The sequence below is a fragment of the Lynx canadensis genome, chromosome E1 (genome assembly GCF_007474595.2).
Source record: "Lynx canadensis isolate LIC74 chromosome E1, mLynCan4.pri.v2, whole genome shotgun sequence".
Lineage (NCBI taxonomy): Eukaryota > Metazoa > Chordata > Mammalia > Carnivora > Felidae > Lynx > Lynx canadensis.
The window spans coordinates 56,689,262-56,811,846 of NC_044316.2; the positions used below are offsets into that span (position 1 = coordinate 56,689,262).

At 49.7% G+C, this 122,585-nt stretch overlaps 1 protein-coding gene across 2 annotated transcripts; it reads left to right on the forward strand.

Annotated features, from left to right (window-relative positions):
- The first annotated feature begins 21,359 nt into the window (after positions 1-21,359).
- On the forward strand, positions 21,360-121,457 carry TNRC6C (trinucleotide repeat containing adaptor 6C). 2 transcript variants are annotated; one of them, XM_030295726.1, is made up of 22 exons: positions 21,360-21,394; positions 22,176-22,197; positions 41,919-42,245; positions 63,980-66,589; positions 78,552-78,767; positions 80,487-80,653; positions 84,323-84,403; positions 85,734-85,791; positions 93,407-93,549; positions 94,966-95,115; positions 96,530-96,676; positions 98,225-98,344; positions 102,019-102,102; positions 102,335-102,566; positions 105,700-105,867; positions 107,249-107,440; positions 107,898-108,041; positions 110,249-110,365; positions 112,287-112,481; positions 113,254-113,324; positions 113,773-113,912; positions 118,417-121,457. In XM_030295726.1, exons 4-22 carry the CDS (start codon positions 64,198-64,200, stop codon positions 118,775-118,777), a joined length of 5,178 nt encoding a protein of 1,725 aa, XP_030151586.1. In that variant the 5' UTR covers positions 21,360-21,394; positions 22,176-22,197; positions 41,919-42,245; positions 63,980-64,197; the 3' UTR covers positions 118,778-121,457. The 2 variants fall into 2 exon arrangements, with proteins under 2 accessions (XP_030151586.1, XP_030151587.1); XM_030295727.1 differs by lacking the exon at positions 41,919-42,245 and having other exon boundaries at positions 21,380-21,394.
- The last annotated feature ends 1,128 nt before the right edge of the window (positions 121,458-122,585 follow it).

Here is a 122,585-nt window from a genome sequence, read left to right on the forward strand (position 1 = left end):
CTCTCTCCCTCCCTCCCTGCCTCTCTCTCTCTCTCTCCCTCCCTCCCTGCCTCTCTCCCTCTCTCTCTCTCTCTCTCTGCCCCCTCCCTTGCTTCTCGTGAGCTTGCTTTCTTGCTCTCTCTCAAAATAAATAAACTTAAAAAAAAAAAAGAATAAGGGTTAGGGTTATCCTGTCATGTTGAGAACTCTGACTACGTGAGGTTCTGATTGAAGACACAGGAGATATGGGACAGGAAGTGGAAAAGGAAAGTTGTGGACACCATCAGTGACCTCATGACCAGGTGCAGAAATGAGAATTGTAGTGAATTAGCATTTTTTTCTTTGTTATATCTGTGTGTTGAACTTTTATTTTTCTTCTTCCCTGTATTTTATATAGAGTTTGGGGGATTTAATTTGACAATTTAGTCTTTGGAGAGGAGACTGTTTAGTGGAGCTGTACAGAATTTAAGAAGTAATTAATATAGCCAGTGATGGATACAGTGGCTGTTAGGACTGTGGCTCCTTATTTTGGTGAGAAGGTGAAAGCATCTTCATTTATAGGAAGATAGCTGTGTGTTATTCGGTGGAAACAGTTGTTTGGTGCTGTATGTAAGTTCAGATGTGCGTAGAGGGCATATGTGGAAGCCGAGTAGCCAGAAGGATAGCATGTGCCCATTACCAATTCGTCCTGCATCTTCTAATCTGTGTAGATCCGACTCCCTCTTTGCCTGGCCTGTGATACTAGAGCTGGGCGCTGTGAACATTTCCCTTTGGCTGGCTGACATCATATTAGTCTTTGTCGATAGAGGGCGCTGGAGAGTAGAAGTGGGGAGAGAGGGACAAAAGGGGCTCTGGTTCAGGCGTGCTTCCTTTTTTTTTTTTTTTTTTTTTTTTTTTTTTTTTTTTTCTTTTTTGGTGCAACAGTCAGCAAGCCAGCATCTGTAGCCCTGGTAGTTCTCATCTCAGTGACACTTACGGCAGCGTGGTCTACCTGTACCCTCGGGACCGTTGGCCGCCACCCAGTAGGGCGCCTGCGTGGACCATCTCTGACCTGAGCCCTCTGTTAGGTCTCTTTGCGGCTGATCGCCCGTGTGTCCTATGGCAGCCACATCCTTCATGGTCCTCGTGCAGAGCCCCGCCTCTCAATTCTTAGCCCATTACTTATATGCCCTCAGACCAGAGATAGATTTCTACTTTCTGCTTTGCTTCTTCCAGACCCCGTAAAGACTTTTCCCCTCTCTTAAAAGTTAGCCAACTTGTACTAGTTAACAGATCTTTCTGTTAAGTCACCCTGTTCTCATGATCTCGTGGGCTCCTGGGATCGAGCCTTACACTGTCGGCACAGAGCCTGCTTGGGATTCTCTCTCTCCCTCTCCCTCTCTCTCTTCCCCTCCTCCTGCTCACACACACACTCTCTCCCTCTCTCTGTGTCTCTCTCAAAATAAATAAACATTAAAAAAAAAAGTCCACTCTGTTCAAATTATTGGTGTGGGTTCTGACTCCAACTATTCCCTGACTGCTAGGACTCACTAACATTGTTATCTGGTCTTGTCTGACATTGCCATCTAAGTTCCTACCGATTAAGTAAGATAGGTGTGTTGGTTTTCTATTGCCGCGTAACAGGTTACCACAGGCTTGGTGGCTTCAGAGAACGACCAGTGTTAGTTTAGTTCCGACCAGTTCTGCAGGCCGGGAGTGCTGGGTCTCTACTTGGGGCCTCACAGGCTGAACTCAAGGTGTCAGCCAAGGCGAGTTCTCCTGCAAGGCTCTGGGGGAAAAAATCTGCCTCCAGGTTCATGCTTGTTGTGGCAGAATTCAGTCCCTCGTCGTCGTGGGACTTGCTGGCTGTCAGCAAGGGTTGCTGGCAGCTCTGAGAGGCTGCCGTGTTCCCCGCCGTGTGCCCTCCACTTCAGGCCAGCACCTGCGTGTTCTTTCCTTCTCATACTTTGAGCTTCTGACTTCCTGTGTCTCTGACCTCTAAACCTACAGGGTTCCTGCACCTGGATGTCCTAAGGCCAGCTGATTTGGGACTTTAGTTACATGTGCAGAACCCCTTCGTGACAGTGCCTACACTCACGCTTGATTGAATAACTGGGAGAACATATGCATACGCCAGGGCCCAGAACCTTGGTGGTGGGGGCCGGGGGGAGGGAGTCTGAGAATTCTGCCCAGCACAGTATGAAATAGAAATAAGAAATAAAAAGGTGAAAAGATATTTTTGGTACATTTTATACCCAGGAAATCCAAGATGATCAGCTGAAAAGTGATTTGATGCAACAGAGATAAGTCAGTAAGCTGACTAGACCCCTACCATCGGTAACCATTTAGGCCACACGTGGAATGTTTGATCGTATTATATCCTACACAACAATAAAATAAAATATCGTAAAATACCTAGAAATGAGCTTAACATATATATATAGGAAATAGGAAGAAAATGACAGTTTCATTGAAAGAGGAAAGAAGTAGATTTTCTCAAGCAGGAAAATTAAATCCTTCAGAGCTTTCAGTTAATTTATAAGTTTAAAACAATTCTTTTTTTTCTTTTTAAGATTTTATTTTTAAGTAATCTCTATACCCGACATGGGGCTCAAACTCACAACCCTGACATCAAGAGTCACATGCTCTACCGACTGAGCCAGCCAGGTGACCTGAGTAACTTTTAAAAAAAAATTTTTTTTTAATCTTTATTTATTTTTGAGAGACAGAGACAGAGCACGAGCAGGGGAGGGCCAGAGAGAGGGAGACCCAGAATCCGAAGCAGGTTCCAGGCTCCGGCTGTCACCACGGAGCCCGATGCAGAGCTCGAACTCAACGAAACACGAAATCATGACCTGGGCCGAAGTCGGACGCCCAACCAACTGAGCCATCCACGTGCCCCCTGAGTAATTTTTTTAAAAAGAGAAATGAAGACAGGCACCTGGATGGCTCAGTCAGTTAAGTGTCTGACTTTGGCTCAGGTCGTGATCTCACGGTTTGTGGGTTTGAGCCCCACGTTGGGCTCCCCACTGATGGTGCAGAGCCCACCTGGGATTCTCTCTCCCTCTCTCTGCCCCCCCCCACTCATGCTCGCTCTCTCCCTCTCTCTCTAAAAGTAAATAAACTTAAAAGTATGAGCAAAATGAGTGGTAGATAACAAAGATTTTATGAAACTGGACTAAAATCGTGTGGTCCTGGCAGAAGCACCTACTTATTCATGGAGCAGAGTGGTCTTCAGGCCCATCTGTTATATGTGACTTTGATGTATAAAGACGCAGGGTCACAACTGAGTAGTGAAAGGAAGGGTCATTTAATCTGGGGCACTAATGATGCCCATGCATTCTGTTAGCTATTTGGTTCAAAAAGAAAGCAAGGTAAATCCTAATGTCTACCTTCCACCTAAATAAAATTTAAATAAAGCATCACCTATATAAAAAAAAAAAAAATTGAGAAATCTAGAAAAGAAAATAGCAAACGTAAAATATGAAAGCTTTCTGTGGGATTTTATGGAAATTTAAAACTTCTGAATGTGAAAAATAATTAAAAGGCAAACCAAAAATAGTAGAAATGTTTATAGCAACGTGATAAATGGTTAATCACTGAACATATATAAACTCTTATAAATGGATAGGGAAAAAGCCTGCTGAGAACCCAAGGGATAGACCTAAATATAGAAACAGTTCATAGAAAATAAAATTTATGCAGGTTAACAAATATAGGGAAATATATTCATTAACAATCAAGGAATTGTAAATTAAGGCCAATGAGATACTTTTTCTATTTGATTATCAGCAAAGATTAAAAATTAAGATACTCAGTGCTTGAAATAAGCATCTTATACTCAGCTAATAAAAGTACAGATTATTAAAATACTTTTTGGGTAACAGTTAGGTTATAAGTATTCATACCCTTAATTATACCCTTTTGTTTTAGTAAGTCTATTTCTGGATATCTCTCTTAAGGCAGGGATCACAAATTCAGAACAAACTACACAAGAGGGAATTAGTGATGAACATAGTATAAAATGGAAACTCCTGAATAAGCACAGGGGAATTGTTCAGAAAATTATGGTCTACATACACAATGAAAGTGTTGTGTTGTCTTTAAGAATGATATTTATGAAGCTTGTTTAGTGTGAGAATACCTTGTAAATGAAAACAGAATACAAAATCCTATATAAAGGATCATTTCAGCCATGTCCTTTTTATAAGTTTGGGAAATTCTCTAAACTGAACCGAGTACTTGTGAGAGCGTGAGTTCAGATGGTGGTCGGCGGTGGCTTGCTGCTTTACACTCTGTTTTCCAGTATTTACCACCTGTTTATTCTTCATTTGCATCTTCCCAACATCAGAATTTCTCTGTACTTGCCTGTCTGTGAATTCATTCTCACAGGAGATCGAGGTCGCTCCTGAACATGAATGGTTCCTTGGTGAGAAACTCACAGTTCCCCCCCCACCCCACCCTCACCCCAACCTTTGCTTTTCTCTTTTGAGCATATTTAGAGTCCAAAACAGCTCAGTTACAATTAGCATCTTTTCCACTAGGTGCTACTGTATGGTGTATATTTCTTCTTAGACTGTAAAACTTCTTTGGTGGGATTTGAAACTACACAGTTGCTTTTCCAGTGTTGGATGTCATTCGCTGGGTGCTGAATGTTTACATTTATGTTATGGCACATGTGTCGATAAATGACCGTTTTTTTTTTTTTTTAATTTTTTTTTTTTCAACGTTTATTTATTTTTGGGACCGAGAGAGACAGAGCATGAACAGGGGAGGGGCAGAGAGAGAGGGAGACACAGAATCGGAAACAGGCTCCAGGCTCTGAGCCATCAGCCCAGAGCCCGACGCGGGGCTCGAACTCCCGGACCGCGAGATCGTGACCTGGCTGAAGTCGGACGCTCAACCCTCTGCGCCACCCAGGCGCCCCGATAAATGACCGTTTTAATGGGGAAAATAACATTACTTTTCAGAAAGCTGTTTATATTTGCCCAAGAGATACAAGGTGCATAGATTCAAAATATAAGAGCCACACACATTCTGCACCATCTTTATTTCAAGTTGTTGTGTATATACTACAGTGTTCTAAACTGTGAGCTCTGTGAAGGCAGGAAGAACACCGTCCGGCACATAGAACACTCTCAGTAAGCCATGCCGAATGAAACAGTTGCCACTTGGTCACTTGGTGGAAATGTCTGGCGACTGTCACGTGTCGCAGATACCGTTTCTCAGAATTTGTGTCATTTAGCACAGTGTATACTTTGTTGCCTTAAAGCAGTAGTTCTCAACAGGGGTGGTACCGACCCCTTTGAGGGGCGTTTGGAAATATGGACATGTGGTTGGGGTGCCACGTGATTGGCGTCAGCCACAGTGGCGTTCAGCGGGTAGGAGCGAGAGATCCTGGATCTTTCCTAGTGCCCGGACCAGTCCCATATAATACAGACTCATACTGCGTCCTTCCTGACTCGGATATCCCTCTAGATGGATGTCTAGGTAGGTGAAAGTGAAAAACCAGTTTATTTTAGTGCAGAACCTATCTTATGTGTATACTGTACAGTTTTCTGTGCTGTTGTGATAATATACACTGAATTTCCCGGGAAAGCACCTCTGGTGTGAGTTGAGGAAAGATTGTACTCTGTGTGGGATTTTCTCAGTAGTCACTTATCATTTTGGAAATCTCATCACTGATTTAGTGCCATTCATAGTATTTGAGTTGCAAAGCCAGTTTTATTTTCTTCATAACACTTATCACAAACTGAAATTACCTTGGTCGTTGACTTGGGTTTTACACTAAACTGTAAGCTCCTTAATAAATGGGGATCTTACATATCCTGGGTATCCTAAGGATACCTAAAGGATACCTAAAGCAGAGTGGCACATTGTGGCCAGTTATTAATAATTGATGCATAAACAATGAATGGACGTTTGAATGACTGTCTCATCTATCTGAGCCTGACCTTTACATGCTGATGTTCCTTAAGCTTCTGCCCCAGGCCCTCCTTTCTGCTGCTCTAAACCCCTTCTCTACTGACCACAGCTATGAGCATGGCTCTGATTTGTATTTCTACACTGACATCTCTCTAGATTTTTCTCCAGCCCGAATCTTTGCTCTGAATCCAGATTTGCATATCTGTCTGCCAGCTCCCTTCCCAGCTTCATGCTCACACATCTCAAAGTCAGCATGCCCTTCTCCAGTGTTTATCTCGGCGAACGACGCCATTATCTTACTTAGTCACCCTGGTGGGAAACCCAAGGGTTATCTTTGATGCTTCCCCTTCCCTTATGCCTATTTCTACTTAGTCACCAAGCCCCATTCATGCGTTCTCTTAAATAATTTTCAAACCCTGCTTTCTAGCCCCAAACCCCCTACCCCGAGACACCCCCTAATTTGGAAATCCTCAAATCTAAAGTACCAAGTCTAAACTCCCTCTGACTGACAGCAGGAGCCTACTCATTGGTTTCCACTTGTCCATTCTTAGCCCCTTATAATCTGTTCTCCGTAGTAGCCGGAATTGTACTAGCCATTTCTTCACTGCTCCCACGCTTTAAGCCTGCTAATCACTTGCTGTTTCCCCAACTTGTCGTATTCCTTCCCCGCTGTAGAGCTTCCACAGTCCATGCTGTGTCCCTTGCCGTGGCAGCTGGCTGTCCTCCGGAATCTCGCTCACTTCCATAGGCGACCCTCCATACTCTCCTGACGAGGCCAGAAAGCCCTCCCATCCTGTGCTCTCACAGCACCCTGTGCTTCTTAGCAAATTGTAATGAGTGTGTTATAAAGGTAGCTGTTTGTCTTTCCCATAGAATTGGGTTTTGTTTTGTTTCTAATTCCTGATGTATAGGTATGGCCTCAGTATATTTATATTATCATCATAAAGGATGGCCTAATAGCAACTATAACAATTTGTCTTCTAAAATTTAATTGGTTTTTTATCCAGTGATTTTATAGGGTAGATCAATTTGATACGTTTTTTCAGGGGCATACTCTATTTCAATGGTTCTAAGAAACGTTTTTCTCATTTTCACCACATCTGAAATAGGCACACATCTTGTAGATAACGGCATATTATGGTGCATTTGGCAGCATTTTTCTTAGTGGCACGTAAGTTAATGGTGCATCTTACATCTGAAGGCCTCTTAGATTAGATACAATTTGGTATTTTGTAACAAGTTCATTGTGGAAGATTTACTGAGAACCTTGACGTGCTCAGTCATTCCATGGAAGCATTGCTAAGATTTTCTTGTAGCCACTAGCAGGTAACTGGTCACTGATCCCTTGAAGAAGTTTCTGCCTATAGTCATTTTGGTCATACTCTGCCGAGTTGAATGTTGGGGACTTGATTTGTGTATCATTCGCTCCAAGTAACACACAGATTCAAATTTGTGTATGTGTGTGTGTACCTGTTTTTTGGAAGAACTTTTTTTGATCTCTGTGTAGAGGTGGGCCGGCCATCCGTCGGTTCCCGAGGCTGTCGATGATCCCTCTGGAATGCTTTCTGTCCTTCCTTTTGGAAGAAGTTGTAGCTGTGCTCAAAGAGACATTTTCCGCGGCCCTCCTTGGATCTAGGCACGGGCACGCGGGTAAGTTCTGACTGATCGGATGTCAGCAGAAATGAAGCATGGGCTGCCCGGGAGTGAACGGAAAAGGAAATGGCTTGCTCTCCAGTTCCTCCTTTCCCCCTTCTAGTGAGAAGAACGTGGGTCCCTTGGTGACCTCATGCAACAGTGATGCCTGGCCAGCCTGTGGGCTGCGGGGGAGAAACATCTTGAGGACGTTGTGCTTGTGTTTGGGGGCCTCTTATAGCAGCTTTCCCTGTGCTGCACCTGATGATCATCGAAGAGACCGTCCCGGTCGGGCTCTTCTGTTTCTAACAACATGAGGTCAGCCTCACCATCGGTGTGTCTCAGGTGTGAAGCAGGTGGCTCTCACTCTTGGACCACAGCGAAGAGTATATGTGCTCTTCGGGGACGCAGTGTGGCGTGATGGATGAAGCACATGCTTGAGATGCAGTCAGACCTCCGCTTGAATGGCAGCTGTCGCTTACTGTCAGTGTCACGGTGGGCCACTCACGGACGTCCTCTTCTTCTTGTTTCTTTAAGTAATCTCTGTGCCCAGTATGGGGCTCTAACTCACGACCCCAAGGTCGAGAGTTGCGTGCTTTACCGACTGAGCCAGCCAGGTGCCCCTCAACGAGATTCTCTTGAGGAACGAATGAGATCATCTACTTAAAAGGCCTTCCTAGCCCAGTGCTTAGTAAATGACGGCTATTGTCATCGTTAGTTTTTCCAAAGACTACAACCCCAGGCTGTCTGCTGCCCTAGTATTTTTTCCGTTGGGCTTGGTATTTATGGAGGTTTGTCTGATCTTCTAGGTTATATCTTTGGATTAAGCAAAATCATCAGAAACCTTCACGTTTGGACCGTGTTGCCTTGGTTCCCCAGAGAACTGCTGAGGTTTTGAGAGTTTCCTGAGATTTCCCATCATGCTTTTGGCTATGGGCAGGTTGTGAGAGATTGTTTAATCGAGCCTGCCCTGTGCGTGCCCCAGGGCACGAAAGAGGCTGTCCAGGCCTGGACTCTGTCACCTATGCGAGGTATCCCCTGAAAACCTTCTTTAGACCTGAGGGCCAGGGAAACTTTTTCTACCATTGTAGAACTGGTGTGTGTTGTCAGGGTTAATGAGAAGCCATAAAGGACAGCGAAAGGAGTTGAATCATAAATAGTAACATAATTTGGGAAATTGGTAGTTGCTTCCACTATAGGGCAAATTGTAGGTTAGCTCTGCATACCTGTATTAATCCTGACTAGCTGTGGTTCCATTAAAGTCCTTTAAGGAGGTAAATTCTAGGCTTTTTTTTTTTTTTTTAAATCAGAAAGCCAGAATGTTGGCAGCTAGCAGAAAGTTAACTTTATGAGCGTAATAGGAAATACTTGCTTAAAAAATTTTTTTTTTTAATTTTTAAGTTATCTCTACATTCATTGTGGGGCTCAAACATACAACCCTGAGATCAAGAGTTGCCTGCTCGACCCGCTGAGCCAGCCAGGCGTCCCAGAAACATCTGCTTTTGAAAATGGGTAGATGAACGTAGTATTGGACATGCAGTTCATACCGTTTCTGAACTTTGAGTGTTAGAATTGGGGGGTGGTGGCAGTAATTCTGAGATGGCAATTTAAAGTGCAGGGACGGCAGCCTGTGACTGGCAAATACTTGTTAATCTACAAAGCATGGGACTGAGCGGGTCAGGGTCTCAAACTGGCTCAGTAAGCAGTTCACCTTGAACGACTAAAGACTAAACCTGCATGTATAAGAATAGTACATACAGCAAATTATAGAATGCTTTCTTCCTCAACCTAGGTGGTAACCGTAGCATCTGTCTGGAGTGTTTGTTTGTTTGTTTGTTTGTTTGTTTGTTTGTTTCCATATGAACTTGGCATGCATTTAAAAACAAAATAGAAAATTAAAATTTCAGAGACGCCTGGGTGGCTCAGTAGGTTAAGCCTCCGACTTCGGCTCAGGTCATGATCTCACGGTTTGTGAGTTCAGGCACCATGTCAGACTCTGCTGACAGCCCAGAGCCTGGAGCCTGCTTGGGATTCTGTGTCTCCCTTGCTCTCTACCCTTCCCTCGCTCTTGCTCGCTCTCTCTCTCTCTCTCTTTTTCTCAAAAATAAACATTAAAATTTTTTTTAAGAAAATTAAAATTTGTTTATATAACTGAGATTTTCGGGTAGGTTTTCTTGTTCATCATTTCTGAAATACAAGTTTCTACATTTCACATTTTTGATGTGAAATATTAACAATCCTTTTAATACCTGTGGGATGGTTTTTTTTTTTTCTTTAGCACATATAATTGGTCATTTTTTTCTGCCTCATGTTTCATTATGGAAACTGTTTAGGCGGCATTTGACTCCTTTACCAGCTTGTGAGTCCAGTGCATGTCTGTGAACCCTTCTTTTCTGCTGTCCTTCCGTACAAACCCTGAACTTCACAGATGTTTCCAGATCAGAGGACTGGCTGGATGGTGGTATCATCTCTTTTTATATTTGACTTTCCCCGTGTGCAGATTGTCATAAAGCTATTTCTGCTCAGGTCTTGTGCACTTGCCTGCTCTCCCAAATTAGAATCCAACCCTGAGCACAAGTTAGCTTAATGGCTTCCAAAACTGAATCTACAGTGAACAGTCTTTTTAGTTCACAGAATTGCAGAATTTCCTAATAGAAAGTTACCCTGGAGATCATCTGCAGCCCAGAGCGCTCATTGATAAGTGCCCCAGGCGTCGGCTTCGTGGCTTCAGGGAGTGCCCCGCAGTCGTATGGCGCTGGGACTTTGTCCTTTCTTTCATGATCATGAAGGAGAGCCTTTTCTGAATTTGCCCAGATGTACCACAAGTTTTAGAACACAGAGGTATAATGGAGTTTAAAAAAAAAAAAAAAGGAAAAAAAAAAAACAACACAAAACACTGGACAGATTGAGGCAAGTGGTCTTTTCCACCATCTATCAGGTTTCATATTTGAGGTTTGTGTTATTATTTAAGTGTAACTTGTAGTTATATACTTCAGTGCCATTTATTTGTCATTTAGACACATCTGTGGTTTTTATTTGCTGGTGTGACCGTATCAAAAAGTCCAGTTTATTGACAGAATTGAAATAGGCTCTGATTTAAGGATTCTTCGATCAGTGAGGAGAGAGAAACCATGCAGCAGTGTGAACTGGGAAAGTTTAAGGAATCGCCAGCTATAGCAGGGGATTGAAGTAAAAGGGACTGGCTAGGTAGAAACAGAGTTTTTGAGAATGTGGGAATAGGGGGGAGAAGCAGGACCACTGCCCCCAGGGCTGAGATGAAGCGCCCTGTGAGAGCCTCCCAGGCTGAGGTCCAGACCTCATTGGAGAGGGCACAGCTGTGGCTCATGGGATAGAGGCGAACTCACTGAGCAGGGGGAGCAGGGGAGCAGCTAGGAAGGAGGTTGCTGGGTGGCCGGGAGCATTGCAAGGAGCCTGCCAAGGAGGGGGAAAAAAAAAACAAAAAAAACCACCACTCTTCTTCTGCCGTATCTCTCCAGCGCCCTCTACTGAACAAGCGTAGCGTCATGCCAGCTGGCAAAGAAAAAACGTTGAAAGGCCCCAGATCAGTTTTCACAGAGCGGGCCAAAAGCTGAGTGTGGAGCTAAGAGGCAGGAAGTCAATAGCCAGCTTAGCTCCCTACCTCCAGATTCCTTAGTATTCGGAAGGAGACACTTGGGGAAAGCATGCTTATCACTGATTACACACAGGGCGTATTTTGAAAATTTGTAGCGAACAATGAAATCCTGATCATTAGTAACAACCACTTGGTAGGTACACACCAGGACGTGGCGGCAAGGACCACTGTGTCTGAGAGGCTGGTTGGAGATTCGCTTCTGTTATTTTAAGCATGTTTAAAGTACACATATTCAAGTGTCATTATATAAATTGACTCTGAAAACGGAGTGGCGTTAAAAATTGTAGTGTCGTTTTCATTTTGAGGCTGCTTTAACTCAGAAATGAAATAAAAGGTTTTACAAAATGGCACTTCTGACTCCTATACCTGTAATTGACATGTTAATATGGTAATACGAAAGCAGCTTTTATAGTGGTTAAAGTGTTTACTGAACCTGATTCGTTTTGAGACAAATCGTAGTTAAATAGTGCTGAATCCAGTCAACACTTCCCTTTCTACGCAGGCCTAAATTAAATAGATTATTGAAAAGTTATTGTGTCTGTCGGTTCTTTGATTTAAGGAGGGAAGGGAAGGGGGACTTCGGGGATGCTAGGAGGCAGCTGACATCACTGAAGGCAACACCAGAAAGCTCTCGGGACCTGGGTAGCCAGCGCCAGTGGACGGCTTTGCAGGGAGCAGCCGGTGAGACGCTTCTGCCCCGGCTGTCTGCCACTCGGCGCAGGATTCACATTCCGAGGAGGGCCCAGGAGGGTCAGGCACGGGCAAGGCACTGGGGTGCCAGACCAAGGAACAAGCTGTTTCTGGGCTCCAGGGACATAGGTCCTGGTCCTGGAGACTCCATTCTCACTCCATTTCTCAGCTTCTCTTCCTTGGTGTTGGTTTCATTTCCAGGCCTTCCGTGGTTGGGAGATGTTCCAGCAGCTTCCGTTCCTCTGATCCTGTTAGGTCCATCCCTGAACCTTAGAGTCGTCCCTGAATCTAGCGGATGGCTCGGGAGCGTGGTACCTTTTGATTGGAGCCACTGCCCTAAAAAAGTCCATGGAGTTCAAGGGAGGGAGGGCCTGGTGCTCCAGGGGAAGTTGAGGGGTGCAGTTACCAGTGGAGAAGTAGAGGGAGCTGCCTGGCAAAAATAACAGACAGGGGTAACCAGCCTGATGGTTCAGAGAAACGCCAGCCGAAATGAGGAACATCCTTTTGTTCTGTGATAAAAAGCCAGCGGAAGAAGATAACAGAGTGTAGGAAAACATTGGTGAAACCGGGAGACGGATGTGCCTGTGTGGTGGACAACGAGCACCCTGAAGGTGAGAAGCGGGAAAGGCTGTTTCTCCAGTCTCTGCTGGGTCAGACTTCAGTAGCCACTGCTGAGGCGCTGTCGGGTGGTCTGGTTCGGTGTTGTAGACACAGCAGCACGTCTCGAGACCTGAATCCTGGGGCTGGAGGTCCGTTAGCACTAAGATGAAAATTAGGTCGCAGTTCCTTTGAGATGCCTTCAGGCCTGCTGATTTTGCCAAGGTTCTTCTCCATCCTTCCACAGTCCAGGTTCCTGCAGGATCTCTTCCGAGTCCGTTTCTTCGTCCTTTCCTCCAGAGCTTCCCTGTGTGCCTTGTGGCATTCTGGTCCTGTGGGAAGTGAAAACCCTTAACCCTGGCCCTTGTCCCCCCCAACCCCATCCGTTTACTTCAAACCCTTCCTCTCCTCAGACCAGGAATGGAGGGACAGGGGGACACATGAGGGAGGAATTCAGCATTCTCCAGAACCACACCCCCTGCCATGACCATTTCTAAATCATTATTTCTTTGCTTTCGCCTTTTTTTTTTTTTTGCTTTCGGTTTCTTTGTTCTTTTCGCTTTTTAAAAGTACATGCAGGGGCGCCTGGGTGGCGCAGTCGGTTGAGCGTCCGACTTCAGCCAGGTCACGATCTCGCGGTCCGTGAGTTCGAGCCCCGCGTCGGGCTCTGGGCTGATGGCTCAGAGCCTGGAGCCTGTTTCCGATTCTGTGTCTCCCTCTCTCTCTGCCCCCCCACCCCGTTCATGCTCTGTCTCTCTCTGTCCCAAAAATAAACGTTGAAAAAAAAAAAAAAAAAAAAAGTACATGCAGTAGAATTCACTCTCTGGTGTCCAGTTAATGTAAGTCCCAACAAATACATGCAGCGTATACGTAATACATACATGCACGTAACCACCCCCACCGTCAAGATTTATTGGGAAATCCCGTCACCCTTCACAAACATTCCCTTGCTCCGCCCCTTCGTAGTCAGTGTCTCACTCCACCCCGGGCCCCAGGCAATCCCTGGTCTGTTTGCTGTTCCTATGATTTTCTTTTCCCAGAGTGTCACATAAATGGACGATACACCACATTGCCTTTTGAAACTGCCTGCTTGTATATGCTTAGTATATGCTATGCCCCAGTGTGTACTTAGTATATGCTATGTCTGAGTGTGCTTTTCTTCTAGTTTATCCCTATTTGGAGTTCACAGAGCTTTTTGAATCTCACCAAATTGGGGAGGTTTCCCACCATTGTCTTCTCACACGAGTCTTTCTCTCCTACTTCTAGAGGTCCAATAACATGAATATTGGGCCTTTTGATAATATCTAAGGGTCTGTGAGGCTCTTCATTTTTTTTTTTTTAATCTCTTATCTTTCTGTTCTTCTTCTATAGTTTCTCTTTATCTGCTGTGAACTCCTAAATTCCTGTTTGTTTCAAATGTATGTGCCTTTATTGCCTCCTGGAACAAAGTTACAATAACTGCTTTAAAGTTAATTCCAATCGCTTCTCGGCCTTTTGGCTAAGATCAAGTGTAAAGTTAATTCCAGCACCCGGGTCATCTGAGAGCCAGCTTGCTTTGTCTTTTGTCCTGGCAGCGGCTACGTTTTCCTGGTTCTGTGTATAAGGAGTAATCTTGGATTCTATTCGGGACATTCTGAATATGTTGTACAGATTTTGACTCCTGTTGTAAACTCCTCCAGAGTATATTGGTTTTTGTGCTGTTGTTTTCTCAAAGCCCTTACTCTGCTGTTCTGGATCTGTCCGAGTCACTTGTGGGTGACTCGCATGTGAGCCCAGAACTGGGAGGGAACGTTTATACACCGCATTTAGAGGTCTTCTCCGGCCAGTTCCTCTCTGGGATTCCCCCACACTGTGTTGCTCTCAAGAGCTCCTTTTCCTAATCCTCCATTAGAAAGAAGAGGTTCTCTCAGGGCGCCTGGCGGGGCTCAGTCGGTTGAGTGTCTCAGTTCAGCTCAAGTCATGAGCTCCTGGTTTGTGAATTGGAGGCCTGCATCAGGCTCACTGCTGTCGGCACAGAGCTCGCCTCGGATTCCTGCCCCCCTCCCCCCCGCCCCTCCTCGCGTGCGCTCTCTTTCTCTCAAAAATAAAATAAATAAACATTTTAAAAGGAAAGAAAGAAAGATGGGTTCTCTCAGTTTTAGCTGCCTGTGCCACCGCTGCCCCAGGACAGCTCTGTGACTGGGACCTACCCGTGGACAAAGTAACAGGCGCGAGAGAAAAGGGGAAGAGGAGAAACTCACCCCCATACGGGTCACCTCCCCAAGTTTGTTTTGTTTGTTATTTTATTTTATGTTATCATTTATTTTTTGAGAGAGTGCGAGCAGGGGAGGGGCAGAGAGAGGGAGACATAGAATCCAGAGCAGGCTCCAGGCCCTGAGCTGTCAGCACAGAGCCCGACGCGGGGCTCAGACTCACAGATTGCGAGATCCTGACCTGAGCCGAAGTCGGACGCTTTACTGACCGAGCCACCCAGGCGCCCCTCTCCCCAAGTTTTAAGTCTGCTCCCTACCCCACCTGCTTTTCGCTTTCTTTTCTTGCTGTGTTTTTGTATTTACATTGTACTTCATCCGGTTTTTTTATTATAATCAGCAGCTGAGAGAGGCTCTTGTGGGCTTCCTCCGTCTCGGTCAGCCCCAGAAGTCATAAATTACTACCTGCAGTGGTTTTCCATGCCGCATAACAGATCACCACAAACCTAGTTAGAGCCTAACACTATACATTCAGTATTTCACAATGTCTGTAGACAAGGAGGCTGGGCATGGCTTAGCTGGGCCTGCTCTAGGCTGCAGTCCAGGCCTGGGCTGGCTTTTCATTTTGGGGGGTTGGGGGGGGGGGCTTGACTGGGGAAGGATGGGCTTCCAAGCTCACTAAGGCTGTTGACAGAATTCATTTCCTTGCAACAGTAGGATTCATGGCAGCTGTGTCTTCAAAGCCAGCACCCAAGAGGGAGACTAAAACCCGTCTGCTAAAAAAGGGGGAGTCTTAAATAACGTAGTCAAGGGAGCAGCATATCATCACCTCTGCTATATTCTAATGGTGAGAAGCAAGTCCTGGGTCCCTCCCACACTCACAGGAGGGCATTTATACAAAGGTGTGAACATCAGGAGACCTCAGAGTCTCTATCAACTACTTTATCCTTTGATCCTCAAATAAAAACTCCCCCTCTGCTCTTAACTCATCAGAGCCGTGGTTCTCTTTTCCACCCCTAGTCCTGGTGTAATGCCCAGTGACTTCCTGGTTCTTCTAGACAGTCCATCCAGCACCCGGACCTATGAGTTCTTGACCTCCTGTACGCTAGTGACCTTTACTTTAGAACCCTGTCCTGAAATCCCAAGCATATGCTCTTTGCTACATAATTGTTTATTTCCATCATCTGTCACGTATTAAGGGTAATTCAGGTCTTAACTTCACTTTCCTATTTATTAGATTCTCTGTCCCTTGAGGTCCAAGTCTGTTTCTATGTCCCCTCCCTCTTGTATTGCCCACAGGATCTCCTGAGTATTTCCTGCACATAGCAGGTATTCAAACACATGTTGAAAAATTAAGAACCTTAAATATTTCAGTGACAGCTGGACAGGATACCACTTCCTTCTTCCCTTTTGAAATTTGTCTGATAACACTTTATCAGCCCTTTCTAACCTAAACACTGCCAGGAAATTCTAATTGGATTAGCCAAACTTTGAAAATAATGGGATGAACACAAACACACGATGCATTGGTGAGTGCTTTAACAACTAGGCATTGGAGTCCAAGCGGGATAACTGCAGAGTATAGGCTGTGGTGGGTCTTGTAGGTGAAACTCAGGATGAGGACTGACTGCAATTTCTGGAAACTCCAAGGCAGAGACAGGCCCACCCTCTCTTACTGAACCCTGCTCTTGTACAAAAAGAAGAGTAATCAACTAACAGAAAGGCTGGAAATTTGGAAGGTTTTGCAACCAGCATAGTTTTGCATGGGGTGGCTACATTCCCAGTCTCCCTACATAATTGTATCTTTTGAATCCTGGTGTCTCTGGGAAAATGTGAGTTTAACCAGGAATACTGAGATGATTGGTACACTTGGAGGCTTCAGTTATGGGGATTCCCCTACTTCCCAACTCTCCCTTCTGGCTGCTTCGAAAATAAGGGTGTTGCTCCTTCCTCCACCCAAGGCCCGCTAGTAAGCCAGTGATTGCTAAACTATTTGAGAATAAAAGAAAGGTTAGATTCTTAAAACCCAGATTCTTAAAAATACTTTCTTTCTAATCCAACTCAGTATAGTGGAGGCCATTAGAATATGCCTTGTCATGCAGAGTATAGGTGATTTATTATCCAGTTTGGCCTTGGGTTTAGTTTGACATCCAGAAGTTGAGCCTCATGTCAGATTTTCTCTTTACCCAGTTTTCACTGCTACTGAAACAAGCTGCACCACCAGTCAAAGCAATGCTGTTTTCTTGAGCAGAAGCTGGACAGGAACGCGGGAGTTACTGGTGGTGGTGGTAGTGAACCAGAGGGGAAGTGCAGGTGTACGAACAGAAAGGGATAGGATAATGTTCCCACCGTGGCATATTATGTAGCCTTTAGAAATAATAGATTTGGGGCACCTGGGTGTCTCAGTTGCTTAAGCGTCCGACTTCGGCTCAGGTCATGATCTCGAGGTTCTTGGGTTCAAGCCCCGCGTTCGGGCTCTGTGCTGACGGCCTGGAGCCTGCTTGGGATTCTGTGTCTCCCTCTCTCTGCCCCTCCCCCACTCATGCTCTGTCTCTCTGTCTCTCAAAAATAATACATGTTAAAAAAAAAAAGAATAGATTAGATCTATCCGTTGGGGGAGGGGATGAGGAGATTCACACATACGTACTGAATGAGAAAAGCAAGATGCGAAAAAATTTGTACAATGTGTTCCCAGTTTTACAGAACTGACCAAATGAAATGCTTCATAAGAAATGTGTAGGTAGGTATGTTTCCATACAGTCCCAGGAGAGTGGGGAAAGACCCAGAAGGGTGCGAACCAGGTGGTTAATGGGGATTATCTGGAAGGGCAGTGAGGGCGAATGGAGCTTTGCCGTGGTTGTGGAGGGAGGAGGAAGGCCAAGCCAATGAGAAACTAAACCGCAGAGTATGCTGGGAACAGTATAGGATTACATTTACACACGTGTATACAGCTGTGTATTTACATGTAAGATTTAAAAGACAAAATTGAAATTAAAAATTAAAGTTACAAATGAAATTCTCCCAGCCTGGCCATCCCGTTTCTTTCTGCTGCTTGCAGCTTAACTTACAAAGTCCGGCTCGTACTTGTCCCACGTGAGAAAAATACCGAGTAACTCTATACGGTTGACCCTTGAGCAACAGGAATTTCACCTGTGGGGCTCCACTTACACATGGGTTATTTTCTTTTGGTAAATACAGTACAGTCCCATAAATATATTTTTTCTTCCTTATGATTTTCTTCACATTTCATTTTCTCTAGCTTATTTTATTATAATACAGTATACAGTATATATACAGATATGTGTTAATCGACTGTTGATGTGATCAGCAAGGCTTCTGGTCAACAGCAGACCCTTAGCAATTAAATCTGGGGAGAGTTAAAAGTTACATGTGCATTTCTGACTGCTTGGGGAGTCGGTGTCCCTAAGCTGCACGATATGCAAGGGTCAGCTGTATAGTCGATACTTGATACATGTTAGTTTTTTCCTCTTCCACTAGGTCAAGAAACTTACCAAATCTAAGGGTGGTTTTTCTTTTCTTTTTAAGTAATCTCTACACCCAACTTGGTACTCAAACCCATGACCCTGAGATCAAGAGTTCGTGCTCTTCTGACTGAGCCAGCTGGGCGCCCCTCCAAATCTAAATTTATAATCTTCTCACTAGCCCTGAAAGGTAGATAGAATCTTATTACTTGATCATTTCAGGTAGTAATAAGGTGTCCCTTGGAAAGAGAGTATACTTATGGAAGATGTCTTTTTAAAGTAAAAAATGTGATTTTTAAATCACATTTAAAATGTTGATTTTTAAAGCACATTTAAATCACATTTAAAACGTTGATTTAAAAAAAAAAAAAAAAGATTTTTAGCGAGAAATGGCCATAACTGTGTGTTGGAGTCAGAGGTAGAAGAAGTTACTGTTAATTGGGGGAAATTAGATAAAACTGTACTGAAGACCATACGTGTGAATTGCGCCTTGTCATACACACATGAGCTCTGGCAGGTAGGGATAGGATACCTCGTGGCTCCTTGGGCTCTTTATTTACAACATTTTATTTTACTGTTACGGTGAAACCTTAACTGTGCAGCTCGGGGAGTAGCCGGCTCTAATTACTTTAATTGTCAGAGCAGTAGAATTAAGCAATCTTTTTTTTTTCACTTCAGTTGAATACCTTTTACAAATGTACCCATACTTGCCTATCTTACTGAGTTTAATATCTGAAGATAATTTAAGGCTTTCATTGTACTGTAGATTAAGAAAGTGTAACAATAGAGGTAGGCAGCCATGACTTGGTTTTTATTTATTCACTTTGTTCCAAGATGTGTGGCAGGAGGCGCGACGATTATAACACTGCACCCATCACTCAACAGACTTGCCTGCGCCTTATAAGAATGTTTAAATGCAGATTTCTTAGGGTCTCTGCACTTTTTAACATGAAAATATTCCTGGAAAAATGAATAATAACCATTTCCCAAACTTGATAAATGTACTATCCTTCTTTAAAAGTTTGGGGCGCCTGGGTGGCGCAGTCAATTAAGCGTCCGACTTCAGCCAGGTCACGATCTCGCGGTCCGTGAGTTCGAGCCCCGCGTCGGGCTCTGGGCTGATGGCTCAGAGCCTGGAGCCTGTTTCCGATTCTGTGTCTCCCTCTCTCTCTGCCCCTCCCCCGTTCATGCTCTGTCTCTCTCTGTCCCAAAAATAAGTAAACGTTGGAAAAAAAAATTTTTTTTTAAAGCAATATTCTCGGGGCGCCTGGGTGGCTCGGTGGGTTAATAAGCATCCGACTTCAGCTCGGGTCATGATCTCACGGCTCAGGAGTTCGAGCCCCCGAGTCGGGCTCTGTGCTGACAGCGTCTCCCTCTCTCTCTGCCCCTCCCCCGCTCACAGTCTGTCTCTGTTTCTCAAAAATGAATAAGCATTAAAAAAAATAATAATAAAATAAAATAATAAAGAATATTCTCTAAGGACACCCATCCACATGGTGCTGACTTGAATTATGTTTATTATGATAGTGTTTAAATAGGTGCACACGGACAGTAGGTTGAAACTCCTTATGCGTGTAACTGTATATATATAAAACACATTTACGAATGAAACTCTCAAAATCAGTACTTTCAAAACAACATTAATGTATGCTTGGATGAGGTTTTCCCGAGGCTTCTGTGCCCACTGCTCCCTGTTTGGTCTGGTGAATCCTCTTTCCCTCCAGCACCGGCGCGGGCGGCCCAGGCAGGAGACAGGAACGGCGCGGTCACGTACAGGGCAAGTTTCCCCACAAAGAAGAAGGAAGCTGTGGTGGGAGAGGAGCCACTGTAGAAACTGCGCGGCGCCTTGGCTTGAGGGAGAGTGCCCGAGCGAGGCCGGGGCCCAGGCTCCCCGAGGGAGGTGTAGCTGCGGCCCTCTGGTGGCAGAGCGCCTCCCTGGCGGCGTGGGCGTGGGTGCCGGGCCGCAGGAAGTGCCCCTCCGCGGCACGCGCCTGGGGCGTGGGAGAGCCACGGCCAGTAGCCAGGCGTGCGGCTGCACGGGAGCACTGGAAGCGCGGCCCTGGTGGCAGGCCGGCCGCGTGGACGTGCTGGGGAAGGAGTATCAGTGCGGCAGGAGATGGGGAGCACGCGGGGTCCCGGCGGGAGGGCCGTGTCATTGGCGGGACCACAAAAGACGAATGTAGGGGCAGGGTAATTGGCAGGAGGCCTGGAGCACATGGTGTCTGTGTACAAAGGGTCACGGGCAGGTGACACTAGACCACGTGCTGCAGGGTTGCTTGAGGGACCGCCCTTTCTGGCCCATGGCTGGGGTCCTCACTGGCGTCTTCACAGCGAGCTACATGCTCAGTTGTGCCCACTGGAAAGGAGAAATATTGAAGGAACCCGCCCAGGTACGCACAGCAGTGTGTGTTGAAGGTTGAATTTGGAGCTGCCCAGCAGTAAGTTGGTATCTGACCCACCAGGCCGTGCCAGCCGGATGCTCCTGCAGTGTTCGAGGCCTAGCTTACAGGGCTCGCCCTTCCGAGGGCCGTGACTCTGCGCTGTGTTCCCGTGTAGCCTTGTAGCGGCTCTCCACGCTGGGTAGGAATCTTTGCTTAACTGCCTTGGGGGTACCTGGGTGGCTCAGTCAGTTACGTGTGCAACCCTTGATTTCAGCTCGGGTCACGATCTCACGGTTGGAGACTTCAAGCCCCACGTCGGGCTCTGCGTTAACAGCACAGAGCTTGCTTGGGATTGATTCTCTGTCTCCCTCTCTCTCGGCTCCTGCCTTCCTGTCCCTCTCCCTCTCCCTCCTCCTCCCTCTCTCAAAAATAAAGAAAGAAAAACTTAAAAAAAGAATCCTCCCCGAAGGTTCTGATTCGGGCTAGGGTGGAACCCAGGAATTTGCGTTTTTGATCGGTGCCCTCGGGGGTGCTGACAGCGAGGCTCCTGAGCAGAGGGACGCAGGCCTGGGGCCGGGCTGTATGAGCAGTCTTACTGCAGGCCGTGCCCTTACCGCCTAACACACTGCCTTCTGGAAGCATGGCGTTTGACACGTGGGCTGAATGAACAGCCACGGAACCACTAGTGCGCTCAGGACAGCTGGCCGTGGCCCCGTTTTTAGTGCCTCTTCTCAGAACGCCCTTCTGCATACCATTTGGTTTAAGAGGGACTTTATGCTAATTCCATCTTTCTTTATGTTGAACAGGGAGAAAGAACAAGAAACACAAAAAGAGGAACGTTTGATGGAAGAAAAGAAAAAGAAAAAGCAGGAAGAAAAGAAAAAGAAGGAAGGTGCTCAGAAAAAGGTTTGGCCAGAACTACCACCCCATTGACTATAATCACCACGTGCCTCATTTGCCCCGTCACAGCCATTATGTTACAGAGTTTCGTTTGATGACCTCCAAAAAGCAATAGGCCAAATCTTTGATGAGCAAAAAATAGGTGTCATACTAGCGAAACGGACATGGGGTGACAGCCACAGAGTATCTGTCTTCAGGGGCTAGAAGTGCTAGAGCGGCGTTTGAAAGGAGTCTGGTTTTCGTTGTTGCCGCTAGAGAATGTCCGCGCTCCTCGCTCATGGCGCCCCGTCCAGGGCAGTCGTGTCTGAGAAGTGAGGAAAGGGCCGCGTAACTGATTTGGTTAGGGAAGCTAGAAGTCAGTTTCGCAGATTTGGCCAAGGTTCTTTTATAAATCCTGTTAGTAAATGCTAAGAATTGAAAGTCCTACTGTAAATCTTTCGGTCGCACTTGAATTTTATGGCATTTAACACACCAAGTTATGCCATTTGTTGTTCTTGCCTAGTTTAATGTATCTTGTGATTTAAACTATATCCTTTTTAGTCTGTATTAAAATACAGAGCTCGGATGAGCTTCCAGATAGGTGGTTGTTTTGGTCTTGAGATCACTGTTGGCATGTGATAGCATGTAGGCAATTACACATTTTTCTCATTAATAAATTTTAATAAATCACCCGGGCAAAAACTCATTTTTAAAATTTACAGTATTAAAGTCTGTGTATGAACTTTCATAGATGTGCACACTCTACAGGTTATTATTCCTAAAGAGTTTCTGATTTTTTCTTTTTCAGGCTGCTGATCAAAAAACCAAAGGTAAGTTTATTTTATTTGCGGGCGGTACATTTTACTGCAGCAGCAGACTTTTCATGATGAGGGTGACTCTCGTTTTAATTGGTAGTCAGAAACAAAGACTCTAGCCCTTTGAATCTTTTGAATCTTCTTTTATTATTCACTGTGAAATTCTTTACTTATCACTGTTTTTACATCTGTATTTCATTGGCATTTGTTTGACCTAAAAATGCTTAAAGAACGTTGTATTCGCTTTCTAAGAAATGCTTTTTCATTTTCCTTTGGTTTGCTCTCCACCAAACAAGGACTAAGCTGATAATGTTGATCCGGTTTGAATAAGACTGAAAGATACTGAAATTTTTGAAGCTTCCACTTTCTCTTTGCTGACTCTTTATAACAAAAAGAGGTCTATTCTTTTCTTATTCCCTCTTTGCTTACTGACACAGAAAAGATTTCTTTATTATTTTGAGTCCAGACTTTGCTTATGACTGCCTTGTGGGTGTTGCAAACACACGTAGTTCCCTCAGGAACCTGGGCATCCCTGGGATTTGCTGGAAAGGGAGCGAAGCGGCAGCCACGCCACGAGCTTCACTCCGTGCTTACTCTCGTCGGGGACAGTCCGGTGGCGCGTGTGCGTGCGGGATCCGCGCACACCAGCTCTGTAATTTGGGGCCGGCGACCTCACTTGTCAACCTCGAGCACCTCCTGTTTAAAATGAGAAAGCTGGTTAAAAAAAAAAAAAGAAAAAAAAGAAACTTGATGAGATGAGATAAAATATCCAAAAGTCTAAACTGTCTTGGCTGCCTAGAGCAATCAGCTATCACAACATCAATTTTAAAAAGTGAGTCTGAAAAAAATTAAACAAAATGCTGTTAAGATGAGCTCATTTATTTTAACATTTCTTAAATAATGTCTCCACACCAGGTAAAGGTAATAGGCATTAGAAATGCAGATTTAGAAATGTAAATGTGCGTTCTGGACAAATGCCAAATTTGAAAACAATAAAAAAATAATAACAATAGTTTAAAAATAAATAAATAAATAAATAAATAAATAAATAAATAAATAAATAAATAAATAAAATGAGAAAGCTGGTGAGCGCATGGTTCCCACCTCGTAAAGCTGCTTGTGCAGATCCAGTGAGACCATGTAGGGAACGGGCTCAGGGCCCGGCATACAGTTGGTGCTCAGTAAGGGTTAGCTGTAATGAATGGTTACGATGTTACAGTTTCTGTTGGACCGTCACGTGTGCACAGTCACACACGCGAGCACACGCAAGCATGTACACACGCTGTAAACACTTGGCAGGGTGCCGTTTCGGGTGGTACCACTGTTAAGACCCTACTTTTGTTTGGCGTCTTAGTTTCCAAAGCAAAATCTGTGTGTATGACTTCATTTGAACTGCATGCCTGAGCAGAACAGGTGTTAGTTTACCGTGAAGAAACAGGCTGATGGCGCGAGTTAAGTGGCCCGCACTTGGCCAGCAGTTCGTGGACAGAGCAGACCGGAGAGGCAGCAGAGCGGGCCTCCGGGTCCCTGCACCAGGGTCGCAGTACGCCTGGGACTTCCTATCGAGTCAATACTGAGCGGCAGCCTGGTTCTCAAAAAGGACATTTTTCTCTACTCTGAGAAGCAGTGGGAGTTTATATCACACTTTTCCAGAAGGTCCAAGGGGTTGTTGTGGTGCATAGTTGTATTGGCAGTGACCATCTTGAATAAGAAACAGTGGTTTCTTAACACTCACCTCTTACAACTACAGGATCGTTGTTCTGAATCCCCCCACTTCCGCCTTTTTTTTCTTTTTTAAAACATTCTGGGAAGCTTTTATAACCCGATTCAATCTCGGCTGTATTCTGTTGTCATCGTTGTCTCTTCAGATAGTAACAAACCGCTTTTGGTTGTGCAGTGATCGTGAGTTACGTGGTCCTGCCACACTACACGGAGTTATCATTTCCCGTTACTGTTCTGATGAGTATTGCCATTGCATACTCCAAACTCTGCTGGTATTTTATGCTCTCCTTTTCTCTCCTCTAAATTACTGCTCCTTTGGGTCCAATTTGTCATCAGCTGTACTAACTATAACTAGCCTCAGCACACATAATAGTAATGGTTATTAATGTCTTCTAAACAACGAAAAAAGGCGTTTTAAATTATAAATAATCTAACAGTGCTGTTAGGTAATTCATTAATGAATATGAGCAGTATCAAGGTTTACATTTTTCTCAGGTGCTCCCCTATTACTGGTTCAAATTGAAATTAACTGCCTGCAGGAAGGTGGTTCTGAATCTCTGACTGGACGTGCGTTGGGCACCACAGGCTGGGCCTGCCCTTTCCCTGATGAGCACTCCCCTCGGCCCCTGCCCCTCAAAGAACTGCACTCAGCACTTGGAAAACCTTCGTGTGAGCCTGCTCACAAGCAAAATTGTTTTTTGTAAATTCTGTGAAACGCTCTCTTTGCATAATTGGTGACTAGAGGGAGAGGGAGCGGAACACAGTGACTTGTTACGCCTCGGTGAGACTCGGGGTGCTCTCGTAGCTGGGGGCTGGCAGTCAGACATGACCCTGTCGTGAGATACCACCAACCTATGTATTGTATTTCTGCCATCTGAGCACCTGACGCTTTTTAATGGGTTTTGCTTCGGTAATCAGTGATCTGTTTTCTTTATTTTGGGCGCTGCTCTTAATTTGGGCACAGATAACAATAGCTTTCTATGTGATGTGATGACTTTGTGAGCCCAAATTGTCTATTATTGTGTTCTGGGTCTTTTATGAATTTAATTTTTTTAGGATTAATTATAACATCCATAAATGTGAAGTAATTTAATTTATTGGTTTTGGCCAGATTTCCTAAAGTTCATAAAATAGATAAGTTTTCATACAAGAAGCTCAGTTAATTATATCATGTATGAAAGCGCGTATCTTGATGACCCAATATGTCTCAAACTCCATATGATTAATGCTTTATGGTTTTGAGTCATATACTGTAATAAATTCACACATTATGATTAGTCTCCTAATCTTGCTTCAAAGGATGGACTATAATTTAAGTTTTGCGATCGGGTATTCAACTTGGCCATGCTTTCAATTTGTAATGCTAATTTTACGAAAATCTTTATGAGCTTTTGTTAACGTAAATCAGTTGAAACCGTATGCTCTCGGCAGCCTTATGCGGAGTGACAGAGGTTTTGAGGGGTCACAGATGATACGCACTGTGCTGTAGTCCTGTTAAGGCTCATTCTCAACGTGTATTTCTCTCAGTATGAATGCAGGTGAGAAGTGAAGCTGGAAGCGCGCCTTCCCAGGCTCGTAGTCAGGTGTAGATACGGACGAGTGGAAGTGAGAACCCAGCCTCTGCACCTCACCAGTTAGCTGGCCCTCCTCTTCGGCGGCGCTGGCCGATTGCGGTTCACTCGGTCCTGAGCTATTTGCTCAGCACAATACTCGGCGGTTTGTTTTTATCAGGCGTCACGTCCGTGTGTTCCTGAATTACACGGTGTGGTGAAATTGGCCAGGTTCCCTGAGTTCACGTGTATTCACGTTCACATCCACATAACCAAAGCAGATATTATTTTGAGTGTATGAGCTACTCTTAGAAGCAGTAGCTAAAAGTCTAGTTAGCGTGCTCGGCATAGTATGGTTTATAAAATATGGCGTTTTGTTTGCCTGTCTACAAAATTAATAAAATCTTAGGGGGTGAGGGGGTGAGTCTCTAAGGACTCTCCAGTTCCTTCATTGATTAGGAAATGAGGTTCAGAGAGGTTAAGCACTTAGTCTGTGTCTGGACAGCTGTAATTAGGGGCAGAACACTAGAACCTCATCTTCCGGCTGCCAGTTATATATATATCGTACTGTCCTGTGAGGGACACATCAACATCGTATATCCATGGTCAGTGTAATCGCTCATTTTAGGAAGTAACTTAGGGTCTTGTCAAGTGAGGCTGAAAGAAATTCCTAAGCGATTCAGTTTGTGAGGGATCTTTATGGGATGGTATCTTACAGGATTTTAAATATTAGATACCTCTCTTTAGCCATGTTACCGTGTTTAAGGTTATTGTTTAATTTTTCTGTTAAATCCCTGGAGAAGGAAGATATAATAAATGCATTCCTATTTTTTCCATGGGAATGAAAGAAAGTGTATTAAGGTGTGGTACTTTTCCCCTAATATGTAGGCAGCTTAAAAGGATAGAAATCATCGGGGGGAAGACAGCTAAGCGGGTACATGCGTAGAAGTTCCCCCTCAGACTTAGAAGGAAGGGAATATCCGCCGGTGGCTGGGAAGCCGCACGCTGCTTCTGTTACAGGCCCTTTGACAACATCTCCTTGCAGGCCCTTCTGATGAGTCTCCGACGAAGTGAAAGTCCACATCCCCGTTTAGCTTAACTAAGCCAAACGTTAAACATAAAGGCAGTTCCAAGTTTAGCGAAAGTTACAGTTTATAGCTCAAAAGGAAGCTGACAATCTGCTCTCAGAGAAATCACTTAACAGATTACTTTCTTTTTTTTTTTTCTTTTTTTTAAAACAGCTTTATTGATTTAAATTGGCACACAGTAAACTGCACGTGTTTCGTAAGTTTCGGTGCGTGCGAGCCTGGAAACCATCCCCGCAATGAAACCACTCCTGAAGGTTTCCCCGGCCCTTCCTAGCCACTTCTCATGCCCTCCCCGCCCCATCGGTCCGTAGGCAAACGTTTGCTGATTCGCTTCCCGTCACTACCGCGGGTTTTCTTTTCGAGACTCTCGTTAGGGAAACGGAATCACACAGGATTCACTCTTGGCTTCTTTCCCTCAGTAATGCTTTAGAGATTTCGTCCCTGTCGTGGATATCAGCAGTTCACTCCTCTTCATTGCTGAGCAGAGTTCCATTGTTTGGGTACATCACAGTTTGTCCATTTACCCGTTCGTGGGCACGTTGAGTTGTTTCTAGTTTTTAACTCCCGTGAACAAAGCCTCTACGAACTTTGATATCGAAGTCTCTGTATGGACATTTGCTATGATTTTTTTCTGTGGTCGATGTGTAGGAATAGAACGGCCGGATCTTGGAGTAGATACGGCTTTACCCTTCAAGGAAACCGCAAAACGTTTCAAAGTGGTTACACCCCTTCCTAGTTCTACATCTTACTAACACTTGGAAAATCAGTCTCGATTTTGGTAGCCATTCTAATAGGTGGGTGGTGATCTCTCATTGTGCCCTTGATTGGATATCTGTAAGGGCTGATGGTGTTGAATGTCATTCCTGTGCTTTTTTGCTCTCCACGTATCTTTGGCGAATTAGTCAAACATTTTGCTACCTTTTAAAAAGCTGAGTTATTTGCTCTCTTATTCCTGATTGGTTTCTAATATTAAATTGGCCTCTAGAGCTGGGCAGAGAGACTCATCATGGCAGCTTAGTTTTCTTCATGCCTCAGTCGTTGCCCTTTCTTTCCATGTGTGCGGTTATTTGTAATACAGTAATTTCAGAAAATACAGTAGTTGTGATCACGTTCTATCTAGCTTTTAACACGTCTACTAAAGATTGCATTAATAAAGGAGTGGTTAGTCACCTTTTGCTACCTAGAGTTGTCAAGTTAGTTCATTAATTAGACAGTTAACAAATATCCACCAGACAGAGATAAATTCTCTGTTCTCAAAGAGATAGGTTAGATATATAAGCAAATGAACTCAATAAAATGTTCCAGGAGTTGTGTTTTATTTATCCCACGTCTTGTTCCTGAAAGGATTTAAGTACATTTCACTTTTCATTCAATATTTATATCCCTGGAAGAAAAGATGGCCTGTTTTTAAAAATAAGTGGGAAAACTGGGGGAAAGGCAAATAGTGGTTTAGAATGAGATAAACACAGGCTGGGACTGGCCCCTCTCCCGGTTGTCCCCAAGTCAGCTGTGCACATGACACAAGGTGGGGGGGGGCCTTATCCCAGCCATCCTGAACCCACCCATGAGGCCCCTCTCACCAGCCTGTCCTACCACGAACAGTGAGTTGAAACTAGAGAGGTGGAGGGCAGGGAGGCCCACAGGGCCCATGTTGGGACTCCAGGTGTGACCTTTTAGACCAGAGGGCGCCACTGGAGATTTTGAATGGGAGAGTGACATCATGAGGTTCACATTTTAGAAGGATCACGGAGCATGCCAGATTGAAGATGAATCCGACGGTGGCGAGAGAGCGGGGGGGCAGCGGGTACATTTAGACCGCTGCCTACTTGATGACTGTGTGGCGCGGGGTGGGCAGAGAGGAAGGGTCGTGGTGCAGGGCAGACAGAGCCTGGAGACTGACCGGGCTAATCTGTTCCGGCGGATACTTCACCGAATACCTCCGGTGTGGCCGGCACTGTTCGCTGTGGGGGGAGAGATTTAAAGACACAGATAGGCTTCCCACCCTCCTGGAGGGGAGAGTATTACGGGGAACGGACAGAAACCTCAGCCGCAGTGCTGTCCGTGTCGTTACTGACTGGGACGGCTGCTGTGATGGAAAGGAACGTTGTTTAATGAGAGCATAGAACAGAAGGATCGGAACCGGGCTGCGAGGGGCCGAGGCATCCTGAGTGAAGCTTGAATTGAGATCTGAAGGATGGAGAGAAGGCAGCTAGCTAGGCCGGGGAGAGCAGAGAGGGGACTCCAGGGCGCCCACAGAGAGAGGGAACGGCATTTGCAAAGGCCGGCCGGCTGGGGTGGCATTCTCCGGAACCAAACAAAGAGCTGGCACAGCAGGTGAATTGTCGGCCACGGGGGAGAGTGGCGTCACTGAGGCCAAGGTGGATGGGGACCCGGTGTGCACAGGGCACGTGGAGGTGGGATATTCCTTTTCGAAACCCATTTGCAATATGGCCGGTTTGCCTCCCCTTCCCCAGCCTTCTCCCACTGAATGTTGGCGTAGTCTGTCTCGGGCTCCCTCTTCTGGCGGGTTGTAGGATTCTGCACTTCTGCAGGATAAACATCCCAGGATCGACGCTGTTCCACAATTTGTACATTCATTACAGAAAACACACGCACACAGGCGCGCGCCCGCGTGCGGTCCTGCCACACGAGGCAGTAAGCATGCCCTAAGAGAATACGTTTCAGACATAATTCCACTTAACCCTTCTGTGTTTCATGAGATTTAGGATCTGCTGGTTTTCAGGAGCTAGTTCAGTTCCAGATGATTGAGTATGGAAAGAGACGAGGTCAGGCTGGAGGTGAGAGAGCCGAGAATCTCTGTGCTCAGGGGACTCTGTTCACCCTTCATGTCTGTCCAGTGTGTTGCCTCATCTGGGGACATATTCATATCCCCAGCGTTCCATATTAAAAAGGTGATAGAAAAGCCAATACATATTAATGCTGTATTGTTTACTTGGCCTTAACATACGCTGTTATCAAATTTTTCTACTTGGATCTTCTAAATCTGCTGGCTGTTGCTTAAAAGAGGTTGGAAATATTTGCCCGTATGATAATTGCCTGCATGTTCATTTCTTGAGAGTAGAAGAATCCAAGGACCAAAACAAAGTAATCTTCTAATAAAACGATTCTTACTGTTAGCAGTCATTATTAAAGCAAATTTACTTTAACATTCATATTATCCAGTCTGGTGTACTAAGAGTAGCATTTAATTTAATTTCATGCTTTTTTAGAGAGGTAACTGTAATACATTAGAATAGAAAATATCTCTAAACAGCATTCTCTCATTAGCAACAGGCACTAAGATAATGTAGTTAGTAGTTAATGAGTTTGTGCTCATTTTGAGTTGAGCTCCCCAAGTTGCCATGGTGACGGATCGGCCAGAAGCCGTCAACAGAACACACAGAAGGCCAGGGCTTGGTACCCCGCCGGGGCTGCCAATAAACACAGCAGATGGACCCTCCTGCACGTAGCGTCTTCCCCTCGCCTCTTGTTCTAAGGAACTTATTGCTGCCGCGTTTGCTGCTGTGTAGGTTGCAGAAGAGATCGTAATAATGAAAATCTTCCTTGGAATCACAGATTCTTTTAGGCCTGGAAAATAGTTCTCTTTTATATAGATTTCAGTAAATGTAAATTAAAATTTTTAAGAGCTCTACATCTTTGAGTATGGATTCTGAAATAGCTAGAATTAATGCATGATTTTTGAGTATTTTTCTTTTGCCATTATGTGGTATCTGTATGGAAGAGAAATTCTATGCTTTATCATGCAAAAAACTTCTATGTCTTGACTTCTTTTTTTTTTTTTAATTTTTTTAATGTTTATTTTTGAGACAGAGCACACACATGCAGGCAAGCAGGGGAGGAGCAGAGAGAGAGGGAGACAGAGAATTCAAAGCAGTCTCCAGGCTCCGAGCTGTCAACCCAGAGCCTGACACGGGGCTCGAACCCACAGACCGTGAGTTCGTGACCTGAGCCAAAGTCAGACACTTAACCGACTGAGCCACCCAGGCGCCCTTATTTCTTAACTTCTAAGATGCCACCAGTTCTGGAACGTCATTGATCTGATAATGTCTTCCATATGGGTGCAGTTGGAGGGCTAATGAAACTATATTAAATTTATACACTAATTGTAAGGTGCATCCAAATTTCAGAAATAAGGTATGTTAACATCTCCCTCTAGCTTGGCGTTTATCTATAAAAGGTTACTTTCCATGCTCACCTGCCAGTGTGCTTTAGGGTGATTGCGGTAGCCCATGAGACTCTAACGGAGGGTGTGTGTAAGGAGGTCCCATTTCAGTAAATGCTGTTATAAGGAGACCACTGTGGAATATCTAGGTCATGACCACATACCATGACGTTGTCAAGGTGAGAGAGTTGCATATACTACTTGCTAAAAACAAAAATCAGGTCTTTTTTTTTTTTTTTTTTTTTTAATTTTTTAATGTGCACTTATAGAGGGAGACAATCTAAAGCAGGCTGCAGGCTCTGAGCCGTCAGCACAGAGCCCAGTGCAGGGCTCGAACCCATGAACCGAGAGACTGTGACCTGAGTCAAAATCAGATGCTCAACTGACTGAGCCACCCAGTCACCCCCGCCAAAATCTGGTCTTAATCAGAGTTCAGTGAAGTGTATAGAAACCACTCTAGCTGTTTTTAAGTTCAAGGTGCTTGTAAAATCATCGTGAGGGAAGGGAGAGGGGCGCCCCCCTGGGCTGGGCCTCCAGAGCAGATTCCCCACAGAGTCATCCCAGAGGGCTGCTCCCTGGGAGAGTCAGGAGGCCTCACCGGCACCGTGTGGCCACTGCGGCCCAGGGATCGGGAAGCCGCCATCAACACTATCGCTTCCCTGCCTGAGGGGTCGTGATTGGGAGCTAGGACCCTGCACAGCAACAAACGTCCACCGTCCTCAGGGCTGTGCTTATGGCTGGAGCCGGTGCAGCAGGCAGAGAGCAGCCAGGTCACTGGCTGCCGGATCGCACGGGCACATGCATCTGACGGGCCCGATCCACAACTGAGGCCTCCTTGCAGCCATGAGCCAGACCCCCGTGAGTCCTGCTGCCGGTGTGCGTGTTGGAGAAGGGGGGCAGGCAGAGACGGCTCTGACGACCGCCCGGTAACGGTTTTTAAAATGATGGGATGGGTGACTGTTGATAAACTTCTGTGTGGTGTTTGACACTTTCCAGATGGTGGAGATGTGAGACCCAAATGAAGTGGGAAGGTTAGGGCCAGGCTAGAGATCTGACCCTGCAGTCAGGAGTACAGATGTCGGTACCTGTGCTAACTTACCATGGTCACTTCCGTCAGAGTCTCTGTCTACCTTCCTCCCTTCTTTAGTTCATTAATTGCAGTTCACGTCACGTGACTTTGAGTTTTTGTTCATCAGCCTAAAGTCCTTCCCATTGCTTCCTCGAGGAGGAAGAGGAGTGAGGATTGTTAAGACTGACCAGGACTGGGGCGCCTGGGTGGCTCAGTCGGTTAAGCGTCCGACTTCGGCTCAGGTCGTGATCTCACGGTCCGTGGGTTTGAGCCACGCGTCAGGCTCTGTGCTGACAGCTCGGAGCCTGGAGCCCGCTTCGGATTCTGTGTCTCCCTCTCTCTCTCTCTGCCCCTCCCCAGCTCACGCTCTGTCTCGCTGCTCTCTCTCTCTGTCAAAAATAAACAAACATTAAAAAAATAAAAAATAGGGGCGCCTGGGTGGCGCAGTCGGTTAAGCGTCCGACTTTAGCTATGTCACGATCTCGCGGTCCGTGAGTTCGAGCCCCGCGTCGGGCTCTGGGCTGATGGCTCAGAGCCTGGAGCCTGTTTCCGATTCTGTGTCTCCCTCTCTCTCTCTGCCCCTCCCCCGTTCATGCTCTGTCTCTCTCTGTCCCAAAAATAAATAAACGTTGAAAAAAAAATTTTTTTTTAAATAAAAAATAAAAAAGACTGACCAGGACTGCTGACCAAACTTCAGTCAGGCTCCTGAACCGTCCGGCAGCCCCATCCGCGAACTTCCTTGTCAAATCCAGTTTTAGCAAGAACCCTGCAGAGTCAGTTTCACAGAACCACCCTCCGCTTCCCAGATACCTGACTGGGTTCCCCATCCTCCACCGGCCCCTGGGTGACGCCTGACCCCCCGGCCTGCCTCCGGCCAGAATCCTGCTGGGTCGGATCAGCCAGAACCCCCCTGCCCCGTGATGTATTGTCCTCGTAGCGATTTTCCACCCGCTGCCCTCCTCCTGCTCCCTCACCGTAAATCCCCACCTGTCCCCGCTGCACTCGGGTATGAGCCCTGTCTGTCTCCCCCACTGCACATCCCCTCACATGGTCCCTACGCCCGCACGACGGTCCTGAGTGGAGTCTGCCTCAGTGTCCTTAAGTGTCACGTGGCATGTTTTTTGTTTAACATAATAAACACAGTGCACTTACTATATGCTAGACGTTGTTCTGAACAGTTCTTTACCTATAGTAACATTCACCCTTCAGAGAACCCTCTCGAGGAGGTGCTCTGTTTTATCCTCCACTCACCCCCACTTCGCAGATGGCACAACTGAGTGACACAGAGGTTAAGTAACTTACCCAGGGTCACCCGCCGGTAAAGGGGCAGAGCTGAAGTTTAAACCCCAAGTCCGTACTCGTAGCCACTACACTGTATCTCTGGAGAGGTGCGTGGGAATGGTAAATCCCAAATTGCTCGTGGTGAGAATCTCTTCAGGGTATACATCCAGGGAGGGGAAGATGGGGCTTTGGTGGACTCAGTGACATTTTATTTCTTAAACTGGAGATTGGACACATGAAGGTTTGTTGATTATTCAGTCTTTGTGCTTTTTTGTCCATCTGATATTTCCAAATTATTTTAAATATTTATTTTTGAGAGAGGGAGAGAGAAAGTGTGTGTGTAAGTGGGGGAGGGGCAGAGAGAGAGGGGGAGACAGAGTCTGAAGCAGGTTCCAGGCTCTGAGCTGTCAGCACAGAGCCGGACGCGTTTTTTTTGTTTGTTTGTTTGTTTGTTTGTTTTGTTTTGTTTTTTCAGCGTTTATTTATTCTTGAGACAGAGAGAGACAGAGCATGAACAGGGGAGGAGCAGAGAGAGAGGGAGACACAGAATTGGAAGCAGGCTCCAGGCTCTGAGCCGTCAGCCCAGAGCCTGACGCGGGGCCCGAACCCACGGACCGCGAGATCGTGACCTGGCTGAAGTCGGACGCTTAACCGACTGTGCCACCCAGGCGCCCCACCGGACGCGTTTTTAAAGAAAAGAAGGTCTTGGTAGTATGACTTGGGCAGTAAGGTGGGAACGCCTTGGTGCCCTGGGTGCCCTGTGCTCTCATGCTCCCGGTTCTGTTGAGCCCCTGGTGAGGAGCGGAAGGTGGACGGCGGTGGGAACCTAACCTCCCAAGGGGGGCCCCGCAGAATTTCTAGAGTGGAGCAAGGAGGGGGCTGCTGCCGTGGGCACTGGCTGCGGTGTTGCCTCCCTTGCCTGTGAAGGCGACGTCGGCAGGGTCTTGATCAAGGTCGCCTGCTTGTGGAGTTTAAATGGCAGTGAAAGAGCGTATCGAGACCCCGCGAACTTGTAACCGAAGGAGCCTTTCCCTGGAGAGCTTCTCCCTGGAACTGGAGGCTGCAGCCGGAACAGGAACACCGCGGAGCAGCCTTCCGTCAGGCCGCCCCACGTGCTCCCCCAGCCATCGGTGGATGGATTCCAGAACCCTTGCAAAGCCTGCGCCTGCCTCTCCAGCCTCAGGCCCAGAAGTCCTCCCTTCGGGCACCGAGCCCCAGTCACCCTGGCCTCGTGTCAGTCCTTGAGAGCACAGAAGCTCCCTCTCCGGTCAGGACCTTTCCCTGCGCCGTGCCGGCCGGTAGGTGTGAGCCCGCAGACCCCACGTTCCCCGCAGACCCCACACCCGCACACCGGCTCAGGCGCGCACGTTTTACCCGGCCACCAGTTTTCCAGGCCCGGCCTGACTGTCACTGCCTCACAGGAGTTAGATCCTTTGTCCCACTGTTACTCGTATCGGGCTTCCCACGACTTGTGTATCTGTGGAATCGTTACAATCTCTTACTAGGTTATAAACTACAAGGACGGGAACTGTGTGTATTTTCCACGGTATACCCAGTATACTCATTAAATTGTCCCAAGTAAATAAATATGGAGAGGGTACGTGAGGGTAAGACACAGTCTGTGGGGTAAAAAGAATGCTGGGCAGAGAAAGTGAACTGTGATTTGACCCCTTACTCCCCGCACCACCTGCCCCCTGCTGCCGTGCATCTCACAGTGTAGCGTTTTCTGTCCTTCTTGCCCTGCCACGGTGTCCGCTCCACCGGTGGGAGTCTGCCCTTTCTCTTCTCTGGCGTTCCCCCAGTGCCTGGAACGGTGGCTGGCTCTGGAGGGGCTTACCCACACGTGTGAGTGAAAGGTCGGCCAGTGTCTCCGTGACCTGCAAGCCCCGCGTCACACACCGAGAGGGAGCTGGGTGGTGTCCGGGTTTGAAGAGTATTGCAGAAGTTTGAACAGCCCTCCTGTCCCGAAGGGTCGGCCTGAACTCCCCACCCGTACTGCAGCTGGCTGTCTTGGGAAAGAAGTAGCAGGAACTTAGAACCCGTTTGGACCCCGTTGTGACAGTGCCCTCTGAAAACTGCCACTGAAGGCAGAAAACTGTTTCTTGGAAAGAAGATTGTTCTAAAGAAGCCCAACTTTCTGAGAGGATGGTTTCCTATCTGCCTTTTCCCCAGCAGGTGTCGCCGTCATTTAAAAGAAAAGGGGAAAGTTTATTAGGGCGAGGAAAGCTCAGGGAGAGAGTTGGACAGACCAAAATTACTTGGCTGCTGTCTTCATGTTCTCTAAATCAGTGACTTGTCGACAGTCCCTAAATCAGGCTAAGATTCCCATCGCCTGGCTGGGTTCTGCTGCTGTGTTGGAACAGTGATGTGTGGAGTAGACTCGTGCGTGAGCCTCTGTCATCGAGGGATAACCTTAGAGGCAGGTGAGTTTGAGAAAAGCAGTGTCGTGATACCCTACCCACTCTCTGGGTGGCGAGAGATGGAGAAGTTCGTATCTGAAGAGGGTGGATGGCTGGTCAGAAAATGCCCGTTTGATTCATCGATATCGTAAGAACAGATCCAAAGGGGAAATAGTCTGTATTCAGATATGTTAGAATTGCTGTTTTATATTCAAAAACAGTTACCGATTGGTAGCATTCGTTCTTTGTACTTGTTCGAAACCAGGGACTGACAGCATTCGCTTATTACATCACACTGCTTCGTTTCTGCAGCATGAATTCCTTTTCCTGGAAATATTTTGAAGAAAAATAGCCCCGAATTTGTCCTTTGATCTTTCTGGAAAGATACTAACAGTGTAGTTAGTGGCAGAGCTGTGGCTGGCTGTCAGAGATTAGAATTCTCCTCTCGAGGATGCTGGTGTCATCTTGGTTATTAGCTCACCTGGGCCCTGGGGGTCTGTGCGGGTGAGGGTGAACACGGTGACTTCTCAGGTTCCCGTCACCTTGGGTTCTTTGCTTCTGAGCCCTTGCCAGTTGTCTCCATCAGGTTTCTTTGCTTTATTTTTTTCATATTTATATATCTTGAGAGAGAGAGTGGGGGAGGGGCAGAGGGAGAGAGAGAGTCCCAAGCAGGCTCCACACTGTCAGCATAGAGCCTCATGTGAGGTTTGAACTCACAACCCCTAAGATCATGACGGGAGCCGAAATCAAGAGTCGGGTGCTTAACTGACCGAGCCACCTAGGCGCCCCTCCGTCAGGTTTTGAGTTCACGCACGTTTTCTTCCATTTCCATCCTTTGAAGAGGCTGGATGACAGACAGAAGTACTGTAACGATTCAGCAATGCTGTGCATGATTCTGTGCTCATCCTAAGTGTGCTCTTATTTTTTTTTTTTTTTACGTTTATTTATTTTTTGAGAGACATAGAGAGATCACAGGTTGGGGAGGGGGCAGAGAGAGAGGGAGACACAGAATCCAAAGCAGCTCCAGGCTCTGAGCCATCAGCATAGAGCCCGACGCGGGGCTCGAACCCATAGACCGCGAGACCATGACCTGGGCAGAAGTCGGACGCTTAACCAACTGAGCCCCCCAGGCGCCCCCTAAGTGTGCTCTTCATCCCCTTCACCTATTTCTCCCCAACCCCCCACCCTCATCCCCTCTGGGAGCCACCGGTTTGTTCTCTGTATTTAAGAGTCTGTCTCTGATTGTTTTGTTTCTTAAATTCCACATATGAGTGAAGTCATACGGTGTTTGTCTTTCTCTGACTTCTTTCATTTAGCATTATACCCCTAGATCCACCCATGTTGTCACAGACAGTAAGATCTCATTGTGTTCTGTGGCCGAGTGCTATTCCTCTGCGTGTGTGTGTGTGCGCGCGCGCGCGCGTGTGTGTGTGCGCGTGTGTTCGTACCACATCATCTTTACCCATTCGCTTACCAGTGGACCCTGGGGCTGCTTCCGAATCTTGGCTATTGTAAATAACGCTGCAGTCAGCGCAGCATTCGCGTATCTTTTCAAGTTAATGTTTTCTTTTCTTTGGGCAGATGCCCAGTGGAATTAGCGGATCCTAGGGTGGTTCTGTCTTTCATTTCTCGAGGATGCCCTGTACTCTTTTCCACAGTGGTTGCACAGCTCGCATTGTCACCATCGATGCACGAGGGGTCCCAGTAGGCTTTGTTTTTTAGAGCAGTTTTGGGTTTATGGAAAGATTGAGCAGAAAGTACAGAGAGTTCCCATAATGCTCCCTCCGCCCACCCCAGCACATCCTCAGTTTCTGCTGTGAGGAACGTCCGCCTCGGTGTGGGGCCTTCGTTGCAGTCTGTGAGCCAGCGTCGATGCGTTACTGGCGACTGAAGTCTGCAGTTTCCATTTGAGTGTTGGACGCTTCGAGTGGAATTAGGCAAGTGCATAATGGCACGTGTCCACGATGACCGTGTCATCCTGTCCCCTGCCCTGCAAGTCCCCTGTGCTCCGCCTCCTTGTCCCTCCCGCCCTCCTCAGGCCCTTGTCGCCCGCAGGTATTTTACTGTCGCCATAGTTCTGCCTTTTGCAGAATGTCACCTAGTAGGCATCCTATAGTGCGAAGCCTTTTCAGACCGGCTTCTTTTACTTGGCAATTTGTGTGTATGATTCTCTTCGAGGTTTGGTAACTCATTTCTTTTTTTTTTTTTTTTAAGTTTATTTCTTTTGAGAGAAAGAGAGCTTGCGCGCGCGTGAGAGTGTGAGCGGGGAGGGGCAGAGGGAGGGAGAGAGAGAGAGAGAGAGAGAGAGAGAGAGAGAATCCCAAGCAGGCTCCCATGTTGTCACTGCAGAACCCTACGTCTCATCCCAAGAACCAGGAGACCGTGGAGACCATGATCTAAGCAGAAATCAAGAGGCAAACTCTTAACTGAGTGAGACAACCAGGCACCCCATAGCTCATTTCCTTTAAATGCTAATTTTCCATTGTGTGGTTGTACCAGTTCCCTCATCCATCACCTATTGAAGGACATCTGGGTTGCTCCCCGTTTGGGGCAATTAGGAATGAAACTGCTCTAAACACTCCTGTGAATGTTTGTGTAGATAGAAGTTTTCCTCCTCTCGTTGGGGTAAATACTTAGGAACTTCTGCTGTTTTCATTGGCTAAAGGCCCATGTCAGAAAAAAATACGTGTGAAGGCCCCTATGTTTAAAAATCAACCTATAATAGGTTTTATAGGTTTCTTTTCAAAAAAGGAAAGACAGAATGGATATTCATCTCCTGTGCCTTTGTGAATAATCTTCAGATCTAAATAATTATAAAAACATTCCATGTCTGTACCAAGGCCAGGGAACTAACTAGGAGCAAAGAGGGGCCGGGCATCAGTAGAGACATTCAGTGGACTCTGAAGCAACAGTCCTCACAAGAGTAAAACCTTAGAGAGTCAGCTGGTCTAAACTTTTCATTTCCGGGTGAGGAAACTGAGCTCCAGGGATAGTAAACTTCTTGAGCAGGATCACACACACTATCGGGTAGCTGGCCTGAAATCCAGGGCTTTGGCGTCCCAGTTTGGCATTTTTTCCGTTGCATGGTCTTTATATTCTGAATATTCTTTATATTCTGCGATTTCTACGTTGCTTTTTAACTTCAGAGTGTGTGTTCAAGAAAAACAGTCAAGTCCTTTAGTGTTTGTTGAGCACTTCCTGTGTGTCAGGCACCGTGCTGACATCAGATGCGGGGAGACAGGCCCAATAGTAAGCAGTCTAGAGGCGCCTGGGCGGCTCAGTCGGCTATGCACCTGACTTGATTTTGACTCAAGTCGTGATCTCACCGTTCATGCGATCGAGCCCCACATCGGGCTCCACGCGGACGGTGCGGAAGCCTGCTTGGGATTCTCTCTCTCTCTCTCTCTCTCTCTCTCTCTGCCCCTCCCCTCTCTAAATACATGTATGTATACGTACATACTTATTTACTTAAAGAAACAGACAAGCTCTTGTAGTGTCCACACGAGTCCTCCAGGCTCTGGTCAGGGCAATAGGAACGGAAACAGGCAGATGAGCTTGATGGGCACTTTGAAGGAACATTTAAGATAAACTATGAATGTCAAGGTTTGGTGGTTGCCTCATGGTAGGTTGGGGTGGATTAAGGGAAGAACCAAGGGCGGAGCCCAGGTTTCCAGCACAGAGCCACAGGCCAAGAGCGTGATTGCAAAACTCCGAAGAAAAGTGAGTGAGGAAGCTGATGAATACTGGAAGCATGCTGAGTTTGAAGTGCCTGTAAGACCGCCAGGTGTAGATCTCTGGAAGTCACAGGAGGCTCAGATGGTGAGCACAGGGCTGGTGGGCGCACACGGGATGACCCACGATGAGTGTCTGAGCAGAGAGAGTCTGCAACAAAACCTTAAGGAAGGGCAGAAGAAGAAGCCCCCAGAGGGGAGCAGGAAGGAGTGGCCCAAGAGGCCAGCAGGAATCCAAGCGAGGACTTTGAGAGCCATGGAGGCCGAGGAGGAGGGTGTCTTCGGGTGGCCAAAGCGACCATCGCTGCAGAAGACAATGGAGAGGTGGAGAAGACAGCTCAGAACGTGGCATTGGATGTTAGCATCAAGGAAGTGCTGAATGATCGTCACTTCCGCAAAGTAGAGGGCAAGATGGGCTGGGGAAGGGCCAGCGGTGGGTGAGGAGGCAGCACGAGGAGGCTCCGACAGGCCCTCCGAGAAGTTTGGACAGAAGGGGAGGCAACAAATGGGGAGGTGGGATTGGGGCCGAGGAGGGTGGTGGTGGTCGCCGTCTTTGACAGTGGTGGAGATTTGGGACGAGGAGGAGTTCGTTGCAGAGAGCGGCCACACACACGATCCCTGGGCAGCTTAGAAGTTGCACATGTGCTTTCCTCCACTCTCCACACAAACCCAAGTGGCTAGATCTCTTCTCTTGCGTACTTGTGTTTACGAAACAAAGAATCAATCAGAGGCTCACTCTTAAGCTTCGGGCCTTTGTGTTTGCTCTGGAGGGTGTCCGGGGCTTAAGACCCAAAGCACACGAAGTCCCCGAGATGGGATCCGCCGGAGGGCAGCATCTTGCAGTTGTCTCTCCAAAACCATTCGTTGTGGGATGCGCCAGTATTCACGTACCAAGAAGGAAAAAACACTGCCAGTTGACTGACCTGTCATCAACAGTAAGACACATCCCAGTGTAAATGCTTTTCACATCTGAAGAGATTTAAGTCTTAAAATTGGTGAAATACAGTATTTGCCTCAGGTGGGAGCATCAGAAGCATGAGACAGAGAACAGTGTGATGCTCGTGTGTTTGTAGTGGCAGAAACTTGAAGGTTTTGCCTCACGGCTTTTATTTCTTCTGGAAAGTAAAGTCCGACTTCATCATCCGCTCCAGAGTGCAAGGTCTTTTTTTTTTTTTTTTAATTTTTTTTTTTTTTTCAACGTTTATTCACTTTTGGGACAGAGAGAGACAGAGCATGAACGGGGGAGGGGCAGAGAGAGAGGGAGACACAGAATCGGAAACAGGCTCCAGGCTCCGAGCCATCGGCCCAGAGCCCGACGCGGGGCTCGAACTCACGGACCGCGAGATCGTGACCTGGCTGAAGTCGGACGCCCTAACCGACTGCGCCACCCAGGCGCCCCGAGTGCAAGGTCTTTGAGTGAGTCATTGACAGCAGTGGGGCCAGGCAGACCCAGGAAATTGTAAGACGGCCGGGGAGCACTGAGGGTGTCCTCAGTTAGGGATGTAAACTCGTAATGACACCAGACTACCTGGCTGTGATCTGAGTCAGGAGTGGAGAGTGGACAGTGGCTTCATCTAGGATTAAGGGTTTGCTGGGCAGCACGACCGAAAAACAGTGGACCGAGGCCTTGTGGACGCAGACGGTGCAGACGGCACAGGGCGCCGGGCGCACCCGTGGGAAGCCCCCTCCCCCCCCCCCCCCCCCCCCCCCGCTTAAGATATACACCAAACTAGGTATAAACGCGTTTTGCACAAAGACATTTACAAATTAAGTAGAAAAAAATTTTTTTTTTTTTTTTTTTCAAATAACAAGGTAAATGTAATGTCTCGGATATTAGCGTTTCAGGTTCAAGATGGGAATGACTTTTGAGGCTCAGATTCTTTGCATTTGATGCGTCTGTGCTCCCTTAGGAGTGCAGGTGACTACGCAGATCTCCTTTGCATTTGGCCTGCTGGTTACTGTCAGGGTCACCACTCCGCTCCGCTCTCCCGCTCCTTGTTTCTGTTGAAATTACTGTGGAGCTTCTGTTTGTGCAACACCCAGATGGCATTTTGGCTTCCACTTAATTCAAATGCATCATTTGCACGTTAGTCCACTTGCATTCTTTTCAAGTAAATCTTTAACGGAGTGCAGTCAGTGCTATTGATAGCTCCACCAATGCTTCAATTATTCGGATAACGCAGGATGCGTGGGGGTGGGGGTGGGGGTGGGGGTGGGGGGTGGTCATCAGAATTAAAACAAAAATCCCTTAATTTTGAAAAAAACGCCAAGAGCAGCGGTTCTCAAAGAGTGGTCCCGGGACCACCAGCATCGGATCAGAGTCGCGCGGAACCTTGTCAGAAATGCAAAGTCCCCCTCCTCGCTCCACCCTGCTGAGTTCCCTGGAAGGGGCGTGGGGGGCAGGGCTGGGGCCTTCATCGGCCCTGCGTGGAGTCTGACGAAGCCGAGGTGTGAGCCGCTGCTCCGGCCTAACGGGATCGCCCACGTCACAGACGAGGCGCCCGGGGCCCAAAGCCTCTGCTGCTCCGAATTTCGGTTAGTCTGTGAGAAAACCGGGTCTCGCGCCTGACACCCTGGACTTCGGTCCAGTTCCGTTTCCCGGGCGCGACGTCGACCCTTTCCTTCTCGGTTTTTGCTTTGTCTTCCGTGGTTTGGGTTGGGGCTTCAGGAGGGCTACTAAAGTTCTGGGTTCTTTCCGTTTTGTCCCTTGCAGTGCCAGAACCTCCCAAGACCTGCTCGAGCCAGCCCCAGCCTGCCGGTACCGCCGCCAGCGTTTGCACCAGCGCCCTGCCGAGCGGCGGCAATGGCAAACGTGCGTCCGCCAGCAGCCAGCAGCCGGCTGCGCCCCGTTACCTGCCTCGCGAGGTGCCTCCACGCTTCCGCCAGCAAGAACAGAAGCAGCTGTTAAAGAGAGGCCAGCCGTTGCCTGCCGGGGCTCTGGCCAGCGTGAGCCCGACCCAGGGTGCTGGGCCCGCAGGCGTAAGCCCTCCTCCCCTCCCTGGAGCCGGAGCGCAGCAGCACCCCAGTAAGCTCCAAGCAGGTAAAATACTCAGAGGGAGGCATTCCTTTCACCTGACCACGGTGCGCCATTTCAGCCTTGCTGCCCGCTCGTCAGAGAGACGTAGTTTGGTCCCCGTTCGCGGTGTACGTGTAACAGCGTGAGCCAGCCAGCTAGCCAGATGCGTTTGTGTCGGACCTTAAAGTTGGGTTCTGTTTTCGCCTTCTTCTCCATATGGTTCCTCATGTGTCTTGAGATGGCATTAGCTCCGTCAGCCAAGTTCGTTTCTCCCCAGAAGCCAAAGGTCTGCACGTGAGTCCTCGTAAGTCTGTGACCGCAGGTGCGGAGAAGGCCGCGGGGAGGGTCCTTCAGTAACCCTTCCTGCCCGGCCACCAGGCTGCCCGGGGTGGGCCCGCTCTGTCGGGGGTGAGGCTCTCGAACTCGTTCAGACACTTTGAGCCAAAGCTGTCAGACCTCGGGCTCGGCCCCCGCGGCGTCCAGGGTCCCGCTCCTTGCCGGCGTCCTTGCCTGCAGTTGGACGCCGGCTTTCTCTTGGCTCCGAGAGCAAGTGCCACTCGTCCGTTGGCTCTCCAGCCTTCAGACTGCTGACAGCTCTCATCGCCTCTCTCTCCTCGTCCCGCCTTCTTGACCTTACTGATGGACTCAGACTTAAAACACTTCTTTACTGACGTTTTAGAAATTTTCGGAAGAGAGCAAAGTACATGTGCTCAACGGCCACATTTCTCGTTATTTTCTTGAATCTTTCCGCTTCCAATGATTTAACGGTTGGCACTCGTTCTAGCATGGAAACCATATTTGCTGATGGCAGTGAAATTCACGTCTGTAATTAGAGAAGCAAGGAGGCTTCTTGTGCTAGATTGGAATTTAAAAGAAACATGTCACAAGTTATATTAATGTTTTCTTTCGTGTGCTGCCTTTTAACATGGAGAATAATTCCAACATGGCTTAAAAGTATCTCTAGGAGTATTTCACAAAACTCTGACTTTGTGATACATTTGAAACAAATCTTTTTAGACCACTTTGCCACGTCCCTTCAAATAGTCCCGACTCTTACCTGCTAAATTCCCGGGAGAGGGGATGTAGGTCAGTGATTGTCAGCAAAAAGCAAGGAGGAAAAGAAATGATCAAATATAGTCGTTGGCCAGGAATATGGTCCCGTCTGCTTCGCCGCAAGCAATTATATAATCGAGCACCGTTCCTTTCTACGCTGAAGGGTGGTCCTCTGGACAGTCTTAACACACACAGGGAGCGTGTGGCTGTCCCTAAACAGCTTGGTGTATCAGCTGAAGATGCTTAGTTTGAGAACCTGGACAAGAAGTGTAACACCTGCTCTCTTCAGGGCTTGTCCTGCTGTCACAGGATTCGTTGGAAGTATTGCGTCCGGGTACTCTTCAAGTGCCGTTGGTGCAAAAGCTGCCTGCCGCTGGTATCTCCTTGGCTTACTTGCCTCTGCAAATACCCTTCTCCAGAAAGCTATTTCCAGTTTATTATGCTTTAGGAAAAAAGAGAAGACTCAATAAATCCGCATTTTCTGTAAAACCGCTCAGAACATGGAATCAGTCTGTACTCTGTCAGTAAGCTAAGAAATGGCAGCCTTATGGCTCCTGAGCAGAGGTCTTCCTTTTACACCGAGCGCATCTCTTTCCCGCCAGTTGCTGGTCCTGTAGCCAGACGATCCTTTCTGACTGGTTCGGGTCCCCTCAAAACCTGTCCTGCTCCCCCAGCTCCTGCTGCTCAGGGTCTGGCTTTCCCGGGCTGCCACAGCCCTTCCCGTCTTGTCCAGTCCGCGCTGCCCCTCCTAGTCCGCGTGGCCGCTTCCCACCCTAACCAGCCCTGCGTCCGCCAGAGCGCCTCTCGTCTCTTCCCTCCTTCCTTCCTGCCTGCCCAGGCCGCTGCCGCCCCGCCCCCACGAAGCCCCTTCCCTCCCCCCACTCTCTCTGTTCCTCGTCTGCACGCACAGCCTCCCCTTCTGGCACACGGTGCAGCCCACATTGTTTGCTGGCTAATTGTAAGAGTCTCACCTCTCTATCAAATTGAAAGTACCCTCTAAAGAAACTTCTTGAACATGTGGGTGGCTCAGTCGGTAAAGTGTCCGACTTCAGCTCAAGTCATGATCCCACGGTTCATGAGTTTGAGCCCCACATTGGGCTCTGCACTGACAGCACAGAGCCCGCTTGGGATTCTCTCTCTGTCTCTCTCTCTCTCTCTCTCTCTCTCTCTCAAAATATATAAACTTAAAAAAATTTTTCTTTTTAAAAGAAAGCTTCTCACTTTCCTTTGGATGGAAAGAGCTCTGCACCAGGGGGAAGGCCTGGCAGCTGGCATGGGTCATACCCCCAGCTAGGACTTCATTCCCCCCTAAAATCAGAAGTCTGAGACTCTCGGGACCTCTAGTTGCTAAGGTCCCTTCCCTTTAATCTCTGACTCAAACACTGGCTCCAGAGCGCTTGCTTGATTTTGTCAGCAGAGGCACCGCGGGCACCGTGCTCCGTGTTGCTCAGGCACCAGCACAGGGATTGGCCAGGAAGCAGCAGCAGCACGGTCAGGACACAGGCTTGCAGGCCCCGGGCCTGATGACGTTTCCAGACCTGTGACCTCCTGTGTGACCTCGACCAAGCCGCTTTCACTGCCTGTTCGAGCCCTCACCTGTGACATGGGGGGACCCCTACTTCACAGGACTCTGAGGGTGAGATATTTGCTTCACGTGCGGCACAGGGCCTTGTGTACAGTAAGTGCTCCATAAGTGCAGCAAATATGTGCCCATCTTTGAAACGCTATGATGGGGCAGCAGTCGTTTTTTAAACTCACAAAATCTTTAAATGAGTAAGTTCTACAACAGCACAAGAAAGCTCTCTCGTCCCTCTGTGACCTGCGTACATTTTGAAATTTTAGCCGACCTTCCTAGAGATGAAGCGTTCTGTAAACTTTTCTTTTCCGTGGTGCGTATTATGCACTGAATTCATATCCAGGTGAAATCCAGAAGAGTGGCCACGTTTTCTTGGTGCATTTGAAACTTTCCTAGATACTGCTTCAAGTAAAAGTTCGTGTAACTTCTATTTTAAGTAACACGTAGATCGTCGTCGTGTTTCGTTCTGGGTAAGCAGGTTTCCACTCCGCAGCCACACCTGCGTGAAAATGAAAAACGCGGTTTCACTCATTATTCCATTCCTCCAACTGTAAGTTAAGTTAAAACATAAAGAAGGTTCGGTCAGGGAACTAAGATTGAATTACCCAAGCAGGGAGTGGGTACGTGACTTATCCTTCAGATTTTTTTTTTTTTTAATTTTTTTTTTTTTCAACGTTTATTTATTTTTGCGACAGAGAGAGACAGAGCATGAACGGGGGAGGGGCAGAGAGAGAGGGAGACACAGAATCGGAAACAGGCTCCAGGCTCTGAGCCATCAGCCCAGAGCCTGACGTGGGGCTCGAACTCACGGACCGCGAGATCGCGACCTGGCTGAAGTCGGACGCTTAACCGACTGCGCCACCCAGGCGCCCCTATCCTTCAGATTTTAAGAGCAGACCGTTTCTCATGAAAAGAAAAGTGGAAAGGGGTTATTTCAGCCCAGCACGTTAATTTTCAGCCCAGCACAAAAATTAATACACACATACCAGGTGTATCAGTATGTGGACCCTTCTTCCCCCAAAAGGTTTCGTGTGGGGGCACCCGGGTGACTCAGCCGGTTAAGCGTCCAACTCTTGATCTCGGCTCAGGATATGATCTCATGGTCGTGGGATCGAGCCCCGTGTCGGGCTCTGTGTTGACAGTGCAGAGTATGCTTAGGATTCTCTCTCCCTCTCTCTTACCTGTCCCCTGTTTGCATGCGTGCATGTGCACACACGATCCCTCTCTCTCTCCCCCTCTCAAAATAGATAAAAAAGAAAAAAAAAGGTTTAGTGTGATTGGCAAAGATTAGAGAAGGTTATATATCCCTGGAAGGGATTGGTGGACTTTGAATCACCTTTATCATAGCTCTTAGGTTTAAACAGTCACACGGTGCAAACCTGCCAGAATTCATGAGCATCCTGGTTGCCTCCCATCTGAGTGCTGCCTCCTCCATGGGGAGGGGACTGTTGCAGTCCTCGCTGGAGTAAGGGACAGTGATCGCATCCATCCGGTACACAGAAAGCATTTACAGATACCAGTGAGCGGTGGAGGTGGAGACATGGGAGCGTTTTTGAAGAGTTGAAAGCCGAAGTCACACTTGCTTTAGCCCAGCGAGCGTAGATACATTTTCTCTACTGGTGTAGAAGGCGCTGGTAGCATATGGAGAGAGACCCAGCCTGACAGTGATTTTTTAATTCATTCGTGTCCTTTATGTTGCACATGCTTCTGAAGAGGATATGTCAGTAGATGAGTCCAGCTCTTAAGTTTCATTATGATTCACCTTGTAATTTACATTAATCTGTCACACTTGTTCATATGGAAAAATCGCAATGCCAGTTTTTGCCGTATTTTGACAAACCGATACACTGGCTTCATCCTTTTTCACTGTCTCTTTTGTTCCTCCATCCGAATGTTTAGGCAGCAGTCCCACACGGCCGTTTGTATGCCTCTGACAAGGGAGAAGAGGCTGACCTTCCAGAGTTTCTTCTAGCGTTAAGTCATCGAGCAAAACACGTATTGAATGCCTACTAAGTATAGGGAGGCCCAGGTGGGGTGGGGTGCCCAGTCGGAGATGACGGCGGGGTGTCACATGCGCAATAACCCAGACTGAGGATGGGCGCCCGCCAAGGAAGGCTTTCTGATGGAGGCGACACAAGCTGAGTTTTGGATTCGTCGGGAAGGCGATAGAGCAGCCTGCGTGCGGGGAGGGCCTCGTTGGGTAATGAAGGTGGTTCCGCGTGGGGGGGGGGGGGCAGCGTGCCGGGGTCAGCAAGAGGAGACAGGGCTGGAAAGGTGACTGCCAGGGAGTATAGCAATAAACTAGCAAACTTACTGTGATGACCCAGTCCCATCAAATCCACATTCAGAGCTATCCCAGCACATTACTTTTCGAACTTGATAGACTAATTCGGAAGTTCATCTAGGAGAGTAAACGTACATAAATAGAAAAGCCAAGAAATTCTTTTTTTTTTTTGATGTTTTCATTTCTTTTCGAGAGAGAGAGAAGAGAGGGGTAGACAGAGAGAGAGAGAGAGAGAGAGAGAGAGAGAGAGAGAGGATCTGAAGCAGGCTCTGTGCTGACAGCAGAGAGCCCGATGCAGGGCTCGAACTCACAAACCATGAGTTCATGACCTGAGCCCAAGTTGGACGCTTAACCGACTGAGCCATCCAGGTGCCCCCAAGAACATTTTTTAAAAGAATAATGAGCCACCCAGTAGAGCTAATGATGCCCTAGTAATTGATTACAACTGTGTGTGACGGGGCAAGACAAAACAAACGAACAGAGGCGATGCAGTGGAGAGACTGCGGACAGACACGTGCATGCGTGGAGACCGAGGTGAGCATGACGTGGCCTTACAGACTCCTGGGAAACGGTGGCCCCGGTCAACGGAGCGCTAGAAAGCCACACGCAAAACGCACGGGAGAACTGTCAGAGGCGACACAGGAGAATATTTCCACATCGTGGCCTGAAGGTTTCTCTCAAGCAAGAAGCCGTGCAAAGAAAGGCCGACAAAGTTGTGTATAAAAAAGTTACAGATTTTTGTACGAACCCGTAAATAAAACCTGAGAGGAAATACCAAGCATTCCCATAAATCAACGAGGAAAAAAACCAGTTCGGTAGGAGAGTGGGCAGAGATTATTGGCCGGCAGATCATAAAGCTACTACAAGTGAGTCCTAAGCATTGAGAGATGTTACGTGTGGCTACGGGAAACATAAATGAAGATGAAAACAACAGGGCTACATCGTTCTTCACGTACCAAGTTGCCAGAACTTGAAAATCTATTGTAGTCACTGTGGCACCGGTGATTGCGGGAGCGCTCACTGTTTGCCGGATCCAAGTGCTTTACACGTATTAACTTGTTTATTAGTCTTCGCAGCGAGACTCCGGAACCACCACACCCGGCAGGTGGAAGTGTGGGAAGGGGCAGTGGGCAACTGGCTGCAGGTAGGGATGTGAACTGGTGCGGCCTCTGGGGAGGGCAGCTGGGGAGAACTGATAAACACGCTAGGTGGTCCTGTCCCCTGACCCAGCGGTTCTAACTAGGAATACATCTGTTCGCCCGCCCCGTCTCTGTTGGCTCGGCGCTCATCGGCTGCCCAGTGGCCCCATGTGGTGGTCGGTGAGCGGCAGTCAGGAGGCAGTACGGACAAAGACCCCTTGGAGCAGTTACACGTGTAGGGGACATTATGAACCTTCCAGAGGCAGACGCCGTGCTTTGCCACGTGGAGATAAAGAATGACCTGTGTTCGAGAACCAGCCGAGCTTTTGCTGGGTCTCCCTCCAGTCCTCCGTCGTGGGCGGTTTCCACAGAGAGATACGAGTTGCCGGGCTGGAGAGGGGCTCCTGCAAAACGAGACGAGACGGAGAAGCCAGGGTTCCCCAGCCTTGGTTCCGGGTTCCCTAGTTAAACAGCATTTGTCCTGAAATAAAACATTGGCCTTCTAAAAAAAATAATGGGGGGGGGGGGAATGGATTTTTTAATTCATGTATTAATTTGGAGGGGAGCTCATTTAGCCAATTGGCAAAAGTTGTAACTGGTAAGATGAGTGGTAGTAGATAAATGCAGTGATTCACACCATCCAGGTTCCAGAAAGATGTCATTTTGTCATGTGGTTTTCTAGGCAGACTATGTTTTTGCAGTCTGCCACATAACTGTAGCTCGAGACACTTGAGAGCTTGAAAAAAAAGTCTTTTTCATTGTGCTAAAGGCAGAACAATGTATTGTTTTGGTGGCTGCTTTGTACATTTATAAACAGAGGCTTTGATTAATATGCAGTAGGGTAGTGTTTGCTACTTAGATCTTTTTTAGATAGAGGCAGGAAAGTAATTAAGAAGCTGGACCCTTGCCAGTTTACATATGGGACTCGTTTAGAATATTATCGCCAGTGTTGGTATGCCAAATGTTTCAGGGTTGTTTAGAGAAAGCGGGAAGGAGGAAGGAACGGAAAACAAAGGCACTATGAAAGAACAGCGTTTATTTGCACGCAGCCAGTAGGCGCTAGGCCTTATTCTTCTGGCTGCCTTTCAAAACAACAGAAGAGGGGCCCCGGTGGTGCGCCCCGTAGCCGGTCCTCAAGTGCAAACGTTGGGTGACAATCGAAAGAATTTAAAGAGGAAGGAAGATCGGTTTAGTGTCAGCTGCAATTAGATAATCAGAGCTTTCAAATCCCTCGGTGGGTGCCTCCCCCCTCGTGGCAGGGGATGAATCGGGTACCTCCCGGCGCGGAAAGGGCATCGCCGGCCCCCGGCCCCGCGGGCGCCCGCAGGTTGCCCGGCCGCAGGCCTGCGCGGGAGGGTCCCGGCGGCGCGCGGCCGACATGGTGGAGCCGCGCGCCCCCGCCGGCTCGCGAGGCAGCGTCTCCGGGCCCGGGCGGGCCGCGCCTGCAGGTACCCCACCCCCGGCGGCGCTCGGCGCGAGCGAGCGGGGAGAGCGGGGAGGCGGAGGCGAGCGGGGCGGCTCTGCGCCCGGGGCCCCGAGTGGATAAAATGGCGTCGTGGCCACCCGCTGCGCCACCTCGGCCGTGGCCGTGCTGCGGGGGCGGGGGCGGGGGCCGAGGGCTCCCGCGGCTCTCTCCCCAGCGCTGCCGGCTCCCTCCCCCAAGCTGCTGAGCGCCCAGCGGCCTGCCCTGGGTCCTGCTGCGCCATAGGTCCCTAACCTGCCCCCAAGCCATTTCTTTGCAGAAAGCACAGGCCCAAAAGCTGAGTGTTGTGGACACTTGGACTGTTGTTCTCAGTAAACCTTTTACTCTGTTCTGCATTTCATAATTCCTTGTATTTGTGGAAATTGACAGATGAAGTGTTTAGAGTTGTGCCCCGAGATGGAATTGTCGATTCAGAGCGCTTTCTCCACGACATCCTGGCGCACGGGAAAGGCGGTGGGAGGGGAGGCGGCTCTGGTTGTCAAAAGTTGAGCGCGGTTGTTCCGTTCATCCCGCTCCTGGAAGGACGAGTGGCAGGCGCCGTGTGTTATCAGTCAGCATTAGGAAACATTTTCAGCTATGGAGAGCGTTCGGAATTCCTTTCTACAATGTATGGTTTGCTGTTTGATCGTTTCAGTCCCGGGGACTTTGGGGGTGAAGAACGAGCAGCGGGCTGTTTGTCGGTGGCTCAGTGCTAGTGCTGATTAAGCGTTCTGCACGTTGCTGGGTGAACCGTGTGGGCGCTTCCCTATCTGATGAATTTGATCCCTCATTAGGATGTTGCTTACTCCAGCTGCTGGAAGTTCTGAGTTAAATTCTTGAAGATCTTATGTGTGTATGGTAACATTTTGGAATTTAAAAAAAAAAGGAGGCTTTTCTCTTTAAATCATGCTATTGTGTAACCCGTTTTAATTTAATCACTTAAGGCAGTTATGTTACTTAGATATTTATAGAGACACCTATTTTTAGAATGTTAACGGCAGAAGAAAAGAGATTTTAACGTGATAGACAATCTTCATTCGATTTTTCTTTTTACAGCCCTTTTGGGGGAACTAGTTTGATAGAATGGTAGAGTGAGAGGGGCACTAGATGCAGGGTTCAGTTCAGCCCTTACTGCTTGTTAGCCGAAACAGCTTTTCCAAGTGTGAGCTCTCTGAAACAGAGGTTTCTCCATCTCTGAGCTGGACATTATTTGTTAAGGTTCAGTTAATTCAGTGTGTGTGGAGATGCTTGCAATTTCAAAGTGCTATGTGCTGTCTTATGGCTGTGACAACTCTGTACTCTCTCTCAGACTTATGATCGCAGGCACGTTAGCCTTCCAGAGCCCCTGGGCGACGCAGGAGAGTCTAGAATACCTGTAAGAGAATACAGTCTCGCTTCGCTTCACAGCTCTCATTCATTTCAAAATCCTGCTCCTAGGAAGTCAGTCGCTTCACAAATTCTTCTTTGCATAATTCTCTCTGTGAACTTTGGTTTATGAGAAGCATGTTATTCAAATATTGTTGAAGTCAGAAAGTTTTCTTAGGAAGAATGGTGTGCCTTCAACATAAAGAGAATGACGGCCTTTTTACATTTTCATTTTTGGAATAAATTATCAGAATATGTCGTGGGGGCACCTGGGTGGCTCAGTCGGTTGAGCAGTGGACTCTTGATTTCGGCTCAGGTCATGATCCCAGGGTTGTGGGATGGGGCCGCACGTAGGGCTCCGTGCTGAGCATGGAACCAGCTTAAGATTCTCTCTCTCCCTCCTCCTCTAACCCCACCCCCCGCTTGTGCACACACTTTCTCTCTCTCTGTCTCTCTCTAAAAAACTGAAAGAGAAAAAGAGTGCGTGGCAGCAGTGCTGGAGGTGGCAGGCTAGTGATAAAGACCGTGGCCGTGGTGACGGCAGGAGGACAGCGAGGGGAGACACAGTTAGGGATCCCTGGGACAGAGCTGCTCAAACTGTGCTCCTCAGAGGCCCACAGATTTCAGAGGCATCCGCGTGGGGAAGGGACAGCGGCGAGTGAGTCTGGCCTGATTTTCCAAAGTGGCTCAGGGCGTCACACCTCGTGTGTTGGCGATGTCAGCTCTCCTGCTTGTGTCTGGGTGCTTGTGCTGTCTTTAGCGCTGCGCTAAGAAGGCTGCGGTGAGTGGTGTTTTCAAAACAAGTCTTTAGTTGAAAACCGTAACCGTGGTGTTAAAATCGTAACTTTTTGCTTTTTAGTTTTTGAGACCTTTCGGGCTTCTGAACACGTTTTTATGTTCGAACTGTTGGTGTTTTTTAACATTGAAGCAATAGGACATGATTCTCCTCGTAAAATTTCTTGAGCAGGGGGGAAAAAATGAGGAAACAGGATACAAGTGGAATAAGGAAAATAAGGGAAAAGTAGCGAAGGAATGGAGCCTGTGTGTCCTGTGCCTGCCTCTGTCACGGCACAAGGTCCTCTTCTTGAAGACACCGGGTCCGTTCACCTGAGGAGTCCCTGTAAGCCCATCAGGTGGGCCTGGGAAGCAGGTGTGCTCAGCTAGACGTGTCTGTCTAAGGGAGCAGTGGCTGAGGACACTGTGATGGGGGTTGCATGCGGACAGGTGTGATACGGGGCCCTGCCCTATACAGAGAGACGTTTGAAAGAACGCTCCCGGGATGGGGCGCCTGGGTGGCTCAGCCGGTTAAGCGTCTGACTTTGGCTCGGGTCACGATCTCGCAGTTCGTGGGTTCGAGCCCCGCGTCGGGCTCTGTGCTGACCACTGGGAGCCTGGAGCCTGCTGCAGATTCTGCGTCTCCCTCCCTCTCTGCTCCTCCCCTGCTCACACTGTGTCTTTCTGTCTCTCTCAAAAACAAATAAACGTTAAAAAAAATCTTTCAGGGGCACCTGGGTGGCTCAGTCTGTTAACCTTCGGACTTGGGCTCAGGTCATGATCTCATGGTTCGTGAGTTCAAGCCCCGTGTTGGGCCTGTGGTGACAGCTCAGAGCCTGGAGCCTGCTTCGGATTCTGTGTCTCCCTCTCTCTCTGCCCCTCCCCAGCTCTTGCTCTCTCTCTCTCATAAATAAATAAACATCAAAAAAAAAATTTTTTTAATCTTTTAATAAATAAGAACACTCCTAGGGCACTGGGAGTGTACCAGAACCGGGAGCATCAAGGAATAGGGCCAAAAAATCAGAAGCGTAGCCCTACAGCATAGAGGGATTGCTACTACTCATCCTTAACTTCTTGGTTTTTATGTGTTTAATGTAAATCACGCCCACAAAAGTACTTTTCTTAGATAAATACTTATATTAGTTTGGAGATCTGAAAGTTTAATTACAATGAAAAACATCATAATAATTGTCCCTTTCATTTTGTTCCTTATCCACCGTTTTCATTACAACTAAAGACGTTTAAATAGAAACTATTTGTAGCAGCCTACGTAGTGAGTAATGACACCATTGATAACGAGTAGCACGTTAACTTGTTAGCCTCCTCTTCGGCCCCTCCAAAGAGCTGTGTGTGTAAAGGCCGCCGGTCTTCGCAGTGTTGGGGACAAAGGCCCTCTCTGCGAGTGGATGCAGGCTTTTCGGGCAGCGCTGGGGACCGAGCAGGCCCTCTCCTTTGTCCTCTCCGTGCGGGAGTGCAGGGCGTGCGCCGTTCTCTGGAACACTCTTCAGAGTCGCTTCTGAGACATTTCATCTGCTTTCATCTCTCCCTCCCTCGTGCTCTTCTCCCCCGGCCTTCTCACTCTTTTCTGCCCCTTCCCGCTGTTCATGCCTGGTTCTGGAACGTTCAGCTCACCTCTGAGTCGCGAGCACTTGTCTCCTGGCGTGTGCCACCTGCGGACGTGTTCTCGCTGTTGAGGAAGAGGATACTGCTCAGGGACGGCGCCTGTTAGATGCGGCTCCCACTCACCTGGGCTGTTGAGGAGGCTGACGGGCATGGAGAGGAGACAGGAGTGGCACTGGTGGCCTTTTAAAGAGCTAGATAAAGCACCGGCAGCGTTGCCCCCGTCCATGCGGAGACAGAGGGGACAGGGACACGCCCTGTGCTGATGAGCTGAACCACGCACATCTGAGCTCCTGGCTGATTTCTCCCCGGACTTTGGGGCGGATCTGCCTGGATGTCTCCGAGCACCCCAGACTCCCTGCTGAGTCTGCACCGTCATCTCCCTTCCTCCTCCCCCTTCTCAGAACTGCTCTTACTCCAGTGCTCCCGAGCTCAGCGCCCAAACCCCAGATCTGGGCTTCACTCTTGAGTCCTCCTGTCCCGCTCCCCACATGTCCAGTCTTTCTGTAGGTCCTGTTAACTCTGCCAGCTAAATATCACTCCCTGTCCCCATCTCCCACGGCAAGGCCCTCAGGTTAGATTATCGTTACTGTCTTAGCCTCAGCTACGGCCACCAAAGTGGAGGATGGAGAAAAATTAGCATTTGGTTTTATTTTTTAGCATAGAAGGTAAGGAAGAAATCCCAGTGTTCTAGTTCTAATATTTGCTCTACAGCCTGACGCGTGTGTCCTCTACCGACGATCCAGGCCTGGGTCCCAGGTCTCGCACGTGTGATGGGTGTGGGCGGGGTGGGGCCTCACCTGCCGGAAGGGGCCGTCTCAGGGCCGCGGTCGTTCCTTCTTGCACTCCGGGTTTTGAGCCAGGTCAGCTCGTGTGGGCTCGGTGAGGTGTCCATAGACCTGACGGCCCCAAACAGGGCCGTCTCAGCAGTGCTGCTGCCTCGGGAAACAGGGCTCAGGGCACCACCTTTGGTGCCGAACAGACTCCCGGCCCTCTCCTGGCAGAGTGGCTGCCATTCTGAAACTCACATGTCTTTGACAAGAGGCTGCGCGTTCCCAACTTGCTGATGTGCAGCAAACGAGAACTCTTGTTTATTTTTGATATAAAAAGTACAGGAGGAACGCGTTACTAATCTTTGCTCTGTGGGTCAACGTTGGGCTTTCTGTTGGCCATCCTGCGTGGGTCTCGCTTCCCACATGTGCTCATTTATTTGTTTTGTTGGAGCAGCATTCGGAAGTAAACTGCAGGCATCACGGCCCTTCGATGGCTGCTGTGTACAGAGATGCTCTCTTCTACAGCCACAGTGTAATGATAGATTTAGGACCTTTAACTTTGGCATAATCCCATTAGCTAGTGTACCTGGATTTAATACACTTGAATTTCACCAGTTGTCCCAATAATGCCCTTTATAGCAGTTGAACTCTGTGTATTTTTTTAAGTTTTATTTTATTTCTTTCGTAATCTCTGTGCCCAGTGTGGGGCTCGAACTCACAACCCCAGGATGAAGAATCTCACGATCCACCAACTGAGCCGGCCACGCAGCCCTGTCTGTGTCTGTTGATGCCACTTCCTTGAATGGAAAGTAAAATGAGAGGATTCGCTACTTCAGAATTGTTTCTGATAGTAAAACGATAGCTCGGTGTGATGTTTGGTCCCGGCTTTTTTTTCTTTTTTTTCTTTTTTTTTTTTTTTTTAATGAGAAAGTGAGAGACCATGCAAGCTGGGAGAGGGGCGGAGGGAGGGAGGGAGAAACAGACAGAGAGAGACAGAGACAGAGAAAGAAAAAGAAAAAGAGAATCTCAAGCAGGTTCCATGCTCTTCGTGGAAGTTGGACACTCAGGGCACCTGGGTGCCTCGGCCGGTTACGCGTCCAACTCTTGATTTTGGCGCAGGTCATGATCTTGCAGTTCATGAGACCGAGGTCCATCCACATCAGGCTCTGCACTGACCGTGTGGAGTCTGCTTGGGACTCTCCCACCACCACCTCCCCCCTGAAAATAAATAAACAAGCTTTTTCCAAGAAAGTTAAAAAAAAAAAAAAGAGTCGGTTGCTCAACCAACTGAGCCACCCAGAGACCCCTTTAGTTTTTTTATGTATTTATTTCTGCATTCGTAATTTTCAGAGAAATACCTAGAACCTGCCCTTGGAAACACAAGAATACCTTCTGTTTACTTTTTAGGTACTTTTTATGTACTTTCGGTCTCCACGTACTGCCACTGAATTAATTTTCGGAGACCTAGTTTATTCTGATGTTGTTGAAGGACCAAGAAGTAAGAAACGGAAGAGCCCCTGAACCAGAAGAAAGGAGGAGGAGGGAGGAGCAGTGTGCCCAGTGATGGCAGGCCAGACGTGAAATGTCAGCAGCTGCAGCTGAAACCGACATGGGGACGGGAGGTGTGCCAGGCCACAAGGTGCCCCCGAGCCCGCAGCTTGTCTGGGACCCAGGGGGACCCGGGGGGAGACTGTACAGGCGGCGGGGCGGTGGGGGAGGGCACACACGGCCCAGCAGTTTGCTTTGTTTTAAGTAGAACGGTGTTGCCCCAGACTTCTTCACTCCAGGACCCACCTTTGAAGGAAACTACGTGTCCGTTGTAGATGTCTACATTTGATCTTAGCCAAAAGGCCGAGAGGTGATCGATCGTTGTAGATTCCTAATGTCAGTTACAACTTTTTGTAAATGTAAACTTTTTCACTGCTAATTGTAATCGTGTCAGATGCTCTGCCGAACACGGGAGGAAAAAACTGGGCCGTCCTTACCTTGTCAGAATCTACAGCCTAGAGGGAGAGACAGACTGTCACACGGATGGATAACGCACACCAAGATGTACGCTCCATGAGAGAAGGAGCTTGTCTGTCTGGTTCAGCACTGTGTCCCCAGCATGATGCCTGCACGTAGGAGGCGCTCCGAGATAGTTCTCATCTAAATCAGGGCTTGGCAGGCGCGGCCCGCAAGCCAAATCTAGCCTGCCACCTGCTTTTGTAAATAAAGTTTTGTTGGGACACGGCCATACTGCTTCATTTACGTATTATCCACGGCGGCTTTTGCACCACGGTGACAGAGCGGAGTGGTTGTTTCAGAGGCCATATGGCCCACAGGGCCTAAAATATTTACTCTTTGGCCCTTCACAGAAAATGTTTGCCAGGCCCTGGTCTAAACGAATGAAAAGGAAAGCAGACTGTCAATTTTAATGTGTCTGAGGGCCCCAGCGGCAATGGAAGAACGCTTCTCGGCTGAGATGTCTGCGGAGCTGAGATGGGCGAGAAGAGGAGGCCTGGAGTCCGGGTCGGGGGCAGCTGCTAGCGAGGCCCTGCCCGTGGGGAGCAGAGCGCGGGTGGAGTCTGGTGGACCTGGCTTGAGCACAGAGGAGGGGAAGGGACGGTGTGAGATGGAGTCCCGAGAGACAGCCAAGCCCAGTGGGTGACCCGCAGACCTGGGTCTTTACGTTAGGAGCCTTTTGAAGTGTTGCGGCGCGCAGTCTCGATGTGCTGGGTGTCCGTCTGGAAAGAACACGTGGTGTGGGGCTCCCTGCAGAGGAGCAGGGTGGCTTCGGGGGGCGGGGGGGCTCCTGGGGCGCTGTGACCCTAACCCAGTCGAGAAGTGGGGAGCTCGGCCAGGGGACGTTCGCAGGGAGGTTTTGTTTCTCTCTGTCTTTTGTTTAAGTTTTAATTTATTTATTAATTTTACGTAATCTCTGTACCCAACATGGGGCTCAAACTCACCACCCTGAGATCATTTTTAAGTGGAAGTTTCTAGAGATACTCACATCTAAACTCACAGGCATGACTTGATTGACTTGATCCTGCCCATCTGCTGTCTCAGATGTCGGGCATGTCCGTAGAAGTGACTTTCCTTCCTGCCAGGACTGCCCTGCTCTGCTTTTCTGGAGCTCTTTGCCTCAGACCCTGGGAAGGAACGAACGTCAGCGGGGGCCTTATTGTCACGGCGGTCATCTCTTCCCAAGATGGCCGTACTGACAGAGACAGCCGGCTGCCCCCGCGCCTCTGATACCCCGGCTGCACCTCGGTGCAGTTATCAGCCTTTTTTAGCCTAATGACTGGGGGTACTTCAAACTTTGAGATGTTTTCATTTTTGTTAATGAAAAGAATTATTTTTCTCACATGGTCATCTCCTTGAATCCAGCGTTAGCCTTTGGTCCTTGGCCCTTTGTTGGTGTTGGAAAGCTCTAAAGACAAAGAACTATCTGTGAAAGTACAGAATTTAAGTATTTGTCAGCCCTGGCCTCTTCCTGCCTCATAGAGAAGTTTATAAATTGCTTTTTCTTACAGAGTGTTAGCAAATGTAAAGATCTGCATTTGTTTATTTTTCTCATAAGCGGTAATGGTGCCCCTATATTTTATCATCTCATAATGTCTCAAATGTTCTGGCTCATTTTTGTATTCATATTTATTATTTACAGTTTCATATTTTGATTATAAATATTTATAGAAAATTCCAAAACAAAAATCATCTGAGTAACAGGATGGCATATGTTGGAATTGTTCTACGGTATTTATTGAAAATGCACTGGGTTTTGTGGTGTTTTCTTGCCAGACCGTGTAGCGTTTTGTCTTTGACTCTGTTTATTTTAAACAGAATAAGTAAGTTCGACTCTAAAAATATCCATTAGGATGGCTGTTTTTCCAACAGAAGGTAACAAGTGTTGTCAAGGATGTGGAGCAAATGGAACCCTGTGTCTTGCTGTTAGAAATGCTTAAAATGGTGCAGCCACTATGGGACACAGTGCGGCATTGCCTCAAGAAATTAAACATGGATTTACCCTGTGACCCCGCTGTCCCACTTCTGCGTGTGTACCCAAAAGAATTGAAAAGAGGGACTGGAACAGGTATTTGTCCACTCGTATTTATAGCAGCATTTTTCACCGTAGCCAAAAGGTAGAAACAACCCAGATCGTCCCTGGACGGATGAGTCGGTAAACACGATGTGGCATATGCACACAGTGGAGTGTGGGTCAGCCTTAAAGAGGAAGGAAATTCTCGGGGCACCTGGGGGGCTCAGTCAGTTAAGCGTCCGACTTCAGCTCACGTCATGATCTCATGGTTCGTGAGTTCAAGCCCTGCATCAGGCTCTGTGCTGACAGCTCGGGGCCTGGAGCCTGCCTCCCTCTCTCTCTCTGCCCCTCCCCCGCTCACATTCTGTCTCTCTCAAAAATAAACGTTAAAGGAAAAAGGAAGGACATTGGGACACCTGCTACAACACAAATGAACCCGGAAAACATTATGCTGACCAAAATCAGCCAGACCAAAAGGACAGAGATTGCACGAATTCCATTTATAGGAAGTTCGTGGGATAGAGTCCCAGAGTGTGAAAATCGAGTGGTGGTGACCAGAGCCTGGGGGTTGGGGGGCGGGGCAGAAGGAGGAGCTGGTGTGGAACAGGTATACACTCCAGTGTGCTGATGCTTGTGTGGTGTGAATGTGCTTCAAGCCACCGCACTGTATACTCGAAAAGGGCGGAGATGGGAAATGTCTGTTTCACCACAAAAAATCTTTGCTTAAGATTGAATATGCCACACACGTCGCTTGCAACTTTGTGTGTGTGTGTGTGTGTGTGTGTGTGTGTGTAGTATTTGTCAGTCCCAGAAATCGTCCAGTTTGGAGTTGAGAACCCTAGGGTTTATGTGGTCTGTCATCGTCTTTGTGGAGTGAAGGGACTTCACATTGTTGGGGTCACTTGCGCCTTTAGCTGGAACTCAGGTTCGCTACTCAACGCGTATGCTTTGGTTTGTCCAGGAAACCTTTATTGGTCGCCTGCCACGTGGCAGGCATGATGCCTCTAAAACTCAAAAGATACATCCGTGCCCTCGAGGAACTCACCTCCGGAATTAGACATAACTCAGTGACCAGATTGGTGTTTTCATCACACTGAATCTCTTTGCATGCGTAAAGTTAGAACAGTTTTCGAACAGTAGAGGTTTGATCTTTTAATTGCATTCCTACTGTCTAATAACAGTGGCCGCTCATCTTGGGTACCTTTTGGGATTCCAGCTATGTCACTTTTGTTATCACAATTAAGCATTTAATTTTTTGTTTTGTTTTGTTTTTATTTAGAAGGAGAGGGGACGTGCGCACATACGCAGGGGAGGGGTAGAGGCAGAGTCTTAAGCAGGCTCCGCCATCAGCATGGAGCAAGACGCAGGGCTCGATCCCACAACCCTGGGACCATGCGTGACCTGAGCTGAAACCGAGGGTCGGACACTGAACCGACTGAGCCACCCAGGCGCCCCTAAGCATTTAATTTTTTTTTTTTAAACATTTGCAGTAGAAGAAAGTGTACAGAAAATGATACAACTATCTACAATACAGAGTTAACATAATCTTTTGCCATATTTGCTTCAGATCTCTATTTTAGAAATGTTACGGACGTTGCTCGATCCCATTCTCGTCTCTGCCAAAGGGAATCAGTCCTCATGTTTTTGTGTAAAATGACCAGAGTGTAAAATGGTGTCTCGTGGTGTTCAAGTGCGTTTCTTTTTTTTCAAAAAATTTTTTTTAACGTTTATTTATTTTTGAGACAGAGAGAGACAGAGCATGAACGGGGGAGGAGGGTCAGAGAGAGGGAGACACAGAATCCGAAACAGGCTCCAGGCTCTGAGCTGTCAGCACAGAGCCCGACGCGGGGCTCGAACTCACGGACCGCGAGATCATGACCTGAACCGAAGTCGGCCGCTTAACCGACTGAGCCACCCAGGCGCCCCTCAAGTGTGTTTCTTAATGATTGATGAGATTGGTTATTATTTCATGTTTTAGCAGCTATCGCGGACATCCTCTAAATTGCGTCTTCCTTTTCCCATTTTTGTTGGGTTGTTGTCTTTTTCTTATTGAGTTTAGGAGTTCTTTATTCTGATAATCATCGTTTATCTGTTCTCTCATCTTCCTGTCTGTGGCTCGTTTTTTAGCTTCCTTTGTATGATATCTTCTGTCATACAAGTGTTTTTAATATTAACATAGTCAGATTTATCAACTCTTTAAGAAGATGAATGCCCCAGGTCATAGCAACAGCTTTCTGTATTTACTTATTGAGCTTAAAAAAGTTTCACTGGGGCTCCTGGGTGGCTCAGTCAGATAAGCCTCTGACTCTTGATTTCGGCTCCGGTCACGATCTCATGGTTTGTGAGATCGAGACCTATATCAGGCTCTATGCTGACAGCGCGAAGCCTGCTTGGGATTCCTTCTCTCCTTCTCTCTCTGATCCTTCCCCACTCGTGCACATGTGCATGCTCTCCCCCTCTCTCCCTCTGTCTCTCTCTCTCTCTCTCTCAAAATAAATAAACATCTTTTTAAAAGTTTTACTTTTCGTAATTAGGTCTTTAATCCATCTAGAACTTATTTTAGTATATGAAAGAAGGCAGGGATCTACTTTTATGTTTTCCATATGGCTAGCCACTTGTCCCAACAGCATTTGTTAGCCAGGCCTTCCTTTTTCCACTGGCCTGTGATGCTGTCCTTCGTACCATCAAGGATGCAAACACCTTTTTCAAACCTGATGTAGAACTGTGTGTGAGTCCATCAGATTGGGAGGTGAGCAGTAATCAGAAAGCATTTTGCCCAAACCCTCTGGACCATTAAGAGAGAACGGACTCTTACACTGTGACCTGTTACGGGATAGAAATGATAATACGATGTATTCAGAAGGTACTCCAGGTCTCGGAAGGGACACACTGGAAGCCAGGTTGTTTCTGTGCTGGCTTCTAGGTGTGGTTGCAGTGAGGGCTAGCCTGGTCAGGAGGGGAGTGGTCTGCCTCCTGGTATATCCTGTCCCTGAAGGAAGCAGGACTGATGGGGAGTGAACGGTGGGAGATTTGTTGATAATGAGCGATAATCCCCGTTTTTTAACTTGGTCTTATTTTCTGTGTTCAATGACAAGAGGCTCATTCATTTCTTTAAATTAGTTATTACAAAAGCTAGTTTTTGTAGCACACACAAAACCCATGGGGGAAATTGTCACAAACCAGGGTTGCAAAGGGGCTCCTGGGTGGCTCAGTCGGTTGTGTCCGACTCTTGATTTCGACTCTGGTCATGATCTCACAGTTTGTGAGATCAAGCCCCGCGTTGGGCTCTGTGCTGACAGCTTGGAGCCTGCCTGGGATTCTCTCTCTGCCTCTCTCTCTCTCTCTGCCCCTCCCACACTCACTCACTCTCTCTCAAAATAAAAAAATAAACATTTTTTAAAAATAGCTTAAATTCATCACCTCCCAGTTAAATCAGACACCAAAACCTTTTTTTTTGTTTTTTTTTGTTTAAGGTTGAAGTTGTCTCTAGGATGTTCTTTGTGGCTGTAGTGATCATTCTTTGCACTCTCTCCTTTTCTTTTAGCTTCATTAAATTTTAAGGGGGAAGCCCAGTTTTACTGCCTAGGAGTAAGTTTTTTCTTACTAAAAAATTGAAGAAAACAATGATGAAAAGATTGTAAAAGAGAAGAAATATTTATTGCAATTATCTGTCATACTATTTGAAGAAACTGTCAAAGATTTCTAAGTTGTGTGAGTTGTATGTATAAGTTAATTTTTTATATTAATTTTATTTACTTTTGAGTGATACATACATACATACATCAATTTTTTTTTAATGCTAATTTATTTTTGAGAGAGAGCGAGCACAAGTGGGGCAGGGACAGAGAGAGAGAGAGAGGGAGACACAGAATCTAAAGCAGGCTCCAAGCTCTGAGCTGTCAGATGTTTAACGGACTGAGCTACCCAGGTGCCCCGAGTGATACATACTTGTAATGCAGTCTGCTGGAAAATCCGTTGGAGTAGAAGTTGGATTGCAATGTTAGAAATACTCGAATAACTAGGAAATAAAATGCAGATACCAAATGGTGGATTCTTTAAAAGCATTTCACCTTGGGGCACCTGGGTGGCTCAGTCAGCTAAGCGTCTGACTTCTGCTCAGGTCATGGTCTCATGATTCATGAGTTCCAGCCCCGCATCGGGCTCTGGGCTGACAGCTCAGAGCCTGGAGCCTGCTTTGGATTCTTTGTCTCCCTCTCTCTCTGCCCTTACTTTACGCGCGTGCTCATTCTCTCTCTCTCTCTCAAAAATAAACATTAAAAAGAACTTTTTAGGGGCGCCTGGGTGGCGCAGTCGGTTGGGCGTCCGACTTCAGCCAGGTCACGATCTCGCGGTCCGTGAGTTCGAGCCCCGCGTCGGGCTCTGGGCTGATGGCTCAGAGCCTGGAGCCTGTTTCCGATTCTGTGTCTCCCTCTCTCTCTGCCCCTCCCCCGTTCATGCTCTGTCTCTCTCTGTCCCAAAAATAAAATAAACGTTGAAAAATAAAAAAAAATAAAAAAAAAATAAAAAAAAGAACTTTTTAAATAAATAAAAGTAATTTTGAAAAAAAATAAATGCATTTCACCTTTAAATGCTTCTTTATTTTTTGTTTATTTTTTTTAATGTTTTTATTTATTTTTGAGACAGAGACAGAGCACGAGCAGGGGAGGGGCAGAGAGAGGGAGACACAGAATCCTTATCAGGCTCCAGGCTCTGAGCTGTCAACACAGAGCCCGACACGGGGCTCGAACTCACGGAGTGTGAGATCATGACCTGAGCTGAAGTGGGACGCTCAACCGACTGAGCCACCCAGGCGCCCCATTAAATTCTTCTTTAAAAGCATTTCACCAAGAGTGAAATGATATAAATGCAATATAGGAAGACACTGTATAAAGTGATTCTGGGGGTCTCCAATGAGAAGACTGCAAGTTGAGGAAATGGGAAACAAGGGTGGAAGGAATCCTTGGAGAGCCTTCGAGACTTCTTATTTGTTGTTATTAACACAGAGGAAACAATGATAAGCCATAATTGCTGGTCATACTAGATAAATAGTGTAAACGTCATTACACATATAAATTAATAGTGTAACTAATCCTCGGTAGCCCTGATAACAAGATGGCATTTTCCGATGCCTCTTCTCTCTCTCCCTCTGTCCCCCGCCTCCAAAATACCGGTTCTGTTCCGCAGTTTCACACCGTATTTACACTCGTTTTCTACTAAATGAGCGGTGTAGCCTCTGTACTCTATGCTAGCTCCGGCTGGAGGTCTTGAAGAGAACTACGGGCCGGACTCAAGGCCGCGTGTGGACACGTCGTCCCCGGCATTTCCAAAGTCTGAGTAGGTTTAGGTGTGCCACGGCCACCGAAATTTCCAGCGTGCTGCGTTTCAGCTATGCAGCTTCCTTTACTGCGGACGCCTTCCGAGACGCCCGCGTGCTCACGCGTCCTGTGAGGCTCCTCCAGAGGGATGACGCTGTGCTGTCGTGGTCAGAACGGATATAATTGTAGAAACGTCAGCCCTTTTTCAAATGGGAACTTAGGATGACGCCGAATAACTGTTTCCTTTGAGTCGTTTTTTAGCATGTGCCGCTCAGAATTGAAGCTGGAGATGAGGGGCCTCTCCCAAAGACTAGTTAACAAGGGCTCCGCTGACCCACACGAGCAAGATCTAATTCCGCGTGTGTTTCATCTTTTGCAGATCTCAGTCACGGCGGATCGGCAGATCACTATGACAGTTCCCACCGGGGACAGCAGCCCACGCACAGAAGCGAAGCCAGCTGCAGCTGGGACCAAGTGATCACAGACAGGACCGACAAGGAGGCGTGGCCTTCCATCACAGGAACAGAGACTGAGTCTGCCTCAGAATGCACTACGGACACTGACTCTGCCTCCAACTGTGGCTCGGAGAACAGTAGCATGGCTACGGGGAGTGCCCAGGGCGCCTTCACCGGACACACCAAGAAGACGAACGGCAATAATGGCACCAACGGGGTGCCCGTCCAGAGCCCTTCTAACCAGAGTGCCCTGGGAGCAGGGGGCGCCAACGGGAACGGGAACGCGGCCCGAGTGTGGGGCGTAGCCGCGGGCCCCAGCTCGGGCCCAGCTCACTGCTCCCTCGGCGGCGGGGATGGGAAAATGGACAGCATGATCGGAGACGGGAGAAGTCAGAATTGCTGGGGTGCTTCCAACTCCAATGCCGGCATTAATCTTAACCTGAACCCTAATGCCAACCCAGCTGCCTGGCCCGTACTCGGACACGAAGGAACTGTGGCGACAGGCAACCCTTCCAGTATTTGCAGTCCGGTCAGTGCCATAGGTCAAAACGCGGGCAACCAGAACGGGAACCCGCCGGGCACTTTAGGTGCTTGGGGAAGCCTGCTGCCGCCGGAGAGCACAGAACCACAAACGTCCGCTTCTCAGAATGTGTCTTTCAGCGTACAACCTCAGAACCTTAACACTGATGGACCAAATAACACTAACCCCATGAACTCTTCGCCAAACCCTGTCAATGCAATGCAGACGAACGGACTGCCAAACTGGGGCATGGCCGTCGGCATGGGGGCCATCATCCCACCCCACCTGCAAGGCCTTCCTGGTGCTAACGGATCCTCGGTTTCTCAAGTCGGAGGGAGCGGCGGCGAAGGACTCGGCGGTTCCGTGTGGGGCCTGTCCCCGGGTAACCCTGCCGCGGGAAGCAGCAGCTCTGGCTTCAGTCAGGGGAATGGAGACACTGTGAACTCGGCGTTGAGTGCTAAACAGAACGGATCCAGCAGTGCGGCGCAGAAGGAAGGAAGTGGCGGTAACGCCTGGGACTCGGGCCCTCCTGCCGGCCCCGGGCTCCTCGCCTGGGGACGGGGCGGCGGCAACAGCAGCGGCGTCGGTCACATCCATTCGGGGGCTTGGGGCCACCCCACCCGAAGCGCCTCTAACGGTGTGAATGGGGAGTGGGGGAAGCCCCCAAACCAGCATTCCAACGGTGACGGCAACGGGAAGGGATCGACAGGGTGGGACGGTCCGGGCGTCAGCGGCCAGAATCCTGCCGTGCAGCCCGGCAGCGAGCACGTGAACTCTTGGGCCAAAGCTGCGGCTTCTGGAACCACGGCAAGCGAAGGAAGTAGCGACAGTTCCGGCAGTCACCACGAAGGGGGCTCCGGGAGGGAAGGAGCAGAAGGCCGGAGGCGAGAGAAGGGGATCCTAGACCAAGGGCATATCCAATTGCCAAGGAACGATCTGGACCCAAGAGTCCTGTCTAATACTGGTTGGGGACAGACTCCCGTAAAGCAAAACACTGCCTGGGAATTTGAGGAGTCCCCTAGGTCTGAGAGGAAAAATGACAACGGGACAGAGGCCTGGGGCTGTGCGGCTCCTCAGCCTTCACACTCAGGGGCGAAGAGTGATGGGTCCATCGTGAGCAGTACAAATACCTCTGCAGTATCCGGGTGGGTCAGCTCACCGCCTGCTGCTGCGCCGGCGAGCACAGGGTGGGGGGACGGCAGCAACAAAGCGCCAAATGGCCCGGGGGTCTGGGGGGACTCGATAAGCTCTACTGCTGTTAATAATGCTGCTGCTGCTGCTGTCGCCAAGAGCGGCCACGCTTGGAGTGGGACCGGAAACCAGGAGGACAAGTCGCCCACCTGGGGGGAGCCCCAGAAGCCCAAATCTCAAACCTGGGGAGACGGACAAAAATCCAATCCGGCCTGGAGCGCTGGAGGGGGAGATTGGGCGGACTCGTCTTCCGTCCTCGGACACTTGGGGGACGGGAAAAAAAATGGCTCTGGATGGGATGCCGACAGTAATCGGTCAGGGTCTGGTTGGAACGACGCTACCAGGTCTGGGACCAGTGGCTGGGGTAATGGCACAAACGCAAAGGTGAATCCAGGGACAAACTGGGGAGAGTCTTTAAAACCTGGCCCCCAACAGAACTGGGCGGGCAAACCCCAAGACAGCAATGTGAGTAACTGGGGAGGAGCCGCTTCCGTTAAGCAGACGGGAACCGGGTGGATCGGGGGCCCGGTCCCTGTCAAACAGAAGGACAACAGTGAGGCCACGGGCTGGGAGGAGCCTTCTCCGCCATCCATTCGACGCAAAATGGAAATCGATGATGGTACCTCAGCTTGGGGCGACCCGAGCAACTACAATAATAAAACTGTAAACATGTGGGATAGAAACAACCCGGGCATGCAGAGCAGTACCACGGCCGCCGCCACCACCACCACCACCACCACGAGCAGCAGCACGGACGTGGTCGAGACGCCGCCGTCACACCAGGCCGGCGCCCAGCTGAGTCGATCGCCGCTGCTCGGTCCAGGTATGGCGGGCCCTTTAGGTGACTCTCGAACTTACGCGAGATCGCTTGTTCCTAGCACGGGTGTGTACGTATCCCCGTGGCGTTTTGAGGTAGCAGAGGACGTTGATTTAAGTGCCCTTCGCCTTGTAGCATCGTACTTAAATATTATCCCCGGAGAATAAATAAAGTAGGATTCTCTGATAGCTTTCTACCCGAGAGAGACAGAGAGGTTCGGCACGTCCAGTGTTAAGTAGAGTAAAGAAGAAATACCCCCCGTTCGGGAAAAGACCGGGGACCGTTGTGTCAGCTGGTGTTTCCTTGCGACAGTCTTCGTTTCCTTACGGGATGAGCCAGTGGTCCTCCAGCCCGGCCTTGGTTAGAAGTGCTTGGGGGCCGGGGGACCAGTCACCAGCGTCTCTGGCGACGTGGGTCTGCGGGAAGCCCGTTCGCTGGTAGCTTTAGAGCTCCGCGGGCGTTCCTGATGCATGGTTGCGCTGAGGTGAAATCGTGCGTGTAGCGGGAGTGGCGTTCTACAATACAAGGCACGTTGTGATTCCAGTCGGAAGAAAAATCCTAAGATTAGACTAAACCTTGGGTTTTGAGTTCCTGCTTTGCGCAAGGCACTCTGCTGGACACTGGCAGACAGGAGGAAGGCCCAGACCAGAATCTTCCCCCCAGGGAGCGGGAATTGTGACAGGATGAACACACAGTACTCACCGTATGGGATCCAGATGAGATCAGCCGGGCTTTGTGACGGGAGCGGGCAGCGGCCCCGCTTTCTAGCTGGGACGTCGGTGCGTGGCACACAGCCTTGCTGCCCCGGGCGTGGAGCCTGCCTAAGCAGTGGCCCCTAACCGGGCCCCCGAATCACAGAGTCCCCAGGTACAGAAGAACCAGAAGGAGAGAACGGTCCAAGTCAGGCCCCCCCCTCCCCGCACGCTCCCCACACAGCTAGAAGCCTCTGCGTCAGGCCCCCCGCGGTACCGGGGAGGCCCCCTCCTGCCCGGCGCCCTTCCCGCCTGCTGCTCTGACTGTCACGTCTCCTCAGGCGGTGCCGTCACCAGCCTCCCTCTGGCTTCTGTAAGTGCTCGCGTAGTGCCGTCCTTGGGGACTGCCCAGAGCACGGCAGGCCCTCTTGTCCCATGTCGCAGCATTTCGAGCGGCAGTGTGGCACATAGTCGTCCTGTCCCGTCTACCCGTTCTCCGGGACGTCTTCCTGGCTCCTCAGGGCTCCTCCTCACGGTCATGGTTTTAACTCCTTTTTGTTTGTCCTCTGGATAAGCTGTTCGCTGGCGAGGAGGGTCTTTGTGCCCAGAACTGAGGTCGTGGGCTTACGCGTGTGGCTCTAACGAGCGAGCGCAGAATCAGGTGAGGCTGTAACCTCCTTCCCTCCTCAGAATCCTACTCCTTGTGATGCGCTCTAAGTTTCCTTTAGCCTTTTGGAGCCGCGTCACACTGTTTTTCTTAAATTCAGCTTAAAGTCTGAAGCACCTCTTTTCGTTACTACTGCTACGAAGCCCTTCCTTGCTCAGGACTGTTCCTTGTGCACTTGGCCCCTTGGTCCCAAGCGTAGAACTTTGCACCCAGTAAACGTTGGATTCCAGTCCCCTAGCCTGTTGAGATCTTATTGTCTCCTGATTCTGTAATCAGCGTATCAGTGATTCCTTCCAGTTTTCTACTGGAATCCCTAAATTTTTGTAAACGTGCCATAAAGACAACACTAAAGATAGAGTCCTTTCTTCACGGTCACTCAGTCAGTCACCTTACATGTGGAACAGAATTTGCATCCAAAACCCAACACAAGGGAGTCTGGAAGGTGACGTGTTTGAACTGTGAGCCTCATAGAAAACAGGAGAATGGATGCTGAGTGGCTGTTGACTCTGTCCTGTGCAGAGATGTGGGTTTAAAAAAGATTGCTCTCTTGGGGCGCCTGGGTGGCACAGTCGGTTAAGCGTCCGACTTCAGCCAGGTCACGATCTCGTGGTCCGTGAGTTTGAGCCCCGCGTCGGGCTCTGGGCTGATGGCTCGGAGCCTGGAGCCTGTTTCCAATTCTGTGTCTCCCTCTCTCTCTGCCCCTCCCCCGTTCATGCTCTGTCTCTCTCTGTCCCAAAAATAAATAAACGTTGAAAAAAAAAATTAAAAAAAAAAAAAAAAAAGATCGCTCTGACCACCCAACATCATTGAAACAGATACGAGGGGAGAATCGTTGGTGCGCCCCCACCGCCTGGTACCACGCTCTCCCACCCATCTACACGAATGCTTCTGGAACTGGTGCCTTTATCCCTTTATTTGACCTACACTCACTGGAGATACATCGTTGAACACCCTGGCGTGCCAGGCACGTAACGGCGTGGAAGACAGGAGCTCTGCCCTCTTTGAACCTCCACGTGGACCGCTTTAGCATGGTGCCCGATAGTCAGGGCCAGCAAAGTATGGCACGTAGGATGGCATCCGACCAGGGTTTGGACCACGAGGGGTCGGGGCTGAGCAGACACTGGGTAGCAGCGCAGAGGAGTGTTTCGGATGGAGGGGCGAGCGCTTGAGAAGGTCCACGCCGGAGAAGAGGCGGCGTGTGGGAGGAGCAGAAAGAAGTTCACAGGGATCTGGGGTTGGGGCAAGGGGTGGGGTGGCAGGCCTTGCAGAGAAGAGCTGGAGAGGGGCCAAGGCAAGATTGGGCCGGGCCTTTCAGGCCCCTGAAGGAGCCAGGTCGTACCCAGGGGTTTCTGAGAGGCCGGTGAGAAGCTTCACATTGAATGATCAGACCTCTTTGTAGAATCGTCCCAACTACAAAAATCAGTGGGAAGCAAAGCAGGAGAGGAAGAGCCAAGCTCAGCCAGGGTCTTGGTGGTGACGGTGGCCTGGGTTGGGACGGTGGCTGGAAAGCACCATGGAGACAGAGGTGGCAACCGGGCTTGGAAACCAGGTGTGGGAACAAAGAGGAAAGGTGAGCACGGGGGATTCGGAGCTCTGGCAAGCGGGCCGGTAGGCATGTCCCTCGCTGACTCACCCAGGAGCACGGCGGGAGACATCTGTCCCGTGGAGATGTGGCAGAGAGGCTGGTTGTGGAAGCCGGTCCCAGCCACAGCTTGGCCGGCAGGCACAGCGGGGGGAGAGCGGCAGGAGTCGAGGGCAGGGTCGGGAGCCGAGGTTTTGTTTAAGACGGTAGAACTCAGCTTGTTGTTTGAAGACTGACAGAAAGGAGCCAGTAGAGAGGGAGAGTAAATGCAAAGGGAGGGGCTCCCTGCATCCAGCCGGGAGGAGGCCCGAGTGTCTGTGGCCAGAGGGTGTCAGACGCCTTCCGGGATTCTTTTTCTCTGAGGGTGTCAAGGACCCCGGCCTCAAGTGCAGACGGGGCGGGCAGGAGCAGAGGCGAGGGTCGCATTCGCCCACGTAGGAGACGGAGCAGAGGGCTCAGCAGGGGTCCCCAGAGGGCTGCTGGACAGCGTTTGGGACCCAGAGGTCGGTTTCACAGTAGATGGACGTTCATTTACTCAGCGTGTGTTCGTCAGGACCCACTGTGCGCCGGCTCGCGCTCTGCTTTGGGGGACAGCAGGGAACAGAACAGGCGGAACCCCGGCCCTGGTGGCGGTGTGATCCGGGAAGGAGGGCCGATGCTCGCCGGTGAGCCAGCGACTGTGCAGGGTGTCGGCGGTGCGGAGGAAGAAGCCGGGCAGGGGCGAGGGGGGCAGAGATCGTCACCTCGGGCAGGGCCGCCGAGCACGTGACTAGCTGTTGGGTCTTCGCTGTAAGCATCCAGCAGCTAGAGCGGAAGGAGGGCTGTCTCCCCTTGTGCGGTCAGTTCAGTTCAGTTCGCTGCCCTCCAGACCCCTCCCTGCGCCGGTCCACCCGCCGGACGTGGCCTCCGCAGCCTCCTGAGATTCCTTGGCGATTCACTCTGCTCTGGGCCGCCGTATGGGGAATCCTCTCTGGAGCTCAAGGCTCTTGTAGCCTCTGCCTGCACACACGCCTCCGTTCCCCGAACCAAAGGTCAGAAACCCGGTGGGCCGCGGACTGCAACACGTCCACAGAGGTGCCTTCAGCGGCCCACGTTTTCGTATGAATCAGCACTTATAACGAAAACGTTTTATATAAAATTCCAGATCTCCGGCCTCTTGAAATCCCGGAAGCTCTGACACGTTGGATTCGGACGGCAGCGGTCAGCTAGAGCGGCTGCCTGGAAGCCCGTGAGCCTCGTCGCTTCCCACCCCCCCAAACCCCCCGCCTCTCGTGCCTCCCCGCTGAGAGGTCACGGGCGCTTTGCACGGGGGGCCTGTGTGCGTGAACCGGCTGGTTCCCTGGGGCGCTGGGGTTCGGGACTCCTGTTTTTTACCAGGTTATAACTAACATTTCTAAGCACTTTGAAATGTCATGTAAAGAACTTGAAGGAATGAGAAGTGGGAAGCAAGAGAATTGAAGCCAGAAACGGAAGGATACGGACGTAGAGACGTGGTGCGGTCTGGGGGCAGAAGTGATGAGCTACGTCACGGGGACTGTGGTGTGATTAGCGCCCCAGGGGATGTTTGCGCTCTGAGAAGAATTGATGGTTAAAAATAGCTGTCATGGGGCGCCTGGCTGGCTCAGTCCGTAGACCATGTGACTCTTGGTCCCAGGGTTGTGAGCTCGAGCCCCACGTGTGGCGTTGCGTGACACAACTGTCCTGTCCCGCCCGCCCAAGACTTCTTCTGGGAATCCTCACCCCAGTGCCACTCCTCCCAGGTCACGGTTTGAGTGTCTGTGTTTGCGCCCCCTCGCTCTGCTCAGGGTCTTCTGGAAAAGGCTCCTGCCGCAGCGTGCCCCTGGGCCGGGGGTTCCTGACGCGCGGTGCACCTGCGCACCCCCTCTCCTGGAACCTCGTGGCCCTGGGCCTCAATGTACAGGTGGAAAGTGGCCGACTGAGGGCACGCGCGCGCGCGGCGAGGTCCCAGTGTGCGGTGTCCGCCTCGCCCGCTGCCGTTCTGCGAGCCTGCGTCCGAAACGGCCCCACAGACGTTGGAACCGTGTTGCGTTAGTGATTTTTTTCCTCTCCGGTATGTTCCCCTTAGGATCTACTCTTCCCGGGTGTTGTGGTAGACAGACGCTCTCGCCCAAATCGTTCTCTTCTATGTGAAAAACATTTACCGGTGATTTTTCTTTAACAAATTGCACCTAATACCACCGAGTGGAAGGAAGGGAAATGCGCTCCATGCAACCATAGCAGTGGTTTTCCGCCTCCCTGGTGTCCCCTGCAGGTGTCAGGCCTGACGCGCGTGAGCGATCGCGGGGCCGGAGCAAGAGCGTGGGGGCGGTGCGGGCTGTGTTTGGCCGCCTGACGGAGACGGACGGAAAGTGAGACCGGTGTCTTCCGGGCAGAAACTCCCGAGCTCAGCGGATGGTGATGTGGGCCGGGGTCCTGCCCCACATCTCCCCTCACGGTGGTGTCCCTCTCCATCCGGGCCACTGAGCTGTCACACGGAGGTATGATTCCTGCCCCACGTCACCCCAGGGATTCAAGTCCCAGGCCTGAAGCAGGCACTCTGTGCAGTGAGAGCAGAGCTCGTCGCCCTCAAGGGTTACAGGAGGTAGAAGCCTGTCACTTTCCCAGCCTGGCGCACCGAGCTGTTCTTTGGGGCTGTAGAAGGAGCAGTCCCCCCGTCACACCAGCTGCCTCCTAGTGATGACAGCTCGCTCCTTCCTTTTGGCCCTCTGCATTCATCCACGCAAAGGTCAGCCCCGTGGCCCTTCTGGCGGGGACTGTGACATCACTCATGGCAGCAGCGGTCATAGCCCCCATCAGGCTGTGAGTCACCTTGTGGCTCGAAGCCTCGCCCCGACTGGTTTTCGTAAACCTTCCGGGCTTCTGCGCTCCCAGCAACTAACCGATGCACCCGACTAACTGACGAAATTTCTGCTCTTCATAAAGCTGGTCTTTTGCACGTTTTCGGCGGCTTGCTGTTGGCCTTGCTGGTTTCACACAGACTTGCACCTGTGTCAGAGCTTGGGTTCTAAGTTGTTGATCATGATCACTTGAGAGTATTGACCTCTTCTACAAGATATGTTTCCTCAATTACATTTGTGTGTGTCTGGTTTTACAGAAGGAAATGCTATACTTAGGACACTCACGTTTGTCCCATTCTTGTTATGCGGATATTAATTTGTTTTCTGATGAGCCTGAGGAAAATGGAAGGTAATTTAGGAAATGCAACATAGCTTCATAAATTGGATTGTTTGGATCTGCTTCAAACCATTCAGGAGATGGAACGTGGTAATACTCTGGACAAGTGTCCCCCTCCCTGTCTTTTTTTTTTTTTTTTTAATTTTTTTTTTCAACGTTTATTTATTTTTGGGACAGAGAGAGACAGAGCATGAACGGGGGAGGGGCAGAGAGAGAGGGAGACACAGAATCGGAAACAGGCTCCAGGCTCTGAGCCATCAGCCCAGAGCCCGACGCGGGGCTCGAACTCACGGACCGCGAGATCGTGACCTGGCTGAAGTCGGACGCTTAACCGACTGCGCCACCCAGGCGCCCCCCCCTCCCTGTCTTGATCAGGGATGATAAGCTGCCGGAGAGGGACCCGTGGGGCAGTCGGGTCGTGTAAGACGGCACGACGCAGAACCTGCTCCTTAATGTGCCCGTGACTTCACGAGAACGTGAGCCAGGTGTGCAGGACCTGCTCGCTTGTGCCCTAATGCGGCAAAGAGCTACGGAGTCTGTGGAGAGCCCGTCTGTTACTTTGACAGTCACTGGAGGTGTGGCCCAGAGTGGGGAAGTGCAAGCATAGCGTTTACTTCTGTTCCTAAGGGAAGGACGCGGATCCTAAAAATACTCCGTGGCCTGATTAATACACTTAGAAGGAAATGTTCTGGACACTTAAAACTCAATTTGCAGACACAGGAGAACGTTGAATATCAGTTAATTAAACTTTTGATGTAAAGTAAACCTCACTGCAGACTCCGAATCTAACAATGAGATTGGGGGAGAATGTCAGGGTGAACTCTCTCAGGTTTCGCCCAAACCTTCAGATCGACGCTTTGAAAGGAACCGGGGGGTCAGGGAGTAGAGAGATCGCTAGTCATAGAATTAGTTTAGCGTCAGATAGGAAGGCCATTGTAGACTGGATCCGAGCTAAACCAGCAGCATAGCGTCCTCGTAAAACCTTGCTGGGGGCTGTGTTTTCCAGCAATGAATGGAAGTGAAATATTAATGCCATAGGCCGATCGGTAAACTGGGACCACACTGCTCATGTTGATCGAATTGCAGGATTTTTTTATCCGTTTTATACCTGTTCTCCCCAGCTCCTCAGGCGTGTCTGTCCACTGCCTTGGCGGGACATTCCAGCAGGGAACCCCCCCCCCCCACCCCGCCCCAGGGTAATCACTGTGGCTGCCCCCAGCAGGTCGGAGAAGGCTCCGCCAGAGGCCCACTGCACTTTGCACTTGGGTACTTAATCCCCTGATGCTACATAGGTTTGTTTTATCACTTAGTTTTCCAGCACAAAATCATAACCAAAGGCAGAGATTGTGCAAGCTAATCGTGGAAGAGGCTTATCACCCGTCCGATAAACTAAAACTTGGAACAAACTGGATTCAGGACCCCTCTGCCTAGGTTGACGAGACGCGTGTGTTGTTGCCCCCAGTCTCTTAGAGAGCAGAAGCTGGAGAACGCTGCCCTTCCTGTAGCTCCCCCGCCCCTTCATCATCCTTTGGTATAAGACGATACCAAAACACGGAGTCACCTGCAGAGAGAATCAGCAGGTGCTGCCAGGAGCGCAGCTGTTCTCACACCGCGACCCCAGAGAGAGATCGCCAGGACCGCCCCGGCCAGAGTGATTCTGTTTTAAGCACCACACGGTAGTTACTAAGAGGAGTCATCTGAGCAGTCTGCTTTTTGTGGATATGGGATTGGGGGGGGGGGGCGGGGAGGGGGATGTTTGGTTGGGGCGTCTTCACTTTCCTGTGTTTTGGGGGGCATGGTAAGTGGGGCTGGAGCCGAAGGAGAAACAGGGCATCAGAAGCGTCCTGCCGGAGAGGTGGGAGGGACAGTTCTCAGTGCACACCCTGGGGATACGGACACAGGTTTTTGCTGGAGGTACCTTCGGTTCAAAAGGAATGAATAAGACCATTAAAAGTACAATTTGGCTCCCCCTTGTATCAATGAAAAAGAGTGCATTTAAAATCTCTATTAGCGCACTCAAATGAAAACTAAAGAAACGTCCCCTTTCTAACATCTAGCTCTTCTGAGCAGCTCGAGGCCACGTGGCCAGTGAAAAAGGACCTTATCTGTATCCCTCACATAGAGTCCCTTGAGTCTGGAAGAGAAGTTTTAAATGAATGCTCTTGAAACGAGGCAGTCAGAAAAGTAGGAGACTTTACCATCTGACTGAGCGAAAACTCCTGTATAGAGAGCTTCACTATGTAAGTATCTGTCTTGATTCAAATATGAAAAATTAATTCTTGCCATGGCTACCAGCTATTTGGTTGTCCCTCCATAAGCCAGTAGCCAACCAAGCATTGTAATAAATTTATAGTACGCAGGATGGCCACTGGTGTGAACAAAATCCCATCTCGTTAATATTCAAGTCAGTACCTAGAAATGCCAAGCACATAGCTGGCACTCAGGTGCTCAGTCGATGCAATTTCAGTCTTTTATCTTTCCTTCATTTAATTATAATTGGCCATTTTTTTAATTAAAAAAATATATTATTAGAGTGCACGAGCCGGGGAGAGGGGCGGGGGGGGGGGGGGGTGGGGGGCGGGGGGGAAGGAGAACCTTAAGCAGGCTCCATGCTTGGCACGGAGCCCTACACGGGGCTCGATCCCACGACCCCGGGAGCACGACCTGAGCGGAACTCGAGTCAGGTGCTCAACTGACCAAGCCACCCAGGCGCCCCTAATCGGCCATTTTCTAACTGATCCTTTCTTCCCAATAAGGACTGCCTGTCATACTTAGAAAACTATAGAGGTAGCACCTGTGGAACAAGCTAGAGTTGGTTTCTTATTTCACAAAAGAAAGAATGCACTCTGTGGATTTCACCGTCTGGAGCACGGAAGATGAGGGTCACTGGTCAGACGGAGTGTCTGTTCTGTTTCCCGGCCTTATGACTGCTTTGTGTTCGTTTTCTGCCAGTCTGCTGTGTGTGTACCACACGGGCACTTTGTTTTCTCCGTTCTGATGAAGACCATGCATGTAAAGTTGAATGAAAACTACATACTCCAGTGGCATTTCATTGTTACTGTTCTTTCAGTCCCAATACTGTAGGTGTTCAGTTGAAGAAGGGAGATAATTCGTGATCCCCACAGTACAGAAATGTTCTGTCAAAAGCAGTAGCATTTCGGGGCGCCTGGGTGGCTCAGTCGGTTAAGCGTCCGACTTCGGCTCAGGTCAGGATCTCGCGGTCCGTGAGTTCAAGCCCCGCGTCAGGCTCTGGGCTGATGGCTCAGAGCCTGGAGCCTGCTTCCAATTGTGTGTCTCCCTCTCTCTCTGCCTCTCCCCAGTTCATGCTCTGTCTCTCTCTGTCCCAAAAATAAATAAACGTTAAAAAAAAAAAAAAGCAGTAGCATTTGAAGGGCCATTTTGAAAAATCTAGTATCAGTGTTTCGAATGTAAAGTAGAAATTTATTCTGCCTCATTAAGCCCATCTGTACGAAAGAACCTCTATGAAATTATTAACAAAAAGCGTACCAGAATTCACTGCAGCAGTAGGCACTGAACAGTGGAGATTATTTTCGTAGTATGTGCTTAGAATTCTTTTCTGTCTACTGAACGTGTTTGCTTTGCATCACAGCTTGCCAGTGTGCCTTAAGGTTGTAGCACCTCTTTTTTCCAGGGCCTCTCGAGCGTCCGTGGTGCACCCGTTACGATGTACGTGTTCGTTCGGCACTGTGAGCCGATTGTATTCTTGCCAGGGATCAACTCGAGATGGAAATATTGCTGGGGAGACGGTCTTTGAGAACTAGTCCACTGTCTTCCTAGTGTTGGCATCGCTGAAATAAAGTCCTTTCTTGTTTGACCACTTTAAAAAAAAAAAAAAAAAAGGAAATCTTGTTCTCTTGATTCGAGGGTAAATAGCCATTCTTCCATTTGTAGGATTTGGAAACGTGCTGCTTATAGACCGTTAGCCTTGTGTACAGAAATGCTCTGTAGACCTTTGCACCACTTTAACAGGAATTGAAAATTCTTGGTAAAAATCGATTAACTATAATTAACATAGTCTTCATATTTATTCTTCATTTTGACTTCCTTAAGTAATTTGTCATAGTGCCTTTCAAAGAGATGGAAGTATAAGGGTGACAAATTTTAAATGAGTTTGTTATTTAATTACCCACAATAAATCAGTGTTTTTACAGCTGATTGCCCTTTAGCAACACCGAAATTATTTTATCTTCCTAAAACATCCATAATTTTTGTCAGCTATGTTAATTTTCCTGATTTAATTTTGTCCCTTCAATTTATAAAACTACTTTCCCCAATATACATGATTGTTTTCTGTGTAATTATAGGGACTAGTGTGGTTAGCAGTTGCTGACGATAACTGATTAGGGCTAACTTCCCTGTTATTGGCAATAATTTACATAATATATTGCTCAGCATGGAGCTTGTAATTTAAAATGATTCATAGGTTGCACGGCCTTTTGTCATTAATCAATATTACAGCATCTTATTAGAATAAAGAGCATCAAGGGAGCTCATTCCATACTGTCTTTAGTCAGAAAATAAATACATTTCAGAATTGATAATATCCACTTGCCACCAAATAACCTAAAATTTACAGTTAACTGTTTGTATTGCATGCCTCCTTTCTTTAGTTAGTATTTAAAATGTCCGCATTTCCGTCGCTGAGAAACCGTGTCCACACGGAACTTCCAGCTGATGTGAGCTGCCAGGACTGGCGATCGGGAGCGTCAAGGAAGCTTTACAGACAGAGGCAGAACGAAGTACGGGTTGAGTTGGAAAAACGCAGTTTACGTGTGTGACGTGAAATGTTTCTCCTGGGGTACCTGAGCGGCTCAGTCAGTTAAGCGCCCAACTCTTGATCTCGGCTCAGGTCACGATCTCAGTTCGCGGGATCGAGCCCCACGTCTGGCTCTGCACTGACAGCAAAGGAGCCTGCTTGAAATTCTCTCTCTGCCCCTCTCTCTCTCTCTGCTCCCCTCCCCGACTTGCGCACACACAGACACATACATGCACACACACCCTCTCGCTCTCTCTCTCTCTCTCTCTCTCTCTCAAAATAAATGAATAAACTTTAAAAAATAAAATAAGATGTTTACCTTACTGAAGCGTGAAGAGAGTGGGGAGATCCTTCTGGCCCCGTGACGCCTTCTGTGCCTGTAGAGAGCAGTGCCGCGACCCTCAGGACTCAGTAGGGACCCCGTTTCCTCCGTGGCACGCCCACAGGGTGCCAGCCTGATGCTCACAGCACTGGGCACACGGGGGAGGGAAGACCTCCCAGCGCGCCCGGGTGCTGCCGGGCACTGTGCGGATTTTCCCCTGTTACTTTCTCTGCACGTTTCACCTGCCGTCGTCTCATTTCTCGGCCCACATCTGTGTCTTTGAGGGTGGGTCTTAAAGACCAGCAAGAGTGAAGACATATTTGCAACTTGTAAGTTTGTTTTCGAAGAGAATAACGTGACGTGTGACGTAAAATTTCTTCTCGGCTGCTACCTGTAATACTGGAAGTGAAAAAGCTACTTCTTAAACATCAGTTTCTTAACAATTCTTTTGAACCCTGTTATGCTGCAGATGCCGAGGTCAGTGGTCTTTAATGTTTAAGGGACTCTCGATTCTAAGCACGTGGGGGCGGGAGTGGAAACACTGTGATTTTAAAAAGCGAAGCAAATCTGATTAGATGAGATACTGCCTCCTCTCCACTCTCCCCTGGCAGCCGTCCTAAAGATAGATCGTCTCGAAATGATTTTGAACTTGAAACTACCTTTTCTACTTCTTCTCTGTTTCACTTTTATCACATGAATAATCTCGTTCTCTCTCGGGCGGTGCCCTTTGCAGTCTCATCGGGCTGGGGAGAGATGCCTAACGTCCATTCGAAGGCTGAGAGCTCTTGGGGAGAGCCGTCCTCCCCCTCTGCCCTGGTTGACAACGGCACCGCAGCGTGGGGCAAGCCGCCCAGCAGTGGCAGCGGATGGGGGGACCAGCCCGCGGAGCCGCCCGTGACCTTCGGGAGAGCCGGCGCCCCCACTGCCGCCCCGGCCCTGTGCAAACCAGGTGAGTCCGACCGGCACTTTAGAAATGGGTCAGGATATTTTAGTTAGAGGGATACTTTTCATTGGATTTTAAGAATTAGTGTTTTAGGACACCATCCTCATTTTGTTTATACTTTAAAACTAACGTCTGTTTGCCGTGTCTGGTACACGGACACAGAGGAGCTCTTAACAGAAGCCCGTGCGCTCCTTTTTTAGAAAAATTAACGACCAGAATCCACACCATGGCGCATGGCTGCGGGATGCCGTCAGTGGCGTCTACACGGCGTCTACAGGACCCCCCGTGCCTGTCGTCTTCAACAGTGCTAGCTCACTAGCTCACTGAGCGACGAGGATGAGGTGAAGCACGCCGTCTCTCCTTTCTGAGAGTGGGTTTAAGCCCGACGTGACTTCACAGCACTCAGACCCTTCTGCCTTCTTCTCTCTTGGGAGCGCCGTTCTGCGTTGGGGCTCCAGGCTTACGCGTTCTCTTTTTGTTCTTTGGAAGATAAGAAAAATTAGGCCGCGCTTTCCTCACGTCATCTGAAAGTGTAATAAGCCTACGTGCACCACGCGCGTTCTCACACACGTCCAGATCACGTTTACCGAGTGGAATTCTGTGACGCGTGGGGATTTTGCGGGCACGATGCATGTGACGTTAGCGTGGACCTAAGCGTGTGAGTTAGGTCCGGTATTAAGATCCATCGTTCAGATGGCTGCGAGAGCTTCATATTTTCTTTGGCCATCGTTAAACCTGTTGGATCTTAAAATGCAACCTTATTTTTGTATTTTTACTACCATATTTTACATGAGTTTTGTGTGTGTTACTTAGCTAACGCTGGATAGCGTGCTCCCCATATCCACCATTGTGCTGGATTATCCCATTCCTATGCCTTGTTGTTGCAAACCTAAAAGACAGGGAGGTCCTTAGGTTCACCTGCTGTCCCGAGGCAGTATGTTTGCTTACAGTTTGTCCTCGGAGGCGCCATCGTACACGTGTCTACCTTGAAAAAGCGTCCTGTCCTCATGGTCTTACAGACTCCCGCTAACTGTATCCTCACTTAATCTTTGGCCGCCTTCTCCCTGGAAGTGAAAATTTGGGCTAACTTTTGTACCAGAAATCACTCTATATCTTAAAAAAAGTAGAAGAAATAACATCCTGAAATCCAAACTCAGTAGTCAGCTCAAGGCTCCATCCACCTACGGCCTCAACTGGCTCCACCCTGTTACTCTGGGAGCGTGTCCGGAACACAGACCGTCAGGCCCAACCGCAGACCTGTGCGTTTCTCGTGATCCCCAGGTGACTCGGGTCTGGTCACGTGAGAGGGGCACTGGCCCACCTTCCGCTGTGGGTTCAAAAACCGCGTGGCGGACAGTGGTATTTCCGGGACTCTGCATATTACCAGCTACCTGCCATGCAGACACTGCCACCCTCCCCCGTGGCCCCCAGGATCTGTTGTTAGGAAGCCCGTGCTTCAAAATGACCTGTAGCCGGTGAGGGGAGTGGGTAACAGCACAGACTTCAGACAGCTGGAGTTTGGAGAAAACAATACGTACACATCCGCGTGTGTATTCTGTAACTCCCGCAAGAAATTCAGTTCTTCGGTCTTGGGAAATGAAGAGGTAAAGAGGCAGCTCCCAGGGCACCCCCCTCGTCCCACCTCCCCCTAAATGGCGCTATAATGCAGCACCGCCTCCCTGAGGAAGGGTGAGTTTGTGAAGTTCACGTGTGCTCTCCTTCTAGCTTCGAAATCTATGCAAGAAGGCTGGGGCAGTGGTGGGGACGACATGAACCTCGGTGCCAGTCAGTGGGAAGACGAAGAAGGGGGCATGTGGAACAGTGCTGCTTCCCAAGAAAGCGCGTCCTCCTGCGCCTCCTGGGGGAACGCCCCCAAAAAAGGACTCCCAAAGGTGCGTGCAGCCCTAAAGAAAAGAAACGCTAAAACCACCGGCACTTGAAACTACATTCAGGGGAGAGGGGGAGAGGGGGTATCCAGTTAACGGCGACGGGTAGATCGGGAGTTCTCTGGGGCCCTCTGGGGACCGGATGCTGCCCAGCACTGCTGTCACAGCAGAGTAAAGGCAGAGACGGACGTGAGAATCCAGCCGGACGGTAGAGACGTGCAGGCGCTTACGACAGTGCCACTCTTCACACTAAAGGGTTTCGTTTTTCAGAAAAGACGATTTTCCTCTAAAACAGTGTTGTGGATGTTAACTGATGATGGGTTTGTTGTTGTAATTTTTAAACAAATTAATAAGTGGTTTTTTTCATTTCTCCTACGGTAAATATTGATAAATACAATCAACATATCAACAGAATTTCTTTAGAATCCTCGATCTTGGGGGTGGCTCAGTCGGTTAAGCGTCCGACTTCAGCTCAGGTCATGATCTCACGGTTTGTGGAATCAAGCCCCACGTAGGGCTGTGTTGACAGCTCGGAGCCTCAAACCTGCTTGGGATTCTGTGTCTCCCTCCCTCTCTGCCCCTGCCACACTTGCGCTCTGTCTCTCTCCCTCAAAAATAAAAAATAAACATTAAAAAAAAAAAAAGAATCTTTAAGACAGAGTAAAGGGATTAGTCCTGGCACCATTAAGTGTGAAGACTCCTGAGGTACATCATTAAGTGGTTTTGCAGTAAATGGCAGCCATTTGAAAAACATTTAAGTGAGATCCACAACTCGTATAAGCACCGAGATAAACTCCAAGTAGATCACAAATTTAAATATGATAAATACAAATATAAAAATGTGAAAGAATTTTAAAAACAATCTTAGAGCAGGAGTGAGCGGCCTTTCTAACTATGAGAAAAATCTAAAAATCATCAAATTTACAAAACTTTCAGTCCTGAAAGATTTACAGACTTCAGTAAAACCGTGCATGACAGGGGTGCGTGGGGGGGAGCTCAGTCGGTTAAGTGTCTGACTTCAGCCCAGGTCATGGCCTCGCACTCCATGGGTTTAAGCCCCGCTTCGGGCTCTGTGCTGACAGCTCGGAGCCTGGAGCCTGCTTCGGATTCTGTGTCTCCCTCTGTCTCTGCCCTCCCCCTCTCAAAAATAAGTAAACATTTTTTTTAAAAAGTGCACAGCAGGGGCGCCTGGGTGGCGCAGTCGGTTAAGCGTCCGACTTCAGCCAGGTCACGATCTCGCGGTCCGTGAGTTCGAGCCCCGCGTCAGGCTCTGGGCTCATGGCTCAGAGCCTGGAGCCTGTTTCCGATTCTGTGTCTCCCTCTCTCTCTGCCTCTCCCCCGTTCATGCTCTGTCTCTCTCTGTCCCAAAAATAAATAAACATTGAAAAAAAAATTAAAAAAAAAAAAAAAAGTGCACAGCAGAAAATACCATAAAATCAAAAGACAAGCTGGAAAAACATATTTGTATCATATCGTGCAGAGGGCTGATCTCCCTGATATATACATAAAGAAAGGCTTTTTTAATCGATAAGTAGATTGCTCCCTAGAAAAATGAGCAAAGAATATAAATAGATGCTCCCTAGAAAACAAACACTGACAGCTCTTCAACACATGAAGGGACCTTCAGCCTGCCCTGCGGAAAGAGTTCAAGTTAAAACAACACTGGGAGATGCCACTTTTCATCTCTCAGACCAGCAAAACCCCCAGTGTTGAGTAAGTGGGTTCTGTCCGCAAAGCTGTGAGAAAAGCAGCCCTCTCCCACGTCACTGGCAGGACTTAAGTCGGTGGGGCCCCCGCGGAGGGCGGTTTGGCGTCATCTGTCACGGTTACAGATGGGCCAGCGCCGGGATGTGGTGCTTCTGCCTGTCACGGGCGTAGCAGGTGGCACCCGTACACCGTCTTCTCCTGTCGCGTTTTTGTAGGGAAAAAAGCGATGGTTTAAATGTACATTAATGGGGTGACTGAGTCACCCCACATCCGTACCAGGGAAAGCTGAACAGATTTTTATAAAGGGAGGCTACCTATATTCATCTGAAAAGACCACCAAAATAGGCTGTCAAATGAGAAGACAAGGGACAGAAAAGCGTGTGGTGCACACCTTTGCGGGGCCGGGGAGCGAAAGCGTGCGTGCACACACCTGCGCGTGCGAAGAGAGAGCAGGAGCTGAGCGGACGGAAGGTGAGGTAGGAAGAAGGCACTTTTGTGTGCACACCCTTTTTCTCCATCCGAATCCTACGAAGGTGTTACCTGTTCGGAAAAATGAATTCAGCAGAGCATTTAATTAGCAGTAGCAGAACCCGGAAACTAGAATCCGGGCTCGCGTCATCGGGAGTGGACGTGATTACAGACATCAGACGAGGAGTCTTTTTTCGATTGGGCTGGCAAATAACCCAGTTAATGACGGCACCAGGAATACGAAATCGGTAAATTAAAACACTGTGCAATCTTGGCACCTCTGGCCCCGGCAGTGATTCCAGGCGCCTCCAAATAAGCACTTCCTCGAGGAGAGAGCGCCCGTTGGTTGGTTTAATATCGCCACGTAGACCCCGTTCTGTAGTTAACGGCAGGCTCCATTTTGACAAGCGCTGTGAGGAGTGATTTTAGAGGACGCTGTTCTTTCCCGTGTGAACACATGGTTAGAACCTTTGTAGTTGTTGGAAGAGGAGGGACGTCACTGAGAAAACTTAACATCCTCGCCCAGCCCTTGTGGGCTGCCCCATGCTCCCTTCCTCCTCTGCCCTGCACTCCCCTCCTCTCCTCTGCTGCCCTGTGCTCCCCTCCCCTCCTCCGCTGACCTGTGCTCCCCTTCTCCCCTCCTCCACTGCCCTGTGCTCCCGTCCCCTCCTCTGCTGCCCTGCTCTCCCCTTCCCTCCTCCGCTGCCCTGTGGCTCCCCTTCTCCCCTCCCCCCTCCCCGCTGCCCTGTGCTCCCGTCCCCTCCTCTGCTGCCCTGTGCTCCCCTCCTCCAATGCCCTGTGTTCCCCTTCTCCCCTCCCCCGCTGCCCTGTGCTCCTCTCCTCCACTCCCCTCCTCCACTCCCCTGTGCTCCCCTTCTCCGCTGCCCTCTGCTCCCCTCCCCCCCGCGCCCCTCCTCTGCTGCCCTAGCTTGCTTTTTGTGATCGCCTCTCCTTTTCTCTTCATCTTCTCCCTCACTGACGTTTGCCATTTATGTCTTCTCTACCCCAAGGGCTGCAAGCAGTGAATAGTCAATAAAATTAACAGGCTTTTTGTTCCTTTCATCTTGTTGCCTTTTCATTCTGTTGGAATGAACCCCGCTGCATTTTGTCATCTTTGACAGTAAAGCTTATAAAAGGGCAGAAAACATGTAATTTTTAGTAAACTTCACATAGTATTAGCATAGGGCCGTGTTCAAAGGAACGCTTAGGATTATTTGATAATGGAAGTGGCACACATTTGTGATGAACTAAATTAATTCTCTGGGGAAGAAAAATAATTATCTTGCTTTTCTAAAGTCCATAAATTACACACGTACGCCAACTTGCACACGCACCCTAAAGCATTCCGTAGTACTAGCCACGAAGCAGTCAGGGACTCTGGAGCACAGCATCACTCGACGTTAATACAGAAAGATTCTCTAACTTGAAATCACCGTGAAGTTTAGGCCGCTCCCGTGTCTAGAAGAAACGTATTAACCCGTGACCCACACTTTGTCCTAGGGCATGAAAACGTCTGGCAAGCAGGACGAGGCCTGGATCATGAACCGGCTGATCAAACAACTCACGGACATGGGCTTCCCGGTGACTGGTGTCTTATTTTTACCGCTTCCCTCCGCGCGTGCTGCCATGCATGGCCCTGATTGTGTCCTGCCCGCGGTTGTCACACGTAACAAGCAAGAATTTTGAGGGAGGAGAGTGTTCATGCAGCCTAACTCGTAAATTCCCCTTTTACCCGAGTGCTTCTGTCTAGGGACCGTTGCTTTCAACCAGAGCGAGCATCCACACCGTTCCGTCAAGCAGGGTGTGCGAGCCTTCTGGAATGAAACGTGCCGCGTGACCGTTCCTTTCTTTGGCTTCTGCAGCTCTGCATTTTCTTTTAAATTATAATTAAAAGTGAATTTTCGTTAGTTTATGCGGTGGATTGACAGAGATCACAAGAGAAAACTTGGGATCAAGTACCAAAGCGCGGGTCCAGAAAAAAGAGTCCTAACCAGTCCTGTTGAGTGCCCGAGTCTCGGGTCACGTGTAGGGAGAGTTCAGATTGTACGGTGTCCCCCTGAAAATGTGCCATGAGGCATCCCGTTCCTGAGATCCTAACGCAGGAGTTCAGCTACTGAGGGATATCCCCTGGGTCTGTTCGGTCTTCCCTTCAAAGGTCTTCTTTCCAGATCGTTACTCAAGTGAACATCTCTGTCTTTGATTTCTGTGGATGTCCCTGAAGAATGGGTCCAGAACGGCCCGGTCCAGAAACGACATGCCTCGTGTCAGGCACACGCCCTCTGTCCCTGGGCAGGGCGCAGACCCGGGGGTGGCCCAGCCCCTTCCTGCATGAGAGCGCAGGCGGGACACCGGAGGCCTTTCCGGGAGTCCCCATTTCCACCGTGGTGCTCGCACACGCTGACACGCATCTGTTCCGTTCGTAGGAACGTGAATAGTTATCAACGTGCATCTGCTTGTTTTGTTTTGGTCTTTTGTACATTGCTTGGTGGCAAGTGGTCAACAGCAGGGCCCGGGGTCCGCGCAGTGGAGAGTGGAGCTCTGTGCTCTGACTGGCTGCTGGGACGTTCCCAAAGTCGTTCTGGCAGAGAGTTCATCCTTGCCGAACCGTTGCTACTCACTGTGGTGTAGAGTCCACGACAAGATTCCACGGACCCCGCACGTTTTGTTTTTAAAGTGTTAGATGCAAGTTCTTTAAGAGTCAACCCGGTGCGTGTTCTTACTCGAAGTGCCTTTACTTAGAAGACGTTTGTGTCTAGCCTCGCCAACAAAGGGCAGTGTTTCCGGTTCCAAAACCTAGTAACGTTACGTCAGCCGTAATCATTTCTCTAAGCTAATAGCGATCGAATTCTCTACTAGCTTTTTTGTTACTGTCGAAGCGTAATCTTCATTAAAGTTCTGTTTTCCCACACAGAGAGAACCAGCTGAAGAGGCCTTGAGGAGCAACAATATGAATCTTGACCAGGCCATGAGTGAGTACTCTGATGCCCTTAACGCATACTTTCTTAAAAGGTGCCAGTTTGTGGAGTTTGGATTTCCAGCAGCATTTTATCATAGTCTTGGGTTAATGGTTTCAATTCGTGCTGGGTAGACAGGACCAAGCTTCAGCCAAAGAGCAAGCGTGTGAAGCGTGGTAACCACACAGCAAGTCTCTGGAGGCTGGTGGACCCTGGGGACGGATGGCCAGAGCCCACGTCGAGGCACGTTCGCTTGTTTCATTTTTCTCTGTACTTCAGCCAAGAGATGAGTTTTTCCCGTCTATTTTGAGGGGAGGTCATCGCAGCGTTCGTAGAGAAAGACACTGGGACCACAGGCCAGACTTCATGCGACACTGACTGAGCGTGTTCTTCGCACCTGGCCCCAGAACGGGCTTGCTCAGGGGCCCACAGAGACATCTCCGTGCCGGTGGAGCGCTTACTGGTGACAGATGAGATTTACCTCGAGGGATGAGCAGCCCTCATTGTGGAGCTGCTGTAAAAATAGTAATAACTAAAGGTGATAAATAGAATCAGAATACTGTAGCTGTGTTTTAGGATGGTATATTAAACTCTTTTGAACGTTTCCTTTTTTTGAGAGAGGGAGCGTGCGCACACAACTGGGGGAGGGGCAGAGAGGGAGAGAGAAACCCAAGCAGCCTTCACACTCTCAGCACAGAGCTCGAAGCGGGGCTCGATCTCATGAACGATGAGATCACAACCTGAGCTGAAATCAAGAGTTGGACGCTCATCCAACTGAGCCACCCAGGCACGCCTAGAATGGTGTATTAAACTCTTAACTCATAAAGGGTAAAGAAAAAGAGAATTAAACATAACTTACGGCTATTACAACTTGGGAACAAAATCATAGCACCTTTAAAAAGAGATCATTTGTGACATCAAAAATATAAAAGGGGGAGAGCAAACGGATGGAACTTTTATAAGCCAATGAAGAGAAATTGTTTTCAGCAGAAAAGGGACTATTCCATCAACGTTTAACGTAAACCTCGTGGTAACCGTGAAGCAAAAATCTAGCGCAGACACACAAACCACAAAAAGGGGGAGACTGAGAAAATGGAAGGCCGTCGACGTATGAAGGTAGACAGAGACAGAAGGAAAAACAGTAGAGAGACAGAATAACCAGAAGGCGAAAGATAAAAGGGCGCTAGTCCGTGCTCACATGTCCGTAATCTCTCTTAATGGTACTGAACTCACCAACCTAAAGGCACAGGGCTGCTGGATGGATGAAGGCCACAAGACCCAAGGTGCCTGGGTGGCTCAGTCGGTTGAGCGTCCGACTTCGGCTCAGGTCATGATCTCACGGTTTGTGGGTTCAAGCTCAGAGCCTGGAGCCTGCTTCGGGTTCTGTGTCTCCCTCTCTCTCTGCCCCTCCCCCCCCCTTTCTGTCTGTCTCTGTCTCTCTCTCTCAAAAATAAACATTAAAAAAAAATTTTTTTATTAAAAATGTTTAAAGTAAATAAGGCCACGAGACCCAAGTCTGTGCTGCCCACCGGAGACTCATTGCAGCTCTAAGACACACACAGGCTCACGTTGAAAGCATGGAAAATGATATTCCAAGCAAACAGAAACGGAAAGAAGGCGAGCATAGCCATACTCAATATCAGACAAAATAGACGTGAAGCCAAAAAGAGTGACAAGAGTCCAAGAAGATCATTATATACTGACAAAGGGGTTAATACGTCAAGAAGATGTAAGCAAATTATAAATATATCCATTCTCAACACCTGACCACCAAACTACATTAAGTAATTAATAACAGATCATAAAGGAGAAATAATATAGTAATTTTATGGAAGATTTCAGATACCCCACTGTTAACCATGGATAGATCTTCCAGACTAGAAATCAATAAGGAAAAATGGAATTGAACCATACTTCAGAGCAAATGGACCTAAAAGATATACACAGAACATTCCATCCAGCAGCAGCAGAATATACACGTTTTTCAAGCACACAGGGAACATTCTCCAGGATAGATCTGATACGCCACAAAACTATCTTAGGGGTTGTTTGGGTTTTTTTTTTTCTTTTTTTCTTTTTCTTTTTTTCATCTTTTTGATAGAGCATAAACAGGGGAAGGACTGAGGGGGAGGAGAGAGAGAGAATGACTCAAGCAGGCCCCACACTGAGTGTGGAGCCCAATGTGGGGCTCGTTCTCACAAGCATGAGATCATGACCTGAGCCGAAGTCAAGAGTCAGACGCTTAACTGAGCCACCCAGGTGCCCCCAAACTATTCTTAGTTTTAAGAAGTTAGAAGTCCTACCAACCATCTTCCTCAACATGAGGAAAATGAGAAGATCCATAAACATGTGGAAACTAAACACACTTCTAAACAACCATTGGGTCAAAGAAGAAGTTGAAAGGAAAGTGAAAAATTATCCCGAAACAAGTGACAATGAAAACATGTCAAATGTGGTGGGAAGCAGCAAAGGCAGTTGTGAGAGGAAAGCGTATAGCAGTTAAACACAGATACTAAGAATTTAAAAAGAGGTAAGAGAAACAACCTAACTTTACACCTCAAAACTCGCAAGAGAACACATTAAGCCCAAAGTTAGCAGAAGGAAGGAAAAAATAAGGATCAGAGCAGAAATAAATAAAATAGAGACTAGAAAAACAGTAGAAAGGATCTGTGAAACTAACAGCTGATTCGTCAAAAAGAAAAACACAATTGATAAACCTTCAGCCAGACCTAAAAAGAAAAGAAAGACTCAAAGAAATGAAATCAGAAGTGGAAGAGGAGACCCTGCAACTAATAACCACTAAAATACATGGAACCGTGAGAGGCTGCTGTGAACAATTATGTGCCAGCACATTACTTAACTTAGAAGAAATGAATACATTTCTAGAAACAACTTACCAAGACCGAATCAGGAAGAAATATAAAATCTGAACAGACCAGTGAGTTAAGAGATAGAGTCAGTTGCCAAAACACAGAAAACTTCAGGACCAGATGACTTCACTGACAGAAATTCTACCAAATATTAGAGAAGAATTAACATCAGTCCTCAGACTCTTCCAAACTATCAAGGAGAAGGGAATACGTCCAGGCCCATTCTACAAGGCCAGCATTACTCTGATACCAAAACCTAATAAGGATACCACAAGAAAACCGTAGCCCAATATCCCCAATGAACGTACATGCAAAAATTCTCAACAAGGTATTAGCAAACTGAGTTCAACAACACATGAATACGATTATATTCCGTGACCAGGTGGCGTTTGTACCTAGGATGCAAGGCTGGTTTGACATACACAAATCAGTAAATGTGATCTATCACATCAATAAACCGAAAGATAAAAATCATGTGATCATCTCGATAGATGCAGAAGAAATATTTGACAGCATACAGCATCCTTTCATGATTTGGGAGGGTAGGGGGAACCTTAAGCAGACTGGGTAGAGAAGGAGCGTACCTCAACCTAATAAAGGCCATAGGTGACAAACCCACAGCTGACATTTTACTCAGTGGAGAGAAGTTGAAAGAGTTCATTAGATGAGGAACAAGGCAAGGATGCTGACTCTCTCCACTCCTGTCCAGTAAAGTGCTGGAAGTCCTGGCCAGGGCAGCTAGGCAAGGCAGAAGGAGGGAAAAGGCATCCATATTGTCCGTATTGAAAAGGAAGAAGTCAAGTTCTCGTTATTTGCTGATGATACGATCCTGTATATAGAAAATTCGAAAGAATCAGTCAAAAAACCTAGAATCGGTCGACAGTCTCCATAAAGCATCAGAATACAGAATCGGCATACAGAAATCAATTGCATTCCTTTGCACTAATGATGAAGCATCTGGAAAAGAATGAAAACCATCCCATTCACAATAACATCAAAAACAATATAATACTTAGGAATAAATTTAATCAAGGGAGTGAAAGATCTGCACAATGAAAACTGTAAGACTTTGTTAAAAGAAATTGAAAAAGACACAAAAATGGAAAGGCATCCCATGTTCATGGATCAAAAAAATTAATATTGTTAGTCTGGTTATATTACCCAAAGTGGTCCCCATCAAAAAACCAAAGGCATTCCCAGAAGTAGAAGAAACAAAAACAATCCTGGGGCACCTGTTTGGCTCAGTCAGTTAAGCACCCCAACTCTTGATTTCAGCTCAGGTCGTGGTCTCAGAGTGTGTGGGATCGAGCCCCACGTCGGGTTCTGCCTGACAACGGGGAGCCTGCTTGAGATTCTCTCCCTCTCTCTTTACCCCTTCCCCCCTCAAAAATAAATATTAAAGGAAAGAAAGAAAGAAAAGAAAACAATCCTAAAATGTGTGTGAAACCACAAAATACTCCAAGTAGCCAGAGCGGTCGTAAGGAAGAACAAAAGTGGAGGTATCACACGTCTGAATTTCAGACTGTACTACAAAGCCACAGTAATCAAAACAGTGGTACTGGCACAAAAATAGACAGTCTGGGGCACCTGGCTGGCTCATTTGGTAGAACATGTGACTCAGTCTCAGAGTTGTGAGTTCAGGCCCCACGTTGGGTCTAAAACTTCCTTAAAAAAAAAAAAAATTAGACATATCGGCCAGTGGAACAGAATAGAGCCCACAATTAAACCCCAGCATATACAGTGAACTAGTATTTGACAAAGGAGCCAAAAGTACTGATTGGGGAACGGATGGTATCTTCAACAAAAGGTTCTGGGAAAAATGGAGAGACGTGCAGAACAATGAAATTGGACCCCTATCTCACACTACTCACAAAAATTAATTCAAAATGGATCAAAGGCTTAAACAACAAAACAAAACAAAAACAGAAGAAAATTAAAGAAGAGGCCTGTCAGTGTTGGTCTCGGCAATAACGTGGGGGCGGGGTAGACAGCAAAAGCACAGACAAAAAAAGAAAAGTCAACAAATGAGGACTACATCGAACTCAGAAGTTTCTGCACAGCAAGAGAAGCACCAAAATGAAAAAACCTATAGAACAGGAGGAAAATTTTGCAAGCCATGTACTGGATAAGGGGTTAATATCCAAAATCTATGGATCTATCAGTCAAACTAATGACCCAAAAAAAGTTTGATTAAAATAACTAAATCGGGGGTGCCTGGGTGGCTCAGTCAGTTGAGCGAACGACTTCGGCTCAGGTCATGATCTCGCAGTCCGTGAGTTCGAGCCCCACGTCGGGCTCTGTGCTGACAGCCCAGAGCCTGGAGCCTGTTTCAGATTCTGTGTCTCCCTCTCTCTCTGACCCTTCCCCGTTCATGCTCTCTCTCTGTCTCAAAAAAAAATAAATGTTAAAAAAAAATTTTTTTTTTTAATAAAATAACTAAATCGGCATTTCTGCAAAGAGGACATCAGAGTGCCCAACAGACCCATGAAGATCATCAGGGAAATGGAAATCCAAACCACAGTGAGGTCTCCCCTCACATCTGTCAGAATGCCTTTTCTCAAGAAGATAAGAGACAGCAGGTGCCGGCGAGGACACAGGGAAAAGGGAACCCTTGTTGCAATGTCGGAGGGAGCGTAAATTTGTTCACCTGGCATGGAAAACAATACGGAGGTACCTCCAAAAACGAAAAGTAGACTTACTGTACGACACAGCCATCCCAGTTCGGGCATCTACCCAAAGGAGGAAAACAGGATCTTGACAAGATAGTTGCTTCCATGTGTATCACATTATTCACAATAGCCAAGGAGTGGAAACCATCCAAACGCCCATCAACAGATGAATGCGTGGAAAAGATGCCACCGTATATACACAATGGAATATGATTCAGCCACGAGAAAGGGGAGTATCCTTCAGTCTGTAACATATCCTTCATTCTGACAGATCTTAAGCACATCGGAGGAAGACAAGTACTGTATGATATCACTTGTATGTGGCATCTAAAATGTTAAGCCCCGTAGGAAACCGTGAATGACAATTACCGGGGAGCAGGGGTAGGGGGATGAGTAATGGTGTTTTAGGGTACGAATTTGTAACAAGGAGTGGATAAGCCGCAGAGATCCGGTTCACGGCATGCTGAGCGCACAGTAATGTTGTATAATTATGTAACAGGGTATAAAATATGGCTACGTGGACCATCATATTACAGTACGTAGATCTATCCAGTAACATGTACACCTTAAGCTTATACAGTGTTACACGCCAAATTGATTCGGTTAAAAAATAAATAAGTAAAACAATAATTATGTTAGATATTTACATGGAAAATGTAGCTGATTCTCATTATTCGTCTCCAGGAAATAATAGGGTCGAATTCCTGTAAGCCACAGCATTTTTGTCAACCAGTCCGTACAGAACCTTCCTTTATGTGCGTTTCTGGCTAAAGATACCTTATTTAATATGTATTTCTCACAGAGATGCCGTATTTCTTTATAGTAAAATGTTGGCTAGAAGGAGTTAGCATTTTCCCGACCCTGGGTCCTGTGACCATAGATCTCTTCGGCCGTCCACACTGAATCCAGTGCTGTCGGCCACACCTTTCTAAAATCAGTCGTCATCTTGTGACTCCAAAAAGTTAGCCACTCTTCCATTCTTTCCATAGCTTCATCGCACGCGGTAGATGTTGCTTTAGCTCTTTCTGGGCGGCCTTACATACAAATGGGTGACTGTTCTCTTCCTTTTGCTGGATGCACCGTATCGTTCATTCACTCACATTGAGCTTGAACCACAGCACCGCAGCTCCTGCCTGAACAACACTTAGCTGGCGTGTTTTCTCCATCAGGCACAGCGCAGCCTTATTGCACCCACGAGCCCTACAGCATACATTAGCACTGTGCTTGGGGACCATTTCAAACACCGAAACCGCCAACAAAAAGAACAAAACTGAAAAAAGTGGCACTAAATAGACCACAGAGGGACACTTGTTGCTGTAGGGGAGCTGAGTGAGAAGCAGAGCATCTTGCTTGGTCTGAGCTGGGAACGCGTGTGTCGGGCAGCCGAGATTCTTCGCCATCCCCTGCGTGTCCACAGATGACCACAGAAGTGCCACGGGTTCCGATTTGGGGGCTGCAGATAAATGTAGCCAGTCGGTGAATGCACGAATGCAGAATCCGTGAATACGAAGATCGACTTGATAATTACGTGCAGCTGCCAAAATGTTGTGGTGCAAGCTGCCAGGACAGAAATGACCCATCAGTGTGAGCTTGAAGAAGTTCATTGTACCCTGTTAGAATTGTAAGATGGCACAAAGTCAAAGGTAGCCACACGAAGCCAGTCGCTGGCCAGAGAGCGCATGAGGACGAAAACCTTGTCTGTCTCGTATGACATGGTGTCCCCAGCGTCTGGAAGAGCCCTCAGGGGGATGTGGGAAATGGAAACCGATGGCTGCAGGGGGTCAGCGGAGCCGTTTTAAACAGGATAATCAGGGCAGGGTCCTGAGGACACCACCGGGGAAGGCCGTGTGGAGAAGGGGGTGCCTCCCAGGAGGGGAAGGAAGGGCGGACTCGGAGTGGCCCGTGTGGTGGGAGGAGGGGCAGGGGCAGGGCCCGGTTGCAGACTGTCGGGGCTCACGAGAGCAAAACCACAGCCTCCGTGTTTTCCGGGAGGTTGAGAGGCTCCCACCGGCACCCATCTGGAGCTCGGCGCTCCTGACTGACGCTCCTCGGGCGTTTGGGTAAATGTTGCCTCTGTTTGCTGTGCCCCAGGCGCCCTGCTGGAAAAGAAGGTGGACGTGGACAGGCGTGGACTGGGAGTGACCGACTACAATGGAGGGGTCACCAAAGCCCTTGGCTGCCGCCCACCAGTCTCCAAAGACTCTTCCGGGGACCGCCCCACCTTTCTTGACAAGGTATGAATTTAGGGGGTGTTCTGCTTGTTTGTTTTTAACACAAGGGACTTTTCATTTTAACCATGTCCTTAATGCAAGCTGGATCAAATACTTGCCGGGCTGTAACACTCAAGTGACTTTTACCCACTTTTTAAGATACGTATGAATGTTTAACTCAAAAGAGACGGAGTCGTGTTTCATACGATGTGACTAAGAAAAAATACTGAAATTGAAAACTGACTTTCATCGTAGTGGGTGAACTTGGCTGGCTTGTCTGCTTCCGTTTGCCCAGTAACAAGGGTCTTCAAATCTCTGTTTTACTGTCTTATTTTATATGCACAGTTCTTCCCCTTGGAAATGACGTTATGTGTTTACTCTCGGAAAAAGAGACTTGAAATGGTTGTGCAGGTGCCCGTGTCTGGCCAGCTCAGCTCGGCCACTTGAGAGTTCGTGCAGGAGTCTGTCAGAAGCCCCTGGGGTGGGTCACGTGTCCAGACACCGGTTCGGTCCTTTCAGGACCGTCCCATAGTGATGCCCCCTCTCCAGACTGGTGGGACTTCACAGGGAGACGAGGACAGCATCCCACGGAATTCAATCAGAATGTTGAACCTTGGAAATAAAATTAAAGCAAGGAAGGACAAGTTTAAAAACAAAACAAAAAACAGCCTCACAGGAGACAGAGGTGAGACTTCGCCTCCGTTCTTAAACAAACAGGGTCCCCTACCGCACGCCCCCCTGCCGAACGCTGTGGCCAGGCTGGGCCCAGAGGGAGCAGTGCGCAATTCCAATTTAATTTAGTATCTTGTATTTACACTCGGCTCGGGATGGGACGCTGACTTGTTTCCTTACCTTTAACATGTAGAATACTGCTACACGTTTGTTGGGAAGTTAGAAAAAATAGATCTGCAAAGGGCCTGGTCTGTAACGTGACCTTAATAAATATAACAGGGTAAGAGTCTGTTTTGTAACCTACCCTGTTATTGGCTTAAACGGCACAGAATTGCTGTTTGCGGGTCAAAAACAGCTGAGTGTCAGCAGAATCCAACCTAATGCACACCTAGAGCCTTGATGATGACGTCTCGGAAGGAGCGGGTTTACTTGAACACGGTTGTACACTGTTTTCTAAATGAGGCTTTTGCGAATGTTTCCGTCGTCCTCCTGACTCCTGCCCCTGGGCGGGGTCGGTTGTGCATGAGAGCGACATAAGCTACCGTGTGTGCTTGTGGAATGATCGTTAACAATGGAAGCAGCGTCTCAGTCTGGTTTCTCTTTTGCTTTTCCCCTCTTCCTTTGGCCCTTGTTCTCCAGTCTCTTGTTGCCCACACTGTTTTGACCTCCTAATTCTTTACCATCCACATCCCTCTACGCCCTTGGGAAATTGCTTTGTGCTCTGTGGATGGACACTGCACACAGCTCACCCTCTGTTTCTCCCATCAGGACGGCGGCCTGGTGGAAGAGCCCACGACTTCACCATTTTTGCCTTCACCAAGCCTGAAGCTCCCCCTTTCAAACAGTGCACTCCCTAATCAGGCCCTGGGTGGGATTGCCTCAGGGCTGGGCATGCAAAACTTGAATTCTTCTAGACAGGTAAGGCCGTGGGGAGAAAGCCAGTGCGGTCTGTTTCACCTGCCTGTAAAAAAATGTGCTTGAGCCACAAACTGTCCCATTTTTAACGAATACCCATACTTCACGATACAGTCACGTATGAAAAGGTAGCCGAGATGGTCGAAAGATCATCCTGCAGGTAATGTGCAGGTGTCAGGAGTGGAGTCCAGCTCTTGGGATTGAACCGTAGTTAGGGAAATGCTTCCAGATTGTATTGTTACATGCAAGTAACACATGGTTCAGTGCCCTTGGTGCTGGCCTACCGCTAGACTCCTTCATGGAGCCAGGCGGTGCCGTCCTTTCTCCTGGCCTCAAAACTGGAAATACATTGGTCTGTGAGAAAACACCACCTTTTCCCCTGCTTTGCCCGGAGGTCGAGGTGACATTTCGGTGGCTTCCAGAGAGTCGTGTTGGCATTCTCCCTCTCTGACGCTCAGGGAAGGTGAAAGTCCCTGTCAGGCGTCACAGAAGGGAAGACTGAGAGTTGCGTTGGCGGCTGCTCCCTGGCACTTGTGTCTCCCTGTCCTTCTGGAAGACGTGACCTGCTTTCCTGGCTTTCCTAGGACTTCCTTTTCCTGGGTTTCCTCACGCAGGAGGCTGACACGCACCCACCTCCGAGAGCCCTCTCTAGGTAGAGGCTAAGCTGCGTGAGGCGGCCACGTGCGCACCTGCTGTCCCCGGTGACGGCCGGCGCGCCTCCTGCCACCAGCGTCCCCGTTTGTGTGGTCCTCGCGGCCGACGTCACCGGTGCCGGTGGTAGTTCAGTGCAACGCCTGTTTCGGGTGTCCTGCCGTCTGACAAGTGACCACCTGCAGGCGGGGTGATGGGAGTGAGCCCCCCGTGCCCGGCCGCTAACTCACCCCAGAGAAGCAGGAAGTACACCTAAAATGCATTGATTAGATCTCACACGCAGATACCTGCCAGGATCTGGCCTTTCGCTCAGCTTCAGCTTTGGCTGTTGTTGAGATCATACTTGTGTTTCCTGTTTGAAAACGTCGCCGTCTTCGGCCCAGTGATCCCCGCCCTGACGACCCTGCGTCACCACAGGTCTCCCGTGACAGAAGTAGAGCAACCCGGTGGCTCCGCGTGGCTGTGGTTCATAGCACCGTATTATCAGGGTTTGTCTGGACGGGATAGTCCTGTCCAGGGACGTTTTCCGGCTGGCACTGTCGTGTGGCTTCTGCGATTTGGAAACACAGGCAGGCCTCGTGGGCCGATCGGCCGTCGCCTGTAACCAGGCCGAACACAGCTTGCCGTGAAATTCACTTTGGTAGAAGCTCACGGTGCAGGGGGGAGTAGACGCGCTTTGGCTCTCGGGGTCAGGCAGGCGGGGCCTCCCCCGGAGCTCCCGCGGCGCCGGCGCCCTAACGCCCCGGTCCCTCCCGTGTCCCTGCAGATCCCGAGTGGCAATCTGGGTATGTTCGGCAGCAGCGGAGCAGCACAAGCCAGGACCATGCAACAGCCGCCGCAGCCGCCCGTGCAGCCTCTGAGCTCCTCCCAGCCCAGCCTCCGCGCTCAAGTGCCTCCGTTTCTATCCCCTCAGGTGGGGCCCGCACCTGCGCTCCGGGCAAGGCCACGCACGCACGCACACACGCCTGGGCCATAGACATGTCACCGCTGTAGAGTGAGGGCGGGCTCACCCCCGCCCGCCCGACAGGAGGCTGCCAGGGTCACCGGCGTGGCCACCGGAAGCACCGAGCGGGGGTCCTCCTGTCGTGCCGGCTGGAAAGGCGCCTCCCTCGCTACCAGGCTGCCATTCGTGTCCTGCTCTTGACAGCCGTTCAGACGAGCCCGATGCACTGTCCTAGCTGGGAGAGGAAGGTGACGAGCTGGCACTTGGCTTAGGATGTGAGGGGCCGCGTGGGAGCAGTGAAGGACCGAGTAATGCTTTAGTGGCCGACTGAACGGGATCGTGTGTCAGACCATATACGTCACAGACGTCTTAGTTAAGTCCGTTACTTCATATTAGACCAGGCTTGCCCACAGAGAGTCCTTAAGAATAAAAAAAGAAGTCAAGCAGAATCAGGAAGAGATTGTTACTGCTTTGTGTAGCTCAAAAGCATATGGATTCTTTCATTTTAACGTGGTTTACTTACTGAGTAACATTCCATAATCTTACTCTTTGTACTGAATTTTTCATTACAATGTTTCGGTCTTTTCCCGTGTAAAAATATTCAATAATAGAGACTGATAATAAGTTATAGAATTAGCTGGAAGTAATTACTTCCCCACAAGTAATTGAACCCACGTTTGTGCCCTGAGCCGAGATGGCTGAAATGCAGGTCGAGTAACAGTTAAATTCATTAATCAGGACACGGGGTGAACGGCTCTGACAGAGACCCCAGAGGGCAGAAGCTCGGGCCAGACAGGCGTCTGCTTCTCTCAGGCGGCCGTGCAGGAGGTGGCGGCTCAGGGCTGTGGGGCGGCTCTGCCACGGCCCCTCCCGACGGCACGGAGCCCCACAGCCCCACCTGGGCCCGGGTGGCGGGCAGCAGGCTTCCCACACTCGGCCAAGCGCGTGTCACCACCCACCCCACCCCCCGTGCCCATACATACCGCCTAGTGGCAAACACTGAGATCCCCAGTGCCGGGCCCCGCCTGGTTCCCAGCCGCGGAGGTGCCCGTCCCGTTGAGAAGGGCGGATTGACGGTCCAGGCTCAGGCCGGCAGAGCCGGGGTGGACCACTTCCAGAGCCCGTCCGGCGATGAGACCCTCCCTCGGGGTGGCGCGGTGCCCGCCAGTGGGTGTGACTTCTCTGAGACCCCACATCCGCGGTCTCCAGTCCTTCAGTCGTGCCCGGCTGTTGTTTTTGTGGTGACGGGACGTGAGATCCGTTTGCAAGGGGGTCCCCCGGAGCCTGAGCAGCTCCACTCGTGACCGCGACGTTTGGAGGAGGAAGGCTTTCTCTTCTTTGCCTGCCTCCCTCCCGTGCTTCTTTGCCACAGAAGCACGTTAACTGCAACGGCAAAACGTCCGGGGGTTTGTCGATGGCTTTGGAGTTCATCCCTGAGACAAGTGTCATTAAGTAACCAGTCTGCATCTTGAGAGACCACCTGCGCAGGCACCTGACGCCATCCTTTGTGTCCAACAGGTTCAAGCACAGCTTTTGCAGTTTGCAGCAAAAAACATTGGTCTCAACCCTGCACTATTGACCTCGCCGATCAATCCTCAGCATATGACGATGTTGAACCAGCTCTATCAGCTGCAGCTGGTGAGTGGACAGATCCGTTCAGCTCCTAGAACTAAGGAAGCGTGCGCCCCCGACATTCACGTATCTCTGCCAGCCACACACCCTGACCCGTACAGGTAGTTGGTTCAACGCTTTCTCCATGTCAGGGAAGCCCATTGAGACCCTCCTAAAATTTGCGGACTACTAAAAAAATGAGAAAGTTTTTCACTTACGGGTGTTGTTCCTTAGCTTTGTAAATTCCCTGGTCCCTTCACGGAGTCGTCCAGATCTTACTGTCAGGCATGCCCTCTAACTTGGGGTCTCAACTAGCTTTTCTCATCCAGAGTTGCCCGTCTGGACCACAGAACCCAAGAAACGCTTGACGATTTTCTAAATTCTTCAGGATGGTATACGCGAATACTCTTTTGGAAGCATAAAAGAGAAGTTACTTCATGACATACAGTAGAATGCCTTGGAGATTAGGATTTAATTCTCTCTCGAAACCCCTGTTGAGAAAGGTGGATGTAGCCTAATAATTCTGGAAGGCTTTACAGTTCAACATGTCTTAAATTTTTAATTGTCAACAGTCTTTCTACTTTTACTATAAAACGCCAGGTCACGGGTCACGTATGAAGGCATACTGCATTTGTATATGCCCAAAGACCAAGTGTGTTCTTTCTTTCTTTGATATGTTGACACCTGGTTTATTTAGAAGTCTCGTCCAACAGCTTCATCTCCTAGAAAATGACCAGGAATCATGAGGGAAGGAAAAAAGGCCTCCGATAGACAAAAGCATTGACGCGAAACCTTTCCTCACAGGAGAGCCCTGGGCCCTCTCAGCCCTAAGCCTTTACTGTCTGTTAGACTCGCATCTAGCCAGTTTGAGTGTTGACTTCCCTGTTAGAAGCAGCATGGGATGGGAGGAGACAAGTGCCCCGAGACAAATCGTGGTGTCGGGGAGGACACAGAGAGCTCTGGAAGGGGGGTCGTGACCGTGACAGACTCTCAGAGACAGTTTCTTTGTCCTTAAAATGGGAAACGGGGGCACCTTGCTGCGTGGGGGTGAGGCTTCCCAGGACCCGAAGGCACCAAGAGTGGGTGGTTCAAGCGCACAGGATTAGTGCTTTTACTACCAAGCTGACCTCAGATGACGGAGAAGGAAACAACCATAAAAATCAGGCACACATGTAAGAAGCATATTATTTAGAACTCTTACTATAGAGGAAAATCGCGTTGTACTCCTTGGTAACACTGAAGACGTGGCTGTATTCTCACATGAGACGTATCTGATTATCGTACTGATGTTCTAGAGTCTCTTATTCATACAGTCATTTTTATTGCCCCTTACGGTGTGAAAGACCTCAAGAAAATCTTTTTTTTTTTTCCCATGGAGGCATTTTATTTACACGTATGTATCACATCTCTAGAAACAGAATCCCAGGATCTTCCCTCTGGTGCGTTTTCACCTTGCTTCTCTCTGGTCCACGATGCCCGCTGAGGCGGTCGGCACCGTGACACCAAACCGGCAGGACGGGAGCAGATTGCTTGGCCATCTTTCTAGATGTCTGGGCTGTGTGCATCACGTCTGGTGCTGGTCGCTCCGCCCGGGAGGCTCACAGCACTTTTCCCCACTCTGTGAGCACCAGTGATTTCAAATTGGCCGCCGTCACCGTGCTTCGTCATCACAGTCACACACCACACGGTGACTTTGGAGCAGGGCCTAGCCTGCTAAGCTAGGTGTTTGCCTCTCATTCCGGCGTCATTTGTGCTCTCAAGAGCATCTGCCAGGACATTCACTCACACTGCCGTGAGAGCATGGGAAGATGGCGGAAACTGCAGGAAAATCTTGAATTACGTTTCATGTATTCTGTTTTAAAACCAAGCATGCTGTTTTTAATTTTTTTTTTTACTAATTTTCTTAAAGTTTATTTATTTTTGAGAGACGGAGGAGCGTGAGTGGGGGAGGGGCAGAGAGAGAGGGAGACACAGAGTCTGAAGCAGGTTCCAGGCTGTGAGCCATCAGCACAGAGCCCGACGCGGGGCTTGAACTCATGAACCGTGAGATCACGACCTGAGCCAAAGTCGGCGCTTAACCAACTGAGCCACCCAGGTCCCCCTTTATTTTTTTTTTTTTTTTTTTTTTTTTTTTTTTTTTTTTTCAAAATAATCATTAAAAAGTTTTGGTGCACTCTGACGTTTTTAGGGCCTTTACAGATTCACTTCAGTGAAGTATTTTATTTCTCTATAATTCACAGATTAAGGAGGCACTTCTAAATATTTTTTAAATTTATTTGTTTTTGAAAGAGAGAGAGAGAGAGAGAGAGAGAGAGAGAGAGCATGTGCGTGTGCAAGTGGGGGAGGGCCAGAGGAGGGGGTGGGGGGAGAGACTCCCAGGCAGGACCTGCATTGTCAGTGCTCAGCCTGAGCCACCCAGACACCCCTAGTTTTTCATCTTGCCGTCATTTGTTTTTATTTTTAGTTGGTAGGACTCAAGCAGAAGAATTTTGATCTTGGGGCACCTGGGTGGCTCGGTCAGTTGAGCGTCTGACTCTTGATTTCAGCTCAGGTCATGATCTCAACGATTCGTGAGTTCCAAGCCCTATGTCGGGCCCCGGGCTGACAGTGCAGAGCCTGCTTGGGATTCTCCCTCTCCGTCTCTCTGCCCCTCCCCTTCTCTCTCCTTGTCTCTAAAAACAAATAAAGAAACAAGAAGAATTTTGGTCTCTTCATCAACTAAAAACCATTTGCAGACAGACCTCACTGTCTACACTACACAGGGGCAGGGGGTGGGGGGTGGGTACTGGCTGAAGTTCTTTGTAAAACTCCACGCACTGGAAGGATTTGGGGAAGACATTTCTCCTTTTAAAAACGCTCTGCTGGGGCGCCTGGGTGGCGCAGTCGGTTAAGCGTCCGACTTCAGCCAGGTCACGATCTCGCGGTCCGTGAGTTCGAGCCCCGCGTCGGGCTCTGGGCTGATGGCTCGGAGCCTGGAGCCTGTTTCCGATTCTGTGTCTCCCTCTCTCTCTGCCCCTCCCCCGTTCATGCTCTGTCTCTCTCTGTCCCAAAAATAAATAAACGTTGAAAAAAAAAAAAAATTTAAAAAAAAAAAAAACGCTCTGCCTCGGGGCGCCTGGGTGGCTCAGTCGGTTAAGCGGCCGACTTCGGCTCAGGTCACGATCTCGCGGTCCGTGAGTTCGAGCCCCGCGTCGGGCTCTGGGCTGACGGCTCAGAGCCTGGAGCCTGTTTCCGATTCTGTGTCTCCCTCTCTCTCTGCCCCTCCCCCGTTCATGCTCTGTCTCTCTCTGTCCCAAAAATAAATAAACGTTGAAAAAAAAAAAAAAAAAAACGCTCTGCCTCGGGGCACCTGGGTGGCTCAGTCAGTTAAGCGGCCGACTTCGGCTCAGGTCATGATCTCACGGTCCGTGAGTTCAAGCCCCGCGTCGGGCTCTGTGCTGACAGCTCAGAGCCTGGAGCCTATTTCAGATTCTGTGTCTCCCTCTCTCTCTAACCCTCCCCCATTCATGATCTGTCTCTTCCTGTCTGAAAAATAAATAAACGTTAAAAACGCTCTGCCTCACAGGAGGCTTAAACCACAGCACGGTCGGGGGACCAAGAATCTTGGCCGCTTTCTGCCTTTTTTTTCTAAACTAATGCGCAACGGCAGAACCGCTTGTTGACGACTTTCTTACAGGATCTTAACTGTGTTCTCTCGACAGGCATACCAACGTTTACAAATCCAGCAGCAGATGCTACAGGCTCAGCGCAGCGTTTCCGGACCCGTGAGACAACAGGAACAGCAAGTAGGTGCCACCCGGAGGGCACGGCCGGACTCGCGGGCTCCCGTCTTCCCCGATCGGAAGACGCCAGGCGGCCGGCCGTTCCACTGTCGTTGACTTTCCGCCCGCCAGGCCGCCCCTGTTAGCGGTGCCGCGGTCCCCTGGGTTTGGGAGGAGGAGACCGGACGCCCCGGGTCTGCGGACGAGCGAGGGGCACCACCTGGGGACCCCTTCGAATCCGCGTCTCTGCCACCAGGTCGCGCGCACAATCACTAACCTGCAACAGCAGATCCAGCAGCACCAGCGCCAGCTGGCCCAGGCCCTGCTCGTGAAGCCGCCGCCGCCCCCGCCGCACCTGTCTCTGCACCCCTCTGCAGGCAAATCGGCCATGGACAGCTTCCCCCCTCACCCCCAGGCCCCCGGCCTGCCTGACCTGCAGACCAAAGAGCCGCAGTCTTCACCCGGCACCTTTGCTCCCTACCCTCTCGGTGAGTCCCCGGCGTGGCCGCTCGGCGCCGGGTCCCGGGCCCGCTCGGTGGGGGAGCGGCGCTGGCTGTGCCGCAGAGCAAGGTCTCGCCGCGGCCACGGATACCTTTAAGCATAAAATCTTTGAAGGCCGTCCCAGTGGAAGCCCCAGAATTCCCGCACTTCCGCTGTCGAACCAGTTCTATCCCCGGTTTCCTCCTCTTTAGCAGCCGCCATCCTCCACCCTAACCGCAGGGTGAGTTTCTAACAGTTTTGCCAGTAAAGGCGTTTAGGTTTTTACAAATCGGGCACTTCTTGGAAAGCCACGGTTGTCCCTACACGTCCTGTGGTGTAGAAAGGGGTTCGTGTCATCCACCCAATCACCATGCATGTGTTGACCCGTTCGCCTGCGGGAGGCGTGCTCGTGAAACCCACAGGTGAACAGAAGGCAGGGGCCGCCCTCCGGGTCTCACAAGCTAGCCAGGGGGCACAGGTCACGTAACCGGAGGCCGTACCGAGGAAATGTCGCGGGGAGGCATCTGTCCGTAAATTGATGGCGCATGAAATGTTTGCTAGAAGAAGCCAGAAACTGGTGAAAGCTCTCAGGTTCGTCTGTCAGGTGGCTGTTAGTCTGAGGCTACAGGACAAAGGGAATCAGTAACCCAGGAAATACACATCCGAACGAGCAAAAGCCAGTTCATGATACTGGATTTGCTCCCGGCCGATGGTGTCCCTTTCCATGACACTACTCTGAAAAGGGCCATAAATCCCAATCGTGTGAGCACTGTCCACTTGACATACGATCGGTGTGGTGCGTCCTTAATATGAAACTGATGAATGCCCACTGTGATCATTCCACCCCTTCCTCACTGTCCCTCGCACGGAGCTGGGTAGTCTGGTAGCCGAGGCCTGGCCCGGGAGCTGGCCCACCCACCACCAGGGCTGGCTCAGCGCTTCTTGTGCGGCTTGCCCGACTGCTCTCTGCCTCAGCTCCTCATCTAAAGTGGGGGATATGGGGGCGCCCGGATGACTCAGTCGGTTAAGTGTCCAACCCCTGATTTCGGCTCAGGTCATGATCTCACGGTTTGTGAGATCCAGCCCCACGTCGGGCTCTGTGCTGACAGTGTGGAGCTTCCTTGGGATTCTCTCTCTCTCTCTCTCTCTCTCTCTCTGCCCCTCCCACGCTCTCTCTCTCAAAATAAATAAGTAAACTTAAAAAAAAAAAAAAGATCCTTTTCCTCCACTCCTCACCCCCAGCACACAGCTGCACACCCCTGCTCTCTCTCAAAAATCAACTTTAAAAAAATAAAGTAGGGATACTTCCCTCCTGGGGTCCTTTAAAGATTAAGTGAGTTAATACATGAAGTTCTCAGGACAGTGCCCAGCATGCAACAAGGCCGTCTGGAATGTGAGCTGGACAGAGGCGCGTCTGGTTCAGGAACTGTTATTTCACAACCAAACTCCACTCTGTCTGGTGTCCCAGGATGCTTCGGCTTCAGCCTCCTAGTGTCCATGTGGCCTCCTGATCTCCTTTTTGGGGAACAAAGTACGTCAATCTTCACTCTCGCAGATTCTTTCTCAGGGCAAATGAAAGAATTAGTACAGTGAATCTTCAAAACGAGATGAAAAATGATTTTGATGATACTGTATAAAATTGCCTATCCGGTGGGTTCTTGGCGTTTTTCTTCAGCGGTTGTATTTCCATCCACCTTCCTTCCCCCATCCACAGCGTCTCCTTGCTCCGGTGTTTGCTGACTGGTGGAATCTGTCGTCCACACGGGAAGATCGGGCATAGAGTAACAAAAACTAACCTTCCCGGACGGCGCTTCGGAGGAGGGAGGGCACGTGCTCACCTCGTGGGGAAGGAGAGACCGGAGCAGGGTCTCAGCTTGGGTCTCAGAGGAGCGGGGACTTGAGTGATGAGGAAAGGGCGCGCGCCCCGGGCGGTCATGCTGACTTGTGGGGCGTCCACGAGTGAGCGGGCATCCCCTCAGCCGACTAGATCCGTGCAAAGTGAAGGTGGCCTTCCAGCAGCCTCTGACGCACACAGGGGTTTTGTTCCATCCACGAAGTGTGTGCGTGTGTGTGTGTTAATTGCCAAAATTTCAAAATTGGAGGTTTTTAAAGAAAGGTGACTTCTGGCTTCTCTTCAAGTGGCTCCACTGGGTCTGCCCGTCCCATGGCTGCCACTGGCTGGCACCAGCGGCAGGCACTTTAGGCGGGACGAGCCCTGTAGGGTTCGTCACCCTCCCCGGCAGGCCCGCCTCACACCCACCTGGCTCCCGTAGGCATGTGAGTTTGCAGACGCTGATTTCAAGTTAAAACTAGAAGCGTTCGATACCTTGCTTGAGAGTCGAGATACACTTCTGCCTGGTCTGGGAAGGAAACGGTCTATACGTACTGGGATGTGCTTCCGTTGGCTGTCCTCTCCCAGCCGCGCATTCAGTCCAGCCCATAACTGGTGTCCCCATCGGGGGCTCTTCACTGCGGCCTCATTGCCATCCTCCTCACCTCTCTTTATTAACCTGGCACAGCGCGGCCGCATCCGACCGCACGTGCTTTTAGCTCTACAGAAAAACCCAGAATCGGCATGCCTTTCCAGCTGGGGGCACGTGGCGGGGGCACGTGGCGGCCCCACACTCTCAAACAGGCCAGGTCCTTAAAGGGAGTTCGGTATTTAATTCCTAAACTCCTGAAGGGCAGACTTTTGTAGAGCAAGGTCACTAAAAGTGGAATTGAGTCACCCCTACCAGCCTTGTTCTAGGTGGTCCTTTAGAGCCCCGTCTAGAACTCTGAAAGAGCTGTCCTGATCCGGGGAGCTTCCCTAAGATTGTCCTAATCGTCTGGACGCGTCCTGTCTCTCAGTGGGCTCTGAGGAGCTCCAGGACCATGTTTAGCTCTGAAGTGAGCGAAGTGGAAAGAGTCATTGGTCTTACTTAATCAGAGACTATTCGTTTGCACTTCACCTTAATTCAGGAATAATGTTCCTGGAAATAGATGTTGTTAGAAAGACAAATAGCTTTTCTCTCCACCGGCATTAAAAGTTGAAGTATTTGGCTACGAGTTGAGACTCGGATGGGTTCTCCAGGAGAGCGTTAGAAGGTAGTGAAATTCAGAGGAACAGCAGGCACGTCCTAACAGCGTTTTCATTTTTAGCTGGACTGAACCCAAACATGAATGTCAGCAGCATGGACATGACTGGCGGTTTGTCAGTGAAGGACCCGTCTCAGTCCCAGTCCCGCCTCCCTCAGTGGACACACCCCAACCCGATGGACAACCTGCCCGGTGCTGCTCCTCCCCTCGACCAGAACCCCAGCAAGCATGGTACGTCCGAGCCGGTGCCCCCGCCGGCTGTCCGGTTGCAGAGCGTGCTTGTTTTCTAACTCACGCTGCAGCTCTTTCCTGAGAATTCCTGTAGAACGGAATACCCTGTCCGTGGGTGCGTAAGACCCCAGCCGGTCTGCAGTCAGGCCTCCTGAAACCCCAACCGCCACCCGCTCGCCACAAACCCAGTTGTTGAAGATGCCCCAGAGCAGTGAGAACACGGACCGTAGCCTAAATATTTGTTTATTTTTATCTGTATCCTTCAGGAAGAAAACTTGTCTATCTCCCGAGAAAAATTTTTTTCAATAAAATAAAACACAGTACTTCCAGCTTGACAAACTTCATGGTTCTTAAAGAATTTCAGTCTTGGGGCGCCTGGGTGGCTCAGTCGGTGAGGCGTCCGACTTCGGCTCAGGTTATGATCTTATGGTTTGTGAGTTCGAGCCCCGCGTCGGGCTCTGTGCTGACAGTTCCTTTGGGTTCTGTGTCTCCCTCTGTCTCTCTGCCCCTCCCCTGCTTGCTCTCTCTCTCCTTCTCTCTCTCTCTCAAAAAAGGAATAAACATTTATAAAAAAAAATTTTTTATAAAGAATTTCGGTCTGGGGGCACCTGGCTGGCTCAGTTGATGGAGCCTACAACTCTTAATTTTATTTTTTTTAAATATTTATTTATTTTTGAGAGAGAGAGAGAGAGAGAGAGACAGAGCACAAGTGGGGGAGGGGGAGAGAGAGACAAAGACACAGGATCCGAAGCAGGCTCCAGGCTCCGAGCCGTCAGCCCAGAGCCCGACGCGACGCGGGGCTCGAACTCCCGGACCGCGAGGTCGTGACCTGAGCCGGAGTCTGATGCTTAACCCACTGAGCCACCCAGGCGCCCCTGGAGCCTACAGCTCTTGATCTCAGGGTTGTGGCTTCAAGCCCCACGGTGGATGTAGAGATTACTTAAAAATAAAATCTTTAGGGGCACCTGTGTGGCGCAGTCGGTTGAGCATCCAACGTCAGCTCAGGTCGTGATCTCATGGTTCGGGAGCTCAAGCCCCACGTTGGGCTCGCTGCTGTCAGCGCAGAGCCCGCTTCAGATCTATCTTCTGTCCCTGTCTCTTTTTGTCCCTCCCCGCCTTGCGCTCTCTCAAAACTAAGTAAAATAAAATAAATTTTTAAAATGATAATTATAAAGTAAAATCTTTAAAAAAACAAAACAATTTCAGTCTTTCACAGACGCACTAACCGAAACAGTCACTTATCCTTAGAGAGCGCTGGACAAATCCAGTGTGCTTGTTCCTGTACCTCTGAAAGGGACAGGGCCCGGCGCCCAGCCGCGAGGGCTCAGAGGCCCAAGAACTCCCTGTTCACTGGGCTCTTTGCTTCCCGCTGTCCTCACAGGTGCTATCCCTGGAGGCCTGAGCATCGGGCCTCCAGCTAAGTCCTCCATTGACGACTCCTATGGCCGGTACGATTTAATCCAGAACAGTGAGTCACCAGCCAGTCCTCCGGTAGCTGTTCCCCATAGCTGGTCACGTGCCAAATCTGACGGTGATAAAATCTCGAATGGCTCCAGCATCAACTGGCCCCCAGGTAAGAGCGCACGAGGCCTGCCTGCAGTGGCAGAGCAGAACTGCGCCAAGCCCCGGGAGAGCGATTCCGCCCCGGAGAAGCCGGGATCTGAGCTAAGAGTCCTGGAGGCGTGAGCTCCTGCTTTGGCTTTTCCACTGGAAATCCAGATTTGGGAAGTGGTTAGCCCCCAGCGCTTTCCTGAAGCCCCTTAGTTCAGTGGAAGGAGGATGGGCGCTGGGTTGCGTCTGGTCAAACGGTTGCTAGACTTTACACCTTCCGAACACTGTCTGAACGGGGCAGCTACGGTACCTGCTTCTAGCTGGTTCCCGAGGATTGATGATTCCCTGAAAGAAAGTCTAGGATGTGTCTCCTGTTTTGACTCATAGATTATAAGAATTTGCATAAATTCTCGTGAGGCGACGTGAAGGTGCTGTGATTCTCACGTGTCTTGATTTCCATTTCGTTTGGCATTTTCCAGAATTCCATCCTGGAGTCCCGTGGAAAGGACTTCAGAACATAGACCCTGAGAACGACCCCGACGTCACTCCTGGAAGTGTCCCCACCGGGCCCACCATCAATACCACCATACAGGACGTCAACCGCTACCTCCTCAAGAGTGGAGGTGAGGTGTCGGGTGCCGTGCGGGCCGTGAGGCAGGGACGCTGGGAGACGCGTTTATGTGCACTTCTCCCCACCCAGAGGTAGTGCGGAAGGTGAAAATGGAGACTGATTTCGACCAAGTGGGCTCGCTGGATTTATTAACGCACCGTTTTAGAGCACTATGTCGCGAAATGCCGATATTAAGGATTAAGCCTTTTAGTGAAAAAGTTCCCGCTTAGGATCTATTTAAACTGCAGGTGAATTGACCCCTTACTGCCCTATCTCCGTCCACTTCCTTCCACGAAGTCTGGTAAAAAGACTAAAACCCGCCCCCCAGCACCATGTTCCCAGCAGAACTCAGGATGCTGGATTTTGGCACGCCCTGTGTCAGACGTTAGGATCCAGCAGGAGGAAGTGAGGAGCTGGCTGTGAAGTTCAAATCGTAAGTGTAGCTTCCGGGCACGGCGCCGAGAAGGGCAGACGGCGCAGCTCCGGTGAAGTCGTGGCGTCACCGTCAGAATGGTGTGTGGGAATAGCTGGGCTGCCGTGGGTGCTCGTCCCCAATGAGGCCCCTCGGGTCGTTCCCAGAACATTAATTCAGTTTTCTTGCTGTGGGTGAGACTGTGGGAGAGGTGCAGTTCTTTTCAGCGGTTCCTTAAAGTGACGGGCTTCTAGGCGTTTCTGTGGTTTGGGTAGAAAACCAGCAGAAGTTCAGATCCCGCTGTTCGGGGCTGTGCATCCCTCGCGCCTCGATGCAGCTTCTGCTTAGACCCTGCCGTCGGGGACAGAGGAGTGGTACAGGGGACACGAGATGGAGCCTGTGTGAGACGGCAGGGGACAGGGAGAGGCACAAGCCGGAAGTCAGACTCTGCTCTCACAGCTCGTCACCCTGAGTGTGCGGCAGGGCTGTGTCTGAGCAGGAATGGCCATCAGTGTATTTTGAGGCTCGTGGCAGGTGTGAAGAGGGAGCACTGACCCAGGTATTGAAAGACCTCAGAAGGAGTCGAGGTGGCTTGGTGTAGCACAGAGCTTCTGCCAGTGCCCCGTGGGTCCTCCAGTGGTCCATTGGCCTCTGAACGGCCCTTGGAGCACCGCGGGCGACACATGAGTGTGACGTGACAGAGGTGCCCTGCAGAAGTAGGTAAATTCTGAGGACGGGGCTAAGCACCCGTCCTCCAGTCCGGAGTGGCTGAGGCGGAGGCAGACAGAGGAAAATCTAGAAGCCTCAGAAGTGTCGGCATCAGGATAAGATGAGAAAACAGAACCTCCAACTCCGGGATAAAGAATCAGGCAGCCGTCCAACCTGGGCACCTCGGAGCTTCCCGTGACGTGACTTTGGGGGGTGACTTCAGGGGGTGGTCAGTGGACGTTTCGAGTCTCAGGCAGCTCCCACCAGGCTCCCCCTGCACGCGCCAGAGGACCCTCTCCCCTGCTCCTGAGCCCCTCGTGGTTTGCTCTTTGGGAGAAGGGAACCTACAGAACTCCTCTGTATGTAAATGGTTTGCATAGTCTGCCGCAGGGGGGACTGCCAGGGCCGGACCTGCTGAGCTAGTTCAGCCGCCACCGCCGCCACCGCCACCGCCCAGGTGGGGCCCCGGGAAGGTCAGCCCGCGGAAGGAAATGTGACAAGCCGATTGTGCTCATGTCCCCTCCCCGGTGGTGCTCGGTTGCTCGCGCAGGTATTGTCACACAAGGGCACCCAGCCCTCCAGCTCCCCACACGGCTCTCCACCACACGCCCGCGTCGTGAGGGAGCGGGAGCGGCACGGACGGGAGCCAGAAGACACACGGAGACGTTTGGGGTCGGAGCGGAGTGCTGGTCTTTAGTGGCCAAATGGATAACCGAGAACTTGGAGGGTTTTCTTAGTTTTGTGGGTATTGTTTGAGGTGTGAACAGCTGGAGACTGCCCGTACTGTTAGTTTTCTCCTACTTGGGGGGGAATCAGTGTGACCCCTTCCCACGCAGGGCGCTGTTCTCGACACCCTGCTGGTGATGCCCTTCTCTCGGGCCCTGACGCCCCGCGTACCCTCCGGAGCGCCCCGGCCTCTCCGCGTGGCTGTGGGACCCCACGTGGGGGGCGAGCGTCGGCGGCCTGCCCTGGCCGCGGTCCTGGCCGCGTGTCGCTCACGCTGTCAGCCTCCCACCAAAGCCCCCTTGGGAGACCCCCTCCTGGTTGCTAGCGCTGTCACACCGCTAGGCACCCTCTTAGCACCTCCTCTGCCCCTGCAGGGTCCTCCCCACCGTCATCTCAGAGTGCCGCGCTGCCTTCCTCGAGTGCCTGGCCGCTCAGTGCCTCCGGCTACGGTCGCTCCTTCAGCAGCATCGCGCCGGCGCCTAGCATTGCAGGTACGCTCCCGCTCTCCCCAGGCGGCACCGGCTGGCCCTGCTGTCCCTGCCGTCCGCCCGCTCGCTCCAGACACCCCAGGGCGCGCCCTGGGGTGAGGCCAAAGGCGGGGAAGGCGGGGCCCGGGCACCTCCGCCCCCTTCCGTGTGCGGTGGGCATGGGAACATTGCCTCTGCGGGGTTGTCGCAAAGGGCACGTGGTTGTGGGACGCAGCACACCTGTCACCTGAATGTACCTCCACCCTCCCCCCCCCGCAGCTACGGGACAGGGGGTGCGCGGGGATTAGGGACACACAGGCGCGGCTGCTCAGACTTTGCCGTTACCTTTGCCATCACGGATGGAGGAGACGAGAGCGGGTCCCATAAAGTGCGGCTGCTTCCCGTCACTCGGATAAGTGCAGCGCCTGGATTATTTGTCTGTTACCCTAGACGCTTACGTCTTTGAAGTGAGCAGTTTTCTTCTAGGCTTACAGGAGAATGGAGAATTGTCTGTCATAAAAACCTCAGAAGAATTTGTATCTGAAAACTTTAAGACAAGGCTATAACGAGACGTGGGTACACACGCTCACGGAATGTGTATCAGGGTTGTAAATAGAAAACTTACATAAGGAAGGTTTATTGCTTATAAGCGTCTTCAAGTACACTTCTGTATTCCTTCAAACCTTGTCGTCCAGACTTAGTTAAACTTACTTAAACCAGCGCCATAGGAATTCTTTTTAGTACTCGTACCTGAGGGGAAAAGTAGTTTTGATATTATGTAGCATTCTTCCCCCTCACTCCGAAGTCCGTTTATTTGTTTTTTCAGTTTTAATCCCAGTGTAACAAACGTACAGTCTTCTCTTAGTTCCCGGTGCACAATACAGTGATTCAACATACAGTTTAGCGTCTTACTGAAAAGCGTCTGGATGACTTCCTTCTGATGCTTATTCCTTCTGACGTTTACAGAGGTGTGTGTAGACCTTTAATGCTTCCAAAATCACTTAGCTGAAGAAAAGGGGCAGAATCAAATCATTTTCCCTGTATGAGGCGGTTTTTAGGGCACTTCTGTTTTTCTCATCAAGGACACCTTTGCTAAGATTAGCGTTTGTTTGTTTGTTTGTTTGTTTGTTTGTTTGTTTGAAGTCGCAGTCAATGCCAGTAGGCAGGGGTGGAGGGGAGCTGCACACACAGTCCATATCGGCCTGGTCACTGCCATGCTGTCCAGGGACCACGGCGACGCGACGACCCTGCCACCAGCACTTCCTGTCCTTGCCACACTGGGCGAGTGAGGCAGGCCCGGCCCTCGTCCGGGTGTCCGCACATCGCAGCCGAGCCCTGGGTGCGGGAGAAGCTGGGGCCGGGAGTCGCTGCCAGTTTGGGTTTTTCTCCCAAAGAGCCTTAAAACACCCTTCCCCCGGCTGAGGTTCCAAGATGCCGAACACTCGGCCGCCAGCACCCGGGGGCCACGAGCATCCGTGTGCGCAGTGCGGCCCTGCCAGCGGGTCTCGAAGCTGTGGGCGGCCAGGGCAGAGCCCTGGCAAGGGCGGTGCCCAAAGACGTAGCTTGAAGGGTCTACAGGTCAGGCTTTCGACCTCACTTAGTTTGTCACGTTACCAGCTCGTCCCAGTGGAATATGTTGGTAAATCAGCTTTAACATTGAACTACAAAAATGCCATTTTTTGGTGGCAAATCTGGTTCTGGCACATTCTGCGAATTAGTGTAGAACCGGCAGGGTCTCTGCTGGGCGCAGGCCGCCTGTGTTTCCGGGCAGAGATTCAAGAGCGAGCACACCCCGTGGTTCTCGGGTGGGGGTGCCTTGACTCGCTGTTCCTTGCTCATGGTGCTTCTGCCGGCACCGGAGAGCACTTCGTGCGGTGCCCCACACCCTACGGTGACTTTTCTCCTGTCTCAAGAACGCCTGTGCTCCGTCTCTCTGCCTTTCTAGGTAAACTGTCAGACATTAAATCGACGTGGTCCTCTGGCCCTGCCTCCCACACGCAAGCCTCTCTGTCTCACGAACTGTGGAAGGTGCCCAGAAACACTACTGCACCCACGAGGCCGCCTCCAGGGTTAACCAATCCCAAGCCTTCCTCCACCTGGGGAGCCAGCCCCCTCGGCTGGACCAGCTCTTACTCCTCGGGTACGAATCCGTCCTCTGTGCAAGTGGGGTGGGGGTGGGGGAGCACGGGGGCTGTGCACCTGCTCCGCTTACCCTTCAGGGAACGTGCCTGTCGCGTTGTCCCGGGACCCCTTCACAGGGACTGCTGTGACCCCGCCCCCCAGGTCCCAGGGCGGGCTGCGGAGGAGGCGCCCCAGACTCTTGGGGCGTGTCTGGGCCCAGCACTCCGGCTACCCTGGTGTTCGGCGTCTGCCCTGGGCCCCGGCGGTCACGGCGCCCCTCGAGGGGCCTCGCTGGGCCCGGGAGGAAGCCCGTTCGTGCACGAGGGGCTCCGTTGCCACTTGCATATTTGCTTCTCCACAATATCTCTCTGGGGCAGATGGCCCCCAGCGTGAGGCAGCTCCTGTATCCTGATGTGCCCTCCACCAGCTGTGCGGATGGGAGAAACGCGTGCACTGGGAGTTTAAGAAGCTGAGATTAGAACCCACCGCAGATAGTTTGGCAATGGCTGTCGGCCCCTTGAGAGCAGCCCGGTGGGTCTGCGGTACTAACAAGGGGGATTTCAGAGCGTTGGTTCCGAGGAGCATGGGGGCCGAGGAGGAGTCCCTCGTCACACCTGCCCCCAGGAGTCTGCAGGGATCGTGGGCTTGGGTTCCTCAGAGCCAAACGACGGCGTGGGTTTTCAAAGGTTGAGAAAGGCTTAGAGCACGCGGCGGCGCTCTGGGCCACCAAGTGTTGGCGAGATGAGACGCCGCCGGAGGCCGTGCTGACTGCTCTTCCCTGGCTCGCGCAGGTTCCGCGTGGAGCACCGACACCTCAGGAAGGACAAGCAGCTGGCTCGTTCTCCGCAACCTCACGCCCCAGGTACAGGCGCCTGCCGTGGGGGTCACCGTGCGGGGACCCCGCCGCCTGCCGGTCTCTGTGCCGGGGGCCCTCGTGTTCCCGGTGAATTGCGTATTTTTTAGGCTTGCCTTTAATTACAGCCCCTCGAGAGCGATTTGTCCTGTGCTCACCTTTTCTGGGGTCAGGGGCCACAAGGCCACCAGGACCACGGGCTCTGTGCGATGTGCCCTGGCTGGGGGTGGGCGGGGAGGCCAGAACCAAAATGGGGTCTTTTCTTTCTCCTGATTTACTTAACTTATATTGAAGATTACACGGTAAGTTACAAGGCATAAAAGGTAAAACCATAAAGTCGTGTGGGACAGACATTCGCCCAGTGCTTAGTACACAGGGTGACGTACATTTCCTTTGAAGAATGTCACGGAAGAAGCCCCAGGAAGCTCGTTACTGCCCCCTTTGCTTCCTCAATCAGATCGACGGCTCTACCCTACGGACGCTGTGTTTGCAGCACGGGCCTCTCGTCACATTCCACCTGAACCTGACCCAAGGCAACGCCGTGGTCCGCTACAGCTCCAAGGAGGAAGCCGCCAAGGCCCAGAAGTCCCTGCACATGTACGTCTCTCGGCCGCCGCTCAGCTGCCCAGTGGCTGCGGCCCCGGCAGCGCTGGGTTTGGGGGTCGTAGGTGTGTCTGGGGCTGCTGTGACAAAGCACGTGGGCACAGACGTCGATCGCCCCGGTTCTGTGGAGCACCCACACCTCAGGAAGGTGTCGCAGGCTCCGTTCCTTCCGAGGCTCCTCTCTTCGGCCTGCAGACGGCCGCCTTGTCCCCGTGTCCTCACGTGGTCACCTCTGAGTCTGAGCGTGTGTGTCCTGATTGCCCGTTCTTAGAAGGACACAGTCATAGTGGATTAGGCCCCATTTTCATCCCCACTTTATTTTTTTCTTTTAATTTTATCTTCAGTGTCTTTACTTTCGAAGGAGAGAGAGAGAGAGAGACAGAGCATGAGCGGGGAGGAGCAGAGAGAGAGGGGGACACGGAATCCGAAGCAGGCTCCAGGCTCTAAGCTGTCAGCACAGAGCCCGAACCCACAAACTGCGAGGTCATGACCTGAGCCGCGGTTGGACGCTTAGCCGACCGAGCCACCCAGGCTCCCCTCATCCCCACTTGCAAGTCCCATCTCCCAATACAGGCCTAGCCAAGGTGCTGGGGTCAGGGCTCCAACATAGGAATTTGGAGGGCCAGGCCCTAGCAGGTGTCCTATGACACATCTCCTTCTGCTGCGGGGTTGCTGGGTTGCTGTGGCCACACCCTCCACGAGGGAAAGCCCCTCCCCCCCCCCCAAGAGAGAGCACATAGGACACAGAAGGAAACGCTGTCTCCCCCGGGTAGCCCCAGGCAGGTGACACATGCTAGCCGCCACCTCCCTCCCCCAATTACAGGATGCTCCTGATGAGATGTGTGAATGGACCTGCTCAGTGACGTCACTGGAGCTGCAGGGCCCAGAAATTAGTCGTTCCCGTTTTTAGCCCAGGATGTAAGTTAACAGATTCTAGATGGTGCCCAAGTTGAGGGGCACCTTCACGTACCTCCTGAAGAATATGCTGTTACCGACACAGTATCGCTGCTAAAAGTGTCAGATGAGGAAAGCAGCTCGTAACCTGGGGTTGGAAACAGCAGAAGCAAAACGCGAGCTGTGGGCTCTTTCCGGGTGACCTGTGACGCCCCCAGCTGCGCTTTTTCCGTGAAAGCAGCACAGGAAGCCGGGGAGGTGGGCACAGGAAGGCGCGGGGTTGTTCCACTCACGTGACTGCTGTCCTGCTCCTTCTTGTGTTTGTTTTGAGGGTTTTGGTGGCTTTTCCGAGCTATAGTTGGCACACGGCGTTGCGTCCGTTTAAGGTGCGCACGTGTGGATTTAACGCGTTTGTATCCTGCACGGGTGTGATCGCTGCGCAGCATAGCTCACGCCTCCGCTGGCCCAGAGTTACCGTTTCGTGTTTGTCGCGAGCACGTTGCAGCTCTGCCCTCTTAGCAGCTCTGCCCTCTTAGCAGCTCTGCCGTGTAGAGTGTTGCCAGTTGTCGTCAGCGTGCGGTGTGTTAGGTCCTCAGGACTCACTCCTCTTCTAACCGGAAGTCCGTACCCTTGTGCCAACACCACCCCACTTCCCAGCCCTCGGCGACCACCTGTCTACTCTCTGTGTCTGCAAGCGTGGATCTTTTAGACTCTGCACCCAGGCGAGATCACGCGGGATTTGTCTTTCCCTGACTTCCCTCCTTTAGCGTAAGGCCACCAGCATCCGTGCGTGTTTGTCACAAATGGCGGGGTCTTCTTTCCCCAGCTGAGTGACGTTCCGTGGTGGGGGCAGGGGCTGTAAGCCGTCTCGATCCGTTCATCCGTTGACAGGCACTCAGGTTCTTCCCATGTCTTGGTTACTTTGGACGACACTGCAGGAATGCTTTCCTTCGGATATGTGGCCAGAAGTGAGATTGCTGGATCGTACGATTCTTCCGTCTTTAACTTTCTGAGAAACTCTCTAGCGGCTGGACTAACCCACATTCCCCCAGCAGCACAGAAGGGCTCCCTATTCTCAGCATCCTTACCAACGGTTGTTATCTCTTGTCTCTTTGAGGACAGCCATTCTGACAGGTGTGAGGTGATTTCTCATTGGGCTTTGATTTGCATTTCCCTGATGATGAGTGATGCGAATATTTTCGTGAATATTTTTCTCCATTCCGTAGAGTGTCTTTTCATTAGATTGACAGTTTCCTTTGCTGTGCAGAAGATTTTTAGTTTGATGCGGTCCTGCTTATTGACTTTTTTCTTTATTGCTTGTGCTTTTTTTTTAAGTTTTGTTTATTTAAGTAATCTCTATACCAACATGGGGCTCAGACTCACAACCTTGAGATCAAGAGTCGCACACGCCACCGACAGAGCTAGCCGGCACCCCATGTGCTTTTAGTGTCATATCAAAAAATCATTGCCAGGGGGGCGCCTGGGTGGCTCACTTGGTTGAGCGTCTGACTCTTGATTTCGGCTCAGGTCGTGATCTCACAGTTTGTGGCCTCGAGCCCCGTGTCCAGCTCTGCACTGACAGCACAGAGCCTTCTTGGGATTCTCTCGCCTGCTGTCTCTGCTCCTCTCCCTTGCTTGCAATCTGGCTCTTGCTCACTCTCTCTAAAATTAAAAAAAAAAAAAAAAAAATCATCGCCAAGACCAACGTCAAGGAGCTTTTTCCCTATGTGTTCTCCCAGGAGTTTTACAGTTCCAGAATCTTACGTTTAAGTCTTGAATCCATTTCAAGTTAATTTTTGTGAGTGGCGTGAGATAGGCGTCCACTTTTCATTGTTCTGCACGTGTTTTCCAGTTTTTCCAGCACATTTGTTGAAGAGACTATCCTTTCCCCTTTCCCCACTGAGTACTCTTGATGCCCTGGCCAAGTACTAATCGATTATCTACATGGGGATCTATTTCTGGCTTTCTGTTCTGTCCCACTGGTCTGTGTGTCTGTGTCTGTCTGGGTGGTTGTTGTTGTTGTTGTTGTTGTTGTTGATTGTTTTGGTTTTGTTACCATACTGATTTGAATACCGTAGCTTTGTAGTCTGGTTTGGAATCAGCAAGTGTGATGCCTCCTGCTGTGTTACTCTTTCTCAGAATTGCTTTGGCCATTTGGAGTCTTCCGTGGTTCCATACAAATTTCCATGAAGAATGCCACTGGGGTTTTTATAGGGACTACACTGAAGGTATAGATGGCGTCGAGTCGTCTGGACTTTTAATAGTGTTGATTCTTCTGATGCGTGAACGAACACAGGACGTCCTTCCATTTGTACCTTCTTCGGTTTCTTTACTTAAAATTACTTTCGTTTTCATTGCACGAAAAGTGTTCACTTGCTTGCATCAATTTACTCCTAAGTAAATTTTGTTGCTTTTGATGCTGGTGCAAATGAGGTTTTTTATTTCCCTTTCAGGTGTTTCACTTTTAGTGTATACGAATGCACTTGTTTTCTGTTTGTTGGTTGTGTATCCTGCAACTTTACTGAATTCATCAGTAGTTTTTGGGTTGAGCCTTTAGAGTTTTCTCTACGTAAGATCACGTCATCTGCAAATAATGCCACTTTTATCCCTTCCATTCCAGTTTGGATGCCTTTTACTTCTTGGTCTTGCCCGATTACTCTGACCGAGACTCCCGTCCTATGTTGAAAAGAAGTGGCAAGAGCAGGCATCCTTGTTTTGCTCCTGATCCTAGAGAAGATGCTTCCAGCCTCTCACCGCTGAGTATATTGGCCGTGTGTCTGTCTTGTGTGGGTGGCCTTTATTACCCGGAGGCGTGCCCCTTCTGTCCCCTGTCGTGGAGGGTCTTTGTCGTGAAAGGTCGTTGTGTTTGGTCAGATGCCATTTCTGCATCTGCTGAGACGTTCGGATTTTGACCTTTGACTCCGTCAACGTGACGCATCACACTTGTTGATCTGCGGGTGTCGAACCGTCGTTGCGTCTCCGGGATAAATCCTACTTAATCACGATGTATGATCCTTTTAATGTGCTGTTGAATTCAGTCTCCTAATATTGTGTTGAGAATGTTTACATCTGTGTTCATCAGGAATACTGTTCTGTAGTTTCTCGCATCCTGGTCTGGTTTTGGTGTCAAGATGACACAGGCCTCATGAAACGAGGGTGAGAGCGTCCCCTTCTCTCGGTTTTTCTGAAGGCGTTTGAGAAGGATCGCTGTTGAATTCTAGGTAGAAATCCCCAGGAAAGCCATGTCGTGGTCCCGGGCTTTTCTGTCCTGGGAGGTCTCTGGTCACTGATTCAGTCTCCTTGCTCATTATCGGTCTGTTGAGACTTTGTTTCCTCACGAGTCAGTCCTGCCAGGTTATCTGCCTCCAGGGATTTGTCCGTCTCTTCTAGGCTGTCCCCGGTTTGTCGGCATGGGATCGTTCCTAGGAGTCTCTCCCGATCCCGTGTGTTTCTGTGGTATCAGTCGTCGTGTCTCCTCTTTCATTTCTGATCTTACGGACTTGAGTCTTTGCGGTTCCGTTTCTTCGTCCGGCTGAAGCGCTGTCAAGTTTTGTATCTTCCCAGAAGACCAGCTCTTAATTTTGTTGCCGTCCTGCCCTTTCAGGTGTGTTCTGGGAAACACTACCATCCTGGCCGAGTTTGCCGGCGAAGAAGAGGTAAATCGTTTCCTGGCCCAAGGCCAGGCGGTGCCGTCCACCTCCGGCTGGCAGTCGGGCACCGGGGCCGGCCAGGCGCGGCTGGGCGCCTCGGGCGGCTCCCACGGCCTGGTGCGGAGCGACACCGGCCACTGGAGCGCCCCGTGTCTGGCCGGCAAAGGGAGCAGTGACCTGCTGTGGGGCGGGGTCCCCCAGTACTCAAGCAGCCTCTGGGGCCCTCCCAGCAGTGACGACGGCAGGGTGATCGGAAGCCCCACCCCGCTGAACACCCTGCTGCCCGGCGACCTTCTCAGTGGGGAATCCATCTAGGACCGAGAGGACCCCACGGGCACCACAATCAGCAGCGCTGGGAAGAGAAGGCTGACCCTTTCCAGTCCGGGCGGCGCTGAGGACCCCGCTTGGCCCGGAGCAGCCCGGCAGCCCTTGAGTACCTCCGTCCAGTACTGGGGACGCATGTCCGCCGCGGTCCTTGCGAACTGTCCACAGGACAGTGCGGGCTGCGCTTGGTCAGTGTCACACGCTAACGACAGGATGTTCCTCATAGCTTTTTATTTTGTGTCGTCTTATGTTCGTATGGTGTGTCGTCATTTTGATTTTTTAAGTATAAAAGCTGCTTAGACTAGTTCTATCATGAAGGGCACTTTTCAGATCGTGGGCTGGAAAGGGTTATTTTATCAAGGGGGGCGGGAGGGAGGGAGACGAGAAAGCCTATGTAAAACGAGCCTGTGACGATTATGCACATTACCAGAGGCGGCCCGTAGTCAGGGCGGCTGGTGTCCATCCCTGGGCACAGAGCGCGGGCTCCACGCGGCCGCCTGCGCTCTGCCCTCCGCTCCCACGGGCCCGCCTATGCACATTACCCTTGTTTCATTACTTTTTCCTGTCATTTTTTTTAATCCCAAAAAATATTTTTTAAAAGTTAAAAAAAAAAAAAAGACATATCGAACATGCAAATACTTGAATCCAGCAGGCCAACAAGGAGACGCGTGCGCTCGCCGCGTCCAGTTCTGCACTCCCAAGCTGACACCAGTGCGCAGAGACAGGCTCCAGGAAACATTTCTGAGTTCACAGCCTATGTGCGTGTGTGCGCGTGTGTGTGCGTGCGCGCGTGTGCGCACCCCTCTGTGTTTGTGTGTTAAGCGTGTGAGGATTTAACTGTGGGTTTTCCCTTTTATTCAGTATATGCTTTTTTTTTTTTTTTTTTTTTTTTTTTTTTTGGCGCATTGGTCCAACGTTTGTTACTATTATTAGCTTCTAACTTTGCACTGAGTGTCCCTGCTCTTCCTTTCGCTAATCCTATACGTTAAAGAGAATTCATAGGACAGGGCCGGTGACAATTCACGTGTAAATGTTTACTCAAGGACTCTGTTACTGCGTTTAAAAATTACAGTGTATATCTCTGGATAAATAATATGTATACCTACCTTTAGCAGCTTTTTATTGTGGACTAATGCAAGAGAATTATTACCAGAGTATTGCACCATGTTTCCATTTGGAATATAAAGCGAAAGAGAAAACAGCTGGTGCTGGACCGTGGCCATAGATACTGGTGAGAGCCACCGGCCCCGCACGAGGAGCGGGGCCAAGCACTTGGACCTGGGTGGTGACCGCTTTCGGAGGGGCCCGTGCTCAGGGCTCCCACCTGTTTACAGACCCTTTTTTCTCCTTCAGACTTTAAAATTAAAAAAAAAAAAAAAAAAAAAAAAAAAAAAAAATTTTAAAAAGGAATTTAAAAAAAAAAAAGAAAAAAAAGAAAAAAAAAGAGACTTCCGTGGTAAAGAAACCTATTTTCCGAATGCAGATTCGCTACTTCAGAGCTCTGGGATTGAACAAGTGTCGTCGCTTCCCTCCGGCCATCGTTGTGGACTGTCGAGTGTCCCCTTCGTCGAGGTGACGAGACGTTGTGGTCACTGTCTTGCACATGTGGACGCGCTCTCAGGAAAGCCAGGGTTCCCGAGGGGCAGCTCCACACCATTTCATGTATTTTGTAACCCGACTCCTAGCACTGAAGATGTTATTAAAAAACAAACAAAAAAAATAAAAAGAAAGAAAAAAAAAGAAAAAAGGAAAAAAAAAAACCACAAAGAAGAAAAATACCTAATCTCTAATGTGTAGCAGTTACATATTTACCAAATAACGGACTCAAAAGAAATAGATGTTTGAAGAGTGCTTTATATATTAAAAATTGCTTTATGTTTTAAAAATGATCAATGTTTTGATTGTTTTGCAAGAAAGAAAGACAATGGAGTAACATACCCTCAAGTATGTTTTAAAAATATATGAACATTGTGCTCCCTGCCTGCTTGATCAGGAAACTTGTGCATTACATTTTTTTTAATTAGCTTTTTAATGGTTTTATCAAAACAAAACAAAAAAAGAACAAAAAACAAAAAACTTAAAAAAAAAAACAAAAAAAATTTAAAAAAAAAAAGAGAAAGTCCTGCAAAATTGCAGATCGACAAAAGCTGGTTTTATAGAGGATCATGAACTATGCACAAACCGGGTTCAAGACTTGTTTTCTGAAGTTTAGTCGTGTATTTAGCTAAACAAACCTTCCTCAGAGTAAGTGCATCTCATTGCCGTTACCTGCGTCCTATGTATTTGACGTACACGTACTTACGCGTGTACGGCAAATATATGTGCGAGCGCGCATGCGTGCATGCGTGTGCGTCCAGACAGCGGGCCGTGCTGCCGCCTAGCATCGGGTTGTAGAAAAACGGAGTTTTTAAAATTGGGGATGGAAGTGAAGACGCTTTATTTGTTTGTTTTTGTTTTTTGTTAATTTTTTTTGACCTTTTCTTTTGAATTAAAGATGTCTGTAACTCTGAGATTAAAAAACAAGTTTGTGGCTTTTAATGTTTTTTCCTCATAGAATGTGATCGTTAAAGAACACGCACCGAGAGTTGCTTTCAAAAGGACAACGCTTTGTTGAATCTTAATAAATTGCAATTTTTTTCTTGGCTGTTCAAATAAATGTGGTTTTTGTTTTTGTTTTTGTTTTTGTTTTTGTTTTCCCAAGGACAGGTATCCTCGATTTTCACTTTGTATGTGCTGGGGGAGAGAGCGCGCCCCTCTCTGATGGCCTCCGAGCCGACACGAGTAAGGAGACGGAGCTCCGGATGCCGGCTGGGTGGCGGATAATGTTCTCATTTGTCTCGTACCTTTGCAGTTCGCACTGAAGCCCCACCACGGATGGTCGAGAGCCTGAGACGCAGCCAGGGCCTGCGGCCCCCCGGCCGCCGCGACCCGGTTTGGGCATCAGAAATATTTGAACAGAAGCGCATGATGGAGGTCTTCTGTGTTTCCTAGACGTTTCCTCGTTTATCCTTGTAAAACAACCCAAAATAAGCCGTGGAAGGTACGTTTCACGAAGCACTGGGCACGAGCAGAGCGGGAGTCCAGGCACGGCCAGGACGCGGTGGCTCTCTCCGTGCCGTATCTCCCTCCGGCGGCAGCCAAAAGGCGAACGCTTCGGTTATTTTCTCGGGTCCGCGCCGAACACCATGACCTTAGAACGGTTCCGGAAGCATCGGCGCCTCCAATCATCAGGATGGTGAAGACGGTCTCTGGGAGACAAGCCGGCACGTCCGCCACTGTGCCCACTTGCCCAGAGACTGGCAGGACGAGGGTCTGTCTCCACTCCCCTTCCGCGGCGGGAAGGCAGGCCCGTGGACTCCTGGCTCTGCCCCACCTCTTTGGAAAGCTGCGCAGGACCGCGCCGAGGGGCTCACGGTCCGGAGAAGCGCAAGACCAGAAGGGATGGAAGCCGGAAGCGGGGCAAAGCGCACCCGGCACTCCCAACAAGCAGGTGCGGTGTCCAGGGTTTCTGCGAGAGAGCAAACTGGCAGCGCCTGCTCCCCAGGGCGACGGGCTCAGCGCCCCGAAAACATCCAAGGGGCGCGCCAGGCTGGAGGTGGGGCCGCCCCGGGCCCGGGAGGCCGGATCAGATTTTAACGGGCTGCGGAAAGCTGGGGACGGGGTGGGTGACCCTACGTAAGCCCAGGTCGGGAGTGACTGCTCGTGGGCCAGGAGTGGGCAGCGGGGGTCCTGGCGCCCACAGTACAAGAGGAGGCTCGGCGTCTGGAATCGAGAAGAGGGTAGGTGCGGAGCTGCGCTT

Coding starts and splice junctions, on each gene's coding strand:
- TNRC6C (XM_030295726.1), top strand. CDS start 64,198: ATGGCTACGGGGAGTGCCCAGGGCGCCTTCACCGGACACACCAAGAAG. Junction 85,792..93,406: donor GAATCTTGACCAGGCCATGA/GTGAGTACTCTG, acceptor GCTGTGCCCCAG/GCGCCCTGCTGGAAAAGAAG. Junction 105,868..107,248: donor CCAGAACCCCAGCAAGCATG/GTACGTCCGAGC, acceptor CTGTCCTCACAG/GTGCTATCCCTGGAGGCCTG.